At 44.9% G+C, this 144,179-nt stretch overlaps 1 protein-coding gene across 2 annotated transcripts; it reads left to right on the top strand.

Moving 5' to 3' along the window:
- Positions 1-39,667: 39,667 nt before the first annotated feature.
- LOC134350708 (A-kinase anchor protein 12-like) lies at positions 39,668-121,728 on the top strand. Of its 2 annotated transcripts, XM_063056292.1 has the most exons (4): positions 39,668-40,470; positions 74,389-74,491; positions 101,949-110,449; positions 117,193-121,728. In XM_063056292.1, exons 1-3 carry the CDS (start codon positions 40,348-40,350, stop codon positions 110,441-110,443), a joined length of 8,721 nt encoding a protein of 2,906 aa, XP_062912362.1. In that variant the 5' UTR covers positions 39,668-40,347; the 3' UTR covers positions 110,444-110,449; positions 117,193-121,728. The 2 variants fall into 2 exon arrangements, with proteins under 2 accessions (XP_062912362.1, XP_062912363.1); XM_063056293.1 differs by lacking the exons at positions 39,668-40,470; positions 74,389-74,491 and adding an exon at positions 79,653-79,868.
- The last annotated feature ends 22,451 nt before the right edge of the window (positions 121,729-144,179 follow it).

The raw sequence follows: 144,179 nt of genomic DNA, 5'->3' as shown, positions 1-144,179 counted from the left end.
ATTTATCACTGTGTGCTGCGTGTGCCCACTCTCTCAACCTGTCCCAGTCACACTTCCATTTATCACTGTGTGCTGCGTGTGCCCACTCTCTCAACCTGTCCCAGTCACACTTCCATTTATCACTGTGTGCTGCGTGTGCCCACTCTCTCAACCTGTCCCAGTCACATTTCCATTTATCACTGTGTGCTGCATGTGCCCACTCTCTCAACCTGTCCCAGTCACATTTCCATTTATCACTGTGTGCTGCGTGTGCCCACTCTCTCAACCTGTCCCAGTCACATTTCCATACATCACTGTGTGCTGTGTGTGCCCACTCTCTCAACCTGTCCCAGTCACATTTCCATTTATCACTCTGTGCTCCCCGTGCCCACTCTCTCAACCTGTCCCAGTCACATTTCCATTTATCACTGTGTGCTGCGTGTGCCCACTCTCTCAACCTGTCCCAGTCACATTTCCATGTATCACTGTGTGCTGCGTGTGCCCACTCTCTCAACCTGTCCCAGTCACACTTCCATTTATCCACTTCCATTTATAACTGTGTGCTACGTGTGCCCACTCTCTCAACCTGTCCCAGTCACATTTCCATTCATCACTGTGTGCTGCGTGTGCCCACTCTCTCAACCTGTCCCAGTCACATTTCCATTTATCACTGTGTGCTGCGTGTGCCCACTCTCTCAACCTGTCCCAGTCACACTTCCATTTATCACTGTGTGCTGCCTGTGCCCACTCTCTCAACCTGTCCCAGTCACACTTCTATTTATCACTGTGTGCTGTGTGTGCCCACTCTCTCAACCTGTCCCAGTCACATTTCCATTTAGCACTGTGTGCTCCGTGTGCCCACTCTCTGAACCTGTCCCAGTCACATTTCGATTTATCACTGTGTGCTGCGTGTGCCCACTCTCTCAACCTGTCCCAGTCACATTTCCATTTATCACTGTGTGCTGCGTGTGCCCACTCTCTCAACCTGTCCCAGTCACACTTCCATTTATCACTGTGTGCTGCGTGTGCCCACTCTCTCAACCTGTCCCAGTCACATTTCCATTTATCACTGTGTGCTGCGTGTGCCCACTCTCTCAACCTGTCCCAGTCACACTTCCATTTATCACTGTGTGCTGCGTGTGCCCACTCTCTCAACCTGTCCCAGTCACATTTCCATTTATCACTGTGTGCTGCGTGTGCCCACTCTCTCAACCTGTCCCAGTCACATTTCCATTTATCACTGTGTGCTGCGTGTGCCCACTCTCTCAACCTGTCCCAGTCACACTTCCATTTATCACTGTGTGCTGCGTGTGCCCACTCTCTCAACCTGTCCCAGTCACACTTCCATTTATCACTGTGTGCTCCGTGTGCCCACTCTCTCAACCTGTCCCAGTCACACTTCCATTTATCACTGTGTGCTGCGTGTGCCCACTCTCTCAACCTGTCCCAGTCACATTTCCATTTATCACTGTGTGCTGCGTGTGCCCACTCTCTCAACCTGTCCCAGTCACACTTCCATTTATCCACTTCCATTTATCACTGTGTGCTGCGTGTGCCCACTCTCTCAACCTGTCACAGTCACATTTCCATTTATCACTGTGTGCTCCATGTGCCCACTCTCTCAACCTGTCCCAGTCACATTTCCATTTATCACTGTGTGCTGCGTGTGCCCACTCTCTCAACCTGTCCCAGTCACATTTCCATTTATCACTGTGTGCTGCGTGTGCCCACTCTCTCAACCTGTCCCAGTCACATTTCGATTTATCACTGTGTGCTGCGTGTGCCCACTGTCTCAACCTGTCCCAGTCACATTTCCATTTATCACTGTGTGCTGCGTGTGCCCACTCTCTCAACCTGTCCCAGTCACATTTCCATTTATCACTGTGTGCTGCGTGTGCCCACTCTCTCAACCTGTCCCAGTCACATTTCCATTTATCACTGTGTGCTGCGTGTGCCCACTCTCTCAACCTGTCCCAGTCACATTTCCATTTATCACTGTGTGCTCCGTGTGCCCACTCTCTCAACCTGTCCCAGTCACACTTCCATTTATCACTGTGTGCTGCGTGTGCCCACTCTCTCAACCTGTCCCAGTCACACTTCCATTTTTCCACTTCCATTTATTACTGTGTGCTCCACGTGCCCACTCTCTCAACCTGTCCCAGTCACATTTACATTTATCACTGTGTGCTGCGTGTGCCCACTCTCTCAACCTGTCCCAGTCACACTTCCAGGATCCATTTCCATTTATCACTATGTGCTGCGTGTGCCCTCTCTCTCAACCTGACCCAGTCACATTTCCATTTATCACTGTGTGCTGCGTGTGCCCACTCTCTCAACCTGTCCCAGTCACATTTCGATTTATCACTGTGTGCTGCATGTGCCCACTGTCTCAACCTGTCCCAGTCACATTTCCATTCATCACTGTGTGCTGCGTGTGCCCACTCTCTCAACCTGTCCCAGTCACACTTCCATTTATCCACTTCCATTTATCACTGTGTGCTGCGTGTGCCCACTCTCTCAACCTGTCCCAGTCACATTTCCATTTATCACTGTGTGCTGCGTGTGCCCACTCTCTCAACCTGTCCCAGTCACATTTCCATTTATCACTGTGTGCTCCATGTGACCACTCTCTCAACCTGTCCCAGTCACATTTCCATTTATCACTGTGTGCTGCGTGTGCCCACTCTCTCAACCTGTCCCAGTCACACTTCCATTTATCCACTTCCATTTATCACTGTGTGCTCCGTGTGCCCACTCTCTCAACCTGTCCCAGTCACATTTCCATTTATCACTGTGTGCTGCGTGTGCCCACTCTCTCAACCTGTCCCAGTCACATTTCCATTTATCACTGTGTGCTGCGTGTGCCCACTCTCTCAACCTGTCCCAGTCACATTTCCATTTATCACTGTGTGCTGCGTGTGCCCACTCTCTCAACCTGTCCCAGTCACATTTCCATTTATCACTGTGTGCTCCGTGTGCCCACTCTCTCAACCTGTCCCAGTCACATTTCCATTTATCACTGTGTGCTGCGTGTGCCCACTCTCTCAACCTGTCCCAGGCACACTTCCATTTCTCCACTTCCATTTATCACTGTGAGCTGTGTGTGCCCACTCTCTCAACCTGTCCCAGTCACATTTCCATTTATCACTGTGTGCTGCGTGTGCCCACTCTCTCAACCTGTCCCAGTCACATTTCCATTTATCACTGTGTGCTGCTTGTGCCCACTCTCTCCACCTGTCCAAGTAACATTTCCATTTATCACTGTGTGCTGCGTGCGCCCACTCTCTCAATCTGTCCCAGTCACACTTCCATTCTTCCACTTCCATTTATTACTATGTGCTCCACGTGCCCACTCTCTCAAACTGTCCCAGTCACATTTCCATTTATCACTGTGTGCTGCGTGTGCCCACTCTCTCAACCTGTCCCAGTCACATTTCCATTTATCACTGTGTGCTGCATGTGCCCACTCTCTCAACCTGTCCAAGTAACATTCCCATTTATCACTGTGTGCTGCGTGTGCCCACTCTCTCAACCTGTCCCAGTCACACTTCCATTTTTCCACTTCCATTTATTACTGTGTGCTCCGTGAGCCCACTCTCAACCTGTCCCAGTCACATTTACATTTATCACTGTGTGCTGCGTGTGTCCAGTCTCTCAACCTGTACCAGTCACATTTCCAGTTATCACTGTGTGCTGCGTGTGCCGAGTCTCTCAATCTGTCCCAGTCACATTTCCATTTATCACTGTGTGCTACGGATGCCTACTCTCTCAACCTGTCCAGTCACATTTCCATTTATCACTGTGTGCTCCATGTGCCCACTCTCTCAACCTGTCCCAGTCACATTTCCATTTATCACAGTGTGCTGCGGGTGCACACTCTCTCAACCTGAGCCAGTCACATTTCCATTTATTACTGTGTGCTGCATGTGCCCACTCTCTCAACCTGTCCACGTAACATTCCCATTTATCACTGTGTGCTGCGTGTGCCTACTCTCTCAACCTGTCCCAGTCACACTTCCATTTATTACTGTGCGCTCCGTGAGCCCACTCTCAACCTGTCCCAGTCACATCTCCATTTATTACTATGTGCTCCACGTGCCCACCCTCTCAAACTGTCCCAGTCACATTTCCATTTATCACAGTGTGCTGCGGGTGCACACTCTCTCAACCTGAGCCAGTCACATTTCCATGTATCACTCTGTGCTCCCCGTGCCCACTGTCTCAACCTGTCCTAGTCACATTTCCATTTATCACTGCGTGCTGCGTATGCCCACTCTCTGAACCTGTCCCAGTCACATTTCCGTTTATCACTGTGTGCTGCGTATGCCCACTCTCTCAACCTGTCCTAGTCACATTTCCATTTATCACTGTGTGCTGCGTGTGCCCACTCTCTCAACCTGTCCCAGTCACATTTCCATTTATCACTGTGTGCTGCGTGTGCCCACTCTCTCAACCTGTCCCAGTCACACTTCCATTTATCACTGTGTGCTCCGTGTGCCCACTCTCTCAACCTGTCCCAGTCACACTTCCATTTCTCACTGTGTGCTGCGTGTGCCCACTCTCTCAACCTGTCCCAGTCACATTTCCATTTATCACTGCGTGCTGCGTATGCCCACTCTCTCAACCTGTCCCAGTCACATTTCCATTTATCACTGTGTGCTGCATGTGCCCACTCTCTCAACCTGTCCTAGTCACATTTCCATTTATCACTGTGTGCTGCGTGTGCCCACTCTCTCAACCTGTCCCAGTCACATTTCCATTTATCACTGTGTGCTGCGTGTGCCCACTCTCTCAACCTGTCCCAGTCACATTTCCATTTATCACTGTGTGCTGCGTGTGCCCACTCTCTCAACCTGTCCCAGTCACACTTCCATTTATCACTGTCTGCTCCGCATGCCCACTCTCTCAACCTGTCCCAGTCACATTTCCATTTATCACTGTGTGCTGCGTGTGCCCACTCTCTCAACCTGTCCCAGTCACACTTCCATTCTTCCACTTCCATTTATCACTGTGTGCTCCATGTGCCCACTCTCTCAACCTGTCCAAGTAACATTTCCATTTATCACTGTGTGCTGCGTGTGCCCACTCTCTCAACCTGTCCCAGTCACACTTCCATTCTTCCACTTCCATTTATTACTATGTGCTCCACGTGCCCACTCTCTCAAACTGTCCCAGTCACATTTCCATTTATCACAGTGTGCTGCGGGTGCCCACTCTCTCAACCTGAGCCAGTCACATTTCCATTTATTACTGTGTGCTGCATGTGCCCACTCTCTCAACCTGTCCAAGTAACATTTCCATTTATCACTGTGTGCTGCGTGTGCCCACTCTCTCAACCTGTCCCAGTCACACTTCCATTCTTCCATTTCCATTTATCACTATGTGCTGCGTGTGCCCACTCTCTCAACCTGACCCAGTCACATTTCCATTTATCACTGTTAGCTGCGTGTGCCCACTCTCTCAACCTGTCCCAGTCACATTTCCATTTATCACTGTGTGCTGCGTGTGCCCACTCTCTCAACCTGACCCAGTCACATTTCGATTTATCACTGTGTGCTGCGTGTGCCCACTCTCTCAACCTGTCCCAGTCACATTCCCATTTATCACTGTGTGCTGCGTGTGCCCACTCTCTCAACCTGTCCCAGTCACACTTCCTTTTTTCCACTTCCATTTATTACTCTGTGCTCCGTGAGCCCACTCTCAACCTGTCCCAGTCACATTTCCATTTATCACTGTGTGCTGCGTGTGCCCACTCTCTCAACCTGTCCCAGTCACATTTCCATTTATCACTGTGTGCTGCGTGTGCCCACTCTCTCAACCTGTCCCAGTCACATTTCCATTTATCACTGTGTGCTGCGTGTGCCCACTCTCTCAACCTGTCCCAGTCACACTTCCATTTATCCACTTCCATTTATCACTGTGTGCTGCGTGTGCCCACTCTCTCAACCTGTCCCAGTCACATTTCCATTTATCACTGTGTGCTGCGTGTGCCCACTCTCTCAACCTGAACCAGTCACATTTCCATTTATCACTGGGTGCTCCGTGTGCCCACTCTCTCAACCTGTCCCAGTCACATTTCCATTTCTCACTGTGTGCTATGTGTGCCCACTCTCTCAACCTGTCCCAGTCACATTTCCATGTATCACTGTGTGCTCCATGTGACCACTCTCTCAACCTGTCCCAGTCACACTTCCATTTATTCACTTTCATTTATCACTTTGTACTGGGTGTGCCCACTCTCTAAACCTGTCCCAGTCACACGTCCATTTATCACTGTGTGCTGCGTGTGCTCACTCAGTCAAACCGTGCCAGTCACATTTCCATGTAACACTGTGTGCTGCGTGTGCCCACTCTCTCAACCTGTCCCAGTCACATTTCCATTTATCACTGTGTGCTCCATGTGCCCACTCTCTCAACCTGACCCAGTCACATTTCCATGTATCACTGTATGCTGCGTGTGCCCACTTTCTCTACCTGTAGCAGTCACACTTGTATTTATCCACTTCCATTTATAACTGTGTGCTCCGTGTGCCCACTCTCTCAACCTGACCCAGTCACATTTCCATTCATCACTGTGTGCTGCGTGTGCCCACTCTCTCAACCTGTCCCAGTCACACTTCCATTTATCCACTTCCATTTATCACTGTGTGCTGCGTGTGCCCACTCTCTCAACCTGTCCCAGTCACATTTCCATTTATCACTGTGTGCTGCGTGTGCCCACTCTCTCAACCTGTCCCAGTCACACTTCCATTTATCACTGTGTGCTGCGTGTGCCCAGTCTCTCAACCTTTCCCAGTCAGATTACCATTTAGCACTGTGTGCTCCGTGTGCCCACTCTCTGAACCTGAGACAGTCACATTTCGATTTATCACTGTGTGCTGCGTCTGCCCAGTCTCTCAACCTGTCCCAGTCACAAGTCCATTTATCACTGTGTGCTGCGTGTGCCCACTCAGTCAAACTGTGCCAGTCACATTTCCATTATACACTGTATACTGCGTGTGCCCACTCTCTCAACCTGTCCCAGTCAGATTACCATTTAGCACTGTGTTCTCCGTGTGCCCACTCTATGAACCTGTCCCAGTCACATTTCCATTTATCACTGTGTGCTGCGTGTGCCCACTCAGTCAAACTGTGCCAGTCACATTTCCATGTATCACTGTGTGCTGCGTGTGCTCACTGTCTCAACCTGTCCCAGTCACATTTCCATTTATCACTGTTTGCTGCGTGTGCCCACTCTCTCAACCTGTCCCAGTCACACTTCCATTTATCCACTTCCATTTATCACTGTGCATTGCGTGTGCCCACTGTCTCAACCTGTCCCAGTCACATTTCGATTTATCACTGTTTACAGCGTGTGCCCAGTGTCTCAACCTGTCCCAGTCAGATTACCAATTTTCACTGTGTGCTCCATGTGCGCCCTCTCTCAACCTGTCTCAGTCAGAGTTCCATTCATCACTGTGTGCTCCGCGTACCAACTCTTTCACCCTGTCCCAGTCACATTTCCATGTATCACTGTGTGCTGCGTGTGCCCACTCTCTCACCCAGTCCCAGTCACATTTCCATTCATCACTGTGTGCTGCGTGTGCCCACTCTCTCAACCTGTCCCAGTCAGACTACAATTTAGCACTGTGTGCTCCGTGTGCTCACTCAGTCAAATTGTGCCAGTCACATTTCCATGTAACACGGGTGCACTGCGTGTGCCCACTCTCTCACCCAGTCCCAGTCACATTTCCATTCATCACTGTGTGCTGCGTGTGCCCACTCTCTCAACGTGTCCCAGTCACACTTCCATTTATCCACTTCCATTTATCACTGTGTGCTGCGTGTGCCCACTCTCTCAACCTGTCCCAGTCACATTTCCATTTATCACTGTGTGCTGCGTGTGCCCACTCTCTGAACCTGACCCAGTCACATTTCCATTTATCACTGTGTGCTGCGTGTGCCCACTTTCTCAACCTGTACCAGTCACACTTGCATTTATCACTGTTTGCTCCAGGTGCCCACTCTCTCAACCTGGCCCAGTAACATTTCCATACATCACTGCGTGCTGCGTGTGCCCACTCTCTCAATCTGTCCCAGTCACACTTCAATTTTTTCACTGGGTGCTGCGTGTGCCCAGTGTGTCAACCTGTCCCAGTCACATTTCCATTTATCACTGTGTGCTGCGTGTGCCCACTCTCTCAACCTGTCCCAGTCACATTTCCATTCATCACTGTGTGCTGCGTGTGCCCACTCTCTCAACCTGTCCCAGTCACACTTGCATTTCTCCATTTCCATTTATCACTATGGGCTGCGTGTGCCCTCTCTCTCAACCTGTCCCAGTCACACTTCCATTTATCACTGTGTGCTGCGTGTGCCCACTCTCTCAACCTGTCCCAGTCACATTTCCATTTATCACTGTGTGCTGCGTGTGCCCACTCTCTCAACCTGTCCCAGTCACATTTCCATTTATCACTGTGTGCTGCGTGTGCCCACTCTCTCAACCTGTCCCAGTCACACTTCCATTTATCCATTTCCATTTCTCACTGTGTGCTACGTGTGCCCACTCTCTAATCTTGTCCCAGTCACATTTCCATTTATCACTGTATACTCCATGTGCTTACTCTTTCTACCTGACCCAGTCACATTTCCATTTATCACAGTGTGCTGCGTCTGTCCACTCTCTCAGCCTGTCCCAGTCACATTTCCATTTATCACTGTATGCTCCATATGCCTACTCTCTCAACCTGACCAGGCACATTTTCATGTACTACTGTGTGCTGCGCGTGCCCACTTTCTCAACCTGTACCAGTCACAGTTGCATTTATCCACTTCCATTTATAACTGTGTGCTCCGTGTGCCCACTCTCTCAACCTGACCCAGTCACATTTCGATTTATCACTGTGTGCTACGTGTGCCCACAGTCTCAACCTGACCCAGTCACATTTCCATTCATCACTGTGTGCTGCGTGTGCCCACTCTCTCAACGTGTACCAGTCACACTTCCATTTATCCACTTCCATTCATCACTGTGTGCTGCGTGTGCCCACTCTCTCAACCTGTCCCAGTCACATTTCCATTCATCACTGTGTGCTGCGTGTGCCCACTCTCTCAACCTGTCCCAGTCACACTTCCATTTATCACTGTGTGCTGCGTGTGCCCAGTCTCTCAACCTGTCCCAGTCACTTTTCCATTTATCACTGTGTGCTGCGTGTGCCCAGTCTCTCAACCTGTCCCAGTCACATTTCCATTTATCACTGTGTGCTGCGTGTGCCCACTCAGTCAACCTGTGCCAGTCACATTTCCATGTAACACTGTGTACTGCGTGTGCCCACTCTCTCAACCTGTCCCAGTCACACTTCCATTCATCGACTTTCATTTATCACTGTGTGCTGCGTCTGCCCACTCTCTCAACCTGTCCCAGTCACACTTCCATTTATCACTGTGTGCTGCGTGTGCCCACTCTCTCAACCTGTCCCAGTCACATTTCCATTTATCACTGTGTGCTCCGTGTGCCCACTCTCTCAACCTGTCCCAGTCACATTTCCATTTATCACTGTGTGCTGCGTGTGCCCACTCTCTCAACCTGTCCCAGTCACATTTCCATTTATCACTGTGTGCTGCGTGTGCCCACTCTCTCAACCTGTCCCAGTCACATTTCCATTATCACTGTTCTGCGTGTGCCCACTCTCTCAACCTGTCCCAGTCAATTCCATTTATCACTGTGTGCTGCGTGTGCCCACTCTCTCAACCTGTCCCAGTCACATTTCCATTTATCACTGTGTGCTGCGTGTGCCCACTCTCTCAACCTGTCCCAGTCACATTTCCATTTATCACTGTGTGCTGCGTGTGCCCACTCTCTCAACCTGTCCCAGTCACATTTCGATTTATCACTGTTTACAGCGTGTGCCCTCTCTCTGAACCTGTCCCAGTCACACTTCCATTTATCCACTTCCATTTATCACTGTGCATTGCGTGTGCCCACTGTCTCAACCTGTCCCAGTCACATTTCCATTTATCACTGTGTGCTGCGTGTGCCCACTCTCTCAACCTGTCCCAGTCACATTACCATTTAGCACTGTGTCTCCGTGTGCCCACTCTCTGAACCTGTCCCAGTCACATTTCCATTTATCACTGTGTGCTGCGTGTGCCCACTCTCTCAACCTGTCCCAGTCACATTTCCATTTATCACTGTGTGCTGCGTGTGCCCACTCTCTCAACCTGTCCCAGTCACATTTCCATTTATCACTGTGTGCTGCGTGTGCCCACTCTCTCAACCTGTCCCAGTCACATTTCCATTTATCACTGTGTGCTCCGTGTGCTCACTCAGTCAAATTGTGCCAGTCACATTTCCATGTAACACGGGTGCACTGCGTGTGCCCACTCTCTCACCCAGTCCCAGTCACATTTCCATTCATCACTGTGTGCTGCGTGTGCCCACTCTCTCAACGTGTCCCAGTCACACTTCCATTTCTCCACTTCCATTTATCACTGTGTGCTGCGTGTGCCCACTCTCTCAACCTGTCCCAGTCACATTTCCATTTATCACTGTGTGCTGCGTGTGCCCACTCTCTCAACCTGTCCCAGTCACATTTCCATTTATCACTGTGTGCTGCGTGTGCCCACTCTCTCAACCTGTCCCAGTCACACTTCCATTTATCACTGTGTGCTCCGTGTGCCCACTCTCTCAACCTGTCCCAGTCACATTTCCATTTATCACTGTGTGCTGCGTGTGCCCACTCTCTCAACCTGTCCCAGTCACACTTCCATTTATCACTGTGTGCTGCGTGTGCCCACTCTCTCAACCTGTCCCAGTCACATTTCCATTTATCACTGTGTGCTCCGTGTGCCCACTCTCTCAACCTGTCCCAGTCACATTTCCATTTATCACTGTGTGCTGCGTGTGCCCACTCTCTCAACCTGTACCAGTCACACTTGCATTTATCCACTTCCATTTATAACTGTGTGCTCCGTGTGCCCACACTCTCAACCTGACCCAGTCACATTTCGATTTATCACTGTATGCTGCATGTACCCACTGTCTCAACCTGTCCCAGTCACATTTCCATTCTTCACTGTGTGCTGCGTGTGCCCACTCTCTCAACCTGTCCCAGTCACATTTCCATTTATCACTGTGTGCTGCGTGTGCCCACTCTCTCAACCTGTCCCAGTCACACTTCCATTTATCCATTTCCATTTATCACTGTGTGCTGCGTGTGCCCTCTCTCTCAACCTGTCCCAGTCACACTTCCATTTATCCACTTCCATTTATCACTGTGTGCTGCGTGTGCCCACTCTCTCAACCTGTCCCAGTCACATTTCCATTTATCACTGGGTGCTCCGTGTGCCCACTCTCTCAACCTGTCCCAGTCACATTTCCATTTCTCACTGTGTGCTACGTGTGCCCACTCTCTCAACCTGTCCCAGTCACATTTCCATTTATCACTGTGTGCTGCGTGTGCCCACTCTCTCAACCTGTCCCAGTCACATTTCCATTTATCACTGTGTGCTGCGTGTGCCCACTCTCTCAACCTGTCCCAGTCACACTTCCATTTATCACTGTGTGCTGCGTGTGCCCACTCTCTCAACCTGTCCCAGTCACATTTCCATTTATCACTGTGTGCTCCATGTGCCCACTCTCTCAACCTGTCCCAGTCACATTTCCATTTATCACTGTGTGCTGCGTGTGCCCACTCTCTCAACCTGTCCCAGTCACATTTCCATTTATCACTGTGTGCTGCGTGTGCCCACTCTCTCAACCTGTCCCAGTCACATTTCCATTTATCACTGTGTGCTGCGTGTGCCCACTCTCTCAACCTGTCCCAGTCACATTTCCATTTATCACTGTGTACTGCGTGTGCCCACTCTCTCAACCTGTCCCAGTCACACTTCCATTCATCGACTTTCATTTATCACTGTGTGCTGCGTCTGCCCACTCTCTCAAACTGTCCCAGTCACACTTCCATTTATCACTGTGTGCTGCGTGTGCCCAGTGTCTCAACCTGTCCCAGTCAGATTACCATTTATCACTGTGTGCTCCATGTGCGCCCTCTCTCAACCTGTCCCAGTCACATTTCCATTCATCACTGTGTGCTCCGCGTACCAACTCTCTCAACCTGTCCCAGTCACATTTCCATGTATCACTGTGTGCTTCGTGTGCCCACTCTCTCAACCTGTCCCAGTCACACTTCCATTTATCCATTTCCATTTACACTGTGTGCTGCGTGTGCCCACTCTCTCAACCTGTCCCAGTCACATTTCCATTTATCACTGTGTGCTGCGTGTGCCCACTCTCTCAACCTGTCCCAGTCACATTTCCATTCATCACTGTGTGCTGCGTGTGCCCACTCTCTCAACCTGTCCCAGTCACATTTCCATTTATCACTGTGTGCTGCGTGTGCCCACTCTCTCAACCTGTCCCAGTCACATTTCCATTTATCACTGTGTGCTCCATGTGACCACTCTCTCAACCTGTCCCAGTCACATTTCCATTTATCACTGTGTGCTGCGTGTGCCCACTCTCTCAACCTGTACCAGTCACACTTGCATTTATCCACTTCCATTTATAACTGTGTGCTCCGTGTGCCCACTCTCTCAACCTGACCCAGTCACATTTCGATTTATCACTGTGTGCTGCGTGTGCCCACTGTCTCAACCTGTCCCAGTCACATTTCCATTTATCACTGTGTGCTGCGTGTGCCCACTCTCTCAACCTGTCCCAGTCACATTTCCATTTATCACTGTGTGCTGCGTGTGCCCACTCTCTCAACCTGTCCCAGTCACATTTCCATTCATCACTGTGTGCTGCGTGTGCCCACTCTCTCAACCTGTCCCAGTCACACTTCCATTTATCCACTTCCATTTATCACTGTGTGCTGCGTGTGCCCACTCTCTCAACCTGTCCCAGTCACATTTCCATTCATCACTGTGTGCTGCGTGTGCCCACTCTCTCAACCTGTCCCAGTCACACTTCCATTTATCACTGTGTGCTGCGTGTGCCCACTCTCTCAACCTGTCCCAGTCACACTTCCATTTATCCACTTCCATTTATCACTGTGTGCTGCGTGTGCCCACTCTCTCAACCTGTCCCAGTCACATTTCCATTTATCACTGTGTGCTGCGTGTGCCCACTCTCTCAACCTGACCCAGTCACATTTCCATTTATCACTGTGTGCTGCGTGTGCCCACTCTCTCAACCTGTACCAGTCACACTTGCATTTATCCACTTCCATTTATCACTGTGTGCTGCGTGTGCCCACTCTCTCAACCTGTCCCAGTCACACTTCCATTTATCACTGTGTGCTGCGTGTGCCCACTCTCTCAACCTGTCCCAGTCACATTTCCATTTATCACTGTGTGCTCCATGTGCCCACTCTCTCAACCTGTCCCAGTCACATTTCCATTTATCACTGTGTGCTGTGTGTGCCCACTCTCTCAACCTGTCCCAGTCACATTTCCATGTATCACTGTGTGCTGCGTGTGCCCACTCTCTCAACCTGTCCCAGTCACACTTCCATTCATCACTGTGTGCTCCATGTGCGCCCTCTCTCAACCTGTCCCAGTCACATTTCCATTCTTCACTGTGTGCTCTGCGTACCAACTCTCTCAACCTGTCCCAGTCACATTTCCATGTATCACTGTGTGCTGCGTGTGCCCACTCTCTCAACCTGTCCCAGTCACACTTGCATTTATCCACTTCCATTTATCACTGTGTGCTGCGTGTGCCCACTGTCTCAACCTGTCCCAGTTACATTTCCATTCTTCACTGTGTGCTGCCTGTGCCCACTCTCTCAACCTGTACCAGTCACACTTGCATTACTCTACTTCCATTTATAACTGTGTGCTGCGTGTGCCCAGTCTCAACCTGTCCCAGTCACATTTCCATTTATCACTGTGTGTTGCGTGTGCCCACTCTCTAAACTTGTCCCAGTCACATTTCCATTTATCACTGTATGCTACATGTGCCCACTCTCTCAACCTGTCCCAGTCACATTTCCATTTATCACTGTGTGCTGCGTGTGCCCACTCTCTCAACCTGTCCCAGTCACATTTCCATTTATCACTGTGTGCTGCGTGTCCCCACTCCCTCAACCTGTCACAGTCACATTTCCACTTATCACAGTGCACTGCGTGTGCCCACTCTCTCAACCTGTCCCAGTCACATTTCCATTTATCACTGTGTGTTGCGTGTGCCCACTCTCTAAACTTGTCCCAGTCACATTTCCATTTATCACTGTATGCTACATGTGCCTACTCGCTCAACCTGTCCCAGTCACATTTCCCTGTATCACTCTGTGCTGCGTATGCCCACTCTCTCAACTTGTCCCAGTCACATTTCCATTTATCACTGTGTGCTGCGTGTGCCCACTCCCTCAACCTGTCACAGTCACATTTCCACTTATCACAGTGCACTGCGTGTGCCCACTCTCTCAACCTGTCCCAGTTACATTTCCATTTATCCATTTCCATTTCTCACTGTGTGCTCCGTGTGCCCACTCTCTCAACCTGACCCAGTCACATTTCGATATATCACTGTGTGCTGCATGTGCCCACTCTCTCAACCTGTCCCAGTCACATTTCCATTTATCACTGTGTGCTCCATGTGCCCACTGTCTCAACCTGTCCCGGTCACATTTCCATTTATCACTGTGTGCTGCGTGTTCCCACTCTCTCAACCTTTAACAGTCACACTTCCATTTATCCACTTCCATTTATGACTGTGTGCTCCGTGCGCCCACTCTTCCAAACTGTCCCAGTCACATTTTCATTTATGACTGTGTGCTGCGTGTGCCCAGTCTCTCAACCTGTACCAGTCACACTTTTATTTATCCACTTTCATTTATCACTGTGTGCTCCGCATGCCTACTGTCTCAACCTGTCTCAGTCACATTTCCATTTATCACTTTGTGCTGCGTGTGCCCACACTCTCAACCTGTCCCAGTCACACTGCCATTCATCCACTTCCATTTATCACTGTGTGCTCCATGTGCCCACTCGCTCAACCTCTCCCAGTCACACTTCTATTTATCACTGTGTGCTCCGTGTGCCCACTCTCTCAACCTGTACCAGTCACACTTCCATTTATAACTGCGTGTTCCGTGTGCCCTCTCTCTGAACCTGTCCCAGTCACATTTCCATTTATCACTCTGTGCTGCATGTGCCCACTCTCTTAACCTGTCCCAGTCACATTTCCATTTATCCATTTCCATTCATCACTGTGTGCTCCGTGTGCGCAGTGTGTCAACCTGTCTCAGGCACATTTCGATTTATCACTGTGTGCTGCGTGTGCCCACTCTCTCAACCTGTCCCAGTCACATTTCCATTTATCACTGTGTGCTGCGTGTGCCCACTCTCTCAACCTGTCCCAGTCACACGTCCATTTATCACTGTGTGCTGTGTGTGCCCACTCTGTCAACCTGTCCCAGTCACATTTCCATGTATCACTGTGTGCTGCGTGTGCCCACTCTCTCAACCTGTCCCAGTCACATTTCCATTTATCACTGTGTGCTGCGTGTGCCCACTCTCTCAACCTGTCCCAGTCACACTTCCATTTATCCACTTCCATTTATCACTGTGTGCTGCGTGTGCCCACTCTCTCAACCTGTCCCAGTCACATTTCCATTTATCACTGTGTGCTGCGTGTGCCCACTCTCTCAACCTGTCCCAGTCACATTTCAATTTATCACTGTGTGCTGCATGTTCCCACTCTCTCAACCTTTAACAGTCACACTTCCATTTATCCACTCCCATTTATCACTGTGTGCTCTGTGCGCACACTCTTCCAAACTGTCCCAGTCACTTTTTCATTTATGACTGTGTGCTGCGTGTGCCCAGTCTCTCAACCTGTACCAGTCACACTTCCATTTATCCACTTTCATTTATCACTGTGTGTTCCGCATGCCCACTGTCTCAACCTGTCTCAGTCACACTTCCATTTATCACTGTGTGCTGCTTGGGCCCACTCTCTCAACCTGTCCCAGTCACATTTCCATTTATCACTGTGTGCTGCGTGTGCCCACTCTCTCAACCTGTCCCAGTCACATTTCCATTTATCACTGTGTGCTGCGTGTGCCAACTCTCTCAACCTTTACCAGTCACATTTCCATTTATCCACTTCCATTTATAACTGTGTGCTCCGTGTGCCCACTCTCTCAACCTGTACCAGTCACATTTCCATTTATCACTGTGTGCTACGTGTGCCCACTCTCTCAACCTGTCCCAGTCGCATTTCAATTTATCACTGTGTGCTGCATGTGCCCACTCTGTCAACCTGTCCCAGTCACACTTCCATTTATCCACTTTCATTTATCACTGTGTGTTCCGTGTGCCCACTGTCTCAACCTGTCTCAGTCACACTTCCATTTATCACTGTGTGCTGCTTGGGCCCAGTCTCCCAACCTGTCCCAGTCACATATCCATTTATCACTGTGTGCTGCGTGTGCCCACTCTCTCAACCTGTACCAGTCACATTTCCATTTATCCACTTCCATTTATAACTGTGTGCTCCGTGTTCCCACTCTCTCAACCTGTACCAGTCACATTTCCATTTATCACTGTGTGCTACGTGTGCCCACTCTCTCAACCTGTCCCAGTCACATTACCATTTAGGACTGTGTGCTGCATGTGCGCAGTCTCTCAACCTGTCCCAGTCACATTTCCATTTATCCACTTCCATTTATAACTGTGTGCTCTGTGTGCCCACTCTCTCAGCCTGACGCAAACTCATTTCGATTTATCACTGTGTGCTGCGTGTGCCCACTCTCTCAACCTGTCCCAGTCACACATCCCTTTATCCACTTCCATTTAACACTGTGTGCTGCGTGCACGCAGTCTGCCAACCTGTCCCAGTCACATTTCCATTTATCACTGTGTGCTGCGTGTGCCCACTCTCTCAACCTGTCCCAGTCACATTTCCATTTATCACTGTGTGCTCCATGTGCCCACTCTCTCAACCTGTCCCAGTCACATTTCCATTTATCACTGTGTGCTGCGTGTGCCCACTCTCTCAACCTGTCCCAGTCACATTTCCATTTATCACTGTGTGCTGCGTGTGCCCACTCTCTCAAACTGACCCAGTCACATTTCCATTTATCACTGTGTGCTCCATGTGCCCACTCTCTCAACCTGTCCCAGTCACATTTCCATTTATCATTGTGTTCTGCGGTGCCCAGTCTCTCAACCTTTCTCAATCAGACTTTCATTTATCACTGTGTGCTGCATGTGCCCACTCTCTCAACCTGTCCCAGTCACATTTCCATTTATCAGTGTGTGCTCCATGTGCCCACTCTTCAACCTGTCCCAGTGACACTTCCATTTATGCACTTCCATTTATCACGGTGTGCTCCGCGTGCCCCTACTCAACCTGTCACTGTCACATTTCCATTTATCACTGTGTGCTCCATGTGCCCACTCTCTCAACCTGTCCCAGTCACATTTCCATTTATCACTGTGTGCTGCGTGTTCCCCCTCTCTCAACCTTTAACAGTCACACTTCCATTTATCCACTTCCATTTATGACTGTGTGCTCCGTGCGCCCACTCTTCCAAACTGTCCCAGTCACATTTTCATTTATCACTGTGTGTTGCGTGTGCCCAGTCTTTCAACCTGTACCAGTCACACTTCTATTTATCCACTTTCATGTATCACCGTGTGCTCCGCATGCCCACTGTCTCAACCTGTATCAGTCACAATTCCATTTATCACTGTGTGCTGCGTGTGCCCAGTCTCCCAATCTGTCCCAGTCACATTTCCATTTATCACTGTGTGCTGCGTGTGCCCACTCTCTCAACCTGTCCCAGTCACATTTCCATTTATCACTGTGTGCTGCGTGTGCCCACTCTCTCAACCTGTCCCAGTCACATTTCCATTTATCACTGTGTGCTGCGTGTGCCCACTCTCTCAACCTGTCCCAGTCACATTTCCATTCATCACTGTGTGCTGCGTGCGCCCAAACTCTCAACCTGTCCCAGTCACATTTCCATTTATCCACTTACATTTATCACGGTGTTCTCCGCGTGCCCCGTCTCAACCTGTCCCAGTCACATTTCCATTTATCAGTGCGTGCTGCGTGTGCCCACTCTCTCAACCTGTGCCAGTCACATTTCCATTTATCACTGTGTGCTGCGTGTGCCCACTCTCTCAACCTGTCCCAGTCACACTTCCATTTATCACTGTGTGCTCCGTGTGCCCACTCTCCAAACTGTCCCAGTCACATTTCCATTTATCACTGTGTGCTGCGTGTGCCCACTCTCTCAACCTGTCCCAGTCACATTTCCATTTATCACTGTGTGCTGCGTGTGCCCACTCTCTCAACCTGTCCCAGTCACATTTCCATTTATCACTGTGTGCTCCATGTGCCCACTCTCTCAACCTGTCCCAGTCACATTTCCATTTATCACTGTGTGCTGCGTGTGCCCACTCTCTCAACCTGTCCCAGTCACATTTCCATTTATCACTGTGTGCTCCGTGTGCCCACTCTTCCAAACTGTCCCAGTCACATTTCCTTTTATCACTGTGTGCTGCGTGTGCGAACTCTCTCAACCTGTCCCAGTCATATTTCCATTCATCCACTTCCATTTAGCACTGTGTGCTCCACGTGCCCAGTCTCTCAACCTGTCCCAGTTACACTTCCATTTATCACTGTGTGCTGCATGTGCCCACTCTCTCAACCTGTCCCAGTCACATTTCCATTTATCACTGTGTGCTGCGTGTGCGCACTCTCTCAACTTGTCCCAGTCACATTTCCATTTATCACTGTCAGCTGCGTGAGCCCACTCTGTCAACCTGTTCCAGTCACATTTCCATTCATCCACTTCCATTTATCACTGTGTGCTGCGTGTGCCCACTCTCTCAACCTGTCCCAGTCACATTTCCATTTATCACTGTCAGCTGCGTGAGCCCACTCTGGCAACCTGTTCCAGCCACATTTCCATTTATCCATTTCCATTTATCACGATGTACTCCGCGTGCCCACTCTCTCAACCTGTCCCAGTCACATTTCCATTTATCACTGTGTGCTGCGTGTGCCCACTCTCTCAACCTGTCCCAGTCACATTTCCATGTATCACTGTGTGCTGCGTGTGCCCACTCTCTCAACCTGTCCCAGTCACATTTCCATTTATCACTGTGTGCTGCGTGTGCCCTCTCTCTCAACGTGACCCAGTCATATTTCAAATTATCACTGTGTGCTGCGTGTGCCAACTCTCTCAACCACTATCAGTCACACTTCGATTTATCCATTTCCATTTCTCACTGTGTGCTCCGTGTGCCCACTCTCTCAAACTGACCCAGTCACATTCCTATTTATCACCGTGTGCTCCATGTGCCCACTCTCTCAACCTGTCCCAGTCACATTTCCATTTATCACTGTGTGCTGCGTGTGCCCACTCTCTCAACCTGTCCCAGTCACACTTCCATTTATCACTGTGTGCTGCGTGTGCCCACTCTCTCAACCTGTCCCAGTCACATTTCCATTTATCAGTGTGTGCTCCATGTGCCCACTCTCTCAACCTGTCCCAGTCACATTTCCATTTATCACTGTGTGCTCCATGTGCCCACTCTCTCAACCTGTCCCAGTCACATTTCCATTTATCACTGTGTGCTGCGTGTGCCCACTCTCTCAACCTGTCCCAGTCACATTTCCATTTATCACTGTATGCTCCACGTGCCGACTCTTTCAACCTGACCCAGTCATATTTCGAATTATCAGTGTGTGCTGCGTGTGCCAACTCTCTCAACCAGTATCAGTCGCACTTCGATTTATCCATTTCCATTTATTACTGTGTGCTCCACGTGCACACTCTCTCAACGTGTCCCAGTCACATTTCCATTTATCACTGTGTGCTGCGTGTGCCCACTCTCTCAACCTGTAACAGTCACACTTCCATTTATCCACTTCCATTTATGACTGTGTTCTCCGTGCGCCCACTCTTCCAAACTGTCCCAGTCACATTTTCATTTATGACTGTGTGTTGCGTGTGCCCACTCTCTCAACCTGTACCAGTCACACTTCCATTTATCCACTTCCATGTATCACTGTGTGCTGCGTATGCCCACTGTCTCAACCTGTCCCAGTCACATTTCCATTTATCACTGTGTGCTGCGTGTGCCCACTCTCTCAACCTGTCCCAGTCACACTTCCATTTATCACTGTGTGCTGCGTGTGCCCACTCTCTCAACCTGTCCCAGTCACATTTCCATTTATCCATTTCCATTTATCACTGTGTGCTCCGTGTGCCCACTCTCTCAACCTGTCCCAGTCACACTTCCATTTATCACTGTGTGCTGCATGTGCCCACTCTCTCAACCTGTCCCAGTCACATTTCCATTTATCACTGTGTGCTGCGTGTGCCCACTCTCTCAACCTGTCCCAGTCACATTTCCATTTATCACTGTGTGCTGCGTGTGCCCACTCTCTCAACCTGTCCCAGTCACATTTCCATTTATCACTGTGTGCTGCGTGTGCCCACTCTCTCAACCTGTCCCAGTCACATTTCCATTTATCACTGTGTGCTGCGTGTGCCCACTCTCTCAACCTGTCCCAGTCACACTTCCATTTATCCACTTCCATTTATCACTGTGTGCTGCGTGTGCCCACTGTCTCAACCTGTCCCAGTCACATTTCCATTCATCACTGTGTGCTGCGTGTGCCCACTCTCTCAACCTGTCCCAGTCACATTTCCATTTATCACTGTGTGCTCCATGTGCCCACTCTCTCAACCTGTCCCAGTCACATTTCCATTTATCACTGCGTGCTGCGTGTGCCCACTCTCTCAACCTGTCCCAGTCACATTTCCATTTATGCACTTCCATTTATCACTGTGTGCTCCGCGTGCCCCCTCTCAACCTGTTCCAGTCACATTTCCATTTATCACTGTGTGTTGCGTGTGCCCACTCTCTCAACCTGTCCCAGTCACATTTCCATTTATCACTGTATGCTACATGTGCCCACTCGCTCAACCTGTCCCAGTCACATTTCCATGTATCACTGTGTGCTGCGTGTGCCCACTCTCTCAACCTGTCCCAGTCACATTTCCATTTATCACTGTGTGCTGCGTGTGCCCACTCTCTCAACCTGTCCCAGTCACACTTCCATTTATCACTGTGTGCTGCGTGTGCCCACTCTCTCAACCTGTCCCAGTCACATTTCCATTTATCACTGTGTGCTGCATGTGCCCACTCTCTCAACCTGTCCCAGTCACATTTCCATTTATCACTGTGTGCTGCGTGTGCCCACTCTCTCAACCTGTCCCAGTCACATTTCCATTTATCACTGTGTGCTGCGTGTGCCCACTCTCTCAACCTGTCCCAGTCACACTTCCATTTATCCACTTCCAATTATCACTGTGTGCTGCGTGTGCCCACTCTCTCAACCTGTCCCAGTCACACTTCCATTTATCACTGTGTGCTGCGTGTGCCCACTCTCTCAACCTGACCCAGTCAGATTTCGATTTATCACTGTGTGCTGCGTGTGCCCACTCTCTCAAACTGTATCAGTCACACTTCCATTTATCACTGTGTGCTCCGCGTGCCCACTCTCTCAACCTGACCCAGTCACTCTTTCATTTATCACTGTGTGCACCGTGTGCCCACTCTCTCAACCTGTCCCAGTCACATTTCCATTTATCACTGTGTGCTGCATGTGCCCAGTCTCTCAACCTGTCCCAGTCACATTTCCATTTATCACTGTGTGCTGCGTGTGCCCAGTCTCTCAACCTGTACCAGTCACACTTCCATTCATCCACTTTCATTTATCACTGTGTGCTCCGCATGCACACTGTCTCAACCTGTCTCAGTCAGACTTCCATTTATCACTGTGTGCTGCGTGTGCCCACTCTCTCAACCTGTCCCAGTCACATTTCCATTTGTACTTGTATCTGAGTCATATTCACTGGCTAAACCCTGTGCCCCAGCAACAGCCGGGGTCAGCACACAATCTTCCCAACTCTGTAATTTCCCCTATCTTCGAAGAAAACACATTTCAAGTCCTCAGTACAGACCAAGCACAAAGTCACAATGAATCATAAACAGACCTCAGATTCACATTTCTAATTGGGTCTACAGTGAGCTTCACATAAGGTGCCCTGTTGACCATAGCTTCTAATGAAATAATGATATTTTCCAGTCATACTATTTGTTTGTCACAAGTTGCTTTCCATGTGACTGCTGCTTCTCAAGACAAATTGGATCCTTGAATCCTTCCCTCTGTCTGCTTGGAATCTGTCCCTTGGCAGACCCTGGAACAGAGTGTCTGTTTCACGAGTCTGAGTGTTGGAGTTGCAAACAACATCTTCTCTAATGAGGCTGGTTGGGGCCTCAGCGCTGGGGGTGTTGTCCTGGGCAAGGACGGTGATGTTGGTTCCCTTAGCCCTCCAGTGGGTCTGGACAAGTGTTGACAGCATCTGTCCAGTGCCTTGAGATACCTGCTGTAGGGAGACCAGGCCTCAGAGATCAGCAGGCAATCAGTGCTGCCGTGAACTTTGTGCCAAGTCTGAGATCATGATGTCTGCCTCAGACAGCTTAAGGACCTGCTGGTGTGTTGAAAGTGGTGGTGGATTTCAACATCAATATTGATTTTTTACTGAGCAGTGGCTGTTGTGAAGTGAGGCATTGTTTGCATTTTCCAGGCACTTTCTGTGAACGTTTACTGTTGGAGAGCAACCGTGTACAGTGAGGACTGGTGGACAAAGGGTATTTGCCTTGCAGGCGATGAGTGTTAGGCCACGCGGTAAATGAGTTGACAGTGATTTTGCATCTTTTCAATACTGCACCCCTCCAGAGCCACCCAGTCAGGACCTCCTGTTTCAGTCAAAGCCCCTCTCACTCTCCTACACCCCAACAGGTACAAGCCCAGCCTGTTCAACCTTTCTTCATTCCAGCTGCTGGTCTTGCCAGTGTCGTCACTCTTTGTCTGCTCTGGTGTAGCTGTGTGGAAGGTCTCTGACTTCCTGTCTCCGTGGGTGGCCAGGGTACACTGAGTGTTTAGGTTGCAGCTCCAGCGAGGACATACCGGCTGTAAAGTTCATTGGTTTAAGACGGTCAGTGACGACTTGCAGCTGCTCTTCAGCTCCTGGCTGACTTCCTTTGCATGAGATTTCCTCTGATCAATAATTCCGATGATGCAGTGCTAAGTGTCTGCCACTGGCCAAGTCCTAACCATCTTTCCCTGCATTTGACAACACACACTACCACACCATGCCAAGGTTCCCCAACAGCACTTCTCTCTCCTATAGCCTCTGCTGATGCAAAGGATAATCATGAGAATACAGATCAGAGAGCAATACTTTCCACAGACTGTGCTACTAACATAGCAGGCATAAACTTAACCCAACAATCTGCTGGAGGAATTCAGAGGGTCAATCAGTATCTGTGGTAGGACAGGAACTATTAATGTTTCCTTGGTCCTACACCACCAGGTTCAGGAACAGTTATTAACCTACAACCTTCAGGCTCCTGAACCAGTATAGATAACTTCACTCGCAAAACTGATGCAATAACTTACAGACTCACTTTCAAAGACTCTTTACAACTTATGTTCTTAGTATTAGTTTTATTTACACAGTGGTTGTTTGTAAATCCTTGTCTGTTTATGTGAAGTTTTTTTGTAAAGTTCTCTTTTATTTCGTTTCCCTGTAAATGCCTGCAAGGAAATCAATCTCAAGGTAGTATATGGTAATATATTCCTACTTTGATAATGAATTTACTTTGAGATTTGAACTTTGATGCAAGGATTTTTTTGACCTGAAATGTTAAGTTGTTCTAGCAAGTTGTTTATTGCTCAACACTCCAGGATCTGTGGTTCTTGTGTCAACATAGATTTAAGGTCTGGAGAAAGGTCCAGGGAAAGGTGAGAGGAAGTATTATTACTGATTTATTGTGTGATTCAGACCGTTGCCAGACAAGGTGGTGGAGAGTACAACAAGAAACAGAGGCAGAGAGAGCCCTCCACACTGAAGTTTTTCAACTGGACTAAGCCAATAGGTGGAATTTATCTATCGTCGTCCCTCCCCCACCCATCCACCCTCCCCTTCTCACCTGGACTCACCTACTTCCTGCCAGCTTGTGCTTCTCCCCCTCCTTTGTCACTCTGGCTTCTCTCCCCTTCCTTTCCAGTTCTGATAAAGGGTCTCTGCCCAGAACACCAACTCTTCATTTCCCTCCATAGATGCTGACTGACCTGCTGAATCCCTTCAGTATCTTGTGCGTGTTGAGGTAGAATAGGCCGTTGTCTTATGAGGAAAGGTCAGGCATGGCAGGCTGGTACCCACTAGTGTTCTAAAGAATGAGAGAGGACTTGCCTGAGTCATTAGAGCCTGGCAGGGTAGTTGTGGAGAAGATGTTGCTCTTGTGTGAAACTCTAGAACTACAGGCTACAGTTGAATAAAAAGTAGTTTTTAGTAAAAGGCTGCTTGACCCGCTGAGTTCCTTCAGCATTTTGCTTGGGTTTTTTAAAAAAGTTAGTCGCCAATTTGTAGCAGGAGTGAAGTAAAAAAAAAATCAATACTAATTTTCAGGAAAGGGTTGGATGTGAAATTTAGAAGTTTCCTGAGCCCTGGGGGAAAGTGGAAATAACTGGATAGCTCTAGCAAAGAGCTAACATGGATGTGGTGGGCAGAATGGCCTCCCTCTGTGCCTTGTGGTCCAAATACATCACGACCACTTCCAGTCAACAGTGCAGTCTGACCTGGAAAGGAACGGGTGCCATTTGATTGCTGGTGGATCAGAATTCTGCAATACAGTGACATGGCAGCATTGTCACAACGTGGTCCAATGGTGTTCATGGAAATGGATCATGGACAACCTCCTGAGACCAGCTTGAGATGCAGAACACATACACAGAATAAAATCAACCTGTATTCACCTTCCCTCCTTCCCAAAATTCTGGAGCCCTAACACTCAATGTTCTCGTTGCCACCATTCCTTCTAAAGTTTGCTAACTCTCATAACATCTTCTGAGAGCCTGGACTACAGGTACATGTCTTTTGATTCATTTCCGATTCAGTATCCTGGATTGCCCTCAATAAAACCCACTATTCAGGCCATGCTCTCTATGACTGCTGCCATCAGGAAGGAGGTACAGGAGCATCACCGTCAGCTCAGGAACAGTTATTACTTTCATCCCTCAGGATCCTGAACAAGTGTGGATAACCTTACTTCCTCAACTCTGAACTGACTCCATAACCTTTTATATATATATTATATATATAATATATACATATATATATTCATTTATTTTTAATAATAGGCATCTGTTAGTCTCGTGAGACCATGGATTTGCGCCTTGGAAGGTATGGCAGACTGGCAGTTGCCCATGCTGCAAGTCTCCCCTCTCCATGCCACCAACATTGTCCAAGGGAAGGGCACTAGGGCCAATACAGCTTGGCACTGGTGTTGTTGCAGAGAAATGTGTGGTTAAGTGCCTTGCTCAAGGACACACATGCTGCCTCAGCTGAGGCTCGAACTAGCGACATTCAGATCACTAGACTGATGCCTTAACCACTTTGCCACGCGCCAACAATATTTTTATTGTGTTTTTTTTCTCTGTTCAAGCTGGTAGAACCTGAGTTACAGGCATAGCCAAGTGCACTCATTTCTCAGTTGCTGGGAACTTTCAGACTATTCTAGTGGTGTTTAGTATTGAGGCTTTCTGGAGATTTACATAAATATTGCTGTGTTGGCCTAGTTGTTAAATGCTATTGTGTAGTGACTTTGGGATGATACCAGTTGTAGATATTACTATTGGGACAATGTATACACTGTTCATGTTCCACAATCTTTCAATTTCCTCTTTAAATTCAGCATATTTCTGGTGTTTTCCCCTTATTGATTTATGTATGTTTTGTGTGTTTGGAATGACTATATCTGTTAAATAAGTTGTTCTTGCTTGTTCATCCTGTAATATTATATCTGGGTGGTTATTATGGATTGCCCTATCTATAATAATGAATCAGTTGTAATATAATTTGCAGGATTCTGACTCTAACATTGGATCAGGCTTGTATCTATAGTAAGGTATGATGTCTTTTATGAGTTTGCGTTTTATAGCAAGATTTTGATGAATTATGCTTTCTACTTGATTGTGCCTGTGTAAGTAATCAGATTGAGTTAAACTGCTGCAGGATCCTATAATGTGCTTCTGGTTTATCTTAGTATTTTCTTCATTTATCATCTTGAATTTGTAGCTTTTTTATAATGTATTTTTGATCATTTTTGTGTTAACCACCTGATCCTGTACTGCCATAGGAACCCCCCTTTTCCTGGGAAGAGGTCTCCAACTCTGAGCCAAGCATTCAGTGCTTCCTTGTCAATATCTAGTCTACTCAGATCGTGGGGATGTCTTCCATGGAGGGTCATGTTCTTCCATTGGTTAACTTTTTCTTCTGAATATGATAATTTCTTCATTTTTCTAGATTATGCTTTAAGTTAAGGTTAGTGGCATGTACTTATCAGAATTACATATGCTCACATGAAGTACTAAATCCTACTTTCGATGACAAGTGGCAAAAATGTCTCTTCCACAATCTCCATCAGCACAGGAGCACTGCAGGGTTGTGTACTTAGCCTACCGCTCTACTCACTTTACACCTATGACTGTGTGGCTAAGTACAACTCCAACACCATATACAAGTTTGCTGATGACACGACTGTTGTGGGCTGTATCAAAGGTGGTGATGAATCAGCATTCAGGACGGAGATTGAAAATTTGGCTGAGTGGTGTAATTTCAACAACATCTCACTCAATGTCAATAAGAGCAAGAAACTAATTGTAGACTTCAGGAGAGGGAAACCGAAGGTCCATGAGTCAGTAATCATTAGAGGATTAGAGGTAGAGAGGGTCAGTAACTTCAAATACCTGGATATCATTATCTCAGAGTACCTGTCCTGGACCCATCATATAAGTATAATTGCAAAGAAAGCATGACTGTACCACTTCTTCCTCAGAAGTCTGCGAAGATTCGACACTTCTGGCAGGGACTGCAAGACATTACTTCCTACAAAGCAAAACCCAATAGTATGAATAGCAGTGATGCTTCACTACCAGATGAACTCAACGCCTTCTATGCACGCTTTGAAAGGGAGAGCACAACTACAGCTGTGAAGATTTCTGCTGCTCCTGATGACCCTGTGACCTCTGTCTCAGGGGCCAATGTTAGACTGTCTTTAAAGCCAGTGAACCCTCACAAGGCAGAAGGTCCCGATGGAGTACCTGGTAAGGCTCTGAAAACCTGTGCCAACAAACTAGCGAGAGTATTCAAGGACATTTTCAACCTCTCACTGCTACGGGCGGAAGATCCCCCTTGCTTCAAAAAGAGAACAATTATGCCAGTGCCAAAGAAGAATAATGTGGGCTGCCTTAATGACTATCGCCAGGTAGCATTCACATCGACAGTGATGAAATGCTTTGGGAGGTTGGTTATGACTAGACTGAACTCCTGCTTCAGCAAGGACCTGGAACCATTGCATTTTGCCAATCGTCACAATAGGTCAATGACAGACACAATCTCCATGGCTCTTCACATGGCTTTAGACCACCTAGACAATACAAACACCTATGTTAGGATGCTGGTCATCAACTATAGCTCAGCATTTAATACATCATTCCCACAATCCTGATTGAGAAGTTGCAGAACCTGGGCCTCTGTACCTCCCTCTGTAATTGGATCCTTGACTTCCTAACCAGAAGACCACAATCTGTGCATATTGGTGAATACATATCCTCTTCGCTGACGATCAACACTGGTGCACCTCAGGGGTGTGTGCTTAGCCTACTGCTCTACTCTCTGTATACACATGACTGTGTGGCTAGGCATAGCTCAAATACCATCTATGAATTTGTTGATAATACAACTATTGTTGGTAGAATCTCAGGTGGTGACGAGAGGGTGTACAGGAGTGAGATATGCCAACTAGTGGAATGGTGCCGCAGCAACAACCTGGCACTCAACGTCAGTAAGACGAAAGAGCTGATTGTGGACTTCAGGAAGGGTAAGACAAAGGAACACATACCAATCCTCATAGAGGGATCAGAAGTGGAGAGAGTGAACAGCTTTTCAAGTTCCTGGGTGTCAAGATCTCCGAGGATCTAACCTGGTCCCGACACAATGATGTAGTCATAAAGAAGGCAAGACAGCGGCTATACTTTATTAGGAGTTTGAAGCGATTTGGTATGTCAACAAATACACTCAAAAACTTCTATAGTTGTACAGTGGAGAGCATTCTGACAGGCTGCATCACTGTCTAGTATGGAGGGGCTACTGCACAGGACCGAAAGAAGCTGCAGAAGGTTGTAAATCTAGTCAGCTCCATCTTGGGCCTTCAAAGTACCCAGGACATCTTTAGGGAGCAGTGGCTCAGAAAGGCAGCGTCCATTATTAAGGACTTCCAGCACCCAGGGCATGCCCTTTTCTCACTGTTTCCATCAGGTAGGAGATACAGAAGCATGAAGGGACACACTCAGTGATTCAGGAACAGCTTCTTCCCCTCTGCCATCCGATTCCTGAATGGACTTTGAAGCTCTGGACAGTACCTCACTTATTTAATATACAGTATTTCTGCTTTTGCACATTTTAAATAATCTATTCAAATATACGTAATTGATTTACTTGTTTATTTATAATTATGTTTTTTTTTCTCTCTCTCTGCTAGATTAGGTATTGCATTGAACTGCTGCTGCTGCTAAGTTAACAAATTTCACGTCACATGCCGGTGATAATAAACCTGATTCTGATTCTGAAAGCCTTGGCAAACTTCAATAGATGTGTGGTGAGAAGTGTGTTGGCTGACTGCATTATGGCCTAGTATGGGAACACCAATGCCCTTGAGCGGAAAATTCTACAATAGGCAGTGGATTTGGCCCAGTATCTCATGAGTAAAATCCTCCCAACCATTGACCATATTGACATGAAATGTTGCTGTAAAAAAGAAGTATCAATCGTCAGAGATCCCCATCACCCAAGCCATGCTCTTTTCTTGCTGCTGCCGTCACTTAGAAATTACAGGTGCCTCAGGAGACTCGCACCACCAGGTTCAAGAACAGTTACTACCCCTCAAACATCAGGCTTTTGAACAAAATGGAATAGCTAAACTTATTTAAGGACTCTGTTATATTGTTATTTCATGCTCATTATTTATTGCTATTTATTTATATCACATTTGCAGTTTGCTTACAGTTAATAGTTCCTGATGTTTACAGTTTACAGTTACTGTTCTATAGGTTTGCTAAGTATGCCGCAGAAAAAGAATCTCAGGGTTGTTTATGGTGACATGTGTGTACTCTGATAATAAATTTTACTTTGGACTTTCTGCCAGTTATTTCTCAAAGAATTCCAACAGAATTGTCAGGCAAGGTATCCCATGAAGGAAACCATGCTGGTGTCAGCCTATTTTATCATGTACATCCAAGTAGCCTGGAACCTCATCTTTAATAATGGACTCCAACATCTTCCCAACCACTGAAGTCAGGCTAACAGGCCTATAATTTCCTTTCTTCTGCCTCCCTCACTTCTTAAAGAGTAGTGTTACATTTGCAATTTTTCAGTCCTCTGGAATCATTCCAGAATCTAGTGATTCTTGAAAGTTTATTACTGTTGCCTGCACAACCTCTTCAGCCACCTCTTTCAGAGCCCTGAGGTGTAGTCCATGTGATCCAGGTGAGTGCAGTATCTTCAGACCTTTCAACTTCCCTACAGCACCTTCTCTTCAGTAATAGTGACTGCACTCACTTCTGCCCTCCAACACTCTCAAATTTCTGTCATATTCCTAGTGTCTTCCACAGTGAAGACATGCAAAATGCTTATTCCATTTGTCTGCCATTTCTTTGTAACTCATTATTACCGTTCCAGCATCATTTTCCAGTAGTCTGATATCCACTTTCTTTTACACTTTATATATCTGTTGTTATGTTGTCTTTGACTTCCCATGTCAGCCACAGTTGCCTCATCGTCTCTTTAGAATACTTCTTTGGGAGATATCTATCCTGTGCCTTCCAAGTCGCTCCCAAGAAAAATGTTTTCATATATGTATTTTGATTATAAATTTACTCTGACTTTGACTTTGAGAAACAGCTCAGCCAAGGACATAGCTGAGCAGCCACTACTGTTCCAAGGTGGGCCCATCCTATTCACAAACCAGACAGGCTGGGCTACAGAAGTGGTAAAAAGCCACAAAATGGTTGGGTTTCCTGCAAATAAGCAATGGCCCCAAACTTGTCCACTTGACATTAGGTTGCTATGTTCTGCAGCAATTTGAACAAGCTGTTCTTGATAATCCCAGGCAAACAGTAGGAACTCACCAGGACAAACTGCTGCATTCCTGTTGCATTGTGTCAAAAGCCAACCAACTGTTTACAAACTCACCAGTAGTTGAATAATTCTCAGTGCTGTCCCTCCAACCACACGCTGACCCCTCCGTTGATCAAACAATGGCATTTTCTTTTGCTTAATACACATCTCTTAGTGTCATGCCGATGAAGACAGAGCCCAGTGTGTTCCGATGAACTGCTGAATATTTGCCTTGTTGTCCTTTAAGGAAGCAAGTTTAATTGCAATTCTGGTTTAATTGGAAGGTAGGATTGTTTTCAGAAGAGGACAGAGTGCCTTGCAGACTCATAAAGAGTCATAGATTCATTGAATTGCACAGCACAGAAACAGGCCCTTCAGCCTGTCTCGTCCATGAAACACAAACATCTATCTACATTAATCCCATTCTCCTGCATTTGGACCATATCCCTCTATTCCTTTCCTATTCACTTACTTGTCCAAATGCTTTTTAACTGCTGTGATTGCACCATCATCTTCCACCAAACTCAAGGGCAGCTTCTTTCCCCTTGTTAACAATCTTGAATGGACCTCTCAGATGCTAAAAGGTCAACTCTTCAAGTTCAAATTTATTGTCATTTCTACTCTATATATGTACACAGTTAAATGAAACAATGTTCCTCCGGACCAAGGTGCACAACGCAATACGTATAACTCAGTCACAATACATAAAGTAATATTACCACAAGTAAATTAACAAATAATAAAATATATTCCAGAAGGCTGACATTTAGCATAAGACGCATTTGCAACACAAATTTAAAAAATAAGCAATATAACACAATTGCGTTGTTAAGGCATTCGTCTAGTGATCTGAAGGTCGCTAGTTCGAGCCTCGGCTGAGGTAGTGTGTGTGTCCTTGAGCAAGGCACTTAACCACACATTGCTCTGCGACGACACCAATGCCAAGCTGTATCGACCCTAGTGCCCTTCCCTTGGACAACATCAGTGGTGTGGAGAGGGGAGACTTGCAGCATGGGCAACTGCCATTCTTCCATACAACCTTGCCCAGGCCTGTGCCCTGGAAACCTTCCAAGGTGCAAATCCATGGTCTCACGAGACTAATGGATGCCTCTATAACACAACTGGCACATTATATGTGATGAGACCTGGGTGATAGCAGGAAGGAGGTCTCATGGCCTGGGAGAAGACACTGTTTCCCGTCCTAACCGTCTTTGTCCTAATGCTATGGTACCTCCTGCCTGGTGGTGGTGGGGGGGGGGGCGCTTCAAAGAGATTGTGAGATGATGGGAGGGATTCTTGACAATGCAAAGGGCCCTGCATATCTTGGATGGGTAGAAGAGAGACCCTGATGATCCTGTCAGCAGTCCTCGCAATATTTTGTGGGGTCTTGCAGTCAGATTCCTTGCAATTCCCATACCACACCGTGATACAGCTGGTCAGTACAATATATTCTCAACGTTGCTCCGGTAAAAATAGGTGAGAATGGGGGGGAGCTTGCTCACCCAAATCTCCTCAGGAAATGGAGTGCTGTTGTGCTCTCTTGACTAAAGAGATGGTGCTGAGGGACCAGGTGAGATCATCCACTATGTGGACTCCCAAAAACTTGGTGCTCTGAACTCTCTGCATGGAGGAGTAATGAGGAGTAGTCAGCCTACGCATTCCTAAACTCAACAATCACCCCTTTAGTCTTGTTCATGTTCAGTTTCAAGGTCTTGATCTCCCACTTGTCTACCTGCACTGCACTTTCTCTATAGAGATACTCCAGCATTCTGTGTGAATTGCTCTAAATTCTGAATTCTGTTTTTTTTTCTTTTTACTACCTTGACATACTTATGTATGACATGTTCTGTCTGGATTGAATTCAAACCAAAGCTTTTCACCATATCTCAGTAATTTATAATAATTACAGTGGACAGGCAGGTAGGCAAAGGGGGTGTGGTGGCATTGTTATTCCTTTCCATACCTTGTGGTGCAGCAACAGCAACGTTGCTGTTTCTGTAGCATTTGTGTCTGTTTTATCACAAGGCTGAATTGCTAGCTCAACGTTCAACCCAGCACAGAAAAAGAGTGCAAGGAGCCAGTTGGATTCAAACCCAGAACCACTTGCCTCAAAGTCCAGTGCAGATGCCACTATGCCACAGGCCAACTATTAATATGCTGGTAGATTATGAAAATCCTGTTGGTGCTGGATGCCAAGAGAGGTAATTTGTAGATGCCTACAAGATGGCTTTTTTTTAGAGTGGCTTTTGATTGAGCCCATTAGGGGAATGACAATTCTGAAATGGATGTTACGTAATGACCCAGATATGATTGGGGAGCTTATAGTAAAGGAACCCTTAGGAGACAGTGATTATAAGGTAAGATATAGGAGCAGAAGTAGGCCAATTAGCCCATCGAGTCTGCTCTGCCATTTCATCATGCCTGATCCATTTCTCCTCTCAACTTCATTCTCCTGCTTTCCACAGTATCCCTTCATGCCCCAACTAATCAATTATCTATCAACCTTGGCCTTAAATATACATATACAACCTCGGCAATGAATTCCACAGATTCACCACTCTCTGGCTAAAGAAGTTCTTCCTCATCTCTGTTCTAAAAGGATGCCCCTCTCGTCTTAGACTCTCCCACCATAGGAAACATCCTCTCCACATCCACTCGATCAAGATCTTTCACCATTCAACAGATTTCAATGAGGTTACCCCTCATTCTTCTGAATTCTAGTGAATACAGACCCAGAGCCATCAAGTGTTCTTCACATGACAAGCCGTTCAATCCTGGAATCATTTTTGTGAACCTCCTTTGAACCCTCTACAGTTTCAGCACATCCTTTCTACGATAAGGGGCCGAAAACTGCTCAGAATACTCCAAGTGAGTCCTCACTAGTGCTTTGTAAAGTCTCAACAATACATCCTTGCTTTTATATTCTAGTCCTCTTTAAATTAATGCTAATATTGCACTTGCCTTCCTCACCACAGACTCAACCTGCAAATTAACCTTTAGGGAATCCTGCCCAAGGGCTCCCAAGACCCTTTTAATCTCAGATTTTTTTTTGTATTTTCTCTCCATTTAGAAAATAGTTAACCCTTTCATTCATTCTACCAAAGTGCATGACCATACATTTCCCAACACAGTATTCCACCTGCTTTGCCCATTCTCTTAATTACCTAAGTCCTTCTGTAGCCTCTCTACTTCCTCAAAACTACCTGCCCTTCATCTATCTTCATATTATCTGCAAACTTTGCAACAAGCCATGAATTCTATCATGCAAATCATTGACATATAACATAAAAAGAATCGGTCCCAACACAGACCCCTGTGGAACACCACCAGTCATTGGTAGCCAGTCAGAAAAGGCTCCCTTTATTCCCACTCTTTGCCTCCTGCCAATTAGCCACTGCTTTATCCATGCTAGAATCTTCCCTGTAATGCCATGGGTTTTTAGCTTGTTAAGCAGCCTCATGTGTAGCACCTTGTCAAAGGCTTCTGTAAGTTCAAGTACACAACATCAACCAATTTTCCTTTGTCTATTCTGCTTATTATTTCTTCAAAGAATTCCAACAGATTTGTCAGGCAAGATTTTCCCTTGAGGAAACAAAGCTGACTACAGCCTGTTTTATCGTATGCCTCCAAGTACCCTAAGACTTTATTCTTAATAATCGACTCCAACATTTTGTCAATCGCTGGGGTCAGACAAACTAACCTATAATTTCCTTTCTTCTTCTTCTCTCCCTCGGTGAGATCATCATCAAGGATCTCATGTGGTCTGTACATATAGGCTGTGTGGTGAAAAAGGCACAACTGCACCTCTTTCACCTCAGACGGTTGAGGAAGTTTGGTATGGGCCCCCAAATCCTAAGAACTTTCTATAGGGGCACAACTGAGAGCATCCTGACTGGCTGCATCACTGCCTGGTATGGGAACTGTACTTCCCTCAATCGCAGGACTCTGCAGAGAGTGGTGCAGACAGCCCAGCACATCTGTAAATGTGAACTTCCCACTATTCAGGACATTTACAGCAATAGGTGTGTAAAAAGGGCCCGAAGGATCATTGGGGATCCGAGTCACCTCAACCACAAACTGTTCCAGCTGCTACCATCTGGGAAACAGTATCACAGCATAAAAGCCAGGACCAACAGGCTCCGGGATAGCTTCTTCCACCAGGCCATCAGACTGCTTAATTCATGCAGACACAACTGTATTTCTGTGTTATATTGACTGATCTGTTTTACATAATATTTATTATAAATTATTATAAATTTCACATTGACATTTAGACAGAGCCATAACGCAAAGATTTTTACTCCTCATGTATATGAAGGATATAAATAACAAAGTCAATTCAATTCAATTCTTGAAGAGTGGAGTGATTTTTGCAACTTTCCGGTCTTCTGGAACCATTCCAGAATCTAGTGATTCTTTAAAGATCATTACTAATGCCTCCACAATCTCTTCAGCTACTTTTTTCAGAACCCTGAAAGAACCTTCTCCTGAGTAATGGTAACTTCATACACTTCATGACCTGTGACATCTGGAACTTTCACCATACTGCTAGTGCCTTCCACAGTGAAGACTGAAGCAAAATACTTATTCAGTTCATCTGCTTTTTCCTTTTCCCCCTTTACTACCACTCCTGCATCATTTTCCCATGGTCTGATATTTACCCTTACCTCTCTTTTTCACTTTATGTGCTTGAAGAAACTTTTGGTATCCTCTCCAATATTATTGGCTCGCTTACTTTCATATTCCATGTTTACCTTCTTATGACTTTTTAGTTGCCTTATGTTGGCTTTTAAAAGTGTCTCAATCCTCCAACTTCCCACTAATTTTTGCTCTATTATATGCCCTCTCTTTGGCTTTGACTTCTCTTGTTAACCATGGTTGTGTCATCTTGCCTTTAGAATACTTCTTCCTCTTTAGGAAGTATTTATCCTGTGCCTTCCAACTTGCTTCCAGAAATTTCAGCCATTGCTGGTTTGCCGTCATCCCTGCCAGTACTCTTTTCCAATCAAGTCTGGCTAACTCCTCTTTCATGAAGTACATCTGATTTTAGCTTCTCCTCTTTAAATTTCAGGGTGAATTTGATCATATTATGATCACTTGCCTCTAAGAGTTCTTTTACCTTAAGCTCTCTAAACAATTCGGGTTCATTGCACAACACCCAATCCAGAATAGCTGATCCGCTAGTGGGCTCAACCATAAGCTGCTCTAAAAAGCCATCTCATAGGCATTTTAGAAATCCCCCCTCTTGGAATCCAGCACCAACCTGATTTTCCCAATCTACCTGCACATTGAAATCACCCATGACTATAGTAACATTGCTCTTTTGGCATGTGTTTTCTATCTCCCGGTGTAATTTGTAGACCACATCCTTACTACTGTTTGGGAGTCTGTACACAACTCCCGACAGGATCTCTTTTCCCTTGCAATTTCTTAGCTCTATTCACAATGATTCAACACCTTCCGACCCTATGTCACCTCCTTCTAATGATTTGATTTCATTTTTTACCAACAGAGCAATGCCACCCCTTCTGCCTCCCGGCCTGTCCTTTCGATACAATGTGTATCCTTGGACATTAAGCTCCCAGCTATAATCTTCTTTTAGCCATGCCAATATGTAACTGTGCTACAAGTTCATCTACCTTATTCTGTATACTGTGCTCATTCAAATATAACACCTTCAGTTCTGTATTTGCCCTTTTTTGATTTTGTCCACCTTTTACATTGCAATTTATTATGTTAACTGCCACTTTACCGTGTCATCAGCCTCTCCTTGCTTGGAGTCTCACTACATATTGCCTCTGTTTGTAAACTATCCTCCTGCCAAACTAGTTTAAACCCACCCGATTATGATAGAATTCGCTCTGCAGTTTGAGAAAGAGAAGCTAAATTCAAAACTATCACTATTACAGTGAATTAATGGGAATTACAGAGGTATGAGAGAGGAGCTGGCCAAAATTGATTGGAAGGGGACACCAGCAGGGATGACAGCAGAACAGCAATGGCTGGTGTTTCTGGGGGAAATTCAGAAGGCGCAGGAAAGATACATCCCAAAGATGAAGTGTTCTAAAAGAAGGATGACCGTGGTTGAGAAGGGAAGTCAAAGACAGCATAAGAGCAAAAGAGAAGGCATATAATATACCAAAAATTAGTGGGAAGCTTTTAAAAACCAATAGAAGGCATCTAGAAAGTGATAAGGAGAGAAAGGATGAAATATGAAAGTCAATAATATAAAAGAGGATACAAAAAGTATTTTCAGATATTTAAAGAGTAAAAGATAGCCCAGACTGGATATTGGGCCGCTGGAGAGTGGTATTGGGAGGACAAAGAAATAAAGGGCTAACTTAATAAGTATTTTGTATCAGTCTTCATGATGGAAAATACTAGTAGAAAGCCAGACATGCATGAGTGTCAGGGGACAGAAGTGAGTGTCATTACGATTACTAAGAAGAAGGTGCTTGGGAAGCTGAAAAGTCTTAAGGTAGATAAGTCACCTGGATCAGATGGACCACATCCCAACGTTCTGAAAGAAGTAGCTGAAGAGATTGTGGAGGCATTCGTACTGATTTTTCAAGAATCACTAAATTCTGGAATAGTTACTGAGATCTGGAATATTGCAAATGTCACTCCACTCTTTAAAAAGGAAGGGAGGCAGAAGGAAGGAAATTATAGGCCAGTTAGCTTGACTTCAGTGGTTGGAAAATTGTTGGCAGCTATTATTAAGGATAAGGTTATGGGGTACAGGATAAAATCAGCTAAAGTCAGTATGGCTTTCTAAAGGGGAAACCTTGCCAGAAAAATGTGTTGGAATTCTTTGAGGAAGTAACGGGCAGGATAGACAAAGAAGATTCAGTGGATGTTGTTTATTTAGATTTTCAGAAGGCCTTTGACAAGGTGCCAGACACGAGGGTGCTAAACAAGCTAAGAGCCCATGGTATTATAGGAAAGGTACTAGCATGGATAGAAGATTGGCTAACTGGCAGAAACTAAAGAATGGGAATATAGGGGGCCTTTTCTGGTTGGCTGCCAGTGACGAGTGATGTGCCGCAGGGGTTTGTGTTGGGGCCACGTTATACGTCAATGATGTTTATGAAGGAATTGATGCCTTTGTGGCTAAGTGTGCAAATTATACAAAGATAGTTGGAGGTGCAGGTAGTGTTGAGGAAGCAGAAGTTTGAGAGAATGGGCAAAGAAGTTGCAGATGGAATATAATGTAGGGAAGTGCATGGGCATGCACTTTGGTGAAAGGAATAAAGGCATAGACCATTTTCTAAATAGGGAGAAAATTCAAAAATCAGGGGTGCAAAGGGACTCAGTCTGCAAGTTAACCTTTAGGGAATCCTAAAGATTAACATTCATGAAAGCATTTATTTCAAGCAGACTAGAATATAAAAGTAAGGAGACAATCCTGAGGCTTTATAAAGCATTGGTCAGACTGCACTTGGAGCAGTTTTGGGCCCTTTATCTAAGAAACGATGTACTGGCATTGGAGAGGATCCTGAGGAAATTCATGAGAATGATTCCAGGAATGAAAGGGTTAACATATGAGGACCATTTCATTACTCTGGCTGGGACTGTATGCTCCGGAGCTTAGAAGAATGAAGGGGGCTAAGGGAATCTCTTTGAAACCTATGGAATAATGAAGGGCCCAAATAGAATGGATGTTGGGAGGATTTTTCTTATACTGTAGGGCCAGAGGGCACAGCCTCAGAATAGAGGGGTGTCAATTTAGAACAGATACAAGAAAATTTTCTTTAGCCAGAGTGTGGTGAATCTGTGGAATCTGTTGCCGCACACAGCTGTGCACGCCAAGTCAATTAGCTGATTTAAAGCAGAGGTTGTTAGGTTCTTGACTAGTAAGGGTGGCAAAGGTTATGGGGAGATGGCAGGAGAATGGAGTTGAAATGGATTACAAACTAGCCATGATGGAATGGTGGGGCAGGCTCGATGGACCAAATGGCCTAATTCTACTCCCAGGTTTTATGGCCTTATGATAGTACAAAAGGGCTAACATTTCAATCATAATATTTATACAAGTCATCTAAAATACTATTCATATTAAGAAGGTACTTTTAATAGAGATAAATTGCTGCACTTATTATTAAATAATCCTCCTTGCCCCTTTCTCCCGTTCTCCAATTCTGCCGGGTTTAGTATCTAAGCCACACATGAAGACCAGGAGCTGGACTTGGTTATCATAGGCTATTTGAAATGCACACTATTGGGAGCATTTAATATGTACTGGGAGCTTATCCCCACACCTGTAACAACCTCAGGAACCAGTCTTTTCGGGCAGATGGGGCCCATCAGCTGTGGTTGGCAGCTCATCTAGCTCTGACCTCAAACCAACTCTGCCTTGCGGCTATACCCATTCATGCAGAAGACTTCGGGAATAAACCCCGAGGAAAAATCCGCAGCTGGAGTCCCTCCTTACGTTGAGTCCAATGCAGACTGGCAACTCCTGCGACGCTGCTGGAACCAGACTATATCGGTTTCTGCCCTTCCTTTGGATTCATCAGCTGCGCCGGCAACAGCTTGCTCTCTCTCTCTCGTACTGCCCGAGCTGCGCATCGACTTCAATGCAGACAGTTAGAACGCAACATTCAGCGTGACCCCCGACCAGTGGAAGGCCTCGTGTCTTATATCATTAACTACACATTTTGGAGAAGTAACTATGGAATTTAACGTATTCAGAGCATTAAACTACAGCAGTGGGCTGGAATTTACCAGGCATTCAAGGATTTAGTGTAGTATTCAGAAGGGACCTGGGGTGGAGGCTGCTGTTGCCTGCAATCTTCATAAGGTTGCGCACGGAACTCCCAGCCGCTTGTCGCTTCTGCAGGCTGGAACCACGTGTACAGGGAGTATGCAGCCTTTTTTCCACATTTATTTGAGGGAGCTGCTCCTTGCCTTCTGCTTGCATTTTAGCCTCGTCACCTTCATATTTGCTCGTCCAGTACCGAGACGGACGAGGGAGGAGGATGTGTCAGTAAACTTGCTCTTTGGGGCTATCGGGGGTCCAGGAGGCAGACCGCTTTGGAATTACCCGGGGTTGTGTTCGTGTCTGGGTAACCCTGGGGAAAGAACACACGGTGTCCTCGGGTATCCTGGAGGTGTTCCGGTACCGTTGGACGCCGCGGGGAATAAATAACATCCTCGATCAGGATGGGAACATTTTAATTTAGTCTGCTTTAGTTACTGTTAATCTCGTGTTTTTGTTGTAGTGATGTCGAAGTTGCAACAGACGAATTTTCGTAAACCAGAAAGGGATAAGTGGCATTTTGGATGAGGATGGGAACATTTTAATTTTTCTCGTGTTAATTATCATTGTTTCTAGTGCTTTTGTTATAATGATGTAGAAGTTGGGGGAAAAAACCGTACGGTATAGAAAAAGGGGTGGTTCGGATTGGCCACGCCTTGCCTTGCGACACGGTTCTGTCCAGGGAGAAGAGGGCTGGAAGCTGAGGACAGACGCAGAGATTTGTCTGTGTGCATCGGGCGAGGTGCAGCGATCGGAGAGACTTTTACTCAGACTAAAAGTAAACTGATTCTCAGGGGAACAGAAAAGATAAAGCCAGTCTGACCCCGGGGAGGGGTTGGGGGTGTTTGGGAACCACTCCAGTTTGACCCCGAAATTGAGAGGAAACCCACTGTTCAGTCGACCTCGGAGGAAGACGAGCCTCCTCCCCGCAAGGGGAGAGAAAATCTGTCCAGCCCCTCCCCCGGAGGGGGTAGGAGAGCCACTGTCCATTCCGACGCCGGTGGTGGGAGAAAGAGCCCCGTCCAGTCCGAGCCGCAGGTGGGAGGAGACCGATTGTCCAGTCGGACCGCGGCGGGGAGGGGAGGAGAGGAGCCAGTGTCTAGACTCAGACGGGGAGAAGAACCAGAGTCAGTCTGACGCCAGGCGTTAGAGTCTATCCGCTTGAAACAGAGAGAGGGACCAGACTCAGTTGAACTGAGAGTCTCCTTCAGCAAGAGGAGCATAAAGGTCCAATTTGAGAATAGAACGGGATCCATCCGAACCCGGAAAAGAAAGTGCTAGGAGAGGGGTGGGGTGTTATTTCTCTTTATATTTATTTTGCGTTGGAGAGCTTTTCCCTTAAACTTTCGGAGTATGGGAGTCGGCGCGTCACTTCAGGAACTCGCCGCTCCCGGTCAGCCGGACAGCCGCGGGGAAAGGGAGGAGCAGTGTCCTGAGACCAGCGACCATCACTCGGATGAAGGGGCAGACGGCAAGGTGAGCAACGGAAGAAGGGAGGGAGTTAACAGCCAGAGCTGCTGGTTGTGTGTGTGTCTGTCTGTCTGTCTGCAGGGCGAGATCAGGATCATACTGGGAGAGTTTGGTAAATGGTACACTGAAAAAGCTTTTGTTTGTATGCTATCAGACATTTCATTCCATACATAGAGTACAAACAGAGAAAACTGCAGAATATACTGTTACAGTTAGAGAAATTACAGGTTAACAGTGACCCACTGCTCTCGTTTCACACCACCTCCAATTCACACCCTCCTCTTCCCACCCCGCTCCCTTCTGTCCCACTATCCTCTCCAGTATCTAACGTCTAGTATTATAGATAGTATCACAATATAGAATTCACCTTGTAGTTTGAGAGAAAGAGAGAGAAGCTGAAATCAGATGTATCAATGGAGTGAAAGGAAGAACAGAGGCATGAGAGAGGAACAGGCCAAAATTGATTGGAAGGGGTGATGGCAGAACAGCATGGCTGGTGTTTCTGGGAGTAATTGGGAAGGTGTAGAATAGATACATCCAATATGATGGAGAAGTGTTCCAGATGAAGAATGGACAACTGGCTGACAAGGGAAGTCAGCATAAAGGCAAAAGAGAGAGCATACAACATAGCAAAAAAAAGTGGGAATCTAGAAGATTGGGATGCTTTTAAAAACAAACGGGAAGTCAACTAAAAAGCAATAAGGATAGAAAAGAGGAAATATGGAGACGAGCTGGAAAATGATAGGGAGAGGTAGTAATGAAGGACAAAGAAATGGCGGATGGTCCCAATAATTATTTTGTGTCAGTTGTCACTGTAACACACAAATGGTATGCCAGAAATTCAAATGTCAAAGGGCAGAAGTGAGTGTAGTCACTCTTACTAAAGAGAAGGTGCTCAGGAAAACACAGTAGTAGATGAGTCTTGACCTGACGGACTACACCCCTGATTTTGAAAAAACCTAATTGAAGAGATTGTGGAGGCATTAGTAATGATCTTTCAAGAATCACTAGATTCTGGAATGGTCCTGAAGGACTGGAAATTGCAAATGTCACTCTTTAAGAAGGGAAGAAAGCAGAAGATGGGAAATTGTAGGTCAGTTAGCATGACCTCAGTGGTTGGTAAGATGTTGGAGCCTATTAATAAAGATGAGGTTTTGGGGTACTTGGAACACATGATAAAGTAGGCCAACATCAGCATGGTTTTCTTCAGGGTAAATCTTGCCTGACAAATGTGTTGGATTTCTTAGAGAGGGAGTCAAAGGAAAGTCAGTGGATGTTGTACACTTGGATTTTCAGGGAAGGCCTTTGACAAGGTGCCACGCATGTGGCTGCTTAACAACATGAGAGCCCATGGTACTACAGGAATGTTACTAGCATGGATAGAGATTGGATTGACTGGCAGGAGGCGAAGAAAAGGAATAAAGGGGGCCTTTTCTGGTTGGCTGCTGGTGACGTGTATCATGGGGTGGTGTTGAGACAGCTTCTTTTCGCGTTATATGTCAGTGATTTGGAGGATGAAATTGATGGTATTGTGGCTGGGAGTGCTGGCAATACAAAGTTAGGTGGAGGGGCAAGAAGTGTTGAGGAAGCGGGAGTCTGCAGGATGTAGGCAAGTTAGGAGAATGGACAAAGAAGTGGCAGATGGAATACAGTCATGCACTTTGGTAGAAGAAATAAAGGCATAGACTATTTTCTAAACAGTGAGCAAATTCACAAACCGGAGGTGCAAAAGGACTTGGGAGTCCTCATGCAGGATTCCCTGAAGGTTAACTTACAAATTGAGTTGGTGGTGAGGTAGGCAAATGCAATGTTTGTATTAATTTTGAGAGAACTAGAATATAAAAGCAAGGACATAATTTTGAGACTTTATAAGGCATTGGTCAGACCACACTTGGAGTATTGTGAACAGTTTTAGGCCCCTTATCTAAGAAAAGATATGCTGGCATTGGAGAGGTTCCAGAGACAGCTCATGAGAATAATCTCGGGAATATAAGAGTTAATGTGTGAAAACTGTTTGATGGCTCTGGGCCTGAACTCACTGGAGTTTAGAAGAATGAGGGGCATCTCATTGAAATGTATTGAATATTGAAAGATCTAGATAGAATGGGCGTGGAGAGGATATTTCCTATCGCTGGAGAGTCTAATTCCAGAGGGCACAGCTTCAGAATAGAAGGATGTTCCTTTAGAACAGAGTTAAGGAGGAATTTCTTTAGCCAAAGGGTGGTGAATCTGTGGAATTCACTGCTACAGATGGCTGTGGAGGCCAATACATTGGTATATTTAAAGTGGAGGTTGATAGGTTCTTGATTAGAAAGGGTGTCAAAGGTTACGAGGAGAAGGCAGAATCAAAATCAGGTTAAGGTTTAATATCACATATGTTGTGAAATTTGTTAACTTAGCGGCAGTATAATGAAATACATGATAATATAGGAAAAAAATAAATAAATCAATTGCAGTAACTCTGTGTGTATTAAATAGTTAAATTAAAAATAGTGCAAAAACAGCAATAATAAAAGTGAATGAATTCAATGTCCATTTGGAAATTGGATGGCAGAAGGAAAGAAACTGTTCCTGAATCGCTGTGTGTGTGTCTTCAGGCTTCTGTAGCTCCTTCTTGATGGTAACAATGAAGAGAGGGCATGTCCTGGGTGATGACGGTCCTTAATGATGGAGACTGCCTTTCTGAGGCACCGCTCCATGAAGATGTCTTGGATACTACCGAGGCTAGTACCCAAGATGACGCTGACTAATTTTATAGCTTTCTGTAGCCCCCTCCCCCCATACCAGTTAGTGACGCAGCCTGTCAGAATGCTCTCCACAATACATCTGTAGAAGTTTTCAAGTGTTTTTAGGTGACAAACCAAATCTTCCCAAACTCCTAATGAAATATAACCACAGGAGAATGAGGTTGAGAGGAATAATAAATTGGCCATGATGGAATGGTGAAGCAGATTCACTGGGCCAAATGGCCTAATTCTGCTCTTATGTTTTATAGTATTATAGTGTTAACTTATAGATTTTACTGTTCAGTGCTACAGTACATCCAGGAATGCCCTGATCCCAGCTTTACTTTGTATTCTACATACTTTTTAGTAAGCTGTGGGTCTGATAACTTGCACTGTCACTGTGAAATTTAACTGAACAATTTGGTTAGTTTGATGTTAATCTCTCGCTACTTTACTTAAGCGTAAATATTTTCTGCTGACCATTTACTGCCATATGACATTTGCAGTCATTATGTCTGTGAGAGATGGTCTTGCATTGCCCACTCTTGTCTAAACTCAGCATCAACAGGGCTGTTGTTTATTTGGAAGAAATGTTCTAATTGAAATATGACAAGTGACCTTGCATTCATTCTTCCTTATTGGGAACATGTATAAATTGCATTTGGATTAAAATTGTTTTGTATTGTACTCATACATCTCTTGAGAACCTTCAACCATAACTTTCTAGGCAATGGGGCTAATTACCAAGCCTGTTTCATTCAGAAGACTGAACTGTGAGTGAACCTAATGCAATAATTGTTGGAGAAATCTGGACTTCAGTGCAGTTTCTGTTTAGTTTAGATTTAAGCAGATGAAATTCTGCCACAAAATGAATCAGTTTATTTTACCATATTTAAACAAGTAATTGTCTACCTTCTCTGGGGAAGAAAAGAGTTGATTTGAACCATAGACACAGGAGATTCTGCAGATGCTGGAAATTTTGAGTGACACACACAAAATGCTGAAGGAATTCAACAAATTGTGCATTATTTATGGAGGGGAATAAATGGTCAAGATCATGAAGGGTCTTGGCTTGAAACATTGACCGTTTGTTCACCTACATAGATGCTGCCTGGCTGAGTTCATTTAGCATCTTGTGTCTGTTGACAAGAAGTGAACTGGACTGAGAAGTGACAGATGGCGTTCAACCCAGAAATAAGTGAAAGCAGAATTTCTCCCTCTGGTATTTTTTTTCTTTATATTTCTTTTCCCCTCCCCCTTCCCTCTTCTATTCCCCACTCTGGCGTCGTACTACTGCTCATCTGCCTATCACCTCTCCCTGGTGCCCCTCCTTCACTTTCTCCTATGGCCCACTCTGTGCTATTATCAGATTCCTTCTTTTCCAGCCCTTTCCTTTTCCCACCAACCTTGCTTCACCTATCACCTTCTTGCCTACCTTCCCAACCCCCCACATTTCGTTATTCTCGTGTCTTCCCCCTTCCTTTCCAGTCCTGATGAAGGGACTTGGCCCAAAACATCAACTGCTTATTCCTTTCCATAGACGCTGCCTGACTTGCTGAGTTCCTCCAGCATTTTGTGTGTGTGTTGCTCTGGATTTCCAGCATCTGCAGAACATCTTGTGTTTATAAAGACAATTGATTCATTTTGGAAGATCAAATTTGAAGGCAGAGTTCATGGATTATTGGCAGTGTGGTAGAACAGAGGGATCATTGGGCCCATGTCCATAGATCCCTCAAAGTTGCTGCACTAGTTGATAGTGTTGTTAAGACGACATATGGTATGTTGGTCTTCATGAGTCAGGAGACTTAGTTCAAGAATCACGAGGTACTATTTGCAGCTCTATAAAACCTTGGTTAGACCACACTTGGAATATTGTGTACAGTTCTGGTTGCTTCATTATAGGAAGGATGTGGAATCTTTACAGAGGGTGTAGAGGATGTTTACCAGGATGCTGCCTGGATTAGAGGCCATGTCTTATGAAGAAAGGTTGAACAAGCTAGGGCTTTTCTTTTTGAAGTGAAGGAGGATGAGAGGTGACTTGATAGAAATGTACAAGATGATAAGAGGCATAGACTGAGTGGGTAGCCAGTGTCTTTTTCCCCAGGACAGAAATGGTTAACACAAGCGTGCAGAATTTTAAGGTAATTGGAGGAAAGTGTGGGGGATTGCAGGTAGATGTCGGAGGGAAGTTCTGTACACAGGGTAGTGGGTGGATGCGTGCAGCGCCCTGCCAGGGGCCCTGTTAGAGACAGATACGTTCATCATCATTAGATTAGGTTAAACTTTATTGTCATTGTGCCAAGTACAGATACAAAGCCAATGAAATGCAGTTAGCATCTGACCAGAAATGCAACGAATAGTGTTATTTACAAAATAACTGTGAATAAAGTAAGTGCTACAGCACACAAATATAAAAGTACTGAGACAGTACAATATGGATGCAATACTGCTTAGTGCTGTGATGTGAGGTTCAGCAGTGTCACAGCCTCAGGAAAGAAGCTCTTCCTGTGCCTGCTGGTGTGGGAGCAGAGGTTCCTGTAGCGCCTACCGGATGGGAGGAGAGTAAAAAGTCATGGTTAGGGTGAGATGCATCCTTAATAATGCTTTTCGCCCTGCCCAGGCAGTGTTTATGGTAGATATTCTCAATGGTGGGCAATTCTGTGCCAATAATCCACTGGGCAGTTTTCACCACACGCTGGAGTGCTTTGCGGTCTGAATACAGGACAATTGCCATACCACACTGAGATGCAGTTGGTGAGTATGCTTTCAGTGGTACAGTGGTAAAAGTCCGTCAGTATCCTGGGACAGAGGTGAGCTTTCTTGATGCTCCGCGTGAAATAAAGGTGCTGTTGCACCTTTTTGATTACAAACGGAGGATGGAGGAGTTCAGGGACCAGGTGAGATCCTCGGAAATGTGGACATCATTATGTGCCGTGTTGTATGACTCTTCAGAGATTGTCTGCCTGGCGTCAGTGGTCACATAACCAGGACTTGTGATATACACCAGCTGCTCATACCACCATCCACCACCTGCTCCCGTGGCTTCATGTGTCCCTGTTCAGGGAGGTAATCAGGTGCTATACCTTGCTCAATAGTGACCTGCAGGCTAGTGGAGAGAAGGTGCACCTTACACCTCCTTTGGTAGAGGCGTATCTCCACCCTGCCACACAACAGAAACAGGAGGAGCATTTATATAAAAAAAACTCCTGGATGATAGAAAAATGGAGGGCTATGTAGGAAGATAGGGTTAGATTGATCTGGGAGTAGATTAAAAGGTCTGCACAACATAATGGGCTGAAGGGTCTGTGGAGTGCTGTAGCTTTCTATATTCTAAAAGTATTGAGTAGTTGCTGCCAGCAAACTTTTATTTTAGTGAAAAGCTGGGTGTACGTTTGAGTTACAGATACATGTTCCGACTCATCAATAGGTCTCCATATCACCTGTCTCCTGATCTATGAATTAAGAATCTATGCGCCAAATTGTATGACAACAGCATAAAGTCAACTTTATACAATTAGTCCAAGGCAATTTAATGCTTCACTTTCAATGACCAATTGATCCAATTGCTGACTTCTAATGCCCATAACTACTGTACCTCGTTTTGAGCACAATAACACAGAAGTTAACACAACACTTTACAGTGCCAGGGAGCCAGGTACAATTCCACTGGTGTCTGTAAGGAGTTGGTATTTTCTCCCCTTCACCGTTCAGGTTTCCTCCAGGTGCTCTGATTTCCTCCGACATTTCAAAGATGTACAGGTTACTGAGGGTTAGGAAGTTGTGGCTATGCTATGTTGGTGTGGGAACCATGGTGAGACTTGCAGGCTGCCAAGCACACGATAGAGCATAGAAATTTACAGCACATTACAGGCCCTTCAGCCCACAATGTTGTGCCGACCATGTAACCTACTCTAGAGACTGCCTAAAATTCCCCTAGCGCATAGCCATCTATTTTTCTACGCTCCATGTACTTATCTAAGAGGCTCTTAAAAGACCTTATTGTATCTGCTTTAATCACTGCCGCCGGCAGTGCATTCCACACACCCACTCTCTGTGTTTATTAAAAAAAAACGACAACTTATTCCTAACATCCCCTCGGTACCCATTTTCAAGCACCTTAAAATTATGCCCCCTTCTGTTAGCCATTTCAGCCCTGGGGAAAAAGCCTCTGACAATCCACATGATCAATGCCCTTCATTATCTTAAACATCCTTGGACTATGTTGGTCATTGATGCAAATGGTGCATTTCACTCAATGTTTCAATGTACATGTGACAAATAAAAGTTAATATTTATAGATGTCAATGCTTGAACTGCTGTTTTATTCCATTTTGTCCTTGATTTAATGGGCACCAATTCATTTGGAGCAACAGGTTATGTATGTAAGTGTAAAATTCATTCTGTGCACACCGATGGGCAGAAAATCAGTTTAAAAAAACTTTGGTGACTCTGTTTTGGATCAAGGAGGAATCAGCCCAGTACATTTAACTCTGCCTCTGCCATTGTCCTCAGGATTATTTGTAGAGGTTAAATGTTCTTTGTTCTAGCTGCAATTGTAGGCAAAAGAGAAGAGTTGACTCTATTATTTGCAAGATTTGTTGATGCTCCATGTCTTTGTTCTCATTAAGGTGGTTGAATTTGCAGTATGAGGAAATGTGCACGTCTGCTGAAAGAGGATTTTATCTTCAGTCATAAATTTTAGAAACTTGGGATGTCATAATTCACATTATAGCAAATTTATGGGCTTTATGTGTCGGCTGGTGGTGTAGTGGCATCAACGCCAGACTTCGGAACGAAGGCTCCCGAGTTCGAATCCAGCCGGCTGCTTTGCACACTTCCCATCCTTGCTGGGTTGAGGGTTGAGCGTCGAGCTAGCAACTCTGTCTCATAAAAATAAGAAAACCTGCTAAAAAAAACGCTGTCATGACGGTGTCCCGATGACTCCACTCAGAGTTAAGGATTTTCCTCTTCTTCATGGGCTTTATGTTGGAAGCTAGGGAGACTTCTTTTTCTTACAGATTTCTCTAAAGTAATGGTATGACTATGATTGGGTGGTCAGTGGTATTGGTGTGGGTTAGCCTAGGGCACTAAGAACTCATCATCCAATTATGTCATGGTGTATTTTGTATCCAGTGTAGATAACAAGTTGCAGTCAGATTTAATGTCAACTACTGAAACAGCACCCCCAATCAGTATCCCATTGAGTATGTCCACATAGGTTTTGTGTGTGGTGTGGTTAAACCCACTAACTTTTGACCTGCTGTCAAGAATATCCACTGAGCAATGACTGTTGTGCCTGAGGGATCTTCTCAGTATTTAATGTATAGGAGGTTTGTGGAGGTGTGTGAGAAGGTACTGGTGGTGGAGTACTTGGATTCTTTGAGACTGCTTGTTTATTTCTGTTTTAAGTTGAGCATTTGACACATAGGATAATACTGTTCTAGTAGTAATTCAGAAATGATTTAGTAACTACTTAGAAATGATTGTTGAATGCTCAGTGTCTCTTTCTGCTCGGAGTAGGACTTCCACATTGGTGTAATCACCTTCAACTCAATCCACACTGAGGTAATCACATCCTAAAAGCATCAAAAGAAAATATTTTTTAAAAAAAGGTAACCCGCAGATGCTGAAAATCTACAACAAAGCTAGTGAGATGTGGCCTGCATCTTTCAATAATTTTCGGTTTGACTTCAAATCCATTCTGAATTTAGCTGCCCTTTTCAAGTTTTAAGCTTTGTGCATTTCCAGCCGAAGGACTGAAGAGCACAGGTCTGGTCCAAAATGTCATCTGTTTATTTCTTTCCATAGATGCTGGCTGACCTACTGAGTTCCTCCAGAATCCTGTGTTGCTCTGAAGAGTACAGAGCTTTGTATGCGCTGGAGTCATGTGCTCTCAGAAGCCTGGCAGGCTTTTCTTTCTGCATGTGGCTGCTGCATGTTCACCAAACTTTAAACAGCATAAAAGTTGACAGGAGGTTGAGGAATGCGCAGGTCACTTGCCACCTAGCTGTAAAATTTCTGCAAAATATTTGTCTAATTAAATGCTGCTCAGCTGATCTTTGGTGTTGTCCTTGCAAGACCTAATGTACCAAAATGGAACACTATCTAAAGGGTATGAATCTTTTTATGGCCTCTTCTCTCTCCTGTCAGCTCCAGCCCTGTCTACCTGCTTGAGGACAGAAAGGATTCTAGAAGTTTCTCTAGAAATAGAAGCAATTGCCAAGCTATTATGTCAATTAGAAGTGGAACCTCTGTACAAAGAGAATGTTGCTGTTATTAATGTGGACTACTACAGGTACTGGGAACTTGGAGTGAAAAATCAAACTGTTCCAGGAACTTCAGTCAAGCAGCATCTGAGGAGGCGAAGGGCTGGTTGACATTTTGGGTCATGACCAACAACGATTATGAGGTAGCTGTAGACTGGGGGGGGGGGGGTGGAATTGAATGAGTTAGGGGATGGGCAGATGGAGCTTGGGGGGGCGGTGGAGATAGTAGGTACAAAGTCTGGTGGAATGGGTGGAAATAAGGCGAGGTCAGATGGTCACACTGAGGAAGGGGCTTAGGAAGGGTAGGTCGAGGCATTATTTCCTGTCTGATTTCACCTGTCACATGCCAGCCTCTGCCTCGAAACTCCCCTTCCCTTTCCTCACTTGGCTCTATCTGCCTATCAACCCCACCTCCCCTGGTCCAACCTATCACCATCCACCTTCTCACCTCTATCACCCCTCCCTCTCACCTCTTTAGTCTAGTTAGATTCCCTCTAACCCCTCAGTACCGACACAGGGTGTCAGTGCTAACCATCTCTCTGTCTCCACAGATGCTGCTCGACCTACAGAATTCTTCAGTTTAGCTTTTGCTGCAGTTATTTTGGCACCAGGGTTTGATGGCAGTCTGAGGAGGATTAAGAACTAAATATTCCAAAGGCTTTGGAGGAGAAAATTGTAATATTGACAGAGGAACATTTGTCACAATAGGAGATTGGTGAGCAAACAGGGAGTGGGGTGAAAGGGCTGCAGTCTGTAGAAATTTGTGCACATGGGGTGCGTAAATAGAAGACAAGCGAAGGAGCTGAGGAGCTCCGGCTGACCTGAGTGGCACCTTACAGCCAGTAATAGGATGCATTTCCAGAACAAATTAGGGGATTAATTTAGTAGTAATTATTAACTTTATAGCTAGCTTTAAAATGCTTTTCTAATGAGAGAATCACAAATCTTGACCATGGCAAACTGAATATTGATTGGCTAAACTTACTGTTGGTGTTTGCACACAGAACACTACAGCACAGTACAGGCCCTTCATCCCACAATATTCTGCTTACCTTTTAACCTACTCCAAAATCAGCCTAACCCTTCCCTCCTAAATAGCCCTTCATTCTTCTATCATCCATGTGCCTATCTAACTTTCTTAAATGGCCCTGATATATCTGCCTCTACCCCTAGTCCTGGCGGGGCATTCCACACACCCACCACTTTGTGTGTTTATATTAAAAAAATAATTAACTCTGGCATCCCCTCTATACTTCCCCCTAGTCATCTTAAAATTGTAACCCCTCATGTTAGTAATTTCTATCCTGGGCAAAAGTCTCGGCTCTATGCCTCCTTATCGTCTTATGCATCTCTATCAAGTTATCTCATCCTCCCCCCACTCCAGAGAGAAAAGCCCTAGCTCGCTTAATTTTTCCTAATAAGACATGCTCTCTAATCAGTCCAGATTTGATATTCTGTACAATCAGAATAGAATTTTGGGTACGAAGTTGTTGAACCTTTAGGAACAAGTGATCATAACACTGTTAGACTCAAAGTTTTTTTGGGCAAATATATCAGTAAAAGCCATTGAATTGAATTTCAGAAAGGCAAAGTTTGTGCAGATGTGGTGAACACTTCAGAAGGTAAACTGGAAGGAACTGCTTGATGTTGAGTCAGTTGAGGAACAATGAGGTCAATTTAAAGAGGTAATACACGCAGTACGGGAAATGTTCATACCCAAGGTCGGGAGTAGCAATAAAAAACATGGATGAATAAAGACATACATAAAAAATTATTGAAGAAAAGACAGCTATATAAAGAATACAGAAAAATTAGTAATGGTGTTAACCGTGGGGCAAATGAAAATATGAGAGCTATAGTCAAGAGGGAAATTTGGATTGCCAAAAGGCAGGTTGAGAAGAATATTGCTGATAATGCTAAGATTGACCCCGAGATATTTTTTCAATACCTTAGTGAAAGAAAAGTCAAGGGGGAAGTTAAGTATATTAGGAATAATAGTGGGGTGATAAATTATGCAGAGAAAGACAGACAACATATATCCAAGGGTACTTGGAGAGGTCTGTGATTATATATACAAACACCATAACATGTATTTTTCAAAAGTCAGTGAAGACTGGTGAAATCACTGAAGACTGGAAGTAGGCTAACCTTGTCCAGTGTACAAGAAAGTGACCATACTGACCCTGGAAACTATAGACCAGTAAGCTTAGCATGAATCGTAGGTAGGATAATGGAAGCATTAATAAAGAATGAGATGGAAAAAACAGCTGATAAGAATTGTCATGTTAGCAGAAAGCCAGCATGAGTTCAGAAAAGGGAAATCATGTTTTCCTAATAAGCTGGAGTTCTATGAAGAGGCCACTAAAATCTATGATACTAATAGAGCAGTTTTTATCATTTATTTGGAGTTTCAGAAGGCTTCTGACAAGGTACCCCACAAGAGGTTAATAATCAAATTACAGGAGATAGGGATTAAGGATAAGGTGTGTGAATTGGTGCAGAATTAGCTCAGAAACAGAACGCAATGAGTTATGGTGAGAGGATCATTTCACACCTAGAAGATGTTAAAAGTGGGTTCCATAGGGATCAATTTTGGGGCTGCTGCAGTTTTTAAGTTTACATTAATGACTTGGATAAGCATATAACAAATAAACTAGTAAAGTTTGCAGATGACGCACAATTAGGGGATGGGCTGATAATATTCAGGCAGCAGAATCAATAGTTAGATCTAAACCAAATCCAGGTGTGGGCCGATAAATGGCAGCTGAAATTTAATGTAAGTAAATGTAAAGTATTACATATAGGAAGTAGAAATATTAAATATAAATATACAATGGGGGGGAGGGTCTTGAGTTAGAAAGTGCACTGGATGAGAAGGATTTGGGTGTCCTGGTAGACTCATCACTATCAACATCTAGACAACGCACAGAAGTGATCAGGAAGGCTAATAGAATGCTGGGCTATATACTGTAATGTGCTTAGTGGAGTTCAAGATTAGAGATCATCTTAAGCTGTATAATGTGCTTGTGAGGCCACACCTTGAGTACTGTGTACAATTTTAGTCTCCATATTTTGTGAGGAATATGAAGGCACTGGAGAGAGTTCAGAGAAAGGTGACTAGACTCATTCCAGGTCTACAGGGTATGAGCTATGAAGAAATATTGAAAGAATTAAATCTTTTTAGCCTAAGTAGACACAGAATGAGAGGAGACATGATAGCAGTGTTCAGTATCATAAGGTATAAGTAAAGTGGATGCCAGCTGCTACTTCAAAATTAATCCATCAACAAGGACACGGGGCTTTAGGTGGAGACTGGTTAAAATAAGATTTCTGACTAACATCAGGAAGCATTCCTTCACACAGCGAGTTCTGAACACATGGAACAAACTACCTAGTTGTGTAGTTGAGAGTAGTACTTGAGAGACTTTCAAATCTAAACTTGATAGTTATTTCAGCACACTGTGTGAATAGGAATTTGGCAAGCTCTGTTGGGCTGAATGGCCTGTTCTTGTCAAAAACTTTCTAACGTCCTAACCCGAGCAGCATCCTGCTAAATCTCTGCACCCTCTCTAAAACTTCCAATTTCCCCCAGGATCAATAAAGTATGACTATGACTATATCCTTCCAATGTTGAGGTGACCAGAACTGAACACAATATTCCAAGTGTGGTCTGACCAGGGATTTTTAGAGCTGCAACATTACTTCCTGCCTCTTAAACTCAATACCCTGACTAATGAAGGCCTTCTTAACAACCTTATCAGCTTGTTCAGAAAATCTGAGGGATCATTGAGGGTGGGGCCCCAAGATTCCTCTGTTCCTCCACACTGCTAAAAATCCTGCCTTTAACCCTGTATTATGCCTTCCAATTCAACCTTCCAAAGTGAATCACCTCACACTTTTCCAGGTGAACTCCATCTGTCACTTCTCAGCCCAGCTCTGCATCTCACCAATATCCCATTGTAACCTACCACCAGGCAGAGTATGCTTCATCTACAACCATCCTCTGCCTTATGTGAGCAAGCCAGTTTGAAATCCATGAATGTTATATCATCTGTGGATGTTACAATATAAAACATGTCAAGGTGAAGATTTCTCTTGTATACCAAAAAAAACCATTGCAAACAAATGATGTTTAGAAGGAGAAAAGGGAATGAAAGGATCCAGACAAACTAAAGGCCAAAAAAATCAACTGAAAGATGTCAATGGATATCAAAGTTAGCAATCAGTCAATATATTGGAAATGTGTGGCCTGAAGGTGAGAATAGGAACTATAATATGTCATTTTTCATCCAATTTCCTGTAGAAGATGTCTAAATGCCAGTGATATAATAAAACCATATTGAAATGCAGAACATCATAAAAGTAAGGAACAACATTTGATGTTGTCTCGGGTATCCAAGAATGCAAATTAGAAAAATCAGGATGTTGTATTGCAATTGTCCTGATCCCAGAAGCCCCGATGATTGTGCCTCTGATGAAAGGAACAGAGTCAAAAGAAAAGTTTGTGTAGACCTATGATTGTCTGGCTTGAAGTTGTTACTAGTACAAAAGTGAACAAGATCTGTAAAATAAACTTTGATTGGAAAAGGATGGATCCCACTTAAAAATCGAAAAATGTCTGAAGCATAGCTTAGAGTGCATCAGCATGAACTACAGGGTCTGCCATGGTCGAATCAGACAAGAGAATTAGGAAGTGATATATAGGAACTATAGGTACGTAGTCACCTCCAAGTTGCGGGAGGCAGGTAGCTAGGGGTGTCAGGAGTGAGAAGGGAACAGACAGACAGTGGCTGTTCCCCCAGTAATACACCTACTGCTTTAGATACTGATGAGTGGGACAATCTAACTGCGGAAGGCTTCAGTGATCAGATCTCTAGCATTGAAAATGGCTTGTGGCTCAGAAGAGAAGTAGGGAGAAGATGACTACAGTGTTGATAGAGGATTCAATAGAGGAGCAAACAGGACATGAAAGAAACATGCAGATGCCTTGTGCATCCTAGGTGCTAGGGTCAGGTACCTCTTGGATTGGGTGCACAGTATACTAAAGGGGGCAGGTGAACAGCTGGGAGTTGTGGTACATATTGGTACCAGCAACATGGGTAGGAAATAGGATGATGTTGTGAGGAGAGAATACAGGAAGCTAGGCAGAAAGCTGAAAAGCAAGACCTCAAGGGTAGTAGTATCTGAATTGCTGCCTGTGTGTTGCACCTGTGAGGGTATGAATAGGATGATTTGGCAGATGAATGTGTCGCTGAGGAATTGGTGCAGGGGTCAGAGTTTCAGATTTCTACAGCACTGAGATCACTTCTGGGGAAAGTTTGACCTGTATAAAAAGGACAGGTTACACTTGAACCTGAGGGGGACCAATATCCTTATGGGCAGCTTTGCTAGAGCTGTTGGCGAGGGTTTAAACTAATTTGGCAGGTGGATAGGAACCAGAGTCACAGGGCAGAGGATGGGGCAGTTAGTATACAAGTAGATGCAGCTTGAAGTGAGAATGTGAGGAAGGATAGGACATTGATAGGGTACAATTGCAGTCAATGGGATGGTTTGAAGTCTGTCTTTAAATAGTGGGGTGGGGTTGGTTCAACAGTCTAGAAAGTGAGGATAAAGTAAAAGGGGAGGAGAATGCAGGAGACGTTACGAAAGTCTCCCAAATAAACAAAATAAAGTTTAGAGAAGGATAAGTATTTAACTTTTGGCAACATGAAAAAGGTGGTAAATACAGGACTGAAGGTTTGCAGTATATGCAGTACAGTACATGATCTTGTAGAGCAGGTAGAAATTGGCAGGTATGATGTGGGCATCATTGAGTTGTGGCTGAAAGAAGATCACAGTTGAGAGCTTAACATGCAAAATAAATATTGTATCAAAAGGATACACAGATTGGTGTGGGGTGGCTCTGTTGGTAAAAAATTAAATCAAATCCTTAGAAAAAATGACATAGGACCAGAAGATATAGAGTGGGTAGGGTTAAGAAACTGCAAGGGTAAAAAGACTCTGATGGGAGTTATATACAATGGGAGACAGAAAAAAACGTAAAAAGAGCAACGTTACGATAGTAACACACACAAAAAATGCTGGTGGAATGCAGCAGGCCAGGCAGCATCTATAGGAAGAGGTACAGTCGACGTTTCGGGCCGGGACCCTTTGTCAGGACTAACTGAAAGGAGAGATAGTAAGAGATTTGAAAGTAGGAGAAGGAGTGGGAGATCTGAAATGATAGGAGAAGACAGGAGGGGAGGGGTGGATCTAAGAGCTGGAAAGTTGATTGGCAAAAGGGATACCAGACTGGAGAGGGGAGAGGATCATGGGACAGGGAGCCTGGGGGGAGGGGAGCCCGGAGGGTGGAGAACAAGCAAGGAGTTATAATGAGAGGGACAGAGGGAGAAAAAAGAGAAGAAAAAAAGGAGAAAATTCAAAAATAAATAAATAAATAAGGGATGGGGTGTGAAGGGGAGGAGGGGCATTAACGCAAGTTAGAGAAGTCGATATTCATGCCATCAGGTTGGAGGCTACCCAGACGGAATATAAGGTGGTGTTCCTCCAACCTGACTGTGGCTTCATCTTTACTGTAGAGGAGGCCATAGATAGACATATCCGAATGGGAATAGGATGTGGAATTAAAATGTGTGACCACTGGGAGATCTTGCTTTCTCTGGCGGACAGAACGTAGGTGTTCAGCGAAACGGTCTCCCAGCCTGCGTCGGGTCTCGCCAATATATAGAAGCCCACACCGGGAACACCAGATGCAGTATATCACCCCAGTCGACTCAGGTGAAGTGTCACCTCACCTGGAAGGACTGTCTGGGGCCCTGAATGGTGGTGAGGGAGGAAATGTAAGGGCATGTGTAGCACTTGTTCCACTTACAAGGATAAGTGCCAGGAGGGAGATTGGTGGGAAGGGATGGACAAGGGAGTCACGTAGGGAGCAATCCCTGTGGAAAGCAGAAAGACGGTGGGGGGGAGGGAAAGATGTGCTTGGTGGTGGGATCCCGTTGGAGGTGGCGGATGTTACGGAGAATAATATGTTGGACCCAGAGGCTGGTGGGGTGGTAGGTGAGGACAAGGGAAACCCTATTCCTAGTGGGGTGGCGGGAGGATGGGGTGAGAGCAGATGTGCGTGAAATGGGAGAGATGCGTTTGAGAGCAGAGTTAATGGTGGAGGAAAGGAAGCCTCTTTCTTTAAAAAGGGAAGACATCTCCTTCGTCCTGAAATGAAAAGCCTCATCCTGAGAGAAGATGCGGCGGAGACGGAGGAATTGCGGGAAGGGGATGGCATTTTTGCAAGAGACAGGGTGGGAAGAGGAATAGTCCAGGTAGCTGTGAGGGTCTGTAGGCTTACAGTAGACATCAGTAGATAAGCTGTCTACAAGTAGAGACAGAAAGATCAAGAAAGGGGAGGGAGGTGTCGGAAATGGACCAGGTAAACTTGAGGGCATGGTTAAAGTTGGAGGCAAAGTTAATGAAGTCAACAAGCTCAGCATGCGTGCAGGAATCAGCGCCAATGCAGTCGTCGAATTCCCCCCCCCCTTTTTTTCTCTTTTATTTCTCCCTCTGTCCCTCTCACTATAACTCCTTGCCTGCTCTCCACCCTCCGGGCTCCCCTTCCCCCTTCTCTCTCTCCCCAGGCTCCCCGTCCCATGATCCTCTCCCTTCTCCAGTCTGGTATCCCTTTTGCCAATCAACTTTCCAGCTCTTAGATCCACCCCTCCCCTCCTGTCTTCTCCTATCATTTCGGATCTCCCACTCCTTCTCCTACTTTCAAATCTCTTACTACCTCTTCTTTCAGTTAGTCCTGATAAAGGGTCCTAGCCCGAAACGTTGACTGTACCTTTTTGTATAGATGCTGCCTGGCCTGCTGCGTTCCACCAGCATGTTTTGTGTGTGTTGCTTAAATTTCCAGCATCTGCATATTTCCTCGTGTCAATGTTAGGATAGTCATGGGAGATTTCAATATGCAAGTAGATTGGGAAAATCTGGTTAATGCTGGATCCCAAGAGAAAGAATTTGTGGAATGCCTATAAGATGGCTTTTTAGAGCAGCCTGTGGTTGAGCCTACTAGGGAAAAGGCAATTCTGATTTGGGTATTATATAATGAACCAGATTTGTTTATGGAGTTTGATGAAAAGGAACCTTTAGGAGGCAGTGATTATAATATGATGGAATTCATCCTGCAGTTTGAGAGGGAGAAACTAAAATCAGATGTATGAGCACTTAGAAGGGAGGGAGGCAAAATACAGTTAGCATGAGTTCAGTAATTGGTAAGATGTTGGGTCTATTATTAAGGATGAGGTACTTGCAGGCACTTGTTAAAGTAGGCTGAAGTCAGCATGGTTTCCTTATTTTGCTTGACAAATCTGTTGGAATTCTTTGAAGAAATAACAGGCAGGATAGTCAAAGGAATGTAAGTGGCTTTTGTTTACCTTGATAGTCAGAAGGCCTTTGATGAGGTGCTGCACATGAGACTGCTAAACAAGATGAGAGCCCATGGTATTACAGGAGAGATGCATGTAGCATGTATAGTAGATTAGCTGACTGGCAGGAGGCGCAGATTTGGAATAAAGGTGGCATTTTCTGCTTGGCTGCCAGTGCCTAGTGGTGTTTTGTTCAGACTACTACTTTTGCGTTAAATGTCTGTGATTTGGATGATGGAATTGACGGGTTTGTGGCCAAGTTTGTGGATAATACAAAAATAGGTGGTGAGGCAGTTGGTGTTGAGGAAGTAGGGAGTCTGGAAAGAACTTAGACTTGGAGAATGGGCAAAGAAGCAGCAAATAGAATACAGTGTAGGAAATGTATGGTTAGGCTCCTGTAGAAGGAGTGAAGACATAGACAATTTTCTAAACAGGGAGCAAATTCATAAATCGAAGAGCAAAGGGAATTGGCAGTCCTCATGCAGGATTCCCTAAAGGTTTAACTTGCAGGTTGAGTCGGTGGTAAGGAAGACAAATTGAATCTTAGCGTTAATTTCAAGAGGACTAGAATATAAATATAAGAGGGGACCTGATAGAGGTGTACAAGATGATGAGATGCATTGATCGTGTGGATAGTCAGAGGCTTTTTCCCAGGGCTGAAATGGCTAGCACAAGAGGGCACAGTTTTAAGGTGCTTGGAAGTAGGTACAGAGATGATGTCAGGGTTAAGTTTTTTTTTACACAGAGAGTGGTGAGTTGAGTGGAATGGGCTGCCGGCGATGGTGGTGGAGGCAGATATGATAGGGTACATGGAGCTTAGGAAAATAGAGGGCTCTGGGTTACCTGAGGTAAGTTCTCAGGTAAGGACGTGTTTGGCACAGCTGCAAGGGCTTGTATTGTGCTGTGGGTTTTCTATGTTTCTGTAAAAGCAAGGATGTAATTATGAGGTTTTACAATGCATTGGTCAGACTGTACTTGGAGTATTTTGAGCAGTTTTGGACCCCTTGTCTAAGAAAAGATGTGCTGACATTGGAGAGGATCCAGAGGACGTACATGAGAATGATCCTGGGAATGAAAGGGTTATTGTATGAAAACTGTTTAATGGTTCTGGACCTATACTCACTGGAGTTTAGAAAAATGAGGGGAGATCTCATTGAAATCTATTGAATATTGAAATGCTTAGATAGAGTGGATGTGGAGAGGATGCTTACTGTAGTTGGGGAATCTAGGACCAGATGGCACAGCCTCAGAATAGAAGGATGTTCCTTTAAAATGAAGATGAGGAATTTCTTTAGCCTGAGGGTGGTGAATCTGTGGAATTCATTGCTACAGATGGCTCTGGAGGCCAAGTTATTGGAGAGGCTGTTGGGTTCTTGATTAGAAAGGGCATCAAATGTTATAAGAAGAAGGCAGATGAATGGAGTTGAAAGGGATAATAAAGCAGCCAGAATGGATTGACAGACTAGGTGGGCTAAATGGTCTATTTCTGTTCCTAGGTCTTCTACTCTGAAATTGATTACAGGGGCATGAGAGGGGAGCTGACCAAAGTTGATTGGAAGGGGACACTAGCAGGGGTCATAGCTGAATAGCAGTGGCTGGAATTTCTGGGAGCAACTTGGGAGGCGCAACATAGATTCATCCTAATGCAGAAAAAAAATTCTAAAAGAAGGATGTGGCAACTATGGGTGACAATGGAATTCAAAGAGGGGGTATATAGTATACCAAAAATTAGTGGGATGCTAGAGGATTAGAGGGCCCTTAAAAACCAACAGAGGGTAACTAAAAAAGCAATAAGGAGAGAAAAGATAGGCTAGCCAATAATATAAAAGAAAATACCAGAAATTTTTTTCAGATGTTTAAAGAGTAAAAGGGAGGTGAGAGTAGATATCACACTGCTGGAAAACGATGTTGGAGAAGTAGTAATGGGGGACAAAGAAATGAAGGATGGACTGAAGTATTTTGCTTTAGTTTTCACTGTGGAAGAGACCAGCAGTTAGCCAGAAATACAAGAGTGTCAGGGAGCAGAAGTGAGTGTAGTTGGTATTTCTAAGGAGAAGGGGGTTGGGAATCTAAAAGGTCACCTGGACCAGATGGACTACACTATAGGGTTTTGAAAGAGGTAGCTGAAGAGATTATGGAGGCATTAGTGGTGGTCCTGCAAGAATTAGTAGATCTTGGAATTGATCTGGAGGACTAGAAAACTGCAAATGTCACTCCACTCTTTACGAAGGAATGGAGGCAAAAGACATGAAATTATTGGCAAGTTAGCCTGGCTAATGATTGGTAAGATGTTGGCATCTATGACTAAGGATAAGGCTTCTGGATACTTGGAGGCACATGATAAAGTAGGCCATAGTCAGTATGCTTTCCTTAAGGGACCGTCTTGCCTGACAAATCTGTTAAAATTCTTTGAGGAAATAACAGGCAGGATAGACAAAGGAAAGTCAGTGGATGTTGTGTATTTGGATTTACAGATGGCCTTTGACAAGAGGCTGCTAAACAAGGGAAGATACTAGCATGGATAGAAGATTAGCTGCCTGCAGGAGGCAAAGAGTGAGAATAAAGGGGCCCTTTCCTCATTAGCTGTCAGTGACTCATGGTGTTGTGCAGGGTTCGGTGTGGGGACTGAAAGATGATTTGGAGGATGGAATTGATGGCTTTGTGGCCAAGTTTGCAGTCAATTCAAAGATGGGTGCAGGGGCAGGTGGTGTTGAGGAAACAGGAAATCCGCACAAGGACTTGGATAGATTAGGAGAATGGGCAAAGAAGTGGCAGATGGATAACAGTGTGGTGTGTATGGTAACTACGAAGAAGGAATCCACGTCAGGTACAGGACTGACAGCAGGTTGTTCAACCTTAGGCGCCTGCAGGCAGTTACAAAGGTGCAAAAGACTGTCATCAGAGACTTCTTGTTTGCTGATGACTGCGCACTCAACGCCAGCACAGAGCAGGAGATGCAGCGTGAAATGGACTGCTTCTCACAAGCCTGTGACAACTTCGGTCTCACTATCAGCACCAAAAAGACCGAAGTTATGTACCAGCCTGCCCCAGGAAAGCCATACCAGGAGCCGCGCATCACGGTGAAGGGCCAGAACCTCCAGGCAGTCGACAACTTCACCTACCTGGGCAGCATACTCTCTCGCACAGTGAACATAGACGCTGAGGTCAATAACAGGATTGCCAAAGCCAGCGCCGCCTTTGGGAGACTCCATGAGAACGTCTGGGAGCGGAGAGGACTCAGCCTTACCACCAAGCTGAAGGTCTACTGTGCAGTGATCCTTACCACCCTCCTTTACGCCAGCGAGACCTGGACTGTCTACAGCAGACACGCCAAACAGCTGAACCACTTTCACCTGAGCTGTCTCCGCAGACTCCTCCACATCAGGTGGCAGGACGAAGTCCCCAACACGGAAATCCTGGAACGAGCTGGGCTCTGCAGCGTCTACACTCTCCTGCTGAAAGCCCAAACCAGGTGGGCTGGACATGTGGTCAGAATGCCAGACAGCCGATTGCCTAAGCAGCTGCCGTACGGAGAACTGTGTCAGGGCAAGCGCTTAGTCGGGGGGCAGAAGAAATGTTATAAAGACTGCCTCAAAGTGTCCCTCAAAGGCCTGGGTGTCGACGTCAACACGTGGGAGACGCTTGCCCTCGACTGTCCAGTTTGGCGCAGCAAGAGCACCATAGGAGCCCGTGCAGCTGAAGTCAGGTGCATCATCGAGGTGCAACGAAAGCGTGCTGTGCGCAAGGCCCGAGCACCATCCACTGCCACGACAGCACCCACCCACTTGTGTCCCACATATGGGCGAGCCTTCAGGGCCCGGATTGGCCTCATCAGTCACCTCCGGACCCACAGCCACCAATCTCCCATTTGACTTTGAAGCCATGGTCATCTTCGACTACGAAGGACGAACAACAACAACAACAACAATATGGTCATTCACTTCATTAGAATGAATAAAGACGTAGATGGTTTTCTAAACAGGGAGGAAATTCAGAGCTCAGAGGTGCAAGGGGACTTGGGAGTCCTCGTGCAGGGTTCCTCAAAGCTTAACTCGCAGGTTGATATGGTGGTAAGAAAGGCAAATGCAATGCTAGCATTCATTCTGAGAGGACTAGAATATAAAAGAAGAATGTAATGATGAAGCTTCACTGGTCAGACTGCACTTGGGAGTATTGCGAGCAGTTTTGTACTCCTTATCTGGGAATGTGCTGAGGGTCCAAAGGAGGTAGGTCAACAGGCCACTGCAATTGCCCCTAGTATGTCAGAGTGAGTGGTTGATCAGGGGTGTAGGTGCTGGATGGTTTGCAGGACTCAGTAATTGAAGGACCTGTTTTGGTGCTGGATGTCTTCTGATCACGATAGCTGTGCCTGGTGGGATGCAAGCAATATTCAAGTCTCCAGCCTTCCAGCCTCTTGCCATCATGGATTTCAGACTTTTTTCCAGCAGTACCATTCAGATATGATATTTGGAATGCACCCAGTGACTGGGGGTCAGACAGCTCTGCATGTCAGAAGCAATGGTGATCAGTTGGGGTCTGCTGCCAGGGGTAGGGCTGAACTTGGACCACTGACGAGAAACTTGGATCCACCTCAGTGAGTGAGGGATCAATGTTTATGTATCTGATGCCCAAGACAACCAGGGGATTGCCGTGGTTTTTTCTTAACTCCCTGGTCCATTCTTCTATTCCACCAACCAGCACCCTCCTCTTTCTCCTGCACAACACTTTTTACAATGTGTACATGTACTTGGATTAGTGGGCATATGGTGTAGGGAGAGTTTGGGCAAATGTGGGTTATTTTGTGGGGTAATTTTCCTACAGAGTGGTTGGTATGTGGAATTTATTGCCAGTTATAATAGTGGAGGCAAATACAACAGAAACATTTGAGGATCTTGGATAGACACAATGTGCAGGGATATGAACATTGTGAAGGCAGAAGAGGTTAATTTAATTAGGTGTTTAACTACACTGTAGACCAAAGGGCCATTTCCTCTTTTGGTAATGTTACTATATATATGAACCGCAGGTAATGAAATGTTTGTCTCTCCTCTTCTTTCCTTATCACCATCCTTCCGAGCTACTTGTATGTTTAGATGTAGGTTAGAATGAGGAGCCTGTATGTTTGTGAATTATCAGTGCCAACTTCATCTATGTTAGTGTTGGGTAAATCCAATGATCCATCATTTTTTTTCCTTGGGAATCATTCATGTAGTACACAATGAATGTGATCAATTTGCAATTTTACTACTAGATGCTCTTGTCATAGCTCTGTGACAGGGGTGTGCTAGAAAAGTGGTTGTTAGTGGACCAGAGCTCATGAATTCAAGCCCCACATGACAATCAGAATTGGGTTTCTTATCACTGTCTTACCATGTTAAATTAATTATTTTGTGGCAGTGATACAGTGCAAAGCCATAAAATTATAAATCACAAAATACATAATGCAAAAGAAGGAATAATGAGGTCGTGTTCGTAGACTGTTCAAAAACTGATGATGGAGGGGAAGAAGTTGCTTCTGAATCACTGAGTGTGAGTCTTCAGTTTCAGCATAAGAATTTGAATTTGTTTTCAAGATCTGTAAATAGTTGCATATTGTAAGAAGACCAAGTAATGGCTTGATTGTCAATGTCAGCAAGACAAAGGAGCGATTATTGACTTCAGGAGGAGGAAACCAGAGGTCGTCTCTGGTATGAGCCAGTCCTTGTTGGAGGATGAGAGGTGGAGAGGGTCAGCAACTTTAAATTCCTTAGTGTTATTATTTCGGAGGACCCATCCAGCATGTTAAGTGCAGTTACGAAGAAAGCACGACACTGTCTCTACTTCCTTAGGAGTTTCCGAAGATTCGACATGTCTAAAACTTTGACAAACCTCTGTAGATGTGTGTTGGAGAGTATATTGACTGGCTGCATCACAGCCTGGTATGGAAACACCAATGCTCTTGAACAGAAAATCTGACTGAAAGTTGTGGGTGCGGCGCAGTCCATCACAGTTAAAGCCCTCCCCACCATTGAACACATCTACATGAAATGTTGCAGGAAGCACCATTCATTATCATGGAGAAGGTACAGGAGCCTCAGGACTCTCACCACCAGGTTCAGGACTGGTTATTACCCCTCAACCATCAGGCTCTCAGGGAGAAGGTACAGGAGCCTCAGGACTCTCACCACCAGGTTCAGGACTGGTTATTACCCCTTAACCATCAGGCTCTTGAATCAAAGGGGATAACTTCACTCAACTTCACTAGCTAGCCCCATCATTGAAATGTTCCCACAACCCATGGACTCACCTTCAAGGACTCTTCATTTCATGTTTTTGATATTTATTGCTTATTTATTTCTCTTCGTACAATTTGTTGTCTTTTGCACACTGGTTGAATGCCCATTTTGGTCTTACATTCATTCTTTTATGGTTGTTTTTTATTCTATTATGGATTTATTGAATATGCTCTCAAGAAAATGAATCTCAGGGTTGTATATGTTGACATATGTACTTGGATAATAAATTTTCTTTTGACTTTGTCTTTGAATGTAATGAGCCAGCTGGGTTTCAACTAACATCTGTTTGATTGAAGGAGATTTGTCATCCTTTGTACAGTCCGTATGTCCAGTCCCACACCAACACTTCACTACCATCTTAAGGCTCATGAAACCTCTGCACCCAAGATAGCCATGGTGGATGACAAATCTGGCATCTGACAGGAGCATAAGTAGAAGCAACATTGGGCCATTTCGTCCTTCACACTGCTATTTCAGTAAGATTACGTTTTACTTTTACCTTGGTAGGACATGGTGCTAATCCAAAATCCCGGGCCTTCCTGTTCTATAAAGAGGTAAAGTTTTTTTGTCACTTCAGTTCTATGTCTTCTAGATCTTGATTCCCCTAATGTGCCCACAGGAAATGTTTCTTTGCTCTGTTCTAAATTTAAGCAATGTAATCAGACCATGAATCAGATTTTGAGAATAATGGCCTTTGTGAAAGTGATCTGTTCTTGTGATTACCCCTCATACATTTTATACCGTGCTTTCGTCCTTGGGCGTATCCTCTTTATAAAGATGGTAATCAGTCTTTTACGCACCCAGAATGCCACCTGGACTAAAATTTTTATTGTGCTGAATTTCTGATTGTTCAGCTATGAAAATTTCTGGTTACTAGAACTGTTTTTGGCAAATCTGTCCGTGTTAGTTGGTCTAAACTCCCATGGTGACTAAGTAATGAGGAGAGATTTTGCTCTACATAGATACTGTTCTACCTGGAAACCAACCTGAAAGTGAGTTGCGGAAGAGAGTGTGCATTGCATCAGGAAGGGTAACAGTACTGACAAACATGCCTGCCTTCCAGTCGTTCCTTTTCTCTCTTCTATGTTCCAGGAAGAAACAGTCATTGAAGGCCCAAGTGAGTGGATTCAATACACTGCCAGTAACGGTGGTAAAGGCAGATACAATAAGGTCTTTTAAAAGACTCTTAGATAGGTACATTGAGCTTAGAGGGCTATGCGGTAGGGAAATTCTAGGCAGTTTCTAGAGAAGATTACATGGTCGACACAACATTGGGGGTTGAAGGGCCTGTAATAAACAATAGACAATAGGTGCAGGGGTAGGCCATTCGGCCCTTCATGCCAGCACCGCTATTCACTGTGATGATGGCTGTTCATCCACAATCAGTACCCTGTTCCTGCCTTCTCCCCATATCCCTTGACTCCGCTATCTTTTTAAGAGCTCTATCTAATTCTTTCTTGAAAGAATCCAGAGAATTGGCCTCCACTGCCTCCTGAGGCAGAGCATTCCACAGATCCACAACCCTCTGTGTGGAAAAAGTTTTTCCTCAACTTTGTTCTAAATGGTCTACTCCTTATGCTTAAACTGTGGCCTCTGGTTCTGGACTCCCACAACATCGGGAACATGTTTCCTGCCTCTAGCATGTCCAATCCCTTAATAATCTTATATGTTTCAATCAGATCCCCTCTCATCCTTCCAAATTCCAGTGTATACAAGCCCACTCACTCCAATCTTTCAACATATGACATTCCCACCATCCCTGGAATTAACCCAGTGAACCTACGCTGCACTCCCTCCATAGCAAGAATGTCCTTCCTCAAATTTGGAGACCAAAACTGCACACAATACTCCAGGTGGGGTCTCACCATGGCCTTGTACAACTGCAGAAGGACCTCCTTGCTCCTATACTCAACTCCCCTTGTTATGAAGGCCAGCATGCCATTAGCTTTCTTCACTGCCTGCTGTACCTGTATGCTTACTTTCAGTAACTGATGAACAAGGACACCCAGATCTCATTGTAACTTGACACCATTCAGATAGTAATCTGTCTTCCTGTTCTTGCCACCAAAGTGGATAACCTCACATTTATCCACATTAAACTGCATCTGCCCACTCACCCAACCTGTCCAAGTCACCCTGCATTCTCATAACATGTGCTGTAGATTTCCGTTTCTATGTAACAGCTTCTCCCTCACTGTTATCAGACTTCACCAATCAGCTCTTCCACATTCTCTACCCTTGTTGCTATGGTCACTTTAGCATTTTGTACTACTGCAGTTTGCACGACTGTACTTGTCACTATTTTGTTTGTGCTCAGCAATGTATTATTGTTTATCATTACCATGGACATCCTTTACTCTGAGTTTCATGTGAGTAAGAAACTGATTTGGTAGGGAGCAAGGCACTTGAAGGACAGATTTTAAAATATCCAATTCAAGGAATTTTTGTTGCATCGTGGTATGTATGATAATAAACTGATGTGAATATTTAAGTTTATTGTCACATACACAAGTATATACAAGCACAGGTACGATGAAAAACTTGCAGCAGCATCACAGGCACAAAGCATCAAATAAATTGTACACAATTTTAACCAGAAAGACAACAGCTAGAACAAAGAAATCCATTGTTGAACGAAGTGTTCACAGTGTTGCTATACTGGTGTAGTGATTAGGGTTAGAAACATAGAACATAGAAAACCTACAGCACACTACAGGCCCTTCGGCCCGCAAAGCTGTGCAGAACATTTCCTTAACTTAGAAACTACCTTGGGTTACCCATAGCCCTCTATTTTTCTGAGCTCCATGTACCTATCCAGGAGCCTTTTAAAAGACTCGCCTCGACCACCGTTACCGGCAGCCCATTCCACGCACTCACCACTCTCTGCGTTTCTAAAAAAAAATACAAACAACAACAACTTACCCCTGACATCTCCCCTGTACCTACTTCCAAGCACCTTAAAACTATGCCCTCTCGTGCTAACCATTTCAGCCCTGGGAAAAAGCCTCTAACGATCCACACGATCAATGCCTCTCATCATTTTGTACACCTCTATTAGGTCACCTCTCATCCTCCGTCATTCCAAAGAGAAAAGGCTGAGTTCACTCAACCTACTCTATAAGGCATGGTCCCCAATTCAGGCAACAGGCTTGTAAATCTCCTCTGCACCCTTTCTATGGTTTTCACATCCTTCCGGTAGTGAGGTGATCAGAACTGAGCACAGTACTCTAAGTGGGGTCTGACCAGCGTCCTGTATAACGGCAACATTGCCTCTCGTCTCTTAAACTCAATCCCAAGTTTGATGAAGGCCAATGTACCGTATGCCACCTTAACCACAGAGTCAACCTGCGCAGCAGCTTTGAGTGTCCTATGGACTCGGACCCCAAGATCCCTCTGTTTCTCCACACTGCCAAGAGTCTTACCATTAATACTATATTCTGCCATCATATTTGACCTACCAAAATGAACCACCTCACACTTACCAGGGTTGAACTCCATCTGCCACTTCTCAGCCCAGTTTTGCATCCTATCAATGTCCCACTGTAACCTCTGACAGCCTTCCACTCTATCCACAACACCCCCAACCTTTGTGTCATCAGCAAATTTACTAACCCATCCCTCCACATCCTCATCCAGGTCATTTATAAAAATCATGAAGAGTAGGGGTCCCAGAACAGATCCTTGAGGCACACCACTGGTGACCAACCTCCATGCAGAATATGATCCATCTGCAACCACTCTTTGCCTTCTGTGGGCAAGCCAGTTCTGGATCCACAAAGTAATGTTCCTATGGATTCCATGCCTCCTTACTTTATCAATAAGCCTTGCATGGGGTACCTTATCAAATGCTTTGCTGAAATCCATATACACTACATCTATGGCTCTACCTTTTTTTTTCTTTGTGCATGGTAGGTCATGCCTAACCAATCTTTTTTTTAAATTTTATTTTTATTTGGATAAGGAATTCACAAGTATCATGTACTTTTTCACATGTATAACCTTTTCCATTTTTTATATGTATAAAACTATAATTATTTATACATTCTTAAGTCCACATTGAGATGATATAAAAAGAAATTAGACACTTAAATAGATAATTATGTACAGTAGAAATTCTAATCTATTAGGCTAAGTAATGGTGTTAATTGTTAAGGAAAGTAGTAATAATAGTAGATTAGTAATAGTTTCCATACATCTCTTCTGGATCACTTCTTCTGGTCCAAAATGTTGTGTGTAAGCCTATGTAACAACCATTATAGGTGTTTATATCCTAACTTGTTCATGCTTGCTCCTGCCCCCAAACATAATTATCCGATCCCTATGTACTTATTTACTTAATTTCATCATTTTTTATCCCTTACCCAAATCTTTTTCTTTACTTGTATTAATTCTCTATTTTCCAAACAAAAAAAAGACAAAAACAGTAAACATTTAGACTAGGGGTGCTTACATTAGCAATATTACTGTGTTGATGAGAAGAGCAGTATAAATCATTAGGAGATTCATCTAAAGTCTGCTCACATTGGGGTTATATATTCAATCCATTTATTCCAGATTTGATAACATTTTTCTTTTTGAATTCTCAGGGAGTCAACTTTTCCATTTAAAATATTTCCAAGATAATTTTATGCAAATCTTCTAATGTAGGTGGTATTGGATTTAGCCACTTTCTAGTGATTGATTTCTTACTTGCCGCTAAAAGTGCCTGCAGCAACTTTATGTCTTTCTTCTGTTCAAGAAACAATACATGCCCCAAATAGAGCGTCTCAAACTTCAGAGGTATCTGGGTCCTAAGTACCTTAACTAATGTTCTATGAATACCTTCCCAATATAAACTTAATTTAGGACAATCCCAGAAAATATGGAAATGATTTGCCTCCTTGGAGCCGCACCTTCTCCAACACGTCACGTCTGTATCTTTGTATTTTTCCTGATATGGGGTCTTAAAGTATCTTATAATATTTTTCCAACAATGTTCTCTCCAAGTCAAAGAATTAGTCGAAGACCACTGAAAGCTGCATACTTTCCCCCAAGCCTCCTCTGAAAGTACCAACCCCGCTTCTTTCTCCCACTTCTCTTTAATATACAATGTGTTTACATTTTTAGCATGGGAGAGTGCATTATATAATCGAGAAACTGATTTACTAGGCATTGAACCGCAAGCCGAATTAAGAATCTTGAAAAATTCTAATTCTACTGTTGATAGGTCTGTATATCTACAACTCTGGTTAACATAATTTCGTACTTGAAGGTACCTAAAAAAGTCATTGTGTTCTAGGCCATGTTTGTCCTGCAGGATTTGGAAACTTTGTAATACTCTTTTATGTATAAATGAGAGGTAGGTTGTAAGACCTTTCTTTATCCATAATTCAAATCTTTTATCTCCTCTGTTGGGAAGGAATTCGGTATCATATGCACACCATCTGAAGAGTTTTAGCATGTTATTAATTCCACATGAACTAACCACCTTCTGCCATATTTTTAATGTAAGATTTATCCAACTGGTTTAAAATTTTTCCAGTTGGGCCATCAATCCTTTGTCAGCTATTGAGGCTTGTAGAGGAAAATTGTCAACCAATCCAAATTCTATTTCCTTCCATCTAGCCTTATATTCCCTATTACACCAATATAACAGAGGGGTTATCTGTGAGGCATAAAAATAATTTCTCAGGCAAGGAAGAACCATACCTCCTCCTTCCTTCCCCAACTGTAAGGTGTTATATCGAATTCTAGGTTTCTTTCCTTGCCAAATGAAGCGGGAAATCCATTTGTCCCATTCCCTGAATTGATTATCATCCACCTCCACAGGTAAAGTACAGAAAAGATATAGTAGCCGAGGAAGAATATTCATTTTTATAGTATTTATCCTTGAATTTAAACTTAAAAAGGGGATAAGATTCCATCTATGCATATCTGCTTTTATCTCAGAGATTAATGGCCCATAATTTACCTGTGACAGCGTTGAAAGATCCTGTGGCAGGTTATTCCTAAATATTTTAATGATTTAGCTTCCCACTTAAGATCATATGTATCCTGCAATTTTTTTGGATGGTGTATAATTTAGGGACATAACCTGCGTTTTCTTTACATTTATTTTATAACCTGATATTTTCCCAAAGTCATCCAACAATGTAAACAATACTATAAATGATTTTTCTGGTTCACTCAGATAGACTAAAACATCATCTGCGAATAACACCACTTTCTGTTCAATCCCTGCCACCTTGATACCTCTTACGATTTCGCTCTGTCTTATTAGTTGGGCAAGCGGTTCAATATATAGCGCAAAAAGGAGAGGAGAAATTGAGCATCCCTGTCTAGTGCCTCTCTCTAAAATAAAGGAGTCAGAGAGGTCCCCATTTATCTTAATTTGAGCTATAGGGCTGTCATATAGAGTCTGGATTACTTTAATAAACTTTTCTTGAAAGCCGAATCTTCCTAACACTCTGTATAGGAATGCCCAACTAACCGAATCAAAAGCTTTCTCAGCGTCTAATCCTACTACCATTGTCTCTGTCTCGTTCTTATTAACTTGTTCTAATATGTGTAGAGTTCTCCTTATGTTGTCCTGTGTTCATGGCTCTACCTTCATCTATGTGTTTAGTCATATCCTCAAAAAATTCAATCAGGCTTGTAAGGCACGACCTGTCTTTGACAAAGTCATGTTGACTATTCCTAATCATATTATACCTCTCTAAATGTTCATAAATCCTGCCTCTCAGGATCTTCTCCATCAACTTACCAATCACTGAAGTAAGACTCACTGGTCTATAATTTCCTGGGCTATCTCCACTCCCTTTCCTGAATACTGGAACAACATCCGCAACCCTCCAATCCTTTGAAACCTCTCCCATCCCCATTGATGATGCAAAGATCATTGCCAGAGGATCAGCAATCTCCTCCCTCACCTCCCACAGTAGCCTGGGTTACATCCCATCTGGTCCTGGTGACTTAGCCAAATCGATGCTTTCCAAAAGCTCCAGCACATCCTCTTCCTTAATATCTATATGCTCAAGCTGTTCAATCTGCTGTAAATCATCCCTATAATTGCCAAGATCCTTTTCCATAGTGAATACTGAAGCAAAGGTTTCAATAAGTACCTCTGCTATCTGCTCCGGTTCCATACAGACTTTTTCACTGTCACACTTGATTGGTCCTATTTTCTCACGTCTTATCCTCTTGCTCTTCACATACAGTACTTGTAGAATGCCTTGGGGTTTTCCTTAATCCTGTCCGCCAAGGCCTTCTCATGGCCCCTTCTGGCTCTCCTAATTTCATTCTTATGCTCCTTCCTGCTAGCCTTATAATCTTCTGAATCTCTATCATTACCTAGTTTTTTGAACCCTTCGTAAGCTCTTCTTGACTAGATTTTCAACAGCCTTTGTACACCATAATTCCTGTACCTTACCATCCTTTCCCTGTCTCATTGGAACATGCCTATGCAGAACTCCACACAAATATCCCCTGAACATTTGCCACACTTCTTCCGTATGTTTCCCTGAGAACATCTGTTTCCAATTTATGTTTCCGTTCCTGCCTGATAGCCTCATATTTCCCCTTACTCCAATTAAACGCTTTCCTAACTTCTCTCTTCCTATCCCTCTCCAATGCTATGGTAAAGGAAATAGAATTGTGATCACTATCTCCAAAATGCTCTCCGGCTGAGAGATCTGATACCCGACCAGGTTCATTTCCCTATACCAGATCAAGTACAGCCTCCCCTCTTATAGGCTTATCTACATACTGTGTCAAGAAACCTTCTGGAACACACCTAACAAACTCCACCCCATCTAAACCCCTTGCTCTAGGGAGATGCCAATCGATATTTGGGAAATTAAAATCTCCACCACAGATACCTTGTTATTATTACACCGTTCCAGAATCTGTCTCCCTATCTGCTTCTTGATGTCCCTGTTACTTTTGGGTGGTCTATTTAAAAAAAACACCCAGTAGAGTTATTGACCCCTTCCTATTCCTAACTTCCACCCACAGAGACTCAGTAGACAATCCCTCCATGACTTCCTCTTTTTCTGCAGCTGTGACACTATCTCTGATCAACAGTGCCACGCCCCCATCTCTTTTGCCTCCCTCCCTGTCCTTTCTGAAACATCTAAAGCCTGGCACTCAAAGAAACCATTCCTGCCCCTGAACCATCCAAGTCTCTGTAATGGCCACAACATCATAGCTCCAAGTACTGATCCGTGCTCTTAGCTCATCCGTTTTGTTCATAATACTCCTCGCATTAAAATAGTCACATCTCAAACCATTGGTCTGAGTGCGTCCGTTCTCTATCACCTGCCCATCCCCCCTTTTGCACTGTCTCCAAGCTTTCTCTATATGTGAGCCAACCACCCTTTCTTCCGTCACTTCAGTTTGGTTCCCAACCCCCAGCAATTCTAGTTTAAACTCTCCATAATAGCCTTAGCAAACCTTCCCGCCAGGATATTGGTCCCTCTAGGACTCAAATGCAACCCGTTCTTTTTGTACAGGTCATGCCTGCCCCAAAAGAGGTCCCAATGATCCAGAAATTTGAATCCCTATCCTCTGCTCCAATCTCCCAGCCACGCATTTATGCTCGTTGGGTCAAGAACTGAATGGTTGAAGGATGTAGCTGTTCTTGACTCTGATGGTGTGGGAATTCAGGCTCTATACCTGGTGCCCAATGGCAGCAGTGAGAAAATGGCATGGCTTGGATGGTGGGTAATATTAATGATAGGTGTTACCTTTTTGAGGCAATGTCTTGTAGCTATTTCTGATGGTGGAGAGAGATGTATTGGGCTGAGTCCACAGCTCTCTCCAGCTTTTTGCATCTCTGAACGTTTGATGGTCATTGAACAACAGGTCATATTTTACAGCTGGTTGCACTGTAATATTGATCATACCCATGTGTGGTCTCCAGGGAGAAGCAAATGGAAATTCAAAACCTTAACCAATTTGGGAAAAAGTTGACAATTCTCAGTACATTATGCAGTGGGTTAGTAATTTGGAGGGCACTTTAATCCTGGCAATCTATCTATATACTACTAAAACTCTCATTGTCTGTCTGTTTGTGACCTCCAATTAGCACAAACGGTGCATTACAACAGCACTTTTTTTTTGGCTAAATTGAATTGAAATGCACTAACTTACAGAATGCAGGTAAAGTTCAGGGTTATATATTCGTATAAAAATTGCTCATTCGCCAAAAATCAACAGGCTGGCTTTCACCTGAGACCTGATCGGCCATCATGGAAATCAGGGTGCGACAGTCAGCATGCGCACGGCCAGCCTCAGCAGTGACACCTACCAGAGCAAAAGGGCAGGGCAGCTCTATTTTGAGGGGTCACATTCTGCTAATCACCATCAGCATGTGCAGGATTGGGACAGATCTAACTGCCAGCTATCAATAAGAGATAGTTAAATCTTATTGTAATAACATACTTTGAGATGCCCATAAAACCCTTTGCTGCAGTCAAAGGACAGCGGTGACTATATCACATCCATTTAGGAGAGCGCCAAGCACATCATCAAGAATAATCAGCATCCTTTGGTGTTAGTGCTTTGTATCTTCTATCCAGCATTAGGGTAAAAAAAAAAGTCAGCCTAATTATGCCATGTGGAAAGAGAAGGGGGACATTATGGTCAAGAGATGATGCCAAACGTCGTTGGGAAGCGGCAAGGAGAGGGAGAGAACAAGAATCGGATGAGGCCAGGGCCACAGGACTTCAGGATCAAAGAGTCAGGACAAAAAAAAATCAGAGGAGGAGAGGCATGCACGTCGCCAGGATCAGAGACAAAGAACAAACAGCAGAAGAGATGAAAAGACGGGGGATAAAAGGACTACACGTCTCCAGAATGATAATGAGAGGCACAAGGGTGGCAGATAAACTAGAAATGATGCCATCAAAAATGTCCTTTGGTAAACGAGAAGGAGCTATATTTGCTTTGCTACGCGTTGTTCTTCTTTAATAAACTGAGGTTTTCTACTTCAATTTCCAAAGCAAAGCAATACCAATAGCATTCAGGAATATTTAATGTTCATTCTGGTCACATCAGACTGCACTACCCTTCTCCCAAAGGGTGCCCCAACGGGTCACCCCGTTCTCTAGTTTTATATAACACCCCTTGCATTTTGTACGAAGTGATCACGGCTTCCTCCAGAAATGAGCAGAGTTCTTGTTCAATAGTGTTTAAAGGTTGAGCAGTGTATATATTTAACAGGCTGAACTAAATTAACTTTGTCCTCCTCTTCTTCCAACAGTCTGTTCTGAAAAACGACCAGATTTCAGGAATTCAGGGAGATGTAACAGATAAAAAATCAGAGGCGCTAAATGGGATTCATGAAGATATAGATGCCAAACAAGGTAAGCAAGTTGTGTTTTCTGGGGTTGGGTAGGTGAGTGATGATTCTGGAGAGAACAGAGTGATGCTACTTTGAGGTAACTGGGTGTGAGACCTCTCCTTTTGGGATTTGGAGACTAGACCAGCACAGATTTTCTCCTAGTTAAGTTGGCTTGTAAAATCTTCTGACGTGACCTAGTTCCTTGTGACCATGGGTCCCACAGCAAAACTTAAACATCTGCACAAGTTCTTGAAATTGCCAAAACATTATAGTTTGTTGTCCAGATGCTGGCGAGTAAGATTAGTGTGGATTGGTACTGGGCTGGCTGAATGCCCTGCCTTCTGAGATGTACGACTCCAACAGTTGGCAATAATGTGTCTGGGTTTGAATTGGTTTGTGGAAAGAAATGCTTTGGTTGCCCTATATTACACTAACATCAACAGCGGATATGGAACGTCCTATACTTGGATTGTTTGCAACCCTAGATAGATGGTGGTACGCATGCTTAGTAAACAATGGTTAAAGGTTCATTGTATGAGACTTCAATCCATGCTTTGAATCTTGGAACTCAGGGTATGGAATGCCGTCTCATGCAAAGAACCTCTGGAATCTTACCTTATGGCGCTAAGACTAGTGATCCTATTGAAGTATTAAACACCGAAGCTCGAAGTTTGGGAAGGGTGGTTAAATGTGGTGATCACCAGCCGATGGCAGACCATAATAACCTGAGTCATTGTGTGCTGGTGAATGTGGTGAGGGTGGTTCGAGGAGTGAGGATAGTTTTGGAGTGCTTGAAAGGTGCATTAACTTGAATGGGAGTGAGGAAATCCATTGGAAAGGGTATAATTTTCTGATAAGTGTGGTATGTAATTGTGTGCTCACTATGCCTCTATGCCCACCTTGGCCCTGTGCACAGACCTTGTCAAATGACTCAAAAGCTTGTGAATCTAATTTTCACAGCAAAGCAATACTGGACACCTGCTATTGCCTTTTGGATGCTGAACTGGACCCTAAATGCCCTCCCTGTGAGAAATAATACTTTGAGCTGTTCAAATAATAAAGGAGATCCCACATTCCATGCTGAACTATTATGACTCCTTACAAATAGTAACTGATACTAGAGAGTTAATAAATGGCCGTTGTGCTTCCTGGGTATACAAGGTGGGTTCCAGGGATGTTTAAGCTAGTAGTAAGGGAGATAGTGGAGTCTTCACTGAAAGATCTGACAGAGCATCTAGAACATTAAACTATAATTAGTGGGCAGCATAGATCATTCGTGTTAGAACAGTACTGTTCTGTTCTTTTAAGTATCAAAGATAAACAAAGATAAAATGTATATGTGAAGTTTCAAACTGTCAATATAGGAGACATTAGTTTTTCAACAGCTGGGCGGGGGGGGGCATGTAACATAATGGATCTCAAGCAATATGCTATCAACATTGGAAGCAGCACTGCAGTCACCAGCTTGCATCTCAGATGTAGCTCTGAAGTGAGTGGAACTTCAAAATTAGTAAATAACTTTAAATTAGTACCAAGGAGCATAGAATATAAAAGCAAGGAGATAATGCTGAGCCTTTATAAGACACCAGTCAGGCCACACTTGGAGTATTGTCAACAGTTTGGGGGCCCCATATCTCAGAAAGGATGTGTTGTTATTGGAGAGAGTCCAGAAGAGGTTCACAAGGATGATTCTGGGAGTGAAGGAGTTAACATATGAGGATCATTTGGCAACTTTGGGCCTGTACCAACTGGAATTTAGAAGAATGCATGGGGATCTCATTGAAGCCTACCAAATGTTGAAAGGACTAGATAGGGTGGATGTGGAGAAAATGTTTCCTATAGTGGTGGTATCCTGAACTGGAGGGCACAGCCTCAAAATTGAGGGGTGACGTTTTAGAACAGAGGTAAGGAGGAATTTTTTTAAACCTAGAGAGTAATGAATCTGTGGAATGCTCTGCCACAGGCTGAAGTGGAGGCCAAGTCCTTGGATATATGTAAGGCTGAAACTGATCATTTCCTGATCAGTCAGTGCATCAAAGGATATGGTGAGAAGGCAGGTGTATTGTGTTGACTGGAATCCGGGATCAGCCATGATGGAATGGTGGAGTAGACTCGATGGGCTGAATGGCCTAATTCTGCTCCTATATCTATGGTCTAAGGATCACTGGGACAAAATAACAGACTAAACTTAGCACAATCAGCAAATGAATTCCAATGAAAGGCTTTGGTAGAAGGATGAGGAAATGATTGAAGTGGGTGGGCAGAAAGTTCCTGAATTTGACAAAAGAAAGGGTTCTGGGAGTACAAATAGACTGATTGTTAACTATTGCAGCCCAGGGCAGGGCAGTGAGGCTACGAAAAGTCATCAGAACACTGGAATACAACTGAAAGTTAAGTATATATGCAACCTTGGGCCCCATTTCTGACCTCTATTCCATAAAGGAAATGTGCATGTTGGGACTTTAGAGAAGATATCAGAACTAAAAGTAAAAGGAGCAGTGATCTTCTCTGCAAGAACCGATGGGTGGTAATCTGGTAGAGGTCTTTAAGGTGAAGTAGATACATGTGAGATGATATGTTAAAGGGTACTGGGAGAAGTATATCTTAAGATTTTGCTGGCTAGCCTTTCACCTGTTGTTAAACCTCCCTGACCTTTCTAAGTCTTTCATACCTTTCCTGAAGAATTACATCAACAATACACCAACCGGTGAGGGGATAGGAAGAACCTCCTGTGGACTGATTCGTAGTCTGACCAAGGGCACATGTCCACCGGTTGTTTTGGCACCTGGGTTGTATAGGGCCAGGCCCTGGAAGTCTGAGTTGCCTGTGTACCTGCTGTACTTGGTGCAGTTATGTACCAGGCCCTGCAGGGTGCTGGTGTAGCTATGGCACAAATTTCTTAAGTCGGCTTATCTGATGGGATGGTGGGATGGATTTGTGGCGCTTGTAGCGGGACGGCCAAGGGGACATCAGTCCTATTTCCTGCCTTTCACAATTGAGTGTTCTCTTCCCCACGCTTCTTAACCCAAATCTGTCTGTGACCTCTTGTCCCAACTTGAAGTGCTTTGACATGCCCAGAGCACTCTATCCCCTGTTCTGGACTCACCATCAAAATTGGACTTTCGTTCCCCACCCTGGCAACTCCTTTGAAATACTGTAAACCTTCGCTTGGGTTGTACTTTGATCCACACAAGGATCTGTTCTGGGACCCCTGCTCTTTGTGATTTTGAAAAATAACTTTGATGAAGTGGAAGTGTGGGTTAGTAAGCTGTAGATAACACGAAGATGGCTGCTGTTGAGGATAAAGTCGAAGGTTGCTGTGGTTACAATGGGACATTGATAGGATGCAGAGCTGGGCTGAGAAGTGACATTGGAGGGTTAAGTGCTACTCTTTGGAGGGTTAATGGTAGGATTCTTAGCAGTAGAGAGAAACAGAGGTATCTTGGGGTCCACATCCATAGATCCCTCATGGTTGCCGTGCAAGTTGATAGGGTAGTTGAGAAAGCATATGGTCTGTTGGCCTTCATTTGTCAGGGGATTGAGTTCAAGAGCCATGAGGTAATGTTAGAGCTCTATAAAACTCTGGTTAGACTACACTTGGAAGATTGTGTTCAGTTCTGATCATCTCATATAGGAAGGATGTGGAGGCTTTAGAGAGGGTGCAGAGATTTGTTAGGTTGCTGCCTGGATTAGAGAGCATATCTTCTGAGGGAAAGTTAAGTGAGTTAGGGGTTTTCTCTTTGGCGTGAAGGACGATGAGAGGTGACTTACTAAGAGTTGTATAAGGTGATGAGAGGCATAGAGTGGACAAGTAGCACCTTTTTCCAACAGCAGAAATAACTAATATGATAGGGTTTTAAGGTGATTGGAGGAAAGTATAAGGATGATGTCAGAGTTATTTTTTTTTACACAATGGTGAGTGTAGGGAATGTGCTGCCAGGATTGGTGTTTGAGGCAGATACGTTTAAGGAACATGGATGAAAGCAAAATGGAGGTCTATGTGGGAGGGAAGGGTTAGATTGATCTTGAAGTAGATTTAAAGGTCAGCATAACATCATAGTCCAAAGTGCCTGTATGGTGGTGTACTGTTCGTACGGTGTTCTATATTTTAGACTTAAGCCTGTGTGAACCCAATCCATTTTATTTCTCTTTAGGCTTTTTCATTGTTCATGGTTTTGGATTTGGTGCTGCTTGTAAGGGCAGCGCTTGCTACCCATCCCTAATTGCCTTCAAGAGTGGCGATAAGCTTCTTGGATTGGGTGCAAGGTGGAGATATTCCCATGTTGCTTTGGGATAGGCACTTCCAAGAGTTGGGTGGGCCCAGTGATGACAAAACGGCAGTGAGTAATATTTTGAGACTGGAGAAAGTGAGATCTGGCTGGGAGCCTACTGGGGTGGTGGTCATTGGCCTTGGTGGTAGATGTTGCATTTGGGAGGCTTTACAATACATTCTGTCAATGGTTAAGCCCAATATTTTTCTGGTAAACTTAAGGCAACACCCTCCCAAAGCTGCCTTGTGCAGCAGGCAAAATTGAATGCAGCTGCTCACCTCCTGACCCAGCATGAGGGTTTGGCAATCTAACCCTGTGTTCAGCTGAGGCACAGGAAGCGTCTGTTGTCATTTGGGACTGAATGTAAGACTCCGAGGTGCATTACTTCGCCTAGGCTCTGTGCACGGGGCTGGGGGGTAGGAAGAACTATGTCATGGTGTTTGGCACAGGTAGGGCTCCGTTTATATGTATGCCATACATGGGGAGCAGGGGCAAGTTAAATGAATGCCATTTTCAGGAGGGGATGTTCACAAAAAATTTCCCAACAATATGCAAAATATTCTGTGTCTTCCTAACTTGCCCACCAGCTTGTTCTGTCATTGCCCTGTGTACAAAATTCTTGGAATTTTCTTTTCCCTGGGAAATGTCCGGTGGGTGGGGAAAACTCAGCTTCTTTAGTTGTACTTCAAGAAGTTGCTGTCTTGTGATTGGGCTAGTTGACTTAGGTCAGTGTCCTCAGAGGCCATGTGACTTTCTATTCCACACCCCCCCCCACCCCACACCCTACACTTCCCTCTGCCCACTGGAGATGCAGGAGTGTGATTAGTAACTCTCAACCAGCCCCTCCCCACCCGCACTGAGGTGTTTCGCTCAATAGAGCAGTAGCCTGACAGTTGTCAGCTGAAAGGGCAGGGGTGAGGTATAGTCATCACAACAGGAGACTGCTGAAATGGGCGTTCAGTGTGCCTTTCTCTTGGATCCAGTGTAGAAATAGTGAAGGAACTTTGCGATTTGTTTTATTTTAATTACCTGGACCAATTCACTTTAACCCAAGTGCTTTGCTGTCAGCTGTTCTTGCGTGATTTCCCCCTGTGGTCTGGAGAATGTCAGGTGTTTTAGCAGCTGCAGGTAAGGGTCACTTGTGAACCCAGCTGTGTGAATGCTGTTTTCTGTTTTAAACTTGGACTCTGATCATTTGTACGTTTACATTGTGCTGAAGCGATTCGGTGGGAAGGATTTGCCTGTGTTCTGAGACTTCTGCAGCCCTTTCAGTTGTGAAATGTGATTTATTCTTCCCCTTCAGAGCCTGAATTTATTTTTTAAAAACTGATATGAGGCGATGTCCTTAGTCTTGTAGAAGTTTGAATTTAAAACTCTTAAAGTACGTGTGTTGGGATATTAAGAATGCAACCTATTTTTGTTTTAAAAAATATAATCTACCTAAGGATTACAAATATCAATTTCTGAAGGAAGTGATGGTTTATTTTAAGATTAAATTGTGGATGTATTGTTTTACTCCAGTTGATCAATCAGCAGCTCGATTTCCCCTCAGGATGCATCCAGTGCTAGGGCTTGCTGAGAGTAATGTCCTGAGGAAGACTTGAACGATTATTTCTTAAAATTGCCAAGTTGCTTTTTCATCCCAGATTTCCTTTAACAAGTTATAGAAATAATGAGGATTTTTGCTGGGGAGTTGCAGGTTAAGGTGGGGCATGCATTGTTCAACTCCGTATCCTTCATCCAGTAGGTTAACAAAGGGAAGGTTGGAAGGATACAATTTGAGTGACCTTGACTGTTCCTTCCACTCTCTCATTCCCATCTTAAGATCTTCTATTCTCAGGATAGTTGTCATTTGGATTGTTAAAATACCACGTGCAAAATATCACAAATCTTGGTTTATTCATAAAATGGTTCTTGACATTGAGCTAAACACCAGCAGTGAGGAGATACATAATGTGGCTGGGTTCAGGTTGAAAAATAAGATTGTGTTGGACCTTTCTAGTCCTTTAACCCTTCAGATGAATTTAGACTTGAGGAACTGATCTGTTGTCAGTCTGAGAGCTCCGAGCCCTGCAGGAGGGAAGCACAATGTGCTCTGGATGGAGGGAGTGAATGTCCTTATCCTGCAAATGTCTTGTCACTTTCAGTTTGCTGATTTGGGGTAGAGGTGTAGAACCTGCAGCTGTCACATTGGGACGGAGTCTGTTTGTTCAGAGATTTCCTCCCTGCATTTTCAGTGATTAACTGCAGCTGTCTTGGATTGACTTAAGATATGAATCAATACCTTAGTGTAAGATGTCTCCCACACAATGGATCAGTGTTTAAAAATAAACCCCACAGCAACATTTCAGTGGGTTTTTGGTCGTATTTGAAATCTAACATTTCTAGTACAGTTAAAGATTGTGGCTTTGAGTTCTGTAATAATTCAATATATCTGATAGATAGTTGCAAGCTGGTATCTAGGAACTAGAGTTTTGCCAGGCTGGTATATTATACAGGCCAGGCCAGAATAGTGGTGGGCCCTGGAAGCAGAATTTGTTAGTATTTAACAGGTTATGAAGGTAGTTGAACAAAAGGAGAATAAAAGAATGTGGTAGGTAGCAGGCGATATCTGAGGTAACTGCTCATGTAAGGGAAAAACAACAAAGTGATCTGACTGCAAGCCTGCCTCCATGTGTTGTGACATCACCATCGTTGTCTGGTTCAGCACCTGAACCAGCAGACTTCATCCCACTGGGCAGACCGCAGTTGTGTGTGCACGTTGTTGAAGTTTGATCTGTGTTCATTTAGATGTCGGTGTACTCTCATAGGTGATTGGAGTGCTTTGCAGGCAAATTTGTATGCACCAAGATGTTATTAAGCTAATGAAACCAATAGTTCTTTCTAGTGATTTATTTCAAATCTAAGATCTTTTTCAATCCCTTTGTTTTGTTATGGTAAAATATTTTATTACTGGCCATTAGTGATTGTCTCAGCTTTGACAGAACACAAAGCGAGTCACCCTGTTGTGCCGAACTAGCACTGCAGGGTTACTGTGCCCACCTGAGGAGGCAGACAAAACATTGATCTAGTGACAAGTGATCACCGAGGCAGAGGAACGGGGAATGGGCTGTATCTGCACCAAGTACAGCAACCCTGAGAGCGCGTCATACCTGCTCAGCAAGTTCTTCCCAAGTACTGACAGAAAAAGTGTATCCAATGTTACTTTCACCCTGATCACCATCTACATGTGTGGCTGTACCAGGTGATACGTGGTTGTATCAGGTGGTACATGGAGCCTAGGTACATGGGTGCCAAGTATCTCTTAAGTACTGAAGTCCTACCTACCTGGTGTTGCAGAGGATAATTCAGGCCCTATTACTATGCAATGCCCCATTCAGCTGGACATTGCTGCACCAATGGTCCTTTGTGGAAGAGTTCTTAAAAGGAAACATCTTTGACCATAAGTCCATCAGGCTGTGTCAGCGCGGAATGCTTTGCAGATACTGCGGGTCAGGAACTCTATGGATACGGTGGGGTGTTTCCCTGAACAGACTATCCAAACCATCTTGCAGAACACATCACTAGATCTCACAAACAAGCACCATGTCCTCACTTGTTTGGTGGTGAAATGTGCCTAGGCAGTCAGATTCTTCCTGTACAGATAAAATATCATCCCCAACGCACACTGCTCTTGGGACAGCTGCGGTTGGGAAGTAATAGTTACCCACCTCTTTGCAGCCTGTGGATTTCCAAAGGGCTGTGTCCCAGTTCATCCCACCAGCCGCGTAACAGAGGACTCTGATCTACAGGCTGTTCCTGAGGACACACAACAAGACAGACATCAGTTTTTGCTGGGAGACCATCAACTTGGTGAAGCATGCTCTTTGGTCTTTCTGAAACTTGCTTGTTTTGCAGCGCAGCAAGGTGTATGTAAGAGAGATGCTGCAGATTGTCGCAGTCCAGGCTGCGGGAGTGCATACTAAGAGATGCAGTGAATGCCAAGTCTCTGTAGGGAAGGACCAAATCTAGTAGGCTCCATCCGCTTCCGCACTTGGAGGGGCAGCATTGGGTAGGGAAGCTCCTCAGGCAATAAAAAGTGCATATTATCCCAGGGTCTACGCGGGTAGTATGGTGCTGTGTTTGCTGTTTTTTTTCCATTTAGAAGTAAGTTTATACTACTAAATATATCGACCATGAATGTATGTTTTTATTCGTAATAAAACAATTATTTCTTCCTAAGTATATTTTTTATTATGGTCTATTTTTAGAACTTTGAACACTAGAGCCCTCTGACCCACAATGTTATGATGCCCTTTCAACCATCTCTAAGATCAATCTAATGCTTCCCTCCCACATAATCCTCCAGTTTTCTATTCTCCATGTGCCTATCTAAGAGTGTCTGGCAGAGCATTTTACATACTCACTGCTGTCCGTGTAAAACTCCAATCACCTTAAAATTGTGCTGCTCCGAACTCGCCAATCGGAATCAAAATTGGGTTTAACATCACTAGCATGTGTTGTGAAATTTGTTCTTTTGCAGTAGCTGTGCATTGCATTACAAAATAAAAAAAAACTATAAATGACAATAAATTATACAGAGGCCCAGGTTTTGAAGCCTTTGTATAATTTGTGAAAAAAGTCTCAGTTTATCTGCTTGATCTATGCCTTTTCTTATTTTATACACCGATCAAGTCATCTCCAGTCCAAAGAGAAAAGCCCTAGCTCGCTCAACCTATTCTCAGAAGATATTCTCTCTAATCAAGGCAGTACCCTGGCAAATCTCCTCTGCACCCTTTTTAAAGCTTCCACATCCTTCCTATAATGAGGTGACCAGAACTTTATACAGTATTCCAAGTGTGGTCTACTTCAGGTTTAAGTTTAATTGTCATTCAACCATACACGAATCAAAGGTGTCCACTCGGACCCTGCGGGAGGCAAGTGCAGAAATGGCCGGGGCTCTGGCAGAGATATTTTAAATCATTAGTAGCGACAGGTGAGGTACCAGAGAATTGGAGGACAGCCGATGTTCCGCTGTTGAAGAAAGGCTCTTAAAAATAAACCAGGAAATTATAGACCAGTGAGCCTGTCATGAGTAGTGGGAAAGTTATTGGAAAGTATTCTGAGGGAGCGGATATATAAATATTTGGATAGACATGGACTGATTAAGGATAGTCAACATGGCTTTGTGCATGGTAGGTTGTGTCTAACCAATCTTAGAGTTTTTTGAGGAAGTTATCAGGAAAGCTGATGAAGGTAAGGCAGTGGATGTTGTCTACATGGACTTTAGGAAGGCATTTGACAAAGTGCCGCAAGGGAGTTTGGTCAAGAAGATTCAGTTGCTCGGTATTCAAGATGAGGTAGTTAATTGGATTAGACATTGGCTTTGTGGGAGAAGCCAGAGGCTGGTAGTAGATGGTTGCCTTTCTGACTGGAGGTCTGTAACTAGTGGTGTACCGCAGATATCGGTGCTGGGTCCATTGTTGTTTGTAATCTACATCAACGATCTGGATGGTAATGTGGTGAACTGGATCAGCAGATTTGCAGTTGACACCAAGATTGAGGGTGTAGTGGACAGTGAGGAAGGCCTTGCAGCAGGATTGGGACCAGATGGAAAAATGGGCTGAAAAGTGGCAACTGGAATTTAATACAGACAAGTGTGAGGTGTTGCACTTCAGTAGGACCAACCAGGGTTGGTCTTGCACAGTGACCGGTAGGCCACTGGGAGTGTGGTAGAACCAAGGTATCTGGGAATACAGGTCCATGATGCATTGAAAGTGGCGTCACAGGTAGACAGAGCCATAAAGAAAGCTTTTGGCACATTGGTCTTTATAAACCAAAGTAACGAGTACAGGAGTTGGGATGGTATGTTGAAGTTGTGCAAGACATTGGTGAGGCCTGATTTGGAGTATTGTGTGCAGTTTCAGTCACCTACCTACTGGAAGATGTAAATAAGATTGAAAGAGTACAGAGAAAATTTACAAGGAAATTGCCAGGTCTGGAAGACCTGGATTATAAGGAAAGATTGAATAATATTTCCTAGAGTATAGAGGGGAGATTTGGTGGAGGTATACAAAATGACAAATAGTATAGATAGGGTAATTGTAAGTAGGCCTTTTCCACTGAGGTTGGATGGACTCCAACTAGAGGTCATGGGTTAAGGGTGAAAGGCAAAAAGATTAAGGGGAAGATGAAGGGAAACTTCTTCACTCAGAGGGTCTTGAGAGCATGGAATGAGCTGCCAGCATAAGTGGTGCATTCAACCTCGATTTCAAAGTTTAAGACAAGTTTAGGTAGGTACATGAATGGAGGGCAATGGTCCTGGTGCAGGTTGATGGAAGTAGGCAGTTTAAGTGGTTTGGCACAGATTAGATGGGCTGAAGAACCTGTTTCTGTGCTGTACTTTTCTATGAATACCCATGAATACAGCCAAACAAAACAGGTTACTCCAGGGACGAGGTGCAAAATACAGTACCAACAGCACAAGGCATGTATAACACATATAATATAGTAAGTACATTTAAGATATCAGTAAAATACAGTAACACACAAAAAGATATGTATAATCCAAGTTCCTGAGTCAATGAATGTTGCAGTAGTGTGCAGACAAACAGTGGTATGCAGCACCAACTCTAGCTTGGATGCCGCCCCACATTGCTTCCGCTTGAGGCCTAGTTCTTGCTACTACCAAGGCCATACAGCTCCCCTACTGTCTGCCAATAAATCAGTGAATCGGACTTGCAGTGTTCCACCTTAACATCACCCAACAGGGTATTGCGATCGCAAGTAAAGCAACTAAGATAATCACTCGCTGTTAGATTGCGCACTGATTCCTCTCTGATGCAGGCAGCAGCACGATCCACACCAAGTCCAGCTCCTTCAGCTTATTACCAAGGAGCAATTCACTGATGGGGTAGCTGTGGTACTGTAAGTTCTTAATGTCCAGCTGGGTTTTGTGATCATACAAAATATGTTTAAAAAGGAATAATATCACCTTTGGTTGACCCCGTAGAAGTCACTGATCAAACATGCTGCCACAGAGCTGCAACATTATTTCGAGGTTTGGAACTCAATCCCCTGAATAATGAAGTCCAACACACCATATGCCTTCTTAACCACCCTATCAGGGAAGGAGGGGAACGTAGACTCAGACCATGAGAGGCCTGCGTCGGGCCTTTTCACAGACTAGAGCAATGTGTGGTTAAGTGCCTTGTTCAAGGGCACAAACACGCTGCCACAGCTGAGGCCCGAACTAGTGACCTTGAGGTAACTACACGAACGCTTTAACCACTTGGCCACGTGCCCAACAACTTATCACCCTATCAACTTGTTCAGCAATTTTGAGTGATTTATGGACATGAACCCCAAGAACTCTGTTCCTTCACACTGCTAACAATCATGCTATTAACCTGGTAGTCTGCTTTCCAATTCAACCTTCCAAGGTGAATCACATCACGTTTCTCTGGGTTGATCTTCATCTGCCACTTCTTAGCCAACCTCTACATCCTATCAATGTACCATTGTAAACTACAACAGCCTTCTACACTACCCACAACTCCACCTTCTTTCGTATTATTTGAAAACTTACTAACCTATTATTCCACTAACTCATCCAAGTCATTTATAAAAAAAATTACAAAGATCAGGGGTCTCAAAGAACAGTTCCCTGTGGAATACCCCTGGTGACTGACCTGCAGGCAGAATATGTTCCGTCTGCAAGCGCCTACTGTGGACAAGCCAATTCTGAATCTACACAACTAGGTTTTCCTGTTTCCCCTGCCTCCTGACTTTCTGAATGAGCCTACCATGTGGAACCTTATCAAAAGCCTTGCTAAACTCCAGGTACACTACACCCGCTGCTCTACCTTCATCAATGTGTTTTGTCACATCCACAAAGAATTCAGGCCCGTGAGGCATAACCTACCTCTCATAAAGCCATACTGACTTTCCCTAATCAAACTATGCTTCTTGAAATGTACATAAATTGGGTCTCAAGAAATCCCCAATTATTTTCCCATCACTGAAGTAAGACTCGTAAGTCTATAATTTCCAGGATTATCCATACATTTTGTTTTTAAAATTAAGAAAAAGATCGAAGAACATAAGTATAGGACTGACAATGTGGCGCACCCTCAGTACTGCTTTGCAGCGTCAGGTTGATTTCTGTGCTTGTTTGGAGTGGAGAGTTGATAAAAACCTAGTGTGGATTCAAATGTACTGTGACTGATGGTGACAGTGTTATCAAAGGTTCTCCCCAGTATCTGTAAACCTTGTCTATTCATCCTGCCATTGTTTGTGAAGCCCTGCTGTATGCAAATTGTATCCTCCAATAATGTAACTTTGCTGACAGTGTTTAAAAGTACTTGGTGCATGCCATTGTGAAAACCATGGTGTAAATGCACGCTTTTATTGTACGCCGAACTAGTGTAGTGCAGTGGTCTCCCAACCACCGGGCTGCCAAGCATGTGCTACCAGGCCGCGAGGAAACGATATGAGTCAGCTGCACCTTTCTTTATTCCCTGTCACGCACTGTTGAACTTGAACATAGGGTTGCCAACTGTCCCGTATTAGCCGGGTGGTGGCATCCGTTAGTCTCGCAAGACCATGGATCTGCGCCTGGAAAGTCTTGCTTCAGTCTACGTTAGAACAGCGTCTGTTATGGCTGTAGAGTCCCACACGGGAGTGACAGTCTCGGCTGCAGTGACTGCACTTGAAGGCACTGTCCTCCAGTGTTGTCTTGGTGCTGTTTTTCTCACGAGTGCGCTTTTCTTCAGCAGCAAGCCCTAGCTTCTCTTCTCCTCTTTTTAGACCTCTGCGTAGTTCCAGCCTCCAGTGAGAGTGATTGTTTGCGATGTCCTCCCACCTCTCCATGTTCATTTTCAGTGACTTCATGTCTCTCTTGCAAACGTCTTTGAAACGAAGATGGGGCCGCCTTTGTGTTCTCTTGCCAGAGGCCAGTTCCCCGTACAGCAGGTCTTTCGGGATCCTCCCGTCTGACATGCAGTGTACATGGCCCAGCCAGCGAAGACGGCGTTGTTGGAGCAGGGTGAAGAGGCTGGGTACCTGGGCGAGGGCCAGGACCTCATTGTTGGTGACTCGGTCAGTCCACGTGATGTCCAGGATGCGTTTCAGGCTGCGAAGGTGGAAGGCGTTGAGACGCCGCTCTTGTCTGTAGTAGAGGCTCCAGGTCTTGCTGCCATAAAGCAGTGTGCTGAGGACGCAGGCCCTGTAGACTGCAACTTTGGTGTGCGCTAGCCGGGACATCCCGTATATTGGGCTAAATTGGTTTCTCCCATACCGGACCGTCCTTGTCCCATATTTCCCCCCGCTAAGGTAGAGCGTTCCTATGAAACCCTTCGTGCAGAAATGGCGTAAAGCTCAGAAGCAATTACAATTAGTTTATATGGGAAAAATTTTTGAGCGTTCCCAAACCCAAAAAATAACCTACCAAATAACACTAGCATATAGTAAAAGCAGGAATGATATGATAAATACACAGCCTATATAAAGTAGAAATAATGTATGTACAGTGTAGTGGGGAAGATTAAGTCAAAACCGATTTGTGGAAAGAAAATTGGCACGTACGCGCATGCGCACACAGGTGCCCGCGCAAGGCTTCATGGCCATAGTAGTCTTTCCTGGGGTAATCAGAAGTGTCCCAGGATTTGACTGCTACTTTTGTTGTTGTCCCTTATTTGGGAGTGATAAAGTTGGCAACACTAACTGTAAAAGATATGTTGAGGTGAGTTTAACCCTACCTGAACACGTCCCCCCCCCGCCCCCCCGGTCCACAAGAATATTGTCAATATTAAACCGGGTGCAGTGCAAAATGGTTGGAGACCCCTGGTGTAGTGGACCAAGGCCACCGATTTATAATTGTTCAGTTAAATTCCATTTCAATTACATGGATGTTTTGGCAATGAAGTATCCAATTCTGTCCATAATTCCACAAATTTGTTTCAAAAGCTTGCATATTGCATTGTTCATGATTCCTCTGTTAATACTGTTAAGCTGTGACCCTGGTAAAGGTGCACTTTCAAGTGCAAACATAAAGAACTATTACACTGGTCTAATTGGAAAAAGTTTTGCTGCAATGACCTGTGTCTCTGCTAAGCATGTAAGCATTTCCACTGTTTTTTGCCCTACTGAATACCATTGTGTCAATTTAGTCATTCTCTAAAACTTGCTCAGTTTTGCTGTAGGATGTTTTACTGGTTGTTATTTCTTGGCCAATGAGCTGCAGATTTTAACCCTGTAATGGCCACGAACATTTATGGTATTTTATAAGCTTTACAATAAATTTGTCAGGCACGAAGCCCAGAAATGCAATGGGAGGTTCTTCTGACAGCTAGGTATGTTCACTGTAGTCTTAGTATTCAACTAGGCTTGTTTTATTTAATGCAAGCCTCAAGGGGAACAGTTAATTCTTTGCTTGGGTGTCGAAGCCAAGTGTGGCATTTATGGCCTCTCTCATTTTCCTCTGTGAATTTTGTAAACCTTTTTGATATAATAAAATAGTCTGCTAATCATTGCAAGGGAAGTGTTGCAAGTGCCGTTGACTGGACTGGGCTGAATCAATGAAATACCTACAGTGAACTACCTAGGTATTCTCATTGTCTGCTGGTTGAAATGTGGATGTGCTCAAAAGATTTGAATACCATTTTGTGAGCTCCACTGTTTTTGCCACCTCCTTACTGTTGGCATCTCGTGCTGGGTGGTGGTCAGCCATAGCTGCAGTCTTGACTGCTTTAACCATCCGTGCAGGAGAGATGTCTTGGTTCAGAGTTCCTATCCCATGCCAATATCTGCCTCCAAGTATTTTTGGAGACATTATCCAAAGTCAATTGGGAAATTTACTCTGCATGTCCTTTCAAAAAGGTTCAAAGGTTCATTTATTGTCAAAGTATACAACTCTGAAATTCTTCTCCGGGTAGCCAAAAAGAATTTCACATTTTGAAGCAACACACATCAAAGTTGCTGGTGAATGCAGCAGGCCAGGCAGCATCTCTAAGAAGAGGTACAGTCGACGTTTCAGGCCGAGACCCTTCGTCAAGGGGGAGGGGGAGATCCAAAATGATAGGAGAAGACAGGAGGAGGGATGGAGCCAAGAGCTGGACAGGTGATTGGCAAAGGGGATATGAGAGGATCATGGGACAGGAGGTCCGGGGAGAAAGAAGGGGGGGAGGGGAACTCAGAGGATGGGCAAGGGGTATAGTCAGAGGGACAGAGGGAGAAAAAGGAGAGTGAGAGAAAGAATGTGTGTATAAAAATAAATAACTCTGACTATACCCCTTGCCCATCCTCTCTGTTCCCCCCCCTTGTCTTTCTCCCCAGACCTCCTGTCCCATGATCCTCTCATAACCCCTTTGCCAATCACCTGTCCAGCTCTTGGCTCCATCCCTCCCCGTCCTGTCTTCTCCTATCAATTTGGATCTCCCCTCCCCCTTCCCCCTTTCAAATCTCTTACTAACTCTTCCTTCAGTTAGTCCTGACAAAGGGTCTCGGCCTGAAACGTCGACTGTACCTCTTCCTAGAGATGCTGCCTGGCCTGCTGCGTTCACTAGCAACTTTGATGTGTGTTGCTTGAATTTCCAGCATCTGCAGAATTGCTGTTGTTTGCATTTCACATTTTGAAAGTGTCCAACCAAATGGCCTGACTTCTCTGTTCAATGTTGCCATCTACTGTTGTGCTTTCTGTGCATCTTGTTGGCAAAGGACCTTGTCAATATAATCTGGTTATTTCAAAGTTCAAAATTCCAAATTATTTTTTTTATCAAAGTACAGTACATATAAGTCACCAGATACAACCCTGGGAGTCATTTGGAATTAGATTTGGAAGTGTCCACCACTGCCAAAAGTGAATAAAAATGCAATGAGTTTGATGGAATTGTTCAATGAGTTTGGAGGGCTCAGTTGTCTCTTGTAGCGAAATATGAGGTGTCAGTTACATAGTGAAAGTAGAATCTGTGATTGTGTTTGAGAGCAGAGAAGGTCGAGGGAAGCATGTTCAGAATTAAAGGGCTTTGGAGATTGTGAGGAGGAGCCGTTAACACTAGCAGGATGATTCATAATAAGGAGGCTGATTTTATGATTGGCACAGAAGGTATTGGGAGATTTAAGGAATATTCTTTCCTTTTATGTTTTGTGATGTGGCTTGTACTGCCAGAGAAGGCAGATTTATTAGCCCTCAAAGGCATGTGCTGTGTACATTGGGTGGGGGTGTGGTGGAAAAAGTGGATAAGCCTATGGGGAAAGGCAGTTGACAGGGGTATGGGACTCAAATAGCTTCCTTTATATTTTACATTGATCTTCACCATTGTGAAGAAAACCTGAGATCAGTTTTAAGATGCTGACTCAGTCATTTCATAATATTTTCAGGATTTAATACCAAAGAGATGAGATTTGTTCAAAAGGGGTCAAACTCAGTTTTACTGACCTTGGATGGTTTTCCTCTGTCGGTAATATCAGACATGTACTTGGTTAGGTGAAGGTCACTTTTACTAAGTAGATGGCTTGACTTCTCAGTTCAATGTCGCCATCTACTGTTGTGCATTCTATGTGTCTTGTTGGCTGAGGATCTGATAAGTATAACTGGTTAATTCAAAGTTCAAAATTCAAAGTAAATTTATTATCAAAGTACATATACTATATGTCACTATATACAACCCTGAGATTCATTTTCTTGTGGGCATACTCAATAAATAATAACCCTAACAGAATCAATGAAAGACAGCCCAACTTGGGCGTTCAACCAGTGCGCAGAAGACAACAAACTATGCAAGTACAAAAACAAAGAAAGAATAAATAAACGAAAAATATCAAGAACATGAGATGAAGAGTCCTTGAAATTGGACAATTGCTGCCTTTTTGGAGGTGGGAACAGAACTTCGAGCTTGCAGGGACTCCCAGCTTGGGCTTCATGGACTCCTTGCTTAGTGGTGTTGGTCCATGGCATAAAAAATGTTGGAATCCCTGAGAGAGTGAAATGCAAGGAGGAAATATTGCCAAATAATGCATTTACAGAGTATGTTAACTATTTTCTTTTAAAAGGCAGCATAATATAGGTAAATGGGTGGTTGGTTGTCACAAATGACTGAGAGTATGCCGCAAGGTCCCTCAAGTCAGCCTGCCATTCAGTACGATCATGCAGGTCAACTCTCTTGTGCCAGTTCCTTAATTTTTAAATTTACCCATCTCCACCTTAAATATTTCTAATGATTTGCCTTTCACCACCCTCAAGGGCAGAGAATTGCAGAGATTCACTACTCTCAGAAGGAATTTCTATGAACCTCACTTTTGATCTCTGGAGGACTTCTTACTCATGGGACAATGTCTTTCCTAACTAGGGAGGTCACTCTGCTTAGTAAGTGAGACTTGTGGCTTTGAAACAATCTCAGGTTCTGGGGCCTCCTCCGTGGTGGGTTGTAGGAGTTGACTCTGGATCTGCAGGAAATGGTTCTGACAACTTTTCTTCTGGACGTGTTGACATCCTGAACAGTGCATGGCAAACTGCTCAACCTGCTGATCTGTCCCAGGCCACCAGAGAAGGCTTCAAACCAATGCTTTCATTTTGACCACACCTAGATGACCAGCATGAATCTCCTCTGTCACAGTGAAAGCTATCAATGTCCAATCCCAGGGAGACGGAAACAATAGTTTATATGTAGGAATACCAACAGAATTGACGTGACCGAGCAACACCGTGAGACAAATTATTCTGAACACAAGGCTTCCATGATGTTCAGGAGTCTGCTATAAATAATAACAGAATGTGGAAACTAAGTGTCAGTAATAATAAACTTGACAAGATCAAACAGAAAACACAAGATCTTGCAACTCTAATTAAGACAACAATTAATAAAAACGGGTGCTTGAGAATCCTAGAAGCCCAATACTATATGGGTCACTGCAGAGGCCTGCAGATATCGTGACATCTTCTAACACTTTTGCTCTCAGCTCGGATGGTACAACAATTCTCAATCCCCACAAAAGGCAAAACCCAGCAAGGGCAAGTTCAGCCCAGCACTGGTAAAAAATGCCCAGCCCAGCACATTCCAGCCATCTTGAGGCTATATAGACCTGAGACAGTGTAGGGTCTTTTTTGGTTTCCCTGCTGTATTAGGGAGACTTTCAATTTACATTAGATTATGAGAACACTCAGTCCTCTTTTTTTTGTCATTTAGAGATGCATACATGCATTAAGAAATGATACAATGTTTCTCTGGAGTGATATCACAGAAAACAGGACAAACCAAAGACTAACACTGACAGAACCACATAATTATAACATATAGTTACAGCACTGCAAAGCAATACCATAATTTGATGAAGAACACGGTAAATAAAGTCTCAAAAGTCCCCGAGTCGATTGACTCCCGAGTCCTCAATAGCAGGCGGCAAAAGGGAGAAACTCCCTGCCATAAACCTCCAGGCACCGTCAACTTGCTGATGCCTTGGAAGCAGCCAAACACAGCCGACACTGAGTCCATCCGTCCGAAAACTTTGAGCTTCCGACCAGCCTCTCCGATACAGCCTCCCGAGTGCCATCCTCTGCCGAGCACCTTTGACCTCGCCCCGGCCGCTGAAACACGCAAAGCCGAGGATTTCGGGGCCTTCTGCTCCGGAGATTCCGGTTACCACACAGTAGCAGCAGCAACGAAGCGGGCATTTCAGAAGTTTTCTAGATGTTCCTTTGTACTCTTCACGTCTGTCTCCATCAAATCAGGATTGTGCATGGTCCCCTACTTGACAGATAACAGACATCACCACTGAAGTGGCCACACACGCTGCTGTCGCGCCGCCATCTTCTCCTCCTCCATTAGGATCAATACATCAAGAAATGTGTCCTCTTTTGTAAATTTTTCGGGTACTTCCTTTTCCAAGAGTAAACAGGACAAATCCTTCAGCATTCCCGTGATTAGTTGTCCTCTAAGAATGTGATCTTGTAATTCATTCTGTTGATATTAGTGGAACACCCTTCTGTGAATTAAAAATGGACACCAGTGGTTGATGATCAGTAATGAGGGTAAACACTCTCCCATACAAGTACTGCTTGAAACGTTTTACACTCCAAACAAGGCTCATTGCCTCCCTGTGAATCTGTGCATAATTTTTCTCTGCAGCAGTAAGGGGAGGTGACACAAAGGCTATGGGGTGTTCACTTCCATCACTCATAACATGTGACATGACTACACATGTATACCATAAGGCAAGGGATCACAGACAAGCTTCACTGGACAATGTGGATCATAATGTGTGAGCACAGTGTCTGACATCATTGTTTCCTTTGCCAGTTCCGGGGTGGAGTAGCCAGGTTTAGCAGGAATCACAAAGTTTCCGTCCTGGTTCAGCGGGAACCACAATGCTGCCGTCCTGGTTTTACCACATACAAGCTCAATGTGCCTTGTTGGTTGTTGTATTTCAGTTTGACCCATGTTATTCCCATAGGTGTTATCTTTTCTCCAGTATAAGTTCTTAGTTGGATACCTGCAGGCTTTAGTTCAGTATCTTTGAAAAGCTATTCAAACTCATACTGTGGAATGATTGAAACAGCTGAGCTAGTGTCCAATCACAGACAAGGGAAAATCTGCAGATGTTGGAACTCCAAGCTACACACACAAAATGCTGGAGGAACTCACCATGTCAATGTCCAATTCCTTTTTAAGTAATTTGCTATTCACTTCTCATGTTAGCTTTTACATTGTAATACCTAAAGCTGCTGAGTCCTGTGTCACTCTCATCATTATCAGATTTTTTATCAACCCCATGCAGATTATTGCTCTTTTTGGAACTGCAACTTGACTTTTTATCTCTTTCTCTTCGCTGTGCAATCATTTTGTTTTTGTCTTCCTGACATGCTCATTGTATGTGTCCTATTTCTTTGTATTTTCTGCAAGTTTCGCTTGAAACCTGTATTGGTCTGGTGAATGTGAGCCCCTGCCACAACAGTAACACAGTTCGTTTGGTAGGCCAGTTTCTATTTGGATGCTGCAATTTTTGTTCACCCTCACCTGACTGCAACTCAATTGCATCTCTGGCTGCAGCTTCCATTGATACAGTGCTTCAATTAGGAGCTGTTTTTGAATGGTTTCTTGTAAGATTCCACAGTCTAAGCGATCTCTCAGTGTGTCATTAAGCCCTTTACTGAATTGGCAATGTTCAGACAATTTCTTCAGTTTAGCCACATGCACTGAAATAGATGTCCTTCCCTTTTGATTCTGCTTATGAAACCTAAAGCATTCCACAATCAACAATGGTTTTGATTCTAAATGTTCCTGCATTACATTTCGTGATATCACCTGCTCTATAAAACTGTCTTCTTTATTGACTGGTTGCATCACAGTCTGGTATGGAAACACCAATGTCCTTGAATGGAAAATCCTACAAAAAGTAGTAGATACAACCAGTCCATCATGTGTAAAGCCCACCCCTCCACTGGGCACATCTGGATGGAGCGTTGTCAGAGGAAAGCAGCATCCATCATCAGGGACCACCCCAACTATCCAGTTCATGCTCTCTTCTTGCAGTTGCCATCAGGAAGAAGGTACAGGAGCCTCAGGACTCTCACCACCAGGTTCAGGAATAGTTATTCTCCCTCAACTATCAGGCTCTTGAACCAGTAGGAATAAGTTCATTCAACTTCACTTGCCCCATCACTGAACTACTTCCACAACCCAGGGACTCACTTTCAAAGACTCTTCATCTCATGTTCTTGATATTTATTGTTTATTTATTTATTATTATGTTTTCTCTTTTGTATGTGTAGTTTGTTTTCTTTTGCACATTAGTTGTTTGCCCTGTTGGGTGTGGCTTTTAATTGATTCTATTATAGTTTTTGGATTTACTCAGTATGCCCATAATAAAGCAAATTGCGGATTTGTATATGGTGTTATATATGTACTTTGATAATCAGTTTACTTTGAACTTTGAGATGTATTGGGTGAAAATTGACAAGAAAATTAGTCAGACATACTGCTGAAGGCATTCAGTTTAGCCTGCAGAGCTGCTTAAAATTCCCTACTCTGCATAAGGATTAAGTACCTGTGCCTAGATACTGACCCAAAGCGGTTAATTACAGATCATCTTTTGGAAATGATCATAGAATCCCATGACCTTAATAGTATGCCATCAGAGTGTTGTTTTCAGCATAGCCTGGTGGATAGATGCGGAGAAAGACTGCAATGCAGAACCTGCTAGTTGAGCTGAGGGTGGAGAGCTGATGTGTACAGTTTATGTGCCCCTGAAGAATTATGATGACTTGAATTGCTGCAGCACGTTGCTCAGTTATTGTGTATGTCAGACAAGCTGCCCGCCGTAGCCAGGAAATGAACAGAGTTCTGTTGCCGGTCGTCAGGTTTTGGTATTCTGAACTGCATGCTTTAACATTTTTTGGTGGAATGTGTAATATTTCAGTTTTTTGTGGGGTGGTGGTGCTGAGAGATTGACAGGTAGGTGGGAAGTGGTGGCCTGTCTGTTTCTGAACTTGTCTACCAATCGATCTGAGTAAGTGTCCTTCCTGGATGCACTGTGAACCGTAGGATCAGTGTATGTCGGAATGTCAGTGTCATTACTCTGACCGAACTGTCTCAGATGTGGCCCGAGGTGGAGGTATTAAATCTCTACAGCTCATGTTTTGTACCTCATGCTCTTGTACTGCCTTCCTCCAATCTTGGTCTGCTGTGCTCCACAGTGCTGTTTACAATGAAGGTACCTCAGGAGAAAATTGACAAGAAAAGTGGGGAGACTCTGCAGTGCAGCGGTTAGGGTAATTGATTTACAGTGCCAGTGATCACTGATTGGAATTTGATTCCCACTGTTGTAGGGAGTTTGTGTGTGCTCCAGTTTCCTCCCATATTCCAAAGACATATGGGTCGGGATTAGTGAGCCGTGAGTATGCTACGTTGGTGATAGAAGCGTGATGACACCTGTGGACTGGCCCCAGTACAATCCTCAGACTGTGGTGATTGACACAAAACACACATTTCACTGTATGTTTCGATGTACGTGTGACAAATAAAGCTAATCCTTGTATTTAAGAGTGTAGATTAATTTCTGTAGCTGTGTGTGTGTGTTATAATGACTGACGTGCACTGTCAGTACAGTCACGAAATCACAGCAATTCTCATTGGCCCTCTGTTTCACTTCTCATGTCTGTATACTTAGACCTTGATGTACATTCTAATCATATTAATGAGGTTGTGAGAGCAGTGTAGGACTCCTATTTACAGGGCAATGCGACCCTCATTTTCTGAGAGGCTTTCTTTGACACAGATGCTTTTTCTCACTGGGGTTTACCAACGTCATGGTTGATGTCAGTGGTGCAAGTGTAACTTTGTGTAGTCTTTTTCGTCATACAGATCTGATTTCTCTTTATTTGCCTTAGTTCTGCCTCACTTTTTTTTTAACTAAGTAGTTTCATTAGGAATTCTGCACAGGTGTAAAATTTATGCAAGTAGCCTTCCCCCCCGCTATATCACTGGTTAGCAGGAGCTAGTGAATGGGTGTTACTGTTAGTTAAATTAATACTTGTGGCTATAATGTAAATCTGAGAACATGGATTCCTGTTGCTGAAAATCTGGAACAACATACTAATTGATGGAGGAGTATGAGAAAAAGGGAGGATGTTTGCATGAGCAAGAGACTCCAGGGTCTCAGGGCACAGCCTCAGCATGAAAGGTCATGCTTTTCCAGGAATTTCTTCGGCCACTGTGGTTATTCTGTGGAATTTGTTGCCACAGATGGCAGTGGAGGCCAAATCATTGAGTGTATTTGAGAACAACAGGAATTCTGCAGATGCTGGAAATTCAAGCAACACACATCAAAGTTGCTGGTGAACGCAGCAGGCCAGGCAGCATCTCTAGGAAGAGGTACAGTCGACGTTTCAGGCCGAGACCCTTCATCAGGACTAACTGAAGGAAGAGTTAGTAAGAGATTTGAAAGTGGGAGGGGGAGATCCAAAATGATAGGAGAAGACAGGAGGGGGAGGGATGGAGCCAAGAGCTGGACAGGTGATTGGCAAAGGAGATATGAGAGGATCATGGGACAGGAGGTCCGGGGAAAAAGACGGAGGGGGGGAACCCAGAGGATGGGCAAGGGGTATAGTCAGAGGGACAGAGGGGGAAAAAGGAGAGTGAGAGGGGGGTGCTGTTGTAGTCTGGCGTACTGACCTCTACCTTGCCGAGGCACAGCGACAACTCACGGATACCTCCTCTTATTTACCCCTCAATCGTGACCCCACTAGGGAGCACCAGGCCATTGTCTCCCACACCATCACCAACTTTATCCGCTCAGGGGATCTCCCATCCACTGCTACCAACCTTATAGTTCCCACACCTCGCACTTCCCGTTTCTACCTCCTACCCAAGATCCACAAACCTGCCTGTCCTGGCAGACCTATTGTCTCAGCTTGTTCCTGCCCCACCGAACTCATTTCTGCATACCTCGACACGGTTTTATCCCCCCTTGTTCAATCCCTTCCTACCTATGTTCGTGACACTTCTCACACTCTTAAACTTTTTGATGATTTTAAGTTCCCTGGCCCCCACCGCTTTATTTTCACCATGGATGTCCAGTCCCTATATACTTCCATCCCCCATCAGGAAGGTCTCAAAGCTCTCCGCTTCTTTTTGGACTCCAGACCTAATCAGTTCCCCTCTACCACCACTCTGCTCCGTCTAGCGGAATTAGTCCTTAATCTTAATAATCTCTCCTTTGGTTCCTCCCACTTCCTCCAAACTAAAAGTGTAGCTATGGGCACCCGTATGGGTCCTAGCTATGCCTGCCTTTTTGTTGGCTTTGTGGAACAATCTATGTTCCGTACCTATTCTGGTATCTGTCCCCCACTTTTCCTTCGCTACATTGACGACTGCATTAGCGCTGCTTCCTGCACGCATGCTGAGCTCGTTGACTTTATCAACTTTGCCTCCAACTTTCACTCTGCTCTCAAGTTTACCTGGTCCATTTCCGACACCTCCCTCCCCTTTCTAGATCTTTCTGTCTCTGTCTCTGGAGACAGCTTATCCACTGATGTCTACTATAAGCCTACTGACTCTCACAGCTATCTGGACTATTCCTCTTCTCACCCTGTCTCTCGCAAAAATGCCATCCCCTTCTCGCAATTCCCCGCGTCTCCACCGCATCTGCTCTCAGGATGAGGCTTTTCATTCCAGGACGAGGGAGATGTCCTCCTTTTTTAAAGAAAGGGGCTTCCCTTCCTCCACTATCAACTCTGCTCTCAAACGCATCTCCCCCATTTCACGTACATCTGCTCTCACTCCATCCTCCTGCCACCCCAGTAGGAATAGGGTTCCCCTGGTCCTCACCTACCACCCCACCAGCCTCCGGGTCCAACATATTATGCTCCGTAATTTCCGCCACCTCCAACGGGATCCCACCACTAAGCACATCTTCCCCTCCCCCCCCCCCTGCTTTCCACAGGGATTGCTCCCTACGCGACTCCCTTGTCCATTCGTTCCCCCCATCCCTCTCCACTGATCTCCCTCCTGGCACTTATCCTTGTAAGCGGAACAAGTGCTACACATGCCCTTACACTTCCTCCCTTACCACCATTCAGGGCCCCAAACAGTCCTTCTAGGTGAGGCGACACTTCACCTGTGAGTCGGCTGGGGTGATGTACTGTGTCCGGTGCTCCCGATGTGGCTTTCTATATATTGGCGAGACCTGACGCAGACTGGGAGACTGCTTTGCTGAACACCTACAGTACGCTCTGTCCGCCAGAGAAAGCAGGATCTCCCAGTGGCCACACATTTTAATTCCACATCCCATTCCCATACTGACATGTCTATCCACGGCCTCCTCTACTGTAAAGATGAAGCCACACTCAGGTTGGAGGAACAACACCTTATATTCCGTCTGGGTAGCCTCCAACCTGATGGCATGAACATCGACTTCTCTAACTTCCGCTAATGCCTTCTCTCCCCCTCGTACCCCATCTGTTATTTATTTTTATACATACATTCTTTCTCTCACTCTCCTTTTTCCCCCTCTGTCCCTCTGACTATACCCCTTGCCCATCCTCTGGGTCCCCCCCCCCATCTTTCTCCCCAGACCTCCTGTCCCATGATCCTCTCATATCCCCTTTGCCAATCACCTGTCCAGCTCTTGGCTCCATCCCTCCCCCTCCTGTCTTCTCCTATCATTTTGGATCTCCCCCTCCCCCTCCCACTTTCAAATCTCTTACTAACTCTTCCTTCAGTTAGTCCTGACGAAGGGTCTCGGCCTGAAACGTCGACTATACCTCTTCCTAGAGATGTTGCCTGGCCTGCTGCGTTCACCAGCAACTTTGATGTGTGTTGAGTGTATTTGAGAGGTGGATTGCCCAGGGGGTTATGGGGATACAGGGCAAAAGTGGGAAATGAGCTAATGTGATTTGAGTAGAAACGTTGAAACACAATGGAGGCAGGAGTAGATCATTCAGCCATTTCAGCCTCTGCTACAACTTAATATGATTATGGTTCTGCATCTCAATACCACATTCCAGCTCTTTCACTATATCCTTAACTAAAGACAGAAGGAGTAATTACTTTTGGGAGGGTACACCACACCTTCAAATTGTCTGGAGATAGAAATAGAACTGATGTGCTGAATTATTGAAGGTTTTCTATTACCCTAAGATTAATGGGAAATATTCAGTTAAAAAGTTCGAGTGGTTGGGAGATGCTCTCAGAATTCCTAAATATAGTTCAGAGGAACTTTTTAGGCAGTGTTTTTAGCCAGAACCTTTTAACTCAACAACCCGGGATGTGGAGTGTGTGAGGACATTGGCAATTCTTGCTGTCAGGGAATGAAACGGGGCAAGCAGAGTTTGTGTCAGTAGAAAAGCATTCTTATAAAGTTGGCTATAGAAGGTTAATTTTGCAAGTTTCTAAGTGGGGATTTTACAAAATTGTGATTTCAGAAACAGAATCAGATTTATTATTACTGACATATGTTGTGAAACTTGTTACTTGATGGCAGCAGTAAAGTGCAATATATAACATATACTATAAATTACAATAATAGCATTAGACTATGAGAAATAGGAGCAAGATTAGGCCATTCATCCCATTGAATCTTCACCACCATTCGGTCATGGCTGATGTATTATCAACCTCATTCTGCTGCCTTCTCCCTATAACCTTTGATGCCCTTGCTAGTCAAGAGCCTATGAAACTCCGCTTTAAACATACCCCATGACTTGACCTCCACAGCTGTCTGAAGCAATGAATTCCACAGATTCACTACCCTCTGGTTAAAGAAATTCCTCCTCATTATGTTCTTAAGGGATGTCCTTTCTTTTCTGAGGCTGTTCCCTCTGGTCCTAGACTCCCCACTATAGGAAACATCCTCTCCATGTCCACTTTATCTCGGCCTTTTAATATTTGACGGGCTTCAATGAGGTCCCTTCTCATTCTTCAGAACTCCAGCTAGTACGGAACTAGAGCCACCAAACACCCCTCATTGTTAACCCTTTCATTCCTGGAGTCATTCTCAAGAACCTCCACTGGACCCTCTCTAATGCCAGCACACCTTTCTTAGATAAGGGACCCAAAATTGCTCCCAATACTCCAAGGGCAGTGTGGCCAATACGAAGTTTATGTTAAAAAATGAAATAAGTAATGTAAAAAGAGAGCAAAAATAGTGATGTAGTGTCCATAGGTTCATTGACTGTTCAAAAATGGCAGAGGAGAAGAAGCTGTTCTTAAAATATGGAGTGTGTGTCTCCAAGAATGTGTAAACGCCTGAGCTCTGCATCAGTTATTTTGAATCTGCAAAATGTGCCTTGCCAGAGAGAAGGCAAAATATTTTAACAAATTTTCCAAGACATAAGCAAATATTGCAGAGTGGGAGGCACAATTGATTGCAGATACTGGGATCCAGAGCCAATAAAACAAATTGCTTGAGGAACTTGGCAGGTCAGGCAGCATCTGTGGAGGCAAAGGGATCATGACAGTATATAAAGAGGTGAGATAGGAGCTGGCAGGACGGGGTGAGTCGGGGTTGATGGCCACGTGGAGTTGAGGGGGAAGAAGGGGGACTCCAGGTGAAAATTGGCAGAGGAAGGTGGTGAGTAAAGGAGGGATGCTGGTTAAAGGAGCAGTGAAGGGGATGGGATCAACTGGAGGTGGATTTTGGAATCTGTAATTTGAACATTGTGCTTGAAAACCTCATTCATTGTATTTTCTGTCAAAAGTTTAGTTCTGTGTCATGACTTGGGTATTTGTGTTTCAGTCGGACAAGGTGATCCAGTCCTTGTATCCGGAGGGGAAGAGACAGAGGAAATGCAACTGAACAAGGAAGTCCCTATTGAGAATGAACACGGGGAGCAGAAAGATGTCGAGAAGGGTGATGAACTGCTCACAGAGGTGGGAGTGCCAGCTGAGGAGGTGCAAGCTACTGAGGTTTGCTTCAACGTCTTCAAGTGTATGGGTCTGAAGTTTGCCATGAAGAATGAGAAACCAGTGAGGGCAGAGCCCGTGCAGCTACTTAACGCGTCGCAGGAAGAAGGTGGTGAGGCAGAGAGAGCAGTCAGCGAGCCCAGGCAAGAAGTGGAAGGAAGTACTGAAGCCAACAGCGAGGCTGAGGGGAGCTCGCCTGAAATCCTTACTCCAGAGAAAGCTGAAGAGTGCACTGACCAGGAAGAAACCAAAGTAATGGACACAGAGGTTATCCCAACAGCTGCGGAGCCTGCTGTAAGCACGTCAGGCAGCCCAGTGGTGGAACGCCTGCTGAGGAGATTTTTCAGACAGGACTATTTCTCAGGACTGCGAATGAAGCAGAGTTCCATGAAGGACAAAGAGGCACCACAGATCACTGACAAAGAAGGCAGGGAGGTCACTAGGAGGGAGGCGACAGAACGTGGACCTGATGCACAGCCATCCACTTCTCAGGATGCTGCTAAAGTCTCGGTTGCTTGGTCTCCAGAAAAAAATCAAGGGGGAGAGGAGGACTTTGAAGATCTTACAGCAGAGTTAGCTAGTGTCAGGGCGGCAAGCGAGGCACCTGCCGTGGGTGAGATTGTGGCATCTGAAGTAAAAGAGAATGGCGCCACTGCAGAACACTCCATGGCTGCCGGTGACTTGGGGATAGACCAGCAGATCCCCAGTGCCGGAAAACCAGTGGGAGAAGCCGGAGTGGATTCTCTTGCTCCTGAAGCCCCAGCAGAGTTTCAAGTTGAACACAAGAAAGCCCAGAAAAAATCTTCAGTCAGTACTTTGGACCCCATCAGTGCTGAGGGTGAGCTTGTATCTTCTCAAAAGCCCAGCCATCAAGATAGCCCAATCAAGAATCTTCTCACGAGCTGTAGCATCAAAAAACTGACCAAGGAAGACAAAGGTGAGAAAGGGGAAGCCAGCACAGGAGATCTCAATGATGAAGCCAAACTGCAGTCTTCAACCAAGTGGAAAGGCAGCCCTGACAGCAGTAAGCCAGATAGCCCACCAGTCTTTCTGGAGAAAATGGACGAAGGAATTCTAGCAGAAGTGACTGAATCAGACTTGTTGCCTGTGGAGCAGGAGGAGGCAAATGGCGATGGTGATGGGGAGAGGAGGGAAGCCATCACTGCCTGGGCTTCCTTTAAGAAGCTAATGACACCGAAGAAGCATCCAAAAGAGCCATTGGACAATGAGAGAGGTGACCAAGCAACTGACAAGGCAAAAAGCATGACCGTCTCCACTGAGAACACAGCCTCTGAGAAGCAAGAGGAGCCCAGCTCCAGCGGTGAGGAGTCAAAACTGGATCAAACTACCGAGGACCTAAAAAAGAAGGCAGACACCACTGCAGCCTGGGAAGCACTAATCTGTGTGGCATCTTCGAAAAAAAGAGTGAGAAAACAATCTGATTCTGACCGTCAAAAGCCAAACAAAGAGGCCCAAACTTCAGAGGCAAATGATCAGGTGCAAGACCATGCTGAGGATAGAGAGGGCAGCACCTCTCAAGGCCCTGATCAGGAGCAAAAGGAAAGATCTTTGAGTTGTGCCAAGAGCCCTGTGGAAGGTGAGGCTACCAATGGGGTCATTTCCACTTGGGAATCCTTCAAGCGATTTATGTCCCCCAGGCGCAGGTCAAGTTCCAAGCTGAGAGAGTGCAGGGAGGAATCTGAACCTAAGCCAGCAGCAACAGAGGCTGCTAAGGAAGAATCGTGGGCACCTCTGAAGAAGCTAATACATGGCAGAAAGAAGATGAGGCCGAACACTAAGCTGCAGCAACCTCAGTCCAAGCCTGCTGGAAAAGATGCAGCCGACACAGAGTTTGCAGGGAACCAGAGCGAAGAGGAACCTGAAACACCGTCCGTGGTTCCAATTTCCGAATATGATGATGTAGACATGATGCAAATGCCAGTGACAACAGCAGAGGAAACACCTCTAGGAAGAGATGATGCCATGGTGGGGAGGGTCCTCCAAGAGGGGCAGAAAGAGGCCACACAAAATGTGAACCTGTTGGATTATCCGGCCATGTCCAGCTGCCAGACACAGGCTCTGCCCAGCAGCCAAGTTGACATCCCCAAACATAAACCAGACGTTTCAACAGGGGAAGGACTAAGCAAAGAGGAGCCAGGAACCTTCACGACTGGAGTGGCAGAGCCTACACAGAAAGCAGCTGAGAAGATCTTAGCAATCACAGGTCCACTAGCAGAAGGCAATACGCTGGCTACACCTGGTGAAGCAACAGTACAGGAAATGCATGCAGAGCTGCAGGAGGCTGCACCGAAACCGGAGATTCCCCCAACTGCCATCGACCAGGTCCTGAAACAAGATGCAGTGCAAGCAAGTGAATGCCAACATTTGCTGCCTGCAGAGCATCAAGAGGTCAATGAGAGCATCACTGCCATTTCAGTTCCTGCAGCCAGGAAGGATGAAGCAGCTATAGAGCAAGTAGATGACACAACGTTGGATGTTGCTCAGCGGGTGACAGTGGGAAAGGTTGAAGCTCCTGCTGTGGATAGCTCTGAAAATGCTCAAGAGATTCGAGTGGAAAAAGTGTTGGCTGAATCCATGGAGGTTGCAAGTCTCCAAGAAAACCGAGTGGAACGGAGTGCAGAAACTCTAGTGCAGGTGGAAAAGAATGTGGCTGGGACTGAGTGCTTTGAAGAGACAGAAGTGAGTTTTCTGCCAGTAGAAGTGAGCCAGGTAGAGACTAGTGAACAGAATGTTGAGGTAACACCAGCAGTGAGCATGATCGAAGTTCTACCTGCTGAAGATACAGTTGAAATCATTGCTGAGGAAATGATGGAGACTGAGAGTCATATAGAACCCACTGAAATCACATCAACAGTAGAAGTAACTGAGGCGGTGCGTGGTGAGATGACTGATGTCACTCCCGAGGGGATAAAGGAAGCCCTATCAGGTGAGGAACCCATTGAAATCTCACCTTCTGTCAGAGTAACTGAGGCAGTTTGCAGTGATATGACCACTGAGCTCATTGCTGCGGAAGTTGCAGAGGTTGTATTGGGCAAGGAACCCATTGAAACTTCTCAAGCAGTGGAAGTGACTCAGGTGATGTGCAGAGGAATCGATGAAATCAGTCCAGGTGGAGCAATTACTGTGATGCATGATGAAGAGTCTACAGAGATCACTCTGGCAGGAATAAGGGAGATCATAACTGGTGTACAACCTGTTGAGATCTCTCCTCTGCCTTTAACTGAGACTGATCCTGGTAAGGAGCCCATTGATATCAATCCATCAATGGGAGTGACAGAGGTGGTATGTAGTGAAGAGACTACAGAAATCACTCCAGAGCTTGTATCCAAGACTTCAACCAGTGAAGAGTCCATCAAAATTACCCCAGTGGGAGTAACTGAGGCAGTCCTGGGTGAAGTGATGACTGAACTTGATGGAGTATCAGAGGTTCTTTTGGACAAAGAGCCCATTGAAATCCTTCCGGTGAGAATTACTGAAGCTCTTTGTAGTGAAGAGAAAACTGAGTGCAGTGTTGCTGTTGTGCAGGAGATTGCTCCAGCTGCCATCGAGCAGGACCTGAAACCAGATGCAGCCCAAACAGGTGAATGTCAGCCTCTTCTCCCAGTAGAGTGTCAAGTGATCGATGACAACGTGACTGCCACAACTATAAGCAAGGATGGAGCCTTATCGGTAGAGGAAGGGAAGTCTGGAAATAAGGAAGTTGTGAGAGAACAGATGCTGGCAGCCAGTCAGAGCGAAGATGATGCAGAGACAGTTGCTGATAAGGAACAGTCTTTGAAAGATGCTGAAGAGCGAGGGAAGGGAGAACCACAGACAATCACACCAGCCCCTGACAAGGCAGGAGCAGAGCAAATTATTGAATGCAGAAAGACTGAGATCATTCCAGCTCCTGCAGCCAAGAAGGATGAAGCAGCAATAGGGCAAGTAGGTGACACAACATTGGATGTTGCTCAGCAGGTGACAGTGGGAAAGGCTGAAGCTCCTGCTGTGGATAACTCTGAAAATGCTCAAGAGATTCGAGTGGAAAAGGCGTTGGCTGAATCCATGGAGGTTGCAAGTCTCCAAGAAAACCGAGTGGAACGGAGTGCAGAAACTCCAGTGCAGGTGGAAAAGAATGTGGCTGGGACTGAGTACTTTGAAGAGACAGGAGTGAGTTTTCTGCCGGTAGACGTGAGCCAGGTAGAGACTAGTGAGCAGAATGTTGAGGTAACACCAGCAGTGAGCATGATCGAAGTTCTATCTGCTGAAGAAACAGTTGAAATCATTGCTGAGGAAATGATGGAGACTGAGAGTCATATAGAACCCACTACGATCACATCAGAAATGGGAGCGACTGAGTTTGTGTATGGTGAGATGACTGGTATCACTCCAGAGGGAATAAAGGAGGCTCCATTATGTGAGGAACCCATTAAAATCTCACCAGCTGTAGGAGTAACTGAGGCAGTTTGCAGTGATGTGACCACTGAGCTCACTGCTGCGGAAGTTGCAGAGGCTGTATTGGGCAAAGAACCCATTGAAATTTCTCAAGCAGTGGAAGTGACCGAGGTGATGTGCAGAGGAATCAATGAAATCCGTCCAGATGGAGCAATTACTGTGATGCATGATGAAGAGTCTACAGAGATCACTCTGGCAGGAATAAGGGAGATCATAACTGGTGTACAACCTGTTGAGATCTCTCCTCTGCCTTTAACTGAGACTGATCCTGGTAAGGAGCCCATTTATATCAATCCATCAATGGGAGTGACAGAGGTGGTATGTAGTGAAGAGACTACAGAAATCACTCCAGAGCTTGTATCCAAGACTTCAACCAGTGAAGAGCCCATCAAAATCACCCCAGTGGGAGTAACTGAGGCAGTCCTGGGTGAAGTGATGACTGAACTAGATTCAATGGGAGTAACAGATATTCTTTCAGGTAAAGAGTCCATTGAAATCCTTCCAGTGAGAATTACTGAAGCTCCTTGTAGTGAAGAGAAAACTGAGTGCAGTGTTGCTGTTGTGCAGGAGATTGCTCCAGCTGCCATCGAGCAGGACCTGAAACCAGATGCAGCCCAAACAGGTGAATGTCAGCCTCTTCTCCCAGTAGAGTGTCAAGTGATCGATGACAATGTGACTGCCACAACTCTAAGCAAGGATGGAGCCTTATCGATAGAGAAAGGGAAGACTGGAAATAAGGAAGTTGTGAGAGAACAGATGCTGGCAGCCAGTCAGAGCGAAGATGATGCAGAGACAGTTGCTGATAAGGAACAGTCTTTGAAAGGTGCTGAAGAGCGGGGGAAGGGAGAACCACAGACAATCACACCAGCCCCTGACAAGGCAGGAGCAGAGCAAATTATTGAATGCAGAAAGACTGAGATCATTCCAGCTCCTGCAGCCAAGAAAGACGAAGCAGCAATAGGGCAAGTAGGGGACACAACATCGGATGTTGCTCAGCAGGTGACAGTGGGAAAGGCTGAAGCTCCTGCTGTGGATAACTCTGAAAATGCTCAAGAGATTCGAGTGGAAAAGGCGTTGGCTGAATCCATGGAGGTTGCAAGTCTCCAAGAAAACCGAGTGGAACGGAGTGCAGAAACTCCAGTGCAGGTGGAAAAGAATGTGGCTGAGACTGAGTGCTTTGAAGAGACAGGAGTGAGTTTTCTGCCAGTAGGAGTGAGCCAGGTAGAGACTAGTGAGCAGAATGTTGAGGTAACACCAGCAATGAGCATGATCGAAGTTCTACCTGCTGAAGGAACGGTTGAAATCATTGCTGAGGAAATGATGGAGACTGAGAGTCATATAGAACCCACTAAAATCACATCAGAAATGGGAGCGACTGAGTTTGTGTATGGTGAGATGACTGGCATCACTTCAGAGGGAATAAAGGAGGCTCCATTATGTGAGGAACCCATTAAAATCTCACCCGCTGTAGGAGTAACTGAGGCAGTTTGCAGTGATGTGAACACTGAACTCACTGCTACGGAAGTTGCAGAGGCTGTATTGGGCGAAGAACCCATTGAAATTTCTCAAGTAGTGGAAGTGACCAAGGTGATGTGCAGAGGAATCAATGAAATCACTCCAGAAGGAGCAACAGCTGTGGTGTGCGATGAAGAGACAGCAGAGATTACTTCAGTAGGAGTAAGGGAGATTATACCTGGCGAGCAACCTGTTGGGACTTCTCCTCTGTATTTAACTAAAATAGTACCTGTTGAGAATACCATTAACATTACACCTATGATAGGAAAGACAGAAATGGGAGACACATGGGAAGAGCCCACTGAAATCACTCCTGAGCTGGTATCTGAGACCTTGTCCAGTGAAGAGCCGATTAAAATTACTCCAACAGTGGGAATAATGGAAGCTGTGTGTGGTGAAGAGTTCACAGAACTGGCTCCATTGGAAAAAACTATGGTTAAAACCAGTAAACAGAGTGAGGTTGTTGCCATGGGAGTGATTGAGGGGGGTGGTGAGGAGGCCGCTGCTTCGTTGGAGGTGGGAGTAGAAGAGAGCAAGTATGAACACAAAGAAGGTGAAATTCCACAGCAAGAAGAAAATGAGAGATGTAAAGATGCTGTACAAAAGGTGATGGGCTCTGAAGTAGGAAAGCAGTTCTCTACTGCTGCGATTGTCCAACAGGATATGGGAACTGAGAATTTGAATAACGGAATAGATGACATGGTACGTGATGAGCCTGTTGAAACCCCTGAACAGCAGAGAACTCAGAAAGCTGCTATTGATTCTTTGAGTTCAGCAACACAAATTCTACAGTCCATTACCACTGAGGGAGGAAGCAAAGAAACAGATGAAACTGCTACAATTAAAGGTGAGGTGAAAAGTAAAACTGTTTCTGATGAGCTGAAAGGCACGGTCTTGGTGCAGCCTGCTGCATCAGTCACAGTGCCCAGAGATGACAGAGAAACTTCTCCAAGGGAGCACCCTGAAAAATCAGTCATGGAAGCTGCTGAAACCCAAGCTGGTGAGGTGTTGGCAGCCAAACAAGTTGAAACAGCGGGAGCTTGTGTTACCAGTGAGCTACCAAGTGCAGCCAGTGAAGGTGAAAGTGTGAGTGTTGAGCAAGCTATGTCGATTGAGTCGGCAGAGGAAGTGGATTGCAAGCTGGCTTCAAAGGAAAAGGACAAACCAGTACTAGATGAACCCATGAAAAAGATTACATTTGTGCAGGGTGACCAGCTGACCGCAACAAATCAAGGTGATCAAAGTGTGCCCAATTCTAAACTGTGTCAACATGTCGAGGGTGCAGCTGAGCCGCAAGGCGACGTGGAGTTAAACAGCCCCTCAGCTGCTCCACTTGTCGAGGAGCAAACACTCACAATGTCAGCGCCACAAAGTCTAGTTGGGCTCTCCGAAACAAAACATGAAGACACTAAAACATGTACAACTTTGGAAAGTGCTTCTGATGTAAAACTGTGTTCTGCTTTTGTTAATGAATGTCAAGCTAGACAGAACGAGACAGTGCCCCCAGTGGAGGATCTTTCTGTAGTTAGGAGTTCGAAGTCATGTGAAGAGGCTATCCTTGTAACTGCATCTTCTGTGGAGGAGGCAGTCAGTGCAGAGATTGAAACAACTGAAGCAGCTGAGATTCCAGAGCACAGTGCAGTGGATCAGGTCCTGCCACCATGTGAGGATGCTAAGCAAGATTCAATAGTAGAGACTGCAAACGAAGTAGGTACAGGCCACATGTCTCGTACTGCTGATAATTCTGGAACAGGCTTGATAACTAATGTACAGAAGGCAGAGAGCTGCAGAAGAGTGCAACTTGAAGATCAGCCAGCTGAATGCAAAGTCAAAGAAACTATTACTCAGAAAAAGAAGTGTTTGGAAGCTCAGATGGAAATAGAAGTGAGTCAAACACAGGTATTTGAACAGCAGAGCACACAAGCTGCTCAGGGCCTCATTCAAGACACTCTGGCATTAAGTCAGCTACAGGGACAAGATAGTATGAAGGAAGAGGAGAACTTATTTAGACTACAAAAGGATATGGCAGTCGATCAGGAATTGGAAACTTTATTAAGTCAGGATATTGAAAGAAGAGGGAAGGTGTTGATGCAGTCAGCTGAGATGGTGTTAACGACAACTGTGAGCAGTGGTCAAGAGCCAACTGAGACCGAAACTCTTGCATCAACGCATAGTGAATCATCTGACAGTGCTTCAGGCAAATTTTCACTGTCATCAGAAGCAACCAAAGCTGAATGTCGCCAATCACTCGATCAGAATGAAACAACACATCCATCTATGGAACTGACTGAGCAAACCCAACTTGTGACAATCCAGACTTTAGTCCGTGGAGGATTAGTAAATGAAAGTCTGGAATAAAATGAGGTAAAGTGAAGCCTGACTATTGTATTGTGGCAAATGGTCTTTAATGTGTTTCAGTTCCATTTTTGCACACTTGAAATTATTTCAATCAGTGATACTTTGGCATAATTTCAAATTACTTGAATGAAGTCCAAATTAAACTCCAATGTTAAGTTCACTGTTGGAGTTAAATGCAATTTCTAGAGACATGGGTTCTTTGGTCATTTAAAATTTAGATTTCCATTGCATTAGGATATCCCAGAGAACACAGCAGCCGGTTAATACGCATTTAAATGCCTAAATATTTTAAAGTGTTTTTAACCCAATGTATATGAACTTTGGTGTTGGAAATACTGCAAAAACAACAGATGAATGACCACATACTTTAGTTGGAGTGATAAATATTGGCTACATTGGAGCAATTGCTGCCCTTTGAACAGTTCCTTCAGTGCCTTTACCCTATGAACAATGCCTTTACATTTGTCAGTGAGACCAGTGACACTCTTAAAACACTTCTGCACTGGAATGTCAATCTGGATAATGTTGCGAATAAGTATAGAACATAGAACAGTACAGGCCCTTTGGCCCACAATGTTGTGCCAACTTTTTAACCTATTCCAAGATCAATCTAATGCTTCCGTCACACATATCTCTCCTTTTCTTCTTTCATCCATGTGCCTAAGAGTCTCTTACATGTCCCTAATGTATGTATCTGCCTCTATACCTTGTCAGACATTGTATTCCATGCATCCACCATTCACTGTGTAGAAAAAAATACTATTACTGACATGCCTGCTATATTTTCCTTCAATCTCCTTAAAGTTAGGTCCTCTCATTTTAGCCATTTCCACCCTGAGAAAAAGGCTCTGGTTGTTCAACTATTTCTATGCATCTTATCATCTTGTACATTTCTATCAAGTCACTTTGCATCCATCCCCTCTCCAAGGAGAAAAGCCCGAGCTCGCTCAGTCTAGCCTCATTAAACATGCTGTCTTATCCAATGAGCATCTTTGTACATCTCCTCTGTGCTCTTTCTAAAATTCGCACATCCTTCCTATATTGAGGCAAACAGAACTGAACACAATATTCCAAATATCCACTCTCTTTTACTGTTTATATATCTGGAAAAACTTTGAGTCCTCTTTTATATTATCACCATATTTCATCTTTTCTCTCCTTATGGTGTTTTTAGTTGCCTTCTGTTTTTTGTTAAAAGCATCCCAATATTCTAGCTTCCCACTAATTTTGCTATACTATATTCCTTCTCTTTTGCTTTTATGCTGTTCTGTGACTTCCCTTGTTAGCCACGTTTTATTATCCTTCCTTTAGAATACTTCATCTTCGGGATGTATCTTTCCTGTACTTTCCAAATTTCCCCCAGAAACACCAGCCTTTGCTATTCTGCCATCATTCCTGCTGGTGTCCCTTTCCAATCAACTTCGACCAGCTCCTCTCTCATGCCTCTGCAATTCCCTTTACTCCATTAGAATACTGATACATTCAACTTTATCTTTGTCTCACACTGCAGGGTGAATTCTATCATATTATGATCACTGTCTTCTAAGGGTTATTTTACCTTAGCTTTCCAAATCAAATCTGGGTCATTACATAACACAGTGCAAAATTTTCATTCCCCTAGTGGGCTCAACCACAAGCTGCTCTAAAAAGCCATCTCGTAGACATTGTACAAATGTCCTTTCTTGAGGTCCAGCACCAACCAGATTTTCTCATACTACCTGTATATTGAAATCCCCCATGATTATCACAATATTGTCCTTTTTATATGCCTCTTCTACTCCTTTTGTTAATTGTAGCCTACATCCTGGCTACTGTTCAGAGGCCTGTATATAACTTCCAACAGGGTCTTTTTACCCTTGCAGTTTCTTAACTCTACCCACAAGGATTCTACATCTTCTTATCCTATGTCATCTCCTTCCATGGATCTGATTTCATGTTTTACCAATAGAAACACCCCACCCCCTCTGCCTAGCTGCCTGTCCTTTCGATACACTGTGCACCCTTGGATGTTAAGCTCCCAACCATGATCTCCTTTTAGCCACGACTTAGAGATGCCCATAACATATAGTCATAGAGAAGTACAGCAAAGAAACAGGCCGTTTGTCCAATCTAGACCGTGCTGAAATCATTTAAATGGACTTCATCCTTGGAGGATAAGGAAATAGAAACATAGAAAACCTACAGCACAATACAGGCCCTTCGACCCACAAACCTGTGCCGAACATGTCCTTACCTTAGAAATTACTTAGGTTTACCTGTCCGCGGCCTGGGGGTTGGAGTGGTGGGACACTGAGGTGTCATCTGTTTCCATCAGGGCAGGCAGGTCATCTTCTTCTATGTCTACCTGCCTCGATGTTGAAGGTCGAGGTTCGTCGTCTGCTGTGGCTGATGTGGAAGGCTTGAAAAACGACAGTATGCTTGACTGCTTAGCCTCGCGCATTTTTCTGTCATACAGTTGTTTGTAAGCACTCAAAGCATCTTGCAAATATGCCCTAAACCGACGTACCCTTTCAAAATTAAAGTCATACTTTATCATTGCAGCGAAAATCTCACAGTTGCTTCACGTTCAGTTCCTGGACAACTTCACTTTCGGTCCATTCGTTACTGCATTCAGTTTCGATTGCTATCCTTTCTTCTTCCAATTGCATCAGCTCTTCATCTATCAGTTCTTGGTCATGGGATGCCAAACCTCTTCAACATCATCTTCGTCAGCTTCCACAAGCCAAACTCACTTTGTCCTTACTTCGTTCACCACGATCGAAATGCTTAATTATGTCTAGTTTTATGCTAAGTGTAACACCTTTACGAGCTCTTTTAGGCTTTTCCAATACTTTAGAACTCATCTTGCAAACGGCTGCTCACAGGCACGTGTTTAAGCAATGCCAGTGAGAATGCCGTTCCGAATCCGGGGGAGGAGTGACTGCTCGGGGCACGCGCTGCTTTTTTCGTAACAGTGAAAACACCTGTTAGTGAAAACAGGGAACTGATGTAGGTCTTTCATAACAGTGAGGTTTCATAAGGCGAACGTTCAAAAAGCGGGGGACACCTGTACACCTCTATCAGGTTACCTCTCATCCTCTGTTGCTCCAAGGAAAAAAGGCTGAGTTCACTCAACCTATTCTCACAAGGCATGCTTCCCAATCCAGGCAACATCCTTGTAAATCTTCTCTGCACCCTTTCTATGGTTTCCACATCTCTCCTATAGTGAGGCGACCAGAACTGAGCACAGTACTCCCAAGTTGGGGTCTGACCAGGGTCATATATAGCTGCAACATTACATCTTGGCTCCTAAACTCAATCCCATGATTGATGAAGGCCAATGCACAATATGCTTTCTTAACCATAGGGTCAACCTGCGCAGCAGCCTTGAGTGTCCTATGGACTCAGACCCAAGATCCCTCTGATCCTCCACACTGCCAAGAGTCTTACCATTAATACTATATTCTGCCATCATATTTGACCTACCAAAATGAACCACCTCATACTTATCTGGGCTGAACTCTATCTGCCACTTCTCAGCCCAGTTTTGCATTCTATCAGTGTCCTGCTGTAACCTCTCACAGCCCTACACACTATCCACAACACCCCCAACCTTTGTGTCATCAGCAAATTTACTAACACATCCCTCCACTTCTTCATCCAGATTGTTTATAAAAACCACGAAGAGCAGGGGTCCCAGATGAGGTGAGATTTGATAGAGGTATATAAAATTGAGAGGTAGAGATATAGTAAATGCAAACAGGTGTTTTCCACTTGAGGTTGGGTGAGACTAAAACTAGAAATCATGAGTTTAGGGTGAAAGTTGAAATGTTTATGGAGAAAATGAGGGAGAACGTCTTCACCCAGAGGGGAGTGAGAGAGTGGCACAAGTTGCCAGCTGAAGTGGTGAATGTGGGTTCGATTTCAACATTTAAGAGAATTTGGGTAAGTACGTAGATGGAAAGGGTACCAACATTCTGTGGTCCAGGTGCAGGTTGCTTGGGACTAGGCAGAATAATATTTTGGCATGGACTAGACAGCCCAAATGGCCTGTTTCTGTACTGTAGTTCAGGGGTCCCCAGCCTTTTTTGCACCGCGGACCGGTTTAATATTGACAATATTGTTCTGGACCGGCCGACCGGGGGAAGGGGTATTAATCACGACGGGAATATGGGTGGTAAGTCGACTGTAAGTCACTTATCAGTGGCTAATACACTCAATTTCATTTCTAAAAGGGTTGATCGAACAAATTTAATATTAAACACAGCGCATATTTTCCTCGCATGAATATAGTGATGTCAATTATAAGTCATAAGGGGGTTCCTTATGTCCAGTCTATTCTGCAATTTAGTTTTCGTTGCATTCATTGCAGAAAACACTGCTTCGCAGAGATATTATGTTGGAAATGGAAGCAACGTTTTCAGTGCTTTCATGGCTATCTCAGGATATTCAGCCTTGACTTTGATCCAGAATGCCGGCAGAGCTGTTATGTCAAACATACTTTTCAGCCCACCGTTATTTGCATGCTCGAGGAGTTGATCATCTTCCTGCGCTGACATGGGTGATTCAACGGGGACATTCACAGATGGGTCATGGACCCATTCCTTTGCACGTCTTGGGTCATTTGCGGTTCGGAAGTAACGTTTGAATTCTGTCGACAGCGAAGATAGGTGTGCGCGCCCCAGCTGTGAGCCTCAGTCTCTCCCAAATTCCCAGCTAATGTTGGGAACGTGTCAAATATGCCCCTGTCCACTCGCCGTCCCCACAGTTCCAGTTTGGCTGTGAAAGCAGACACTTTATCTGCCAACTTGAAGACTATTGTCATTCTCCCCTGAAGTGACAAATTGAGTTCATTGAGCAGGTTGAAGATTACACACAGATAAGCGAGTTTTGCTATCCACTCCTCGTCATGAAGTGTGCTGCCAGTGGTGACTTTTTTCTTGAAAGAAATCTGAGTAGCTGTTCTCTTAACTCAAAAACCCTGGCCAGGGCTCTCCCCCTTGATAGCCACCTGACTTCAGTGTGTAAGAGAAGGCGTTTGTGCTCTGCATCCATTTCCTTGCAAAGCTGCTCAAACAGACGTGAGTTGAGGACTTTTGCTTTGATGTGATTGATAACTTCAACAATGTCACTCAATACACTGTTAAGATTAGGTGACAATTTTCGGCTAGCCAGCATTTCCCTGTGTGTGACAGTGTGTAGACTGGCATTCAGGAGCAACCTCTTTGACTCGGGTAGTGAAACCAGACTAGTTAAACCGTTCCAACAGCTATGCTTCGATGTCCTCCGCTGTGTCATCGATTCTCCTTGAAACTGTGGTAGCTGAAAGAGAAACCTGTGCCATCTTGTTAGCTGCAGCTTCTCCCAACAGTTCACGGCACGTCCTTGGCAGCAGGCAGAATCAATGTTTCACCAACAGTGAAAGGCTTCTTAGCCTTAGCAATACAGCTAGCCACTAAGTACGACACCCTCAGAGCAGCAGCATTTGTGGAGGTGGTGGCTCTCAGCACTTGCTTCTGTCCCGCTTGCTCACGTTTTACTGCTCAAAAAACTCAACGTGTTTGTCTTTAAGTGCAGGGTGCTTGGACTCAAGATTCCGAAGCAGCTTTGAGGACTTCACTGCCTCATTAGGCAGCTTGTCTCCACATATCACACATGGGGGCTTGGAGCGTGCGAGTCACCGGTCGCAATAAAGCTATATTTTATGTACGACTTGTCGTATTTTCTGTTGAAGGAAGCTTTCTTTTTTTTTGCAGTCTCAGCCTCAGCTGTCTCTGCGTTATCGTCATCGATAAGCCTTTTATGTCTCTTCCAAAGAAACTCTCAAGCGACATTTGTTTTTAACTCATCGAGTAGTTGTAGGTTAATGATCCACTGATGACCTCGTGTGGGTAATGACTTCGCATGTGTTCAAGTTCAACAGTGGGCATGACAGGGAATGAGGAAAGGTGCAGTTGACTCATCGTTTCCCCGCGGCCCGGTAGCACATGCTTTGCGGTCTGGTTATCGGGGACCACTGCTGTAGTTCTGTTGGACTCTATGACATACTATTCACAACATTACCAATGTTCATATCATCTGCAAACTTGCATGCTAACCCACCCTTCCATTTCCTCAACCAAGTCATTTATAAAAATCACAAACAACAGGAGTCGCAGAACAGATCCCGTTGGAGTGTCACACTAGGCAGGAGATGCTCCATCTATTACTGCTGTCTGCTTTCTTTCGGGCAAGCCAATTCTGAATTCATGCAGCCAAGTTTCCCTGGATCAAATACCTCCTGACTTTCTCAATTACCAAATACCTTACCATATACCACTTTCACTGCTCTACTTCATCAACATGTTTTATCACTTCCTTACAGAATTCAGTCAAGGTGGTGAGACACACTGTGCCCCTTACAAAGCCGTGTTGGCGATCCCTAATCAGATTATGCTTCTCCAAACACTCATAAATCCCGCCTCTACGAATCCTCTCCACTAGTAACACAATGAGTTTAAGGCAAGAGTCTTGGAAAAAACTTTTTGCCCCTCCCATAACAATCCAAGTGGTTCCTGTACAGTACTGATCAAATGTACCATAGCTATGGGTACTGTTCCTTAGCAGAGATTAGACTGAAATATCACCCATTATTTCTCTTTTTCATCCATTTGAATGAGTGCCAAACATAAACATGCTATAGAGTCTGATCTGACACAGCAATGAAAGCTGCTGTGAAAAATTAAATACAACTATGTGAAACTAATATGTGCATGTGGGCGCATTTGCAGATCTCCGACCAGTTTTGAGAAACATAATGTGAAGGCGAGGAGACTTGCAGAATTAAGATTTACTATGACAAGACCGAGTATCACTGTCAAGACAATCCTGAATCAGTTCAAGGACATGGTCTGCACTATTATGTAACCTTATATTAATTATGTAACATTCTGATTTTACAATAAATGTATTGTGTCTTGTTGAAGCAATGCTGCTTCTCTGCAATCTGCACTTTGCATGTGGGGAAGGAAAATGTAATCTGAACATTCTGGGAATGGTTGCTGTATTTGTTCACAGAACTAAGATGAAAGACACCTTGTGTTATTTAATGTGTAAGTTAATTCTAAAAATATCCAGAAATACTAGTGTCCTCATCGATCTGAGATTAGAAAACAATGGAATATTTTAAAGTCCATTCTTAAATTGTGTCTGAAGGTTGGTCCTGATGCTCACCAAAGTAAGCCAATGAAGATAAGTTGAACAAACATCCTTGCATTGGATATAGACTGAAATGACACACAGTGGCATGTGCCCAAAGGTGATCTGACTTGGGATTTTGAAATCCTATGGAGAGTAGCATATTGTTTAGAGTTGATAAGCCATGCAGTGTGTTTGAACCAAGTTTGTAGTTTTACCAAATCTATCACCACTGAACTGTCATCGTCTAAGGGAGTTGAATTTTGGCAGAGGCCAGACTCACCAGAAAGCTTGCTTCACTATGAAATGAAGATCCATAGATTAATAGTTGCAGTTTATTTGGACTGCCATGACAACTTCCTAAGATGTGCCTTAGTATTGTGTATTATTAATGCTCAACGCTTAATTGTATTATTTCAATTTTGATCTTTCCTCTATCTTTGTGAATACCTCAGCCCCCTATAAAACACACCACCTATTATTAAGGCAATGTTGGGAATTGATTGCTCAAGCTGGATGGTACTTCCAGTTCACTTTCTTACCCTTTTGACAGACCAACTCCCAAGACACTTCCAGTCTTGTTAGTGATATTTTTCGGTATGCCATTAGGTTAATAGGGCAAATGCTGTACACACATTTACTGCATTTCATTAACAAGGCAGGAGCTGCAATTCATATGAATACTGCAGTGTTTTTATAACTGAATGTGAAATTGATATTTGTACAGATTGTATTTCCCATTTTCCTAAGCCATATTGGAATACTTATACAAATAAAATAATATTAGGATTAACATTTTTGTGGTTACTGTACTGAACGGGGTCTGGTTCTGTGTTCAAGTGCCTAATAATGATTCTTCATAGAAAGTAAAGTTGCACTATTGCTCTAATTTTATTTAATCATGCACTACTCCCAATGACTTTGGTGGGAGGGGGAGAGTGTGAGAAGGAAAAATTGTATTTCTACTTCCCAATGTTTTTATTTGATTAAGTTTTTTTCTCTTTCTTGAATAGGGCATATTTAAAGATCCCTACTTGTAATGTTGCAGTTTTACTTTATTGCAGAATATTTTCTGCTTTCATTTAAGGTACTGTAGCAAGTTGGATATGACAGGTGTGTTGTGCTTTAACTGTTCTAATTCAGTCTTGTAAACATTCAAATGTCTCTACAAATTAACACGAGTTAAGAAGTACTCCCCTTAAATTCTCTAGTATAACATCATTTTTAAAGCCTAGAATAAACCACCTTCAATTATTTTGACAGCTACTTCTACAATCTCAATTCCAATTCTCCCTTTAGCAAATCTGAGTAATTGATGTCCCCTAAGTGGAATGATGCAGGTTATGTCTATAGCAGTTACTTTGTACAGTTATGCAGTATATAGCATTTTCCTATCCCTATGGCCTTGCAAATTATTTCTTTACTTATCCAGTTGCCTTGTTGAACATTAGTTACAGCTGCTCCACTTCTGTTCTGTTGATCTTTAAGCCTCTTTATCCCATAACAATTAACTCTCCAAAAGAGGGAAAATCTGTAGTCTTGCATATTTTCAACTTGTGTAATAACTTTGAGGGATCTATGGACTCCAAGATTTCGCGGCTCCTCTGCCCTCCTCTGCCAAGAATCCTGCTATTAACCCTATACTCTGCCTTCCAGTTCAACCTTAAAAGTGTACCGCTTCACACTTTTATGGACTGCATTCCATCAGCTACTTCTCAGCCCAGCTCTGCTTCCTATCAATGTCCCACTGTAAACCTATCACAACCTTCTACACACACACACTACCACCAACCTTTGGGTCATCTGTAAAACTTACAAACCCACCCTTCCACTTCCTCATTCAAGTTATTTATAAAAATCATAAACAGTAGTGATCCCAGAACCAATAGAACATCATTGGTCACTGACCTCCAGGCAGAACACACTCCATCTACCACAACCCTCTGGATTCTGTGGGAAAGCCAATTCTAAATCCACTCAGCCATGTTTCCCTGGTTCCCATGTTTCCTGACTTTCTGAATGGAAAACTTTGAGTGCCTTATTAAAATCCATATATTCCACAACCACTAACCTTCCTTCATTTATTTGTTTTGTCACTACCTCAAAGAATTCAATCAGACACGAGGCAAAGCCTGCCCCTCAAAATGCTATGCTGACTATCCCTAATCAGACTATGCTTCTCCAAATGCTCATAAATCCTGCCTTGGAGAATCTTCTTAAGTAATTTGCTCACTCTGAAGTAAGTCATGTGCTATATCCCATCCAGCCCTGGGGACTTACCCAATGTTTTTCAAAAGTTCCAGCATATCAGATCAGACTTGAGGAGCCAAATGGCTTGTTTCTGCTCCTACATCTTAATATGTTCCAGCATATTAACCTGTTCTCCACTCTCACATTAATCAAGGTCACTCTGGTGAATACTGAAGCAAGGTATTTATTATGGATCCCCCTTTCTCCTCTGACTCCAGACACATTTCCCCTTTTATCCCTGATCGGTCCTACTCTCTTTAGTCATCTTCCTCTTCACATATTTGTAGAATGCCTCTGAATTGACAATGCTAATCACCAAGCCTTCTCATGGCACCTTTTAGCTCTCCTAAGACCTTCTGAGGCTCCATCCAAGCTACCTTATGACGGTCAAGTGCACTGTCTGATCCTTGTTTCCTTCTTGTTGATGCGTGGCCAAGTGGTTAAGGTGTCAGGCTAGTGATCTGAATGTCGCTAGTTCGAGCCTCAGCTGAGGCAGTGTGTTGTGTCCTTGAGCAAGGCACTTAACCACACATCGCTCTGCGATGACACTGGTGCCAAGCTATATGGGTCCTAGTGCCCTTCCCTTGGACAACATCGGTGGTGTGGAGAGGGGAGACTTGCAGCATGGGCAACTGCTGGTCTTCCATACAACCTTGCCCAGGCCTCAGTCAACTCGATGGACGGCCGAAGAGAGAGAGAGAGTTTCCTTCTTAGATATTCAACCTTCCCCAGTCTAGTCCATCCTTGTAAATTTTTACTGCACTCTTTCAATCTTATTGATATCTTTCCTGTAGGTAGATGATCAGAACAGCACACAATACTCCAAATTAGGCTTCACCAACCTCTTAACCAACTTCAGCATAACATCCCAGCTCCTGCATTCAATATTTTGATTTATGAAGGGCAATGTGCCAAAAGCTCTCTTTACAACACTATCTACCTATGGCGACACCTTCAAAGAATTATGAAATTGCATTCCCAGATCCCTCTCTTGTTTTGCACTCCTTAGCCTTACCGCTTACCATGCAAGACCTACCCTGGTTTTTCCTCTTAAAGGCAAACACAGATGGAGGTTTTAAGTAAGTAATAAGGTTTCTAGTAAGTGTTTTTGTTAATGTACAATTAGTATGCTGAGCATGGATCTGGAGGCAGTGGTATGTTCTTTGTGTGAGATGTGGACACTCTGGGAGACCTCCAGTTTCCTTCAGAAGTACATCTCCACAAAGTGCATCCAGTTACAACTCCTTCAATACTATGTAAAGGAACTGGAGCTGCAGCTTGATGACCTTTTTCTCATACAGGAGAATGAGGAGGTAATGGATAGGTTCTACAGGGAGGTAGTTACCCATAAGTTGCAGGAGGCAATACTCTGGAGTGACTGTCAGGAGAGGGAAAGGGAAAAGGCAGCCACTGCAGAGCACCCTATGGCCAATCCCCTCAATACTATAGGTATAATGCTTTGCATACTGTTGGGTGGGGCAACCGACCAGGGGAAGCTACAGTGACCAGATCTCTGGCACTGAGTCTGTATCTGTGGCTCAGAAGACAAGAATACTGCTCTCCAATGTTCGGTCCCTGGAAAACAAACTGGATTACCTTTGTCTGCAACTGATCCAGCACAAGATGAGGAACTGCCATGTGCTATTCTTACAGAAACATGGCTCAAGAACAATATTCCATGCAGCATCAACCTTCAGGCCATGCCATTCGGGGACTTGTGCTAATGTGACTGTATTGTGCTTTATTGTAAATTTGTGCTGCACCATTACTAATGTGCTGTATTGTAACTCTGTGTACTGTCTTTTCCTCCTTGGTTCCAGAGGAACAATGTTTCATTTAGCTGTATACATCTGTAAGATTGAATGACAATAAACTTGATCTTGACATGGACTACAAGCACTGGTTGCTCACTCTCCCACTTAAGAATGCTTTGGACTTGATCCAAGATGTCCCTGTCCCTGACAAAATACCATCTGGTAATCTCAATTTTGTCCACTGAACCACCTGTCCATTCCTATAACCACTGAATCTCCTATCACTACTGCTTGCCTCTTTTCATCCTTTCCCTTCTGAGTCGTAGAGTCAGACTCAGTGCCAGTGACGTGACCACTGTGGCTTTCTTCTGCAAGGTCATTCCACCAAATAGTATCCAAAGTGGTATACATGTTATTGGGGGGAATAAGCACAAGGGTACCCTGCACTGGCTGCCTATCCCCTTTCTCTCTCCTGATAGTCATCTGTTTATCTGTGTCCTGCATCTTAGGTCTACCTCTGAGTATCGTCTGTGAATCAACCCCCTTGGTCTCCTGAATGATCTGGAATTCTTCCAGCTCCAGCTCCAATTGTAAGAACTTGCAGCTCTCCCTGCCTTCCCATATCCTTCAAGACAAACAATTCACCAATAACAAAGAAAAAAAAGTTATCCCAAATCTACCTTGAGCTTCACCTCCCTCTGCTGGAGCCTCTATGAGCCAAAGCCACAATTCTCCATGCCAAAACTGCCCACTCCAACAGTGGCCACTCTGCTTAAACCTAACTTGTTTTTCATTCATCCAATAAAATTGTGTCTAATCTGATTCAATTGCAAGTTTTAGCAAATTTTATTTTTTTTACATAGGGATCTAGGCATCGACAGCAAATCCAACATTTATAGTACCTTGCTAACTGTTCTTGAGAAAGTGATCTGATTTGCCCTATTAAACTGCTCTTGCCCTTCTGGTGGAGATACCCCAAGTGCAACTGAGAATGTAGGAAGTACATACTGTGGCCAAAGGTGGAGAAAATGAATGCTAAGAGTAGTTGATAAGTAGGTTGCATTGTTCTGCATGGTATTGAATGTTGTTGGTACTGCAGTCATCCATGCAAATAGAAAATGTCTATCAGACCTCTGACATGCACTTGTACATGTTGGAAAGGACCATGGAATATCAAGGATTAAATTGCTCACTCCTCTGACCTGATTTTGTGGCTGACGTATTTATGTAGCTGGCTCGGAAGAATTTAAGGTTAAATATCAGTGAGAAACTCCACAACAAATGCAACAGCCCATGCTTTTCTAAGTCTTAATGTATACAGAGTGACTCAATTGCTGAGGAGCTGCAAATGGATTTAAACATTGTACAATCATATCCAATGTTATCACTTCTGACATAGTGACCCAAAGTCATTGACTGCTGCAGTGAAATCCTGGGACTGGGATGACTGCTTTCCAAAAGCCACAAACAGCTGCTTTATGAGAGGGATGGCTGCAACCCACTGAAGCATATTCCCTACTAATGTACATTGACTTCAGCTTTACAAGGTTTCCTTGATGACACATTTTGTTAAATACAGCGCTCCTTCCATAACTGGTCACATCCTGTCGATTTTGAAGGATCACTTTTTCCTGTAGGATTTGCTTCTTGTATGATGAAACCTCATCAAAATCCTAAATATAAACCGGAAGAATCCAAAATTCTAAGTAAATTTATTATCAAAGTACTGTACATATATGTCACCCAGACGAGATGTACCCCAGGCTACTCTGGAAGGCGAGGGACGAGATTGCTGAGCCTCTGGCAATGATCTTCAATGGGGACAGGAGAGGTTCGGAGGATTGGAGGGTTGTGGACGTTGTTCCATTATTCAAGAAGGAGAATAGAGATAGCCCAGGAAATTATAGACCAGCAAGTCTTACTTCAGTGGTTGGTAAGTTGATGGAGAAGATCCTGAGAGGCAGGATTTATGAACATTTGGAAAGGCAGAATATGATTAGGAATAGTCAGCATGGCTTTGTGAAAGTCAGGTCATGCCTTACGAACCTGATTGAATTTTTTGAGGATGTGACTAAACACATTCATGATGGTAGAGTAGTAGATGTAGTGTAAATGGATTTCAGCAAGGCATTTGACAAGGTACCCCATACAAGGCTTATTGAGAAAATAAGGAGTCATGGGATCCAAGGGGAAATTGCTTTGTGGATCCAGAACTGGCTTGCCCACAGAAGGCAAAGAGTGGTTATAGATGGGTCATATTCTGCATGGTCACCAGTGGTGTACCTCAGAGATCTGTTCTGGGACCCCTACTCTTCGTGATTTTTATAAATGACCTGGATGAAGAAGTGGAGGGATGGGTTTGTAAATTTGCTGGTGACAAACAGGTTGGAGGTGTTGTGGGTAGTGTGGAGGGCTGTCAGAGGTTACAGTGGGACATTGATAGGATGCAAAACTGGACTGAGAAGTGGCAGATGGAGTTCAACCCAGATAAGTGTGAGGTGGTTCATTTTGCTAGGTCAAATATGATAGAAACATAGAAAATAGGTGGAGTAGGCCATTCGGCCCTTCGAGCTCGCACGCCATTCAGTATGATCATGGCTGATCATCCAACTCAGAACTCTGTACCAGCCTTCCCTCCATACCCCCGATCCCTTTAGCCACAAGGGCCATATCTAACTCCCTCTTAAATATAGCCAATGAACTGGCCTCAACTGTTTCCTGTGGCAGAGGATTCCACAGATTCACCACTCTCTGTGTGAAGAAGTTTTTCCTAATCTCGGTCCTAAAAGGCTTCCCCTTTAGCCTCAAACTATGACCCCTCGTTCTGGACTTCCCCAACATCCGGAACAATCTTCCTGCATCTAGCCTGTCCAATCCCTTTAGGATTTTATATGTTTCAATAAGATCCCCCCTCAATCTTCTAAATTCCAAGAAGTATAAGCCTAGTTCATCCAGTCTTTCATCATATGAAAGTCCCGCCATCCCAGGAATCAATCTGGTGAACCTTCTTTGTACTCCCTCTATGGCAAGAATGTCTTTCCTCAGATGAGGGGACCAAAACTGCACACAATACTCCAGGTGTGGTCTCACCAAGGCCTTGTACAACTGCAGCAGTACCTCCCTGCTCCTGTACTCAAATCCTCTTGCTATAAATGCCAGCATAACATTCGCCTTTTTCACCGCCTGCTGTACCTGCATACCCACTTTCAATGACTGGTGTATAATGACACTCAGGTCTCGTTGCACCTCCCCTTTTCCTAATCGGCCACCATTCAGATTATAATCTGTTTTCCTGTTTTTGCCAGCAAAGTGGATAACCTCACATTTATCCACATTAAATTGCATCTGCCATGAATTTCCCCACTCACCTAACCTATCCAAGTCACCCTGCATCCTCTTAGCATCCTCCTCACAGCTAACACTGCCACCCAACTTCGTGTCATCCGCAAACTTGGAGATGCTGCATTTAATTCCCCCGTCCAAGTCATTAATATATATTGTAAACAACTGGGGTCCCAGCACTGAGCCTTGCGGTACCCCACTAGTCACTGCCTGCCATTCTGAAAAGGTCCCGTTTATTCCCACTCTTTGCTTCCTGTCTGCCAACCAATTCTCTATCCACATCAATACCTTACCCCCAATACCGTGTGCTTTAAGTTTGCACACTAATCTCCTGTGTGGGACCTTGTCAAAAGCCTTTTGAAAATCCAAATATACCACATCCACTGGTTCTCCCCATCCACTCTACTAGTTACATCCTCAAAAAATTCTATGAGATTCGTCAGACATGATTTTCCTTTCACAAATCCATGCTGACTTTGTCCAATAATTTCACTGCTTTCCAAATGTGCTGTTTCCAAATCTTTGATAACTGACTCTAGCAGTTTCTCCACCACTGATGTTAGGCTAACCAGTCTATAATTCCCCGGTTTCTCTCTCCCTCCTTTTTTAAAAAGTGGGGTTACATTAGCCACCCTCCAATCCTCAGGAACTAGTCCAGAATCTAAAGAGTTTTGAAAAATTATCACTAATGCATCCACTATTTCTTGGGCTACTTCCTTAAGCACTCTGGGATGCAGACCATCTGGCCCTGGGGATTTATCTGCCTTTAATCCCTTCAATTTACCTAACACCACTTCCCTACTAACATGTCTTTCCCTCAGTTCCTCCATCTCACTGGACCCTCTGTCCCCTACTATTTCCGGAAGATTATTTATGTCCTCCTTAGTGAAGACAGAACCAAAGTAATTATTCAATTGGTCTACCATGTCCTTGCTCCCCATAATCAATTCACCTGTTTCTGTCTGTAGGGGACCTACATTTGACTTAACCAATCTTTTTCTTTTCACATATCTATAAAAGCTTTTACAGTCAGTTTTTATGTTCCCTGCCAGTTTTCTCTCATAATCTTTTTTCCCCTTTTTAATTAAGCCGTTTGTCCTCCTCTGCTGAACTCTGAATTTCTCCCAGTCCTCAGGTGAGCCACTTTTTCTGGCTAATTTGTATGCTTCTTCTTTGGAATTGATACTATCCCTAATTTCCCTTGTCAGCCACGGGTGCACTACCTTCCTTGATTTATTCTTTTGCCAAACTGGGATGAACAATTGTTGTAGTTCATCCATGCGATCTTTAAATGCTTGCCATTGCATATCCACCGTCAACCCTTTAAGTTTATGATGACAGAATATAGTATTAATGGTAAGACTCTTGGCAGTGTGGAGGATCAGAGGGATCTTGGGGTGCGAGTCCATAGGACACACAAGGCTGCTGTGCAGGTTGACTCTGTGGTTAAGAAAGCATACGGTGCATAGGCCTTCACCAATCATGGGATTGAGTTTAGGAGCCAAGAGGTAATGTTGCAGCTTTATAGGACCCTGGTCAGACCCCACTTGGAGTACTGTGCTCAGTTCTGGTCAGCTCACTATAGGAAGGATGTGGAAACCGTAGAAAGGGTGCAGAAGAGATTTACAAGGATGTTGCCTGGATTGCGGAGTCATTGAAAGTGGGCATGCAGGTACAGCAGGCGGTGAAAAAGGCGAATGGTATGCTGGCATTTATAGCGAGAGGATTTGAGTACAGGAGCAGGGAGGTACTACTGCAGTTGTACAAGGCCTTGGTGAGACCACACCTGGAGTATTGTGTGCAGTTTTGGTCCCCTAATCTGAGGAAAGACATCCTTGCCATAGAGGGAGTACAAAGAAGGTTCACCAGATTGATTCCTGGGATGGCAGGACTTTCATATGATGAAAGACTGGATGAACTAGGCTTGTACTCGTTGGAATTTAGAAGATTGAGGGGGGATCTGATTGAAACGTATAAAATCCTAAAGGGATTGGACAGGCTAGATGCAGGAAGATTGTTCCCGATGTTGGGGAAGTCCAGAACGAGGGGTCACAGTTTGAGGATAAAGGGGAAGACTTTTAGGACCGAGATTAGGAAAAACTTCTTCACACAGAGAGTGGTGAATCTGTGGAATTCTCTGCCACAGGAAACAGTTGAGGCCAGTTCATTGGCTATATTTAAGAGGGAGTTAGATATGGCCCTTGTGGCTACGGGGATCAGGGGGTATGGAGGGAAGGCTGGTGCAGGGTTCTGAGTTGGATGATCAGCCATGATCATAATAAATGGCAGTGTAGGCTCAAAGGGCCGAATGGCCTACTCCTGCACCTATTTTCTATGTTTCTATGTTTCTATGCCTTATGAGAATAGTTTGAGCGAACTCAGCCTTTTTTCCTTGGAGCGACAAAGGATAAGAGGTGACCTGATAGAGGTGTATAAGATGATGAGAGGCATTGATCATTTGAGTAGTCAAGAGGCTTTTTCCCAGGGCTGAAATGGCTAGCATGAGGGCACAGTTTTAAGGTGCTTGGAAGTAGGTACGGAGGAGATGTCAGGGGTAAGTTTTTTTTTTACACAGAGAGTGATGAACGCGTGGAATGGGCTGCTGGTGATGATGGTGGAGGCGGATACGATAGGGTCTTTTAAGATACTCCTGGACAAGTATATGGACCTCAGAAAAATACAGGGCTATGGGTAACCCGAGGTAATTTCTCATGTTCGGCACAGTTTTGTGGGCCAAGGGCCTGTATTGTGCTGTAGGTTTTCTTTGTTTCTATACAACCTCATCACTGGTTTGGCCTGCAGAGTTTTCTATAGCAATGAATTCCATAGATTCACCACCATCTGGCTAAAGCATTCCTCTTCATCTCTATCCTTATATTCAGAGGCTATGCCCTCTGGTCCTAGACTCCCTCCCCTATAGAAAACATCCTCTTCACTTCCACTCTATCTAGGCCTTTCAATATTAAATAGCTTTTAATGAGATCCCACTCATTCTTCTAAATTCCAGCAAGTAAAGGCTTAGAGCAATCAAATGGTTCTCATACATTAACTTTTTCATTCCCAGGATCATCTTTGTGAGCCTCCTCTAGACTTGCTCCAATGCCAGCACATTCTTTCATAGATAAGGGGCCCAAAACTGCTTTCAATACTCCAAGTACAGTATGACTAAAGCCTCAGCATTACATCCTTTCTTTTACATTCTAGTCCTCTTGAAATGAACGCTTATTGAGAAAGTAAGGAGGCATGGGATCCAAGGGAACATTGCTTTGTGGACCCAGAACTGTCTTGCCCACAGAAGGCAAACAGCGGTTGTAGACGGGTCATATTCTACATGGAGGCCGGTGACCAGTGGTGTGCCTCAGGGATCTGTTCTGGGACCCCTACTCTTTGTGATTTTTATAAATGACCTGGATGAGGAAGTGGAGGGATGGGTTAGTAAATTTGCTGATGACACAAAGGTTGGGAGTGTTGTGGATAGTGTGGAGGGCTGTCAGAGGTTACAGCGGGACATAGATAGGACGCAAAACTGGACTGAGAAGTGGCAGATGGAGTTCAACCCAGATAAGTGTGAGGTGGTTCATTTTGGTAGGTCAAATATGATGGCAGAATATAGCATTAATGGCATGACTCTTGGCAGTGTGGAGGATCAGAGGGATCTTGGGGTCTGAGTCCATAGGACACTCAAAGCTGCTGCACAGGTTAACTCTGTGGTTAAGAAGGCATACGATGCATTGGCCTTCATCAATCATGGGATTGAGTTTAAGAGCAGAGAGGTAATGTTGCAGCTATATAGGACCCTGGTCAGTCCCCACTTGGAGTACTGTGCTCAATTCTAGTTGCCTCACTACAGGAAGGACGAGGAAACCATAGAAGGTGTGCAGGGGAGACCTACAAGGATGTTGTCTGGATTGGGGAGAATGTCTCATGAGAATAGGTTGAGTGAACTCAGCCTTTTCTCCTTGGAGCAACAGAGGATGAGAGGTGACCTGACAGAGGTGTACAAGATAATGAGAGGCATTAATCATGTGGATAGTCAGAAACTTTTTCCCAGGGCTGAAATGGCTAACATGAGACAGTATAGTTTTAAGGTGCTTGGAAGCAGGTACAGAGGAGGTGCTGGGTAAGTTTTTTTACGTATGTAAGCCTCAGGCTCGCCCAGCTCGTGTTCGTCTAGGGGAGTCAGCCTTCAGCCCCGCCAGACTGGGTAATCACGTTTGTGTGGATGCTGTGGAATGTACTCCCAGTTACAAACCCACAATGCGAAATACCAGACAGTACACCATATGCAATTAAATGATAGAACTTCATGAATCTTAATCTGAATATAGGGTTAGTAATGAAAATAAACAAAAAAAAGGGCCCAAGTCAAAGTCATGTTGGAACTCACTCAGTCGTCATTCTTTCACCATCGGTCTCCTCTGGACGTCGCCGACCTTTGGACCCTCAGATCCCAGTCCACTCCGTCCGGTGGTCTACCAGCTCTCTCCAAACACATCTTCCCTCTTCATCTCTCCTCGACAAAAGACCGCGAAAACAACATCCTTCCAGATACACAAGACAGAAGTTATTTCCAGCCATAACCCAAACATTGCTGCTAGAGAGAAACCGTTGCCTCAGCAGTGAACATTACAGAGAAGCCATTACATTAGCCTTAGCAGTGAAACATTACAAAGAAGCCATTACATTCTCCCCCCACCAAAATTAGTCATGTCCTCATGGCATTGAGATAATTCGCCAACCCTTCCTGCAAAACACAAAGCCCAATCCAAGTGCAAAAGGCAGTAACATAGCCACCCAAAACAGTAGAGATCACGCCCTGTTCCCCAGGCGCTACATAGGCCACCTTATCTGGTGGTTTCCTAATCCTCTGAGACCTCCGTACCTCCTCACCTAACTCTTCAGGCTCAGATGCTACTGGGGATACTTCGGGTCTACTTGGCAAATCCTCCCTCGATCTATCACTCATGCCCCCCTGCAACTCGGAGCCCCCTGTCCCCTGTACAGGCCCCGCTTCCTCTCCTTCAAGGTCCTTCTGCAACCCAGGCTGCTCACAGATAGCCCCCCGCCCACTTCACCTGACTCAGTGGGAGAAGGGCCAGGAGTCTCTGCCTCAATCAATGGGGAGTTAGCCAACGGCAGCATGTACCACACATCCAGATCATCATCCTCTGAATCAGTATCCCTTTCAGGGGCAGGCCCTGGCCTAACTCTCCCGCTGTGGGCCCTGCAGTCGCCCAGCATTTTCGCAGAGTCCTCTTACTAGGTATAGGCTCCAAGTCTACCTGCACCTTTTGTCCCAAGGGCAACAGGTGGTTCCGATGGAGAACCTTGACAGGCCCATGTCCCTCCTCTGGTTTTACCCGGAAAACTGGTAGGTTTGGCATCTGACTCCACCACATAGGGTGTGGCCGCCCATCGGTCAGCCAACTTGTGCTTTCCAGGTAGCCCCAAATTCCTTAAGAGCACTCGATCTCCCGGCAGGAGTTGGGAGAACCTCACCTTCTGATTTTACCTCCTCTTATTTCCACGATTCTGCTTGGCGGCCGCGACCCCAGCCAATTCATAAGCCCTTTTCAGCTCTCTCCTCATATCAGACACATACTTCAGATTCAGTGGTAAGTTGCCCTCGTCAGTTCCAAAACAAAGGTCAATGGGCAACCTTGCCTTGCGCCCAAACATCAGATAATATGGCGAGTACCCAGTAGCTTCATTTCGTGTACGGTTGTAACAATGAACCAGATGCCCAATATTTTGACTCCACCTGCTCTTGCTGATCTCCAGGATCCACAGCATGTCTAGCAAGTTCCGATTAAACCTCACAGGCTGGGGATCGCCCTGCGGGTGATAGGGCGTGGTCCTCGATTTCTCAACTCCAAGCATGCCCAGTAACTCATAGATGAGTCTGCTCTTGAAGTCCCATCCCTGGTCACTATGTATCCACCTGGGAAGGCCATAATGAATGAAATACTTCTCCCATAGCACTTTTGCCACCGTAGTCACCCTCTGATCCTTGGTAGGAAAAGCCTGAGCATATCTGGTGTAGTGGTCCATGATGACTAAAACATTCGCCGTGTTGCTGGCGTCGGGTTCTATGGACAGGAAATCCATACACACCAGGTCCAGGGGCCCTACACTCTGCAAGTGGGACAAAGGAGTTGCCCACGTAGGCAGTGTCTTCCGCCATATGCAGCGAATGCACGGCTTGCAGTATTCTTCAACCTCCAACTTCATTCGGGGCCAGTAAAACCGGTCTCTGAGCAATCTATACGTCTTTTCCACCCCCAAATGTCCAGAATCATCATGAAGTGACTTCAACCCAATCCTCCGATACTTCTCAGGCAGAACCAGCTGGCAACGCCGAGGTTGGTCTGGGGGTGACGTAACCCGGTATAAGATCTGGTTCTTCAACTCCAACCAAGGCCATTCTTCAGTAATGGAGGCACCGAAGTGTGTTTCGTCTTCTCCACCTGAGCCATGTCTCTCTTTTCAACCGTGGACCAAATAGTGCCAATGCCCGGATCATCTTGCTAAGCAGCTGCCACCTCCCCAGAACTCAATTCCAGCAGTGGATTTATCTTCAGAACAGTCAGGTTACAGTAAACTTGGGGTATGGCATCATCAGGAGCCCCCAGCTGATCCACTGCTCGATCCTGCCTCTCCCTTTCCTCTGCCTTCACGGTGATGGCAAACTGACACACCGCCTTCACCCCAGGGGCAGGAACATTCTCTCACTCCTCGTCCCTGTCCAGTCCCTCATGCACCTGTCAGGACAAAGCACCTGCATCAATGTTCCGGCTCCCCGGCCAGTACTTCAGGCTGATATCATAGGCAGACAACACTGCCAATCACCGATGGCCTATGGCATCCACTTTCGCCGAGGTCTGGATATAAGTTAGGGGGTTGTTGTCCGTCCTCACCTCAAACTCGGCCCCAAAGAGATAGTCACTCAACTTATCAACCATTGCCCATTTCAACGCCAGGAATTCCAACTTGTGTGTAGGATAGTTTCTCTCAGAGGGCGACAGACTCCGGCTGAAAAACGCCACAGGCCTCAACCCGGTGCCCTGATCCTGATACAGGACGCCCCCTAAACCCTCTCGGCTGTCATCTGTGTGCAGTACATACGGCAATCGGGGGTCCACAAGAGCCAGCACCGGCACCTGGGTCAGCGACTGAAAAGCCTCCTCACATTTTACATCCCACTTCTGACCAAAGGGATCTGACGGGTTTAGATATTCTCCACCCTCCTGTACTTTTCTCTCCCTCCCTTTCTTCCCCAAGGGAGGCTAACCACACAGAAGCTGATTCAAGGGGTGACTCACCTTGGCGTAGCCCTTCACAAATCTCTGATAATAACCACAGAACCCAAAGAACAAGCGCAAAGCACTCACAGTCAGGGGCCTTGGCCAAGTGGTCACCACTTCTATCTTAGTCGGGTCTATACTACTCCATTCCGTGAGATTATGTGTCTGACATAGCTAACAGACATTTTGCAGAACTGGCACTTGTCCAGGGAAAGTTTTAACCCTTCAGCTTTCAGTAGCCTCGCTTCATGATCTTCCAAGGTGGATCCAAATACTATAAGGTCATCCAAATACACCAGCACCTCAAACAAGTTCATATCCCCCACCATCTTCTCCATGACCCGCTGAAAGGTTGCAGGGGCTCCCATTATGCCTCGGGGCTCCTTTCGAATTGGAAGAATCCCAGGGGACATATAAATGCCGTCTTCTCTGTTGGCCTCACTCATCGGGATCTGGTAATATCCACTTCTCAGATCCAGCACACTAAACCACTTCGAACCTCTCAGATAGGCCAGCGTGTCTTCGACCCTGGGGACCGTATACTGGTCAGGGACGGTGCGCCTGTTCAGAGTCCTATAGTCCACACACATGCGTACCTTCCTGTTCTTCTTCCGGGCCACTACTATTGGGGACGCATAGGTGCTTCGGAGCTCAGTGATGATCCCAGCTTCCTTCAACTTACACAAATGCTGCCGCACATCTTCCACGTCTGCAGGGGCCAGTCACCGTGACCTCTCTCTAAACTGGGTGTCCTCGGTCACCTGGATAGTGTGACGAGTGCTCTTGGAACAACCCACATCAAATTCACCAATGGAAAAGACACCTTCCAATTTCAACATCTTCTCTACCAGCCTCCTTTCCAACCTGGCGGCACCGGTGAGTCCCCGAAGTTGAATGACTCAGTGGTCAACATTTCCCCCTTTTCCAATAGTTTCTCCCCGGCGTGCCTCACAGGGGCACTAGACATTACCATCACCGGGAACAAATGCGCCAGGGGCATCCCCTGCTTGAAGGTGACCTCCCTCTTCATAGTGTTCCTGAAAATCACTGCCATTCTGCTCGCCTGTACAACCGAGGGCTTCTGCAAATCCAGCCTCACTAGTACCCCAGCTGGAAATCCTGACTCCCCCTCGTCGTCTTCCGGAGCGTCCACTAAGCGGGCTTCACCCTCAGGCACTCCAGGGAATTTTAGAGTCCCCATCACTCTTGCAACTTCTCCGGGCTGTATTGGCTTCCAATGGGTGAACCACACAGTCCCTCGTTTAAATTCGGTACTCGGCGCAATGCTGCCATGCACTTCCTCAAAAGCAGCTCGAAACATTGGGTGCACAGACAATGTCCCCAAAAAGCTCTCACCACCTTCTCCTTGCAGGCCCCCATAAGCCTCCTCACAAGAGGGGTGTTGGTCCCCACCAGAATTGAAACGCCATCCGTCTCAACAGGGTCTGGACAAAACAGCACTAATGTATCAAGAACCTCAGACACTCCCACATCGGCCTCCGAGAACTCCAGTTTCACTGACAAATAACTGTCGTATGAATAATCACCAGCACAGACACCCCAAATCTCCAGTGCACTGAATGCTGTCACGGGTAAATGCTTCAGATACCGGTTGTAAAATGAACGGTACAGTAACGTGACCTGCGACCTGGTGTCGAGTATGGCTTTAGCATATATTCCCTCTATCCATAGCGACACACTGGAGCGTGGTCCCACTAAGCCTTCAGGAATAGGGTCTTTTGCTTTCAGGAGTTCCTTGGTACATTGCTGGGTACATGTTTCCCCAGAGACACCAGGCCGTTCCCTCACTGGGTCTCCTCTAAGTTTCCCGACTCCTCTCCCTGCTTAGGTACCTACGGGCTCGCTCTCCGAGGGGCTTCCTGCCACTCACATTCCCGCCGGAAGTGTCCCTCTTCCCCACAGTTATAGCACATGCTACCGGCCACCCCTCTTCTCGCGAAACCCCAGCCACTCGCAGCCCTCTGCGTACTCCGTCCCCATAGAGGGGGGCCCTCTCTACCAGTCCTATCATACGGAGGGTCCACACCCACTATTAACACCTGGGACATCTCAGTTCTCAGCTCTGCCACCACCTCCTTTACCATTTCCCGGGTTGGGCTGGCCCCGGTCACTTCACCACAAGGGGCTACTACCGAGGACTGTACCCTGCTGACGGAGTCCTCTCGCGGCCCCAATGCGTTCTCCTCCTCCCACACCTCTCTGATCAGCTCAACAAATGGAGGGGGCGGGGTGCGCATTTTACGGGACTGCTGGAGACCCCAAGCAATCATGTCCTGGGGCTGGGCGCCCTTGGTTATATGGTCCATCCTTAACTTACCCACCTCAGCTGCCTGAATGACCTCCCGGCGCCGCAAACAATTTAGCTGTCTCTCTAGCCAAAAAAGATAAGTGGAAAACTTCTCCCCCTTCTCTTGACACATGTTTTGGAATCCCCAACACCCCCCCAGGAGCTTCAGTGGGCTCCCTGTCATACCAAAGCGCTCTCTAATGCATCTAGATACTCAGCAAGGGGAGCAGGTTAACCTTCACGGCCCTCACTACATCAGCCGCCAACCCCTTCAAACTTTCAACCAATCTCCGCTACTTTTCGTCATCAGAGCACTGCCACTCATCTAACAACTGAGAGGTCTGCTCCACCCACGTCTCATACTCCTCTTCCCCCTTGGGGGTGGGCGTTATTCCAGAGAAAATTCTTAGCTTCCTGTGCACGGGACCACTTATTCACCAGGGAGGTAAGGGGTGAGCTAACTTAGAACCCTCACTCTTCACTGGGGGACGGGGACTAATTAAACTTTCCAACCCCAAACACTCTTTCCCCTCACTCCTCAGAACCAATAGAACCCTGTCTCTGAAATCTCCGCCCCCAGCTGCGGGCAACTCAGCTTGTGACCCAGCCTGCTGGGCTCCCTTCTCCTCCTCCCTGACAGTATGGATAGGCCATGGCCCTGCCTCACCTGGGGCACTGATAGACACTAGCAGTCCCACCGCAGTTACATCAGCGCTAGTCTGAACTAAAACAAAGTCTGAGCCCGCCATTTTATCAAACCTTCGCACTACGATTTCAACTTTGCCAACAGCTTTAACCATACTCAAAAATCAAATTAACAATTCATCTGGGGTATCAATATCTACCCCACTCAACACACATGCATTAATTACCGGCATCCACAGAGGCACACCAGCGCTCCATCCCAGCAGCATCCATACCAGCACAGATTTAAACAGGGCACAGGGCAATCACACAGCATCAACAGAATCAATCCAGGAGGTAGCCCCCACAATTGTAACCCTCAGGCTCGCCCAGCTCGTGTTTGTCTAGGGGAGTCAGCCTTCAGCCCCGCTAAACTGGGTAATCACGTTTGTGTGGATACTGTGGAATGTACCCCCAGTTACAAACCCACAATGCAAAATACCAGACAGTACACCATATGCAATTAAATGATAGAACTTTATGAATCTTAACCTGAATATAGGGTTAGTAACGAAAATAAACAAAAAAAAGGGCCCAAGTCAAAGTCACGTTGGAGCTCACTCAGTCGTCATTCTTCCACCATCGGTCTCCTCCGGACGTCGCTGACCTTCGGACCCTCAGATCCCAGTCCACTCTGTCCGGTGGTCTACCAGCTTTCTCCACACACGTCTTCCCTCTTCTTCTGTCCTCGACAAAAGACCGCGAAAACAATATCCTTCCAGATACACAAGACAAAAATAGCAATCTCCGATTGGCTAACAGGCATACTATAGTCCTGTTATCTCCAGCCATAACCCAAACATTACTGCTACAGAGAAACCATTACCTCAGCAGTGAACATTACAGAGAAGCCATTACATTAGCCTTAGCAGTGAAACATTACAAAGAAGCCATTACACATAGAGAGTGGTGAGTGTGTGGAATGGGCTGCCAGCGGCGGTGGAGGCGGAAATAATAGGGTCATTTACGAGACTCCTGGATGGATACATGGAACTCAGAATAATAGAGGGCTATGGGTAAGCCTAAGTTTTCTAAGATAAGGACATGTTCCACACAGCTTTATGGACCGAAGTGCCTGTATTATGCTGTAGGATTTCTATGTTTCTATGACTCTTCCATGGATCTGAATGAATATATCATCGTTGTCACGGACTTTATTAAAACAGTTGTGCACAAGTACATCCCTATGGAATCATTCAGTCCTCCCAGTCATAAGCCCTGGAATAACCATGAGATTCACAATCTGTTGAGAGTCAGATCAGGGGCATTCAAGTCTGGTGACCAAGAAAGTTACAAGAGGGCTAGGCAGATCTCTGGAAAGACACCTCATGGGCAAAGTGGCAATTCCAGACTAAACTTGAATCAACAAAGGATACTCAGCAGTTGTGGCAGGGCTTCACGTCCAGATGAAGTTAATGCTCACTATGCTCACTTTGCATTAAAACATGGAGGAACCATCACAAATTCCCACAGTCCCAGATGATGCAATGCTTTCAGTCTCTGAGGCTGATGTGCAAGCAGCCTTCAGGACAGCGACCCCATGAAAAGCATCTGGCCCAGACGGTGTACCTGGCCAAGTAGTAAAGACCTGTGCTGATGAACTGGCTGGAGTGTTCTCTGAGATCTTTAACCTGTCGCTTCAGCAGTCTGAGGTACCCACCTGCTTTAAGCAGACTTCACTTATGCCAGTGCCCAAGAAGAATGTGGTGATCTGTTTCAATGACTAGTATCCAGTAGCGTTCACGTGCATTGTGGTGAAGTGTTTTGAGAGGTATCAACTCATGCCTGAGGAGCAACTTGGATTCGCTCCAATTTGCCCACTGGAGCAGCAGGTCCCCAGCAGTTACAAGAGGTCTAAGTATGATCATCTCATTGCCTCTTGACTCAATCCTGGAACATGTGGACAGCAAAGAAGCAAACATCAGGATGCTCTTTATTGACTACAGCTCAGCATTCAATGCCATCATCCACTCAAAGCTAATCAATAAGCTTCAAGACTTTGGCCTCAATACCTTCTTGTATTGGATCCTTGATTTCCTCACTTGCAGAGTCCAGACAATTTAGATTGGCAACATCTCCTCCATGATCTCCATCAGCACAAGTGCACCAGGAGGTTGTATGCTTAGCCCCCTGCTCAACTCACTTTACACAAATGACTGTGTGACTAAGCACAGCTCCATGCCATATTCAAATTTGCTAATAACACCACTGTCATAGTCTGAATCAAAGGTGGTGACGAATCAACATATAGGTGGGAGATTGAAAACCTGCCTGAGCACTGCCATAAAAACAACCTCTTACTGAATGCCAAACAGACCAAAGAGCTGATTATTGACTACAGAAGGAGAAAACCAGAAACAAGTCCTCATCAGAGGAACGGAGGTGGAGAGGGTCAGCAACTTTAAATTCCTTGTTGCTATTATTTTGGAGGATCTGTTCTGGGCCCAGCATGTAGGTTCATGAAGAAAGCATGGCTGCACCTCTAATTCCTTAGGAGTTTGTGAAGATTCTAAAACTTTGACAAACTTCTATAGATGTGTGGTGGAGAGTATATTGACAAGCTATATCACTGCCTGCTATGAAAATGCTAATGAAAAATCCTACAAAAATTAGTAGATATGGCCTAGTTCATTACGGGCAATGCCTTCCTCACTATTAAGCACATCTACACGAAGCGTTGCCGCAGAAAAGCAACATCCATTATCAGGGACTCCCATCAACCAGGGCATTCTCTCTTCTCATTGCTACCAGTAGGAAAAAGACACAGAAGCCTCTGGACTCACACCACGGGGCTCAGGAACAATTATTACCTCTCAACTATCTCAGGCTCTTGAAGCAAAGGGGATAACTTCACATGCTCCATTACTGAAATATTCCCAAAACCTGTGGACTTATTTGCAAGGACTTTTCATTTCACGTTCTCAATATTTGCTGCTTTGTTATTTATTATTATTATTATTATATTTCTTTCCTTTTGTATTTGTACCATTTGTTGTCTTTTGCACATTGGTTGAATGCCCAAGTTGGTGCCATCTTTCATTGATTTTATTAGGGTTATTATTATATTATGGATCTATTGAGTATACTCTCAAGAAAATGAATCTCAGGGTTGTATATTGTAACATATATGTACTTTGGTAATAAATTTACTTTGAACTTTGATAAATGCTTAATGCCTCTTTCAATGAACTGGCCTTAGTAGTATCCAGACAATGAGCTATGATTGTATTGCATCATCCAGTAAGATGGTGATGCATTCGGATGCTGCAGCCTCTCAGGGGCCAACCAAAGGTGCTTTTTTCTTTGTTAAAAGTCTTTTTAACGATCAGAAGACAATACTGGACTCCAAGCACTTTGAGTTCTGCAGGTCTACCACATCCCTGAGCTACTCGTTGATTAGAGGAGCTGGTCTAGGTATCAGAGGAGCTGGACTGGGTGCAGACTGTATTGCTGCCTGCTATAGGAAGGCATCAAAGGCATCGGAGTTGGTGCACAAAGGTGGTGTGCAGTGCAACCATGGGTGATTGTCCTGGGCATTTCTCTTGTGATCGCAGGACCCTTTTGGACAATGATAATGTAAGATGCCGCCGGCCTGTTAAGGGTGTTTGGTGGTGCGACAGGTGGCAGAGAAGGCACGTAGCCTCGGATGTAGCGAGAATTAGGACTCAAGCCATAGGCTTGCCTGCTGCTGCAGTTCAGGAGAGGAGACACCAGAGGCAGTGTAGCATGGCATCTGTGTTTAGTTGGGGCTGGCCTCTCCAGTCGGTGCTGCCCTCCAGTGTTCAATCGGTGGAATCATGGACTGGATTGCAGATGCTGCACACTGCCAAAAACTACACCATCAATCTATGGGACATGTCACTCAGGAACTTAGGCTATAGACATGTTTTTTGTGTCACTATGTTGTTTATTGCTCGCTATTTTGATTCATGTGCTGTGTATGTATTGCACCTTGGCCCCAGAGGAATGCTGTTTCGTTCGGCTGTATTGATGTATGCTTGAATGATAATTAAAGTTGAATTTGATTTGATTTGTATTATTAGCTGAAGTAATATTCAGATCATTTGCTGTAGTGATGGTCATACTATTGACTGTAGAAGCAAAAAGAGAATTGAGCATTGCAGTGTCAAAAGGACAACAACTGTGTTAGAGGACTGACTTCAGAGACTGACCGTGCAATATAATTTTATAGACTTTTAGTGGAATATTGCTAAAGTCTTCAGACAGCTCACTGTAAAAAGGATTCAGAACATTATCTGCAGCATTATTCATTCAATAATTAATCATTGTATTATTAAAGGATTAAATCTCATATCTTGAAGACTGTCTATTGAAAAGGGGACACAATGAGACAGTTTGCAGAATCATTAATAATACAATAAGGTAGATTGACTTATGATAATATTCTCAGAATTATTATTGGAATATTCTGTCAATTAGTGGTCACCAACCTTTTTAAGCCCAAGATCCCCTACCTTGACCTTAGCGAAAGGCAAGATCTACCTACTAAATTGTTTAGAGAAAAAACAGCTCGGAATGTACTTCCAATTTGAGGCCTTTTATTTGGGCTAATTGTATTTGAATTACACAAAATATGTTTGTCAAACTTTCAAATGAATTCAAACAAGAAAACACTGTAACTAGCATATCAAACAAGCCATAGCTGGTCTTTCTTTAAGAATATTACAACACTTTACACCTTTAATTCTAAGTTTCATTGTTTAATTTTATTTCAACACGAAAAATAAATGAATAAAAATTGACTGTTGCACTCAGTGTGATGACTGGGGCTGAATACTTTCTGCTGGTTCCCTGAAATTTGGCTCATAATTACAGACAGCCAGTCTGAGACAGTCTGTGAGGTGTCTGTCAGTAAGACTGCTCCTGTACTTAGATTTAATAATTTTCATCTGTGAAATGCATTTTCACATAGATGAGTTGAGCCGAAGTAGGCACTGACTTTTAGTGCTATAAAACCAATGCGCACACTGCGCATTGCTGGGGCCCCATCACTTGTAATTGCCACTGGTTTATGAAAGGGGATGTCATTTTCACAGACATATATTTTAAACTCATTGTAAATATCCTCACCTCTCATCCTCTCCTTTAATTGCAAAAGAGTGAGGAAGTCCTCATTCGTTGTAAAATCCTGGAAAGCCATTCTGACAAATACAACAAGCTAAGCTGTTTGCATTACATCCAGGGATTCATCGAACTGTAGTGAAAAGTATTCACAGAGTGACAAGTCGATCCATGAACTCTGACAGTGACTCCACCCTCCTCGTCACTGTCAAGGGCCAAGCAGTATATTATGTATTGCGGTTGTGATGCTGTTTTTGTTTTTAAAGTCATTAAAAACAGTCTCTGTGGTAATGGCCATTGCTTCCTTGAATAAATCGCCATCTGTAAAAGGCTTCCTCTGTTTAACCAAAAGTGACTTACACGAAATGATGCTTCAATAGCAGCCTTATTTTGAGTAGCATGTTTTGTGAAAAACGATTGCTGGGCCTTCAACCCGGATTTCAGCTCAACTTTCCTGGAACGAATTGCGCTCTCTGGGGGGTAAGTGTCTTTGAATTTCTGGTGGTTGGTGTTGTGGTGCCGCTCCAGATTCCCTCTTTTAGTCAGTGCTTGTATTTGGTGGCACAACATACATACACACTTGTCTTTCACCATGGTGCACAGAAATTTCTCCTCCTATTCTGGATAGATTTTAGACGTTTTCACCTTCTTTTGTGGCGCCTCCGCCATGCTATCAGGATATCATGAGTGAGTGCCGTATATTTGATGTTTGCGACAGTCTGTACTCCTATCTAATTGAATTGGTCACCTTGATGCAGCACAAGCTACACTGAAAATGTGGTGCATGGCGAGGGAGCTACACACATGCGCACTGGCAGAAAGAACAGAACTAAAACTCCGCAACCCGGAAACAATCTCTCTTTACAAACAGCTTTCAGTAGCAAAAGTATTGCTATATTACTAGTATCCTAATTAGTATTACTTACTTTTATAATGCTCACATTACAACAGTATTTGTGTATTTATTTTTGATTTTTTTCGGGATCTACTGGGAAAGTCGCAAAGATTGACCGGTCGATCGCGATCGATGGGTTGGCGACCAGTACTGTAGATTGTCTACCACAATCGTGCAAGTGGACATGGAAAGAATGTTTTGTGTAGTGGGAGAGTCTAGAACTAGAGAGCACAGCATAGAAGGTGTCCCTTTAGAAGACGAGAAGGAATTTCTTTAGCCAGAGGATGGTGAATATGTGGAATTCATTGCCACAGACAGCTGTGAACGTGAAGTCATTGGAAAAACTTAAAGCAGAGACTGATAATTTCTTGACTAGTAAGGGTTACAGGGAGATGGCAAAATGGGGTTGAAAGGGATAATAGATCACCCATGATGAAATGACTGGGCAGACTCGATGAGCCGAATGGCCCAATTCCGCTCCAACGTTTTATGGTTTTATGTTTGTACAAAGGGGACTAACAGTCCAATAGATTACCCATAATAGTTTTACTAGTCATCTAAAAAATTACTATTCGTATTATGACGGTAACTTGTAAGAGTGACGGATTACTGTGTAATTTAATGTATTCATAGTATAAAATATAGCAATGTGCAGGAATTTACTTGGACCTTAGGTGGAGGCTGCAGTGCCTTGCAATAAGTGTGTAAGCTTGCACACGGATCTTCCAGTCCCTTGTTGCTTCTATGGATTGGAGGAGACTATGTACCACTAATACGAGGATTGTGCGAGGCTACAGCCCTTTTTGTGTATCCAAAGGGGCTGCTCCTCATCTTCTGCTTGCATCTTTATGTTTGCTATGCAGTATGGTGGAATGCAATGAGGGAGGAGGAGGTCTCAGCAAAGTTGCACTTTGGGGCTGGCCAAGATAGTTATCCGGTCCTGGAGACTGACAGCTAAAGGCTGACTGCCTGGGAATTATCTACAGGTGTGTCTATCCCCGGGTAATCCTGGAGAAAGAACACACAATGTCCTTCGCCACCACGCAGGTGTTGCAGGACCGCTGGACATCACAGGGGATAAAAAGCATCCGAGACCAGAATTGGACATTTTAGTTTAGTCTGTTGTAGTTACTGTTATTGTCTCTGGTGTTTACGTTGTCGTACTGTAGTGATGTAGAAGTTCCAATAGACGTATTTTTATTAAAAAAAAGAGGGAGAGGATCAATGAGATTTTAGATGAGGATGGGGACATTATAATTTAGTTTGTGATAGTTATTTTTGGCGCTAGAATTTTTGTTATAGCAATGTAGAAGTTGAAATAATCATATATAAAAAGGGGGTGACTCAGATTGGCCACACATTGCCTTACAACATAGTTCTTTCCAGAAAGAAGGAGGACAATGCAGAGTGCAGACTGCATGCTCTGTGCGAGGGGTTTTCAGCTTGAGTAAGCCTCCTTCAGTCTCAGCAAGTTATTTCCCAGAGAAACAGAAAGGTTGGAGCCGGCCTGACCTGGGGAGGTAGGAGAGGGGCGCGGTGGCAGAGGTGAGAGCCCGGTGAGAGACCCTAGTAGTGGGAAGAGAGCTCCATCCCATCCAGAAGGGGCTGGGGGAGGGAATTTATTTTTTCAGCTGGTCAGACGTCTGGTGGGGGGTAGGGAGTTCCATTGTTTCATCTGACCAGACATTGTGGGGGAATAGGAGAGACATTGTTTTGTCTGTTCTGACATCGGTGGTGACCGGGGAGGGAGGTGCGAGTCATTGTTTCATCTGACCTGATGTCAGGAGGGTGGGGAGTGTTGTTTCATATGAACTGACAGGGGTGGGAGGCATTATTTCATCTGACCTGACGTCGGGAGGGTGGGGGGTATTGTTTCATCTGACCTGATGTCAGGAGGGTGGGGGGAGCATTGTTTCGTCTGACCTAACATTGGGAGGCTGGGAGGAGCATTGTTCCATCTGACCTAACGTCAGGAGGGTGAGGGGAGCATTGTTCCGTCTGACCTAACGTCAGGAGGGTGGAGGGAGCATTGTTTCGTCTGACCTGATGTCAGGAGGGTGGGGGAGCATTGTTTCCTCTGACCTGATGTCGGGAGGGTGGGGGGAGCATTGTTTCGTCTGACCTGATGTCGGGAGGGTGGGGGAGCATTGTTTCATCTGACCTGATGTCGGGAGGGTGGGGGAGCATTGTTTCCTCTGACCTAATGTCGGGAGGGTGGGGGGAGCATTGTTCCGTCTGACCTGATGTTGGGAGCGTGGGGGAGCATTGTTTCCTCTGACGTGATGTCGGGAGGGTGGGGGAGCATTGTTTCCTCTGACCTGATGTCGGGAGGGTGGGGGAGCATTGTTTCGTCTGACCTGATGTCAGGAGGGTGGGGGAGCATTGTTTCCTCTGACCTGATGTCGGGAGGGTGGGGGGAGCATTGTTTCGTCTGACCTGATGTCGGGAGGGTGGGGGAGCATTGTTTCATCTGACCTGATGTCGGGAGGGTGGGGGAGCATTGTTTCGTCTGACCTGATGTCGGGAGGGTGGGAGGCATTGTTTCGTCTGACCTGACGTCGGGAGGGAGGGGGAGCATTGGGGAGTGTTGTTTCATCTGACCTGACGTCAGGAGGGTGGGGAGTGTTGTTTCATCTGACCTGACGTCGGGAGGGTGGTGGAGTGTTGTTTCATCTGACCTGACGTCGGGAGGGTGGGGAGTGTTGTTTCATCTGACCCGACGTCGGGAGGGTGGGGGAGTATTGTTTCATCTGACCTGACGTCGGGAGGGCGGAGGAGCGTTGTTGCATCTGACCTGATGTCGGGAGGGTGGGGAGTGTTGTTTCATCTGACCTGACGTCAGGAGGGTGGGGAGTGTTGTTTCGTCTGACCTAGCGTCAGGAGGGAGGGGGGAGCATTGTTTCGTCTGACCTGATGTCGGGAGGGTGGGGGAGCATTGTTTCGTCTGACCTGATGTCGGGAG

Source organism: Mobula hypostoma, chromosome 8 (genome assembly GCF_963921235.1).
Source record: "Mobula hypostoma chromosome 8, sMobHyp1.1, whole genome shotgun sequence".
Taxonomy (NCBI): Eukaryota; Metazoa; Chordata; class Chondrichthyes; order Myliobatiformes; family Myliobatidae; genus Mobula; species Mobula hypostoma.
This window is presented reverse-complemented; position numbering and strand designations above follow the sequence as displayed.

Coding starts and splice junctions, on each gene's coding strand:
- LOC134350708 (XM_063056292.1), top strand. CDS start 40,348: ATGGGAGTCGGCGCGTCACTTCAGGAACTCGCCGCTCCCGGTCAGCCG. Junction 40,471..74,388: donor ATGAAGGGGCAGACGGCAAG/GTGAGCAACGGA, acceptor TTCTTCCAACAG/TCTGTTCTGAAAAACGACCA. Junction 74,492..101,948: donor AGATATAGATGCCAAACAAG/GTAAGCAAGTTG, acceptor TTTGTGTTTCAG/TCGGACAAGGTGATCCAGTC.